Raw genomic sequence first — 121,896 nt, forward strand, 5'->3', positions numbered from 1 at the left:
TAGAGTGTCTAATTTGAGAAACAGATTCCTCAGAAGTCCTCAACTGGCAGCTTCATTAAATTGTACCCGCAAAACACCAATCTCAACATTAACAGTGAAGAGCCAACTCCGGAATGCTGGCCTTCTAGGCAGAGTTGCAAAGAAAAGGCCATATCTCAGACTGGCCAATAAAAATAAAATATTTAGATTGGGCAAAGAACACAGACACTGGACAGAGGAACTCTACCTAGAAGACCAGCATCACGGTGTCGCCTCTTCACTGTTGAGAGTGGTGTTTTGTGGATACTATTTAATGAAGCTGCCAGTTCAGGACTTTTGAGGTGTCTGTTTCTCAAATTAGACACTCTAATGTACTTGTCCTCTTGCGCAGTCTATGAAGGAAGTAGTACAGAGCGTTGTGTACTACTCGTTGTACGAGATCTTCAGTTTCATGGCAATTTCTCGCATGAAATAACCTTAATTTCTCAGAACAAGAATAGACTGACGAGTTTCAGAAGAAATTCTTTGTTTCTTGGCAATTTGAGCCTGTAATCGAACCCACAAATGGTGACGCTCCAGATACTCGACTAGTCTAAAGAATGGCAGTTTTATTGCTTCTTTAACCAGCACAACCATTTTAAGATGTGCTAACATAATTGCAAATGGGTTTTATAATGATCAATTAGTATTTTAAAATGATCAACTTGGATTAGCTAACACAACATGCCATTGGAACACAGGAGTGATGGTTGTGGATAATGGGCCTCTGTACACCTATGTAGACATTCCATAAAAAATCAGCCGTTTCCAGCTACAATAGTCATTTACAAAATTAACAATGTCTACACTGTATTTCTGATCAATTTGATGTTATTTTAATCAACAAAAAAATGTGCTTTTCTTTCAGAAACAAGGACATTTCTAAGTAACCCCAAACTTTTGAAAGGTAGTGTGTATATATAAACATTCATACATATACACATACATATATACATACATATATACACATACACACTTTCTTTTAGAATATACCTTTATTATTCCCTGCAAACCCTACCACCACTCCCAAAATTGGAGTAAACTAATAAACAATAACACTTAGGCTTCTACTTCTGGCTTATAAATATGTTGTGTCTTTGGCATCATTAAACTGAAGATGAATCTTTATCAAATAACTCTGTAATTATTATTACGCAATTAAACTGATTAATCATGTAACTGTAATTAACTAGGATGTCCGGGGCACCAAGGAAAATATTCAGATTACAAAGTTATAATTTTCTTAATATAACTTTCAGATATTTTTTATATCTGATCCCTTAGTCTTCTGATTAATGACGTATTCTTTACCTCACGTTAGTCTCATTCCAAACGTTGTAAATTGTTGGTTATCTGCACGAACCCCGTCTTCACTATGAGTCATCCATACATCAATTGTCTTAAGATAATTTATTTACTAACTAAGTAATTCACAGAAATGCATCACACAAACAGTAGATAGTTACAAGGAAATAACAGAGTTTCCCTAGTGGGATAAACCGGTATCGCGGCTTGGTGGACAAAAAGGGAAGTGGGGGTCAACTGAGATGAGACACTACAAAGTTGATAATTATAACATTTGAAATGCTAATCCTTTGCACATGAACGCTCACTCCTTCGGGAATAATTGCAATCAATATGTATATTTACACTCAGTGTCGTCGGGATCTCTGTTGAAAAGTTTGTTTCTGTTGGAGAGTTTGTCTGCTCTCTCTCTCGGTTAGATGGATAGTTCAGAGTGACATTCATTCATGTAGATATAGAATAGATGTTTCGGCGGTTGTCGGTCTTCGCGTTCAATAATTTTGCACGCCCAATTTTTCAGTTTTTGATTTGTTAAAAAAGTTTGAAATATCCAATAAATGTCGTTCCACTTCATTATTGCGTCCCACTTGTTGTTGATTCTTCACAAAAAAAATACAGTTTTATATCTTTATGTTTGAAGCCTGAAATGTGGCAAAAGGTCGCAAAGTTCAAGGGGGCCGAATACTTTCACATGGCACTGTATCTCACTAGGTCAGGGTATTTAAGCCTCCATATATCCACTAATTCCAATATATCCATGACATTCATGATTTCCTTAAGTGCCTGAGGGTGATAGTTTGTAGTGTGATTTCCTTTACGGTCCATAGAGGTATTTAAAACCGTTATGTAATCTCCCACCATAATAATAGAGTCTTATGTTGCTTGTAGGGTTGATAAATTATTATATATCTTTTCAAAGAAGCTTGGATCATCATTATTTGGACCGTACAGGTTAATGAGCCATATCTGCTTATGGTCCAATAACATATTTAAAATCATCCGTCAACCTTGAGGATCTGGTTGGACAATTTGCACATTTGGATCAAAATTACTGTTAATTAATAGCATCACCCCTTTTGAATTTCTTTGCCCAAGGGAGAAACATATTTCACCTCCCCCAGTCCCTTTTCCACAAAATTTCATCTAAAATTGTTGAATGAGTTTCCTGTAAACAGTAGATATTATATTCCTTCTCTTTTAGCCAGGTAATTACTGATCATATTTTATTATCTGCTAAGCCATTACAATTATAACTGGCTAAACTTATTTTAGCAATTACCATAATGAGACACAAGTTTCAATTATATTTATCACAATATATGTTTGTAAACTTACCATTAAAAAATAACATGATGATTGAGTGTCTGTACCATGATATTTGCATTTGTAGCCGATATGAAATGGCTAGCGAGTTAGCGGGGGTGCGCGCTAATAGCGTTTCGATCGGTGGCTTCACTTGCTCTGAGACCTTGAAGTAGTGGTTCCCCTTGCTTTGCAAGGGCCGCGGCTTTTGTGGAGCGATGGGTAACGATGCTTCGTGGGTGTCAGTTGTTGATGTGTGCAGAGGGTCCCTGGTTCGAGCATGGCAAGGGGACAGACTAAAGTTATACTGTCAAACATTGCTATTAAGTAAACCTCCAATTGGTCCCCACTCTCCACCCTCTAAAACCCTTCCTCATCCTGAGTTGGGTTGTCATGCCAATGACCGGCAGACCACCCCCGACCCCACCGTATCCCATGGCCCCGGAGAGACCGGGACCTACCCTTCGAAAAGAGTGCCACCCACAGAACAGAAGCAGATCAACCGTCAAAAGCATTTCCATCGCCCTCACCTTGATTTCGTATTATATATAGCTATTTAAAAAATCTATATTTTAAAAATCCTCTTTATCTTAATTTCCATAATTAGCTATTCATATTTGTAGTAATGTAGGCAGTTTATGCAAAGGATTGTTACCTGTTACCAGTATTGCCATTACAAAAATTACATTTTGACAAGCAATTATTATTTTAGCAAACAATTTGGTGTTCATCCTATATTGTCCCTAACATATTTTACTCCCTCACAACAGTTGTGGGATACACACACACACAAACACTCATATACTAATACACACTCAAACCTTTTCGCCCACAAACAACCCTACACTCAGATGCTCAACAGTTGCACCATCCCAGAACCCAACTCAGGATAGGTCTTGATTTACGAATGCATATACAGTTGCAGCTGTATGAGAAGGCCTGCAAAAATGGGGAGATTTGATTAACCATTGTCACATCCTAGGTGATGGAGATCAGATATACCCCCTTCCCCTGAAACGCCCACACGTGGTCCCCTGTTGTGACCGTATTCCCAAGCATTTCCGTGCAGTCAGACCTTTGATGATTTTGTGCCACCAGGGCCACAATAATATGCCCCCTCTCTGAATATCTGAGTGTGCCCCCCCCTGGTTACTGCAGCTAGTGTTGCCAGCACTGCCACTGCCTGGGTGGGGGCACCCCACCGGAATCCCCTCCGGCTAGGTACAAGGTCGTCAAGGTTCTCATTAGCAGCTTTGAGAATTTCCTTGTGTATTATGTTCCCCCATCAGGGGGCTCGGGCTTTGTAGAACCAACCCTGCCAGGCAGGCTCAGAACCTTGAGGAGGCGGTGCTTCTCGAGTAGGTCCCTGACCACACACAGTGGGGCAGAAAAGTATTTAGTCAGCCACCAATTGTGCAAGTTCTCCCACTTAAAAAGGTGAGAGAGGCCTGTAATTTTCATTATAGTTACACTTCAACTATGACAGACAAAATTAGAAAAAAAATCCAGAAAATCACATTGTAAGATTTTAATTAATTGATTTGCAAATTATGGTGGAAAATAAACTTTTGTTATTGACCAAATACTTATCTCAATACTTTGTTATATACCCTTTGTTGGCAATAACAGAGGTCAAACGTTTTCTGTAAGTCTTCACAAGGTTTTCACACACTGTTGCTGGTATTTTGGCCCATTCCTCCATGCAGATCTCCTCTAGAGCAGTGATGTTTTGGGGCTGTTGCTGGGCAACACAGACTTTGAACTCCCTCCAAAGATTTTCTATGGGGTTGAGATCTGGAGACTAGCTAGGCCACTTGAAATGCTTCTTACGAAGCCACTCCTTCGTTGCCTGGGCGGTGTGTTTGGGATCATTGTCATGCTGAAAGACCCAGCCACGTTTCATCTTCAATGCCCTTGCTGATGGAAGGTTTTCACTCAAAATCTCACGATACATGGCCCCATTCATTCTTTCCTTTACATGGATCAGTCGTCCTGGTCCCTTTGCAGAAAAACAGCCCCAAAGCATGATGTTTCCACCCCCATGCTTCACAGTAGGTATGGTGTTATTTGGATGCAACTTAGCATTCTTTGTCCTCCAAACACGACGAGTTGAGTTTTTAGCAAAAAGTTATATTTTGGTTTCATCTGACCATATGACATTCTCACAATCTTCTTCTGGATCATCCAAATGCTCTCCAGCAAACTTCAGACGGGTCTGGACATGTACTGGCTTAAGCAGGGGGACACGTCTGGCACTGCAGGACTTGAGTCCCTGGCGGCGTAGTGTGTTACTCATGGTAGGCTTTGTTACTTTGGTCCCAGCTCGGGGGGTGTGTTTCTGGGATTTTTGCTCACCGTTCTTGTGATCATTTTGACCCCACGGGGTGAGATCTTGCGTGGAGCCCCAGATCGGGGGAGATTATCAGTGGTCTTGTATGTCTTCCATTTCCTAATAATTTCTCCCACAGTTGATTTCTTCAAACCAAGCTGCTTACCTATTGCAGATTCAGTCTTCCCAGCCTGGTGCAGGTCTACAATTTTGTTTCTGGTGTCCTTTGACATCTCTTTGGTCTTGGCCATAGTGGAGTTTGGAGTGTGACTGTTTGAGGTTGTGGACAGGTGTCTTTTATACTGATAACAAGTTCAAACAAGTGCCATTAATACAGGTAACGAGTGGAGGACAGAGGAGCCTCTTAAAGAAGAAGTTACAGGTCTGTGAGAGCCAGACATCTTGCTTGTTTGTAGATGACCAAAAGTGTACCTATGATGAAAATTACAGGCCTCTCTCATCTTTTTAAGTTGGAGAACTTGTACAATTGGTGGCTGACTAAATACTTTTTTGCCCCACTGTAAATAAATAAATTAGATGTATAGTTTATTTTAAAATGCAGTTCCACCATGATAGGACATTTACATTACATTTAAGTCATTTAGCAGACGCTCTTATCCAGAGCGACTTACAAATTGGTGCATTCACCTTATGACATCCAGTGGAACAGCCACTTTACAATAGTGCATCTAAATCTTTTAAGGGGGGGGGGGGGAGTGAGAAGGATTACTTTATCCTATCCTAGGTATTCCTTAAAGAGGTGGGGTTTCAGGTGTCTCCGGAAGGTGGTGATTGACTCCGCTGTCCTGGCGTCGTGAGGGAGTTTGTTCCACCATTGGGGGGCCAGAGCAGCGAACAGTTTTGACTGGGCTGAGCGGGAACTGTACTTCCTCAGTGGTAGGGAGGCGAGCAGGCCAGAGGTGGATGAACGCAGTGCCCTTGTTTGGGTGTAGGGCCTGATCAGAGCCTGGAGGTACTGAGGTGCCGTTCCCCTCACAGCTCCGTAGGCAAGCACCATGGTCTTGTAGCGGATGCGAGCTTCAACTGGAAGCCAGTGGAGAGAGCGGAGGAGCGGGGTGACGTGAGAGAACTTGGGAAGGTTGAACACCAGACGGGCTGCGGCGTTCTGGATGAGTTGTAGGGGTTTAATGGCACAGGCAGGGAGCCCAGCCAACAGCGAGTTGCAGTAATCCAGACGGGAGATGACAAGTGCCTGGATTAGGACCTGCGCCACTTCCTGTGTGAGGCAGGGTCGTACTCTGCGGATGTTGTAGAGCATGAACCTACAGGAACGGGCCACCGCCTTGATGTTAGTTGAGAACGACAGGGTGTTGTCCAGGATCACGCCAAGGTTCTTAGCGCTCTGGGAGGAGGACACAATGGAGTTGTCAACCGTGATGGCGAGATCATGGAACGGGCAGTCCTTCCCCAGGAGGAAGAGCAGCTCCGTCTTGCCGAGGTTCAGCTTGAGGTGGTGATCCGTCATCCACACTGATATGTCTGCCAGACATGCAGAGATGCGATTCGCCACCTGGTCATCAGAAGGGGGAAAGGAGAAGATTAATTGTGTGTCGTCTGCATAGCAATGATAGGAGAGACCATGTGAGGTTATGACAGAGCCAAGTGACTTGGTGTATAGCGAGAATAGGGAGAGGGCCTAGAACAGAGCCCTGGGGGACACCAGTGGTGAGAGCGCGTGGTGAGGAGACAGATTCTCGCCACGCCACCTGGTAGGAGCGACCTGTCAGATAGGACGCAATCCAAGCGTGGGCCGCGCCGGAGATGCCCAACTCGGAGAGGGTGGAGAGGAGGATCTGATGGTTCACAGTATCGAAGGCAGCCGATAGGTCTAGAAGGATGAGAGCAGAGGAGAGAGAGTTAGCTTTAGCAGTGCGGAGCGCCTCCGTGATACAGAGAAGAGCAGTCTCAGTTGAATGACTAGTCTTGAAACCTGACTGATTTGGATCAAGAAGGTCATTCTGAGAGAGATAGTGGGAGAGCTGGCCAAGGACGGCACGTTCAAGAGTTTTGGAGAGAAAAGAAAGAAGGGATACTGGTCTGTAGTTGTTGACATCGGAGGGATCGAGTGTAGGTTTTTTCAGAAGGGGTGCAACTCTCGCTCTCTTGAAGACGAGCCACGGAGCGGGGAGGGGAGGACCGAGCCGGCCTGGAGGATAGGGGACATAGAGAGTCAAAGGATGCAGAAAGGGAGGAGAGGAGGGTTGAGGAGGCAGAATCAGGAGATGGGTTGAAGAAGGTTTGAGCAGAGGGAAGAGATGATAGGTTGGAAGAGGAGATGCTTGGAGAGTAGCGGGGAGAGAGAGCGAAGGTTGGGACGGCGCGATACCATCCGGAGTAGGGGCAGTGTGGGAAGTGTTGGATGAGAGCGAGAGGGAAAAGGATACAAGGTAGTGGTCGGAGACTTGGAGGGGAGTTGCAATGAGGTTAGTGGAAGAACAGCATCTAGTAAAGATGAGGTCGAGCGTATTGCCTGCCTTGTGAGTAGGGGGGAAGGTGAGAGGGTGAGGTCAAAAGAGGAGAGGAGTGGAAAGAAGGAGGCAGAGAGGAATGAGTCAAAGGTAGACGTGGGGAGGTTAAAGTCGCCCAGAACTGTGAGAGGTGAGCCGTCCTCAGGAAAGGAGCTTATCAAGGCATCAAGCTCATTGATGAACTCTCCGAGGGGACCTGGAGGGCGATAAATGATAAGGATGTTAAGCTTGAAAGGGCTGGTAACTGTGACAGCATGAAATTCAAAGGAGGCGATAGACAGATGGGTAAGGGGAGAAAGAGAGAATGACCACTTGAGGAGAGATGAGGATCCCGGTGCCACCACCCCGCTGACCAGAAGCTCTCGGGGTGTGCGAGAACACGTGGGCGGACGAAGAGAGAGCAGTAGGAGTAGCAGTGTTAATAATAAGGACAATAAATAAATTAGGTGTAAAATTCATTATAAAGTGTATATCCCTCATCTGCACAAAATGGAAAGCTCCCTCACATCCCCTGCTCACAGACATATTTTGGTTCTGGGATATGCAACCATTTCCTTTCTCCGTCACTTAACGCTAAACTTTCTCGAACACCAAAAACACACACCACACCTTCCATCACAATACATCCACATACACCCACATACTGTGCCTTCTGTCTGCTGAGTTTTTATCTCCACCATGTTGAATTAGTACTTTTGTGTTCCAATTAGTTACATTTGAAGATAGCTTTTCTATCTATTTTTATTTATTTATTACAACCCCTACCATGGCTATTATTGTGTGTTCCATTAATTCCCCTTCTTTGAGAACTTTGTAATTTTCTGAATAGCCCATGGAGTAGTCTTTGTGTCTCAAAACATTTGGTTATCAAAATACAGTTTATCGACTACGAGAGCTATGCGTTTTCCTTGAAGATTGGATACAGAACTTTGCGCCGTTCTACAATTTCCTTCGGGAACTGATCATTCATGCCTATTTTTGTGCCAGCAAGTCTTTTACCCAGGCTTTTAACCATTATTTTATCTTTAAAGAAAGTAAATTTGGCAACGATTGGGCATTCATACCTCTACCTTCTGTCCGAAACCGTGTACACGTTCTAGTTGGATTTTGTCGACAGCTTCGGTGGGATCTGAAGCGCTGTAAGGAGGAACTCTCTAACTACACATTCAGGAACTTCTGCTTCTTTCTCTTGGATACCTGTAAATACCAGATTATCTCTCATGGATCTAGTCTGTATGTCAAGTAAAGCTTCTCTCATACTGGTGTTCTCCTTTTTAAGTTCATTAACTTCGGTTTCAATCCCATGAATGTCTCTTTTAGCTTGTTTGTCTTTCTTCAATGTCGCAGATTTTTCGACACTCATCTAGAGAATTGCCTTCAACTCTTTTATATCCTCTCTGACTAGTTCAAGTATGCCCAGTTTGTCATTTATTGATTTTAACAGATTGGTTTCGATCTTTACCATTTCCGGTGGTGAAAAGATTATATTGTCTGGGTCTATTGAAGAGTCACATTTTGGTTTTGAGATAGGTTCCCCTGTTTTGCTCTCCATCATGTTTGGGTGATGCTTTTGTAATATTTGTCGATAAATCTCTCTAGTCTTACAATTTGTTTTGTGTTGTTATCCAGATTGAAGGTTAATACTCACCAGTTTGTGAAGTGCTAATATTTATTCTAACTTACCGATATTGAATATGACATTTTTATCTTGAAGTGATCTACACTGCTGTGTTCAGTACGCCATCTTGATCTCGGAAGGGACTTAGTATTTCCAAACTTCTTCCATTTAAGAATAATGGAGGCCACTGTGTTCTTGGGGAGCTTAAATGCTGAATAGATGTTTTGGTACCCTTCCCCAGATCTGTGCCTTGACACAATCCTGTCTCGGAGCTCTAAGGACAATTCCTTCGACATCTTGGCTTGGTTTTTGCTCTGAAAACTGTGGCCGGCAGCGACAGAGCCTGGGCGCGAACCCAGAGACTCTGGTGGCACACTGCGCCACCCAGGAGGCCCGTAATTCTTATTTACAGATAGCATACAAGTTTGTTATTAACGTACATGAAAGTTCAAAAAACGCATTATGCTAAAAATAAAAGTTAAGATTCCTCTCCTGTGAAGTAGTGATCCGTGACATACGCCTAGTTTCCTGAAATGAGTCACATTTTTCAGCTGGTGATTGTCAAGCAAACTGCCGGTCTCACGGTAATTGACCGTTAATTAACCTAAACACATTTAGCATCTCCTGGCTTCTACACATAGCCTACAAGCCACTGATGCAGACCGTTGGAACATCTACATTTTAAAAAGTCTAATAAATCCATTTAATATATCCTACACCATCACAATAAATCCATAATTTATTTTCGACAGGTCTAAAGAAACATGATATGCAGAAAATGTGGTATATTTCAGAAGAACAGAATAGCATACTCTGAGTCCTTATGTTAGGCCCTGATCTGGCTATGCCAAATGGCTGTGGGCTACACTGGTTCATTTAGCAGACAAGATTTGCTTAGAATTCTGTGGCATTATTTCACATTATTTATAGTATGAAGAATACAATTGAGCACAGCTGAATAAAATAGATGTTTTCTCCAACCGATTTCTGAGGAGTGCGCACTGCACTATTCTATGTTGAGCTGTTAATTAACAAAGAAACAGGTCCTCCTATATGCTTAATTTAGAGTTATTTATGTAACTTTAGTTGTGATACAAACGTTTGGCTATATGTTTTGATTTTTAATACATTCTAAGGCTGCATGATGCAACTCTAATGATGATTTGAAGTAGCATGAAAAGCATGAGCTCTGCTTTGTTTCTTGCACAGACTGCACACACTTCATCAGTCTCTCATTCACAATTTGACAAACACTTGATAATGCCTCGAATTACCCGGCGGTATCCCCCTAGTGTGGCTGTAATGTCTCCTAAAAAATCTGCACCTTTTGCGGCCAGTGGCCATTGTGCTCTTTGGGCTAAATACAATAATTATAATTCCCTTCTCCTGGCTGCGTGTTCTGAAGCACCTCTCACTCACATGGCTCTCTCAGATATTTCAATTCTTATTAGCCAATGCCCGTCACGTGATCTGGTTATTCTCACAGACATCTATCTCAGCTCCGAAGTCGGCTACAAATGAAGACAGACAAATCGGGGATGGACCTGCGCTCGACCTTCTTATCAAATTCCGAGGTAATATATTGAACATTTTTGAAGAACTGGGGTGGCAGGTAGCCTAGCGGTTAGTGTTGGGCCAGTAATCAAAATGACACTGGTTCAAATCCCCAAGCCAACTAGGTGACGAATCTGCTGATGTGCCCTTGAGCAAGGCACTTAACACTAATTGCTCCTGGAAGTCGTTCTGGATAAGAGTGTCTGCTGAATGACAATAATGTGACTGTCCACATTTACTTTTCATCAGCCAACAACATCAGTAGGCATAACAAACAGCAAAAGCACAAGCCTATGTCAATCTACTATCCCCTATAGTACAAAAGTTGACCTATTCTATTGGTCACCTTGTCCTTCTGTGCGAGAAATAAATATTCCAAACAGTCTTGGACATTTGTGGAATACCTCTTCTCGCATCCCAATTTTTTTTAAAGCAATGAGGCTGATACAACAGATCAGAACGTTTATCTTAAAATATTGCTAAACTATTAGGCTATTTCTTCACATAAGCGCAGCAATGTGGACATGGCAGTAGGCTATAAGTGCGAATGTTCCAAAATTCTATCAATTAGCGGGAAAACACCATTCTCAAAAGTGACCACATATGTGATTATGCATGTGATGCTTTATTATAAAGGTGCATTTTTATGGTGAAAATGATCTTCCCCAAACTTGAAACTCAAGCACTGCCTATGTATGCCAGTTATCTTCTACACCGGTTGTAAAGCAGATGTGCTTAATCTTAAATTATTTGGCCACTTTAGTTGTGATGCAAACCTTATCAAAACATATAGGCCTATGGGCTAGACCACATGAGGTGAGGGACTATGATTTGAAAAAGTAGCAAAAAAAAGGAATGAGCTGTTTCTTGCCTTACTGCACACAAGCTGGGCATCGTTCACAAGTGATAATACATCATTCACAAGTATTGTTACCCATCAGATTATTCTTGATTTAATCTAGCCTTTACATATACTAAATAATATATGTGTGAAATTAGTTTTGTTTTAGAAAGGACCATTATCATGAACCTGTCTCGGAACAGGAGCAGGGGAAAAAATACGTCATCTATGCACTTAAATAGCGAATGGAGGACGCTTTTCCCTGTGGTACATTTTCATGCCAGCCAGGTAGGCTATACTGTTGTAAAGCGAAGCAATATGCTTAATATTAGGAAAGTTGAGAGATAAATATAGTAAGCCAAGTCTATAGAAAGCTGATGGGATCCTCCTCTTTTTAATAGAGGCCATCAAAACTCTGTTTTCTCACGCAATTGCATAGCCTATAGAATTGTTGCACAACATGAGCTCATGGGCTCTCATGAAGTGTTTGATTAGATTTTCCATTACATTTGCATTGATGTCAGAGTGATTAGAGGGACAATAGAGTGCTGAGTACTCGGCAGTTAGCAAGTTTGGTAGGCTACTAATGACCATTAGCATCATCGAGCTTGGAGAAGCCTAGTGACCGTGACTAAACTCATGACTCGTGACTGCCGGTGTGGCGGTTATACGGTCTCCGTAACAACCCTATCAGTGGTAAGGATTCAATCCATGGTGCTGAATGGAAAGCTCTGCTGTTGAGACAGTTTTATGTAGGCCCTAACAGTTTGTTGGCAAAGTTATAGTACAATTCATGTATTGTTTAGTGTTGCCCCACCACTGCAGCCACCCAAGGCATAGACTGTTCTCTCTGCTACTGCATGGCAAGCGGTACCAGTACACCAAGTCTAGAACCAACAAAACCCTGAGCAGCTTCTACCCCCAAGCCATAAGACTGCTAAACAAGACTGCTAAATAGCTCATCAAATTGATACCCGGACTTCCTGCATTGACCCTTTTTTGCACTAACTCTCTTGCACTGACTATGTACACACACTGGACTCTACCCACACACACACCCACACATACTGACATTGACACCCCAACCAACCAACAAACACACACACACACACACTTAATACGCCCACACACACATAATATGTGCACACATGCCCTACTGATGCCATACACAAACTCACAAACACACACTCACCCCATATGCTGCTGCTACTGTCTATCTATCCTGTTTCCTAGTCACTTTACCTCCACCTAGAGTGCCTTTAGAAAGTATTCGTACCCCTTGACTTATTCCACATTTTGTTATTACAGCCTGAATTCAAAATGCATGTAATATATTTATTTATTTACACACAATACCCAACGATGACAAGGTGAAACCTAGCACATTTATTGAAAATGAAAATGAATAAATATCTAATTTACATAAGTATTCACATAACACCACAACACCGTCAATACATGCTAGAATTGCCTTTGGCAGCGATTACAGCTGTAAGTCTCTAAGAGCTTTGCACACCTGGATTGTACAATATTTGCACATTATTCTTTAAAAAATGATTCAAGCTCTGTCAAGTCAGTTGTTGATCATTGATAAACATCCATGTTCAAGTCTTGCCATAGATTAGCAAGCCGATTTAAGTCAAAACTGTAACTTGGGCACAAAATAACTTTTAACAAATGCATTCTAGATGACTACCCCATGAAGCTGGTTGAGAGAATACCAAGAGTGTGCAAAAAAGCTGTCATCAAAGCAAAGGGTGGCTACTTTGAAGAATCTCAAATATAAAGTATATTTAGATTTGTATCCCACTGTTTTGGTTACTACATGATTCCATATGTGTTATTTCATAGTTGTGATGTCTTCACTATTATTCTACAATGTAGAAAATAGTACAAATAAAGAAAAACCATTGAATAAATAGGTGTGTCCAAACTGGTACTGTATATATAAAAAAATATATATATTTAACTCTGAATTGTTGGAAAAAAGACCCATAAGTAAGCATTTCACTGTTAGAAAAGAACCCATACGTTTACATAGCATATTACTTGTAGGTTTTTACTCCCAACTTAGAGGGTAGCTCTCCAGAAAACAGTGTTAGAGAGCCATGCTCTAGTGCCTTTTCTAAGTATACATTCCTATCAACGTTGTACAATGGCACTGAGATATCTGATTCTGAGAGATTAACTGTGCTTCCATTAATGCCAAATAGATGTCATAATCAAACTCCTGCCTGTTGATCTGACTCCTCCCTCGCTCCTGAACCACTTATGTTTTAAAATGTTATTTCACTTGTCGAGCTCACAGCTCCACATTTCTTCACAAGTCCAGCACTCAACAGAGATACACACCACGTGGCTCTCACATGTCATCTGCACACAACCGGGCCTACAGTACTAGGAAGGAAAGAACAGTAGGGAAAAGGGAGAGAGCTGATTCTGCGTGCCTGTCTCTCCAGTGTTGGATTGCCTCCAAGTCTGTGGCGGCAAAGTGAGCTGTGACCTCCTGCTGACTTCATCCAGCCGCGCACACACACACACACACACACACACACACACACACACACGCACACGCACATAGGCTCCCATCCATATTTCATACCAGAAATAAATCCCCAGACAGTATTTTAGACCTCCTCCAGAGATCACCTCCTCCCAGTGGCTGGGCTGAGGGGGAAGGGCCAGAAGCTGTGCCTCTCCTCTCTGAACCAACCGAAAGCCCTGTGGCCTGAGCCAAGAACAACAGACCTATTGAATCGGCACCGTCATCTGGAGAAAGAAGACTGTGCAGGGACTACAGAGATAGTAGCCTACACATCCAAATGTAATTCGAAAAGTGTTAGTGGTGAAAGATATTCAACAACTTTGTCTTTTTTTGGTACTTAGATTTGAGTAGTATCTTGATTTCCCCTAATTGAATCCTAATGCTCTTTATCTTTTTAACCATTCTTTAGTAAATCGAGCTACTGGATGTAATAACTTTGCTTAGTGATCCCTAGCCTATTCATAGACGCTAGCTATTCACAGGGGGGTTTGTTCAGAGCCCTGACGCTCGGTCTGAAAGTTTAAACACACCGCTTGCAGTACAGTTTTGGAAACATAAGGACCTTAGCTTTCGTATAATCAAGAAATAATTTTCAAAAAACAAAAGGTTCAATTACTACACACATCATTAGAAGGTTAGGGTTGGGGTTCCCGCACGGCCATACCGTATTTCCTTGTTCCAGTGCTTGTTTACAGAAAACCGGCAGCAGACAGAGTTGACCACCTTTGCTAATTAGCTATGTAGCACGCTCCGAACAACCATGTGTACCGGATGAAATTACTCTTATAATCTCCACCTGGCACAACCAGAAGAGGACTGGCCACTCCTCAAATCCTGGTTCCTCTCTGGGTTTCTTCCTAGCTTCCTGCCTTTCTAGGGAGATTTTCATAGCCACCATGCTTCTACATCTGCTGATGTATAAAGGGCTTTATAAATACATTTGATTGATTGATGCCATAAAAGTGTTGAGAAAGTGTTTTAAGACAGTCTACAGTAAGTGTATATTTTGCATTTGTGGAATTATTTTTATGAGATGTGAAAGTAGAATGCTATATGTTTCCAAAACCGTATCGCAACCAAGCATTATTAACGTTTCTAATCGTTAAAACTGAGCGTCAAGGTTATAGTTCACATGGTCCCAGCTGTGGGTGAAACTTATGGCTGAGGACCCTCGGGATAAGGCAGAATGCCACCTTGGGTTCTTGAGAGCAAAGTGATCCCCAACCTCCTCACACCCACCCCATTGAAAAAGTTCCCACCTGTCCAATATCTGGGAACCAAAATCTGACTCTCTCCCCCTCGCTCACCCTGCCAAGTCAGTGAGTGAACACCCAGCTAGCTCCTTCCTCACCTCTTTCCCAAATGTCCATCTTCATCACCAGCACCCCTCCCCCTCTCCCTCCCCTGTCTTCCCAAGAAAAGACCACATGTTAACAGTGAGCATCTGGACTGACCTCCCCCTTCTGGCAGGTACACTGGAAAATGTTAGTGGGCATGTCCTTCTTAACTGACTTGCTTAGTTAAATAAAGGTTCAATCAAATCAGGCGACGGACGAGTGGCTTATCTGCCCTTGCCTTCTGTCCTGCTAGCTAACGTTCAATCGCTGGAAAATAAATGGGAAGAACTGAAAGCGCGTATATCCTACCAACGGGACTTTAAATATGGTAATATCTTATGTTTCACAAAGTCGTGGCTGAACGACGACATTAAGAACATGGCAGCTTATACACTCTAAGGGCATGACAGAACAGCAGCCTCTGTTAAGACACGGGGTCGGGGGCCTATGCATATATGTAAACAACAGCTGGCGCACGACATCTAATGAAGTCGCAAGGTTTTCCTCACCTGAGGTAGTGTGGTCTACAGCTTATCATGAGATACTCTATCTACCTAGAGAGTTTTCATCTGTATTTTTCATAGCTGTCTACATACCACCACCGACCGATGCTGGCGCTAAGACCGCACTCAATGAGCTGTATACCGCCAGAAGCAAACAGAAAAACGCTCATCCAGAGGTGGCGCTCCTAGTGGTTGGGGACTTTAATGCTTAAATCAGTTTTACCTAATTTCTACCAGCATGTTAAATGTGCAACCAGAGGGAAAACAAATCTAGACCACCTTTACTCCACACACAGAGACTCATACAAAGCTCTCCCTCGCCCTCCATTTGTCAAATCTGACCATAACTCTATCCTCCTGATTCCTGCTTACAAGCAAAAAATAAAGCAGGAAGCACCAGTGTCAATAAAAAAGTGGTCATTTGAAGCAGATGCTAAGCTACAGGACTGTTTTGCTAGCACAGACTGGAATGTGTTTCGGGATTCTTCCGATGGCATTGAGGAGTACACCACATCAAGCTCTAACCCAAAAACGTATAAGAAATCCAGCTATGCCCTCTGTTGAACCATCAAACAGGCAAAGCGTCAATACAGGACTAAGATCTCATTGTACTACACCGGCTCCGACACTCGTAGGATGTGGCAGGGCTTGCAAACAGTTGCAGACTACAAGGGGAGGCAGCTGCCCAGTGACCAGACGAGCTAAATTAATTCTATGCTCGCTTTGAGGCAAGTTGCACTGAAACATGCATGAGAGCAGTGGCTGTTCCCAGACGACTGTGTGATTACGCTCTCCGCAGCCAATGTGAGTAAGACCTTCAAACAGGTCAACATTCACAAAGCTGCAGGGCCAGACGGATTTTATTTAATTTTATTTCCCCTTTATTTAACCAGGTAGGCTAGTTGAGAACAAGTTCTCATTTGCAACTGCGACCTGGCCAAGATAAAGCATAGCAATTCGACACATACAACAACACAGAGTTACACATGGAATAACCAAAACATACAGTCAATAATACAGTAGAACAAAAGGAAACAACAAGTCTATATACAGTGAGTGCAAATGAGGTAAGTTAAGGAAATAAATAGGCCATGGTGGCGAAGTAATTACAATATAGCAATTAAACACTGGAATGGTAGATCGGCAGAAGATGAATGTGCAGGTAGAGATACTGGGGTGCAAAGGAGCTAAATAAATAAATAAATACCAGTATGGGGATGAGGTATGTAGATAGCCTATCTGTAAACAGCCCATCTATGTACAGGTGCAGTGATCTGTAAACTGCTCTGACAGCTGGTGCTTAAAGTGTGAGGGAGATGTGAGTCTCCATCTTCAGAGATTTTTGCAATTCGTTCCAGTCATGGGCAGCAGAGAACTGGAAGGAAAGACGACCAAAGTAGGAATTGGCTTTGGGGGTGACCAGTGAGCTATACCTGCTGGAGAGCGTGCTACGAGTGGGTGCTGCTATGGTGACCAGTGAGCTGAGATAAGGCGGGGCTTTACCTAGCAGAAACTTGTAGATAACCTGTAGCCAAGTGGGTTTGGCGACGAGTATGAAGCGAGGGCCAACCAACGAGGGCATAGAGGTCGCAATGATGGGTAGTGTATGGGGCTTTGGTTACCAAATGGATGGCACTGTGATAGACTGCATCCAGTTTGTTGAGTAGAGTGTTGGAGGCTATTTTATAGATGACATCACCGAAGTCGAGGATTGGTAGGATGGTCCGTTTTACGAGGGTATGTTTGGCAGCATGCGTGAAGGATGCTTTGTTGCGATATAGGAAGCCGATTCTAAATTGAATTTTGGATTGGAGATGCTTAATGTGAGTCTGGAAGGAGAGTTTACAGTCTAACCAGATTACCAAGAAGTGTACTCCGAGCATGTGCTGACCAACTGGCAAGTGTCTTCACTGACATTTTCAACCTCTCCCTGTCTGAGTCTGAAATACCAACATGTTTCAAGCAGACCACCATAGTCCCTGTGCCCAAGAACACTAAGGTAACCTGCCTAAATAACTACCGACCCGTAGCACTCACGTCTGTAGCCATGAAATGCTTTGAAAGGCTGGTCACGGCTCACATCAACACCATTATCCCAGATACCCTAGACCCACTCCAATTTGCATACCGCACCAACAGATCCACAGATGATGCAATCTCTATTGCACTTCACACTGACCTTTCACACATGGAGAAAAGGAACACCTATGTGAGAATGCTATTCATTGACTACAGCTCCGCGTTCAACACCATAGTGCCCTGGGACTAAACACACTCCCTCTGCAAATGGATCCTGGAATTCCTGAAGGGTTGTCCCCAGGTGGTAAGGGTAGGTAACAACACATCCTCCACGCTGATCCTCAACACGGGGGCCCCTCAGGGGTGGGTTCTCAGTCCCCTCCTGTACTCCCTGTTCACTCATGACTGCAAGGCCAGGCACAACTCCAACACCATCATTAAGTTTGCTGATGACACGACGGTGGTTGCCCTGATCACCGACAATGATGAGACAGCCTATAGGGAGGTCAGAGACCTGACCGTGTGGTGCAAGGACAACAAATTCTCAAATTCAACGTGATCAAGACAAAGAAGATGATTGAGGACTACAGGAAAAGGAGGACTGAGCACGCCCCCATTCTCATCGACGGGGCTGTAGTGGAGCAGGTTGAGAGCTTCAAGTTCCTTGGCGTCCACATCACCAACAAACTAACATGGTCCAAGCACACCAAGACAGCCGTGAAGAGGGCACAACAAAACCTATTCCCCCTCTTGAGACTGAAAAGATTTGGCATGGGTCCTCAGATCCTCAAAAGGTTTTATACCTGTACCATCAAGAGCATTCTGACGGATTGCATCACTGCCTGGTATGGCAACTTCTCAGTCTCCGACCGAAAGGCACTACAGAGGGTAGTGCACACGGCCCAGTACATCACTGGGGCCAAGCTTCCTGCCATCCAGGACCTCTATACCAGGCGGTGTCAGAGGAAGGCCCTAAAAATTGTCAAAGACTCTAGCCACTGACTGTTCTCTCTGCTACCGCACGGCAAGCGGTACCAGAGCGCCAAGTCTAGGTCCAAGAGGCTCCTATAAATAGCTTCTACCCCCAAGCCATAAGAATCCTGAACAGCTAATCAAATGGCTACCCAGACTATTTGCATTGCGCTGCTGCTACTCTCTGTTATTATGTATGCATAGTCACTGTTATAACTCTACCTACGTGTACATATTACCTCAATTACCAGTTCAGTTACCCCACCACAAACTGCATTTCTCCAGCTCTCATTTTTTACTCTCTTTTACATTTTTTGTCCTCTCTCTCATTGTCTTTTTTTCCCTGCCTCTCCCTCTCTCCAAGTGTAGCCTAATGTATCATTGTTGCTTGGCTGGCCTTCCTGTAAACTCTAAGCCCAGGAGCTCTGCTAACTCTCACCTCAAGCTTCCCTGCCTCTTGAAGGCCCCGGTGTGTTCTCACTTAGAATACTGGTATCAGGAACTCACTCTATATATGTGTTTATGAACTCGATCCACCATTATTTTTCATCTCTCTTTCCTGAGAAAGCTAAGGCCCTGCGGTGGAGCAGTGTGGGCCCTGAGCTGGAGCTAAATGGGCTTTGTGGTGGAGCAGTGGGTTGTGTGGTGGAACTATCACATGGACTATGTGGTGGAGCAGTGGGTTGTGTGGTGGAACTATCACATGGACTATGTGGTGGAGCAGTGGGTTGTGTGGTGGAACTACCACATGGGCTATGTGGTGGAGCAGTGTGAGCCTTGTGGTGGAGCTGCATGGGCTGTGTAGTGGAGATGCCCAGATGTGTGGATGATTGGCTGTGTGAACACTCAAACAACACCTTTCATTCTACAAATTCAAAAGAATAATGGAAACCATAAGATGAAGCCAGGGGGTGTAGTTTCCTGCATTCACTGCAGGCAGACAGGGATGGCAGGTAGAGTCTGAATGAGAGAGAAAAGGCTGTCTGCAGTTTCCTTTCCCACAGCCTGTTCCCAGAAGGATGAATCAGAGAGGGAAACCACAGAGTGGCCATGAGCCCTTTTCATTCTCTGTTCTCCAGCCCAGTGCAGTGAGGGGGGCCGGGGCTTGACCACAGCGTCTCTCTTCCTCTCCCCATCCAACCTCCCATGGGAGTCCTGTGACTCATGCAGCTGCCATTACAGGACTTGCCACCATTTCAACACTTTTCATGGGAGTTTAAGCTCCTTTTTAAATGTGTTGGTTTGAGTATGATACGTAAACCCCTTAAGAGGTACACCAGTAAATAAGGACATAAAAACACATTCATAAGCAAAGCAGAACACACCCTAACCACTTAAACATCCATTACGTCGTCATGCCCCATGTCACCTTGGCTTGTCGACATAACCTTATGTTAGGCTCTATGCTTGTTTGTGAGGTACTAAATAAGCTGTTCCAAAACGCTAGTAAATGTGTTGTGCTGTTGTTATTTAGGACCACAATGTTCATGTTGCCCAATGATTTATCACACATGGAGCTGGGTTTATATCTTTACATGGAACAGAGCCAGAGGTTGAGGAATTGCACTGTCCGTAAAGATTCCTCTGTTTCTGGAATTGTGAAAGAAAATGAGAAAAGACAGAAAGAGACATTCCCTGTGCTTCTCACTCTCCAAATGAACCAATGATGGATCATTGCTAATTAAATGGAATGTGATCGGTGGTGTCGTGCTAATATTTCCCTGGCGAAATATGGTGTTTTGGGGGTTAGAGAGTTGGGCCAGTAACCGAAAGGTTGCTGGTTTGAATACCCGAGCCGACAAGGTGAAAAATGTGTTGATGTAGCCCTTGAGCAAGGCACTTAACTCTAACTTGCTCCAGGGGCGCTGTACTTCCATGGCTGACCCGGTAAAACAATATGTTTCACTACACCTATCCAGTGTATGTGACAATAAAAAAAAAAGTGTTTTAACACAATATTTGGTGTCGGGAATGGTGTTAGCGTCAAAGCCTCAGCTCAGAGGCTGTGAGTCTACTTGTGGGCTGAACCAAGTGTGCAAGGGCCTGAACCTCAAACAGGAAATGACAGAAGTCTGTACACAAGCTAAAAATAATGCCCGAGAATAGGGCTGGGGAGGCTTGTGGAGTACAGCAAATATTATTGCAATTAAACCACAAACCTCCCACTGGCCTTATTTCAGAGATAAAGCCTGGCCGGGAGGTTGGTGAAAAGGAAAGAGAAAAGGGAGATAGGTGAGAAAGAAGCCTTCACGTAGAACAGCTGGATTGCATATAAAGAAAACCAGAGTGTGGGGAATATCGTCGTGAGGAATCCCATTAAAGGAAGCCATGGTGCTACCAATCATCTTATCTCCAAAAACCAGACCTAAAATCGAACATAATTACGTCAGATGCTCAATTCAATTCTGGGGGAGACGTGCAGGAAAGGATTCTGGTCGTGTTCCACTGCTTAGATGTTACATGCATCAACCAACGGGTGCGTTTCACGTCATCGACTGTGTCATCGACTGTGTCATCGACTGTGTCATCGACTGTGTCATCGACTGTGTCATCGACTGACGGATTGCTATAATATATGATGTGGTAAACTGATGGGTAAAATACCCATCCATGTTTTGTAAGATCTGGCAACGTCTAAGCAGTGGAACGCGACCTCTCGAAAGAGGAGCAGAAGCAGGGCGGTAGCTCCACTCCCTCTCTTTGTAAATGACGAGTAAATCTAGGGGCCAAATTTCCCCTTCCAAAATGTAAAAGAGAACACCTGCAAAATCGTGATTCATCCAAGTGATCAGTGACAAAAAAATCTGGGCACCGGAAAAAAAAACCCAGTTGTCGTTAGTTGTGGCATCCCACAGTCTACGATACCATTTATGATATGTGTGTTTGTCCACGAGAGATGACCCATTCTCTGACAGTTGGAATAAAATACTTAATCCGTCTCTGTTATTGTGACTGGCTTTACTTGTTTTGTTTTTCTCAATGGTTCAGCAAGTGTTCTCTCTGTCTTCAATATTGTTGAGAAGAAAATAAATGAAACAAATCCTCCAGAAATGTAATGTTGGCACATATCCCCATCCCACTCCTCCTACCCTTCCCCCTTAGCAAGCCAAGGCACCCTGGCACTCAACGGCATGGAGCTAAGAACGGAGCGCTCCTCCAGGCGCACGCAATGTGCTGTGCTGAAATTTCCTGCAATAAAAACCTGATTGGGAAGATATCCATTAAAAAGTGTGGGGAAAGAGCTGTGAGCATGCCAGCCAACTGGAGAGAGAGAGAGAGAGAGAGAGAGAGAGAGAGAGAGAGAGAGAGAGAGAGAGAGAGAGAGAGAGAGAGAGAGAGAGAGAGAGAGAGAGAGAGAGATAAGCAGGGTGGTTGATGAAGGGGGATGGAGAAGTTAAAGAAAAGAGGAAGGAAATGTATCAATATTTTCCAAGTTGACCATGACATAGGGTGATAGGCTTTGCTCGTCCCCAGAAGAAACTTTTCAGAGTTAATTTTTCTAGTCCTGTTTTCATTTAGCATATGGCAAAGCTCGCTCTCTTGCTGAGTTTCCCAAACCAAAAGCTATTTACTGATTCACTCTCTCATATAATTATTCCACTGGACTGCTTTTTTTACATTGCTTTTCCAGCGCTGCCTGTTCTCCATTTGGGGTGACATCATGGCCTCAATGGGGCCCAGGTCCACGGCAGCCTGGCTCCAGACCTGCAGGTTCAGGGTCATCTGGGAGTCGGGGGAGGACAGAGAGAAAGTCAGGGATAGAGAGAGGAGAGGTACAGAGTCAGGGAGAGAGAGGGGGGGGGGTAGGAATCAGGGGGAGAGAGAGAGAGAAAATCAGGGAGACTGGGACTGTGAGTCAGGTGGAGACAGAGAGAGTCATGGGAGAGAGAGGAGAGAGATGGGGTTAGGTGAGAAAGAGGAGAGAGACTGGGGGTCAGCGGGAGACAGGGAGAGCGTCAGGGGAGAGAGAGGAGAGAGACTGGGGGTTAGCGGGAGACAGAGAGTCAGGAGAGAGAGAGGAGAGAGACAGAGTCAGGGGGAGAGAGAGCGAGAGAATTGAATGGGGACAGAGAGAGAGTTGAATGGAGACAAAGAGAGAGGAGAGTTTAATTGAAGAGGAGAATTGGTTGCCCGACCAGTCAAATGGAATTCTTCCCTGCTCTATCATTCGCTACACAGGGCGTGGCATGGCATTTGGCCGGATCAATGTGGTTGGGTAGCCAGGCAAGGAGTCAGGGGGAAACAGCAAGAGAAGGAGCGAGAGGAGGGGGACTAAGAGACTGAGACTGAGCCAGATAGAGAATGAAAGAGACGAGAAGGAAATAAACTCTGTGAAGGACACACATCTCAGGCAGCTCTGAGAGAAGTCTGCTCTGGCAACACCTAATGTGAACATTTTTAAATATTACGAAAAAGGAAAAAGCTCATAGTATGAAATATGGACATGTACTTACACTCTGAGCTCTCTGGTCATCTGTGTACACTATTAGAAAAAAGGGTTCCAAAAGAGTTCTTCGGCTGTCCCCATAGGATAACCGTTTTTGGGGTTCCATGTAGAACCGTCTGTGGAAATGGTTCTATATGGAACTCAAAAGGGTTCTACTTGGAACCTAAAGGGTTCTACCTGGAACCAAAAATGTTTCTTCGAAGGGTTTTCCTTTTAAGTTCTAGACAGCACTTAAAAAAAAAAAAGTCTATGACAGGGTGGCTGCTTTTCTGGGCTCAAGTGGGTCACATGGCTAATATATTAACAGTCCTTGTTACAGATGGTTGCATACAGTCTATAAATGGCTGCAATGTTCCCATTCACATACAGTACAGGTTTTTTACCATAACCCCTCTGAATACCCATAACATGCCCACAAATCTCCTGTCATACTCAATACAATACTTGCCACTCCAGGGCATGTACTGTAGGCCTATACATTTTCATTCTGTTTTTTAAAATAATGTTCCCTAGTCTCTATGTTTTGTCTGGTGTTAAGCTGTGTTGACACATTACTCTTCCCCTCCCAGCTGTGAGTTATTGTCCCCAGTCCAGCTGTTACGGTGTGGGGGTTGGCATGGTGGGAAATCTCCACAAACTCTGCTACAGGTAACTGCCCAAATAAAGGAAACACCAACATAAAGTTCTACAAGTGTCTTGAACTATTTTCCTGAACTCCTTCTTGCACAAGAAATTCCATAATTTGGTGTTTTGTTGATGGTGTTGGATAATGCTGCCTCAGGCGCCACTCCAGAATCTCCCATAAGTGTTCAATTGGGTTGAGATCTGGTGAATGAGACACACACACACACACACACACACACACACACACACACACACACACACACACACACACACACACACACACACACACACACACACACACACACACACACACACACACACACACACACACTTTAAACCCCCTGTTCTCCTTTTGAGACCCCTCTTTCAAAGTCACTGAGATCTATTCTTACATTTACATTTACATTTAAGTCATTTAGCAGACGCTCTTATCCAGAGCGACTTACAAATTCTAGCCATGGTAGCCAAAATAATGGGCAACTGGGCATTTTTATACATGACCCTAAGGATAATGGGATGTTAATTACTTAATTAACTATTGAATCACACCTGTGTGGAAGCACCTGCGTTCAATATACTTTGTATCCCTCATTTACTCAAGTGTTTCCTTTATTATGTCAGTTACCTGTAGCTTTTGCCCATTAATCGACTGACTGACACGAGGCCACGAGAGGAGAGTCTGGCTCCAGGTGGACTCACGTGCACGCCGACATACACATACACACACGTGCACACACACACACGTACATTCTCTCACTGTAGGAGGTTTGCTTGTCAGTTAAAATAGTCAAACACTTGTGATATAATGCACAGCCGGGATATGCAATTTATCCTCATAGTGAGATATCTGCATTTTCTAAAATGTATGACTGTCTCTGCCCTTCCTTCAAACAACTCACAGCAGGATGAAACATTGCACAATATCATATTATATACGGTATCTAACATGATATACTCAATGTTGTGTGTGATGTGTTATTCTGCCTGTGCTGTGGGAGGAGTAGCATGCATGCTTAAGGCTACATTCTGAAAGTAATCACTTATTTATAGATCCCAATGCGTCAGCTCTTAAGGAATAGATATTGCCCATTCTTGAAACATGACTTTGTTCAAACCCAACACACCTACCCATGGATCTTCACAATTCAGGACAGAACCATGTTTAGACACTCCATACAGTATAGGCTTGATTCATGTGAAACATTTGTGTACGTGTCGAGGGAATAAAATATCTGAATAAAGCGAAACACCTGCTGACACTGCCATGATGTGTGCATAGAAGGCAAACGGTATAATCTGCAGTGTAATGGTTGTGAAATAGAATATGAGTGGTCATGCATGCGTGCGAATGCATGTGCAAATGTGTGCTTATGTGAATGAGTGTACATGTGTACTCCATCTCGATTGTCAACGAGAAATGGGGGTCTTGTCACATAGGCCATTGGGTCATACCATGGTGGGAGATTTTGATAAAGCATCAATACTCTGGATGCTTGGCGGCCATTGGATGACTGAGCATGGTATGGAGATGGGAGACAGGAAAAGGAAAGCTGCTCTAAAACTGTTTCCGTTAGAACAGGCTTCGGTAACCATGGCTACCGGCGCTGAGACACAGACCACCTCAGAGCTGTTAAAATAACTACTTAGAATCTCGATCACGTTATTTTCATTGATGATTAGCTGGATAGTGTTAGTGGGGAATGGGGGTAAATGAGAAAAAGATGGAGAACAAGAAAAAGGGAAGAAAATGAAAGGCTCTACGGGAGAGTGGCGTGTGGCGGCGTGCCGGTGCTGGGGTTTTGAGGCTCAGCTGTTGGCAGGACAGGGCTACGGGGCTGGAGGATTTACAGAGCTGTTGTCTGGATGCCTCTCCTGTCCAGACTCCCCTGGCGGTGTCCTCTTTCCAGCAGACTGGTTTATTGGCTCCCAGGGCCACCTGCGTTCCTCCCCGTCACTCACACACACAGGCCCCAGCCAGAAACAACCCCTATAGGCCCCATCACCTTAAGAACTTGTGTAGTTATGAAACGATTGGATAGGAATAAGCAATATGGTTGTAGGTCCACCTTACCTGGCTTCTGATATTCATTTAAATTGTTTCCATAGGCTATTGCATAGACCTATCCAATAATTTCATATCTATACATGAAGTGCCTAGGCAGTATGGGATGTTTCTGAACCAGACCATAGTGTAGAGTTCTGTCTGTCTGTCTGTCTGTCTGTCTGTCTGTCTGTCTGTCTGTCTGTCTGTCTGTCTGTCTGTCTGTCTGTCTGTCTGTCTGTCTGTCTGTCTGTCTGTCTGTCTGTCTGTCTGTCTGTCTGTCTGTCTGTCTGTCTGTCTGTCTGTCTGTCTGTCTGTCTGTCTGTCTGTCTGTCTGTCTGTCTGTCTGTCTGTCTGTCTGTCTGTCTGTCTGTCTGTCTGTCTGTCTGTCTGTCTGTCTGTCTGTCTGTCTGTCTGTCTGTCTGTCTGTCTGTCTGTCTGTCTGTCTGTCTGTCTGTCTGTCTGTCTGTCTGTCTGTCTGTCTGTCTGTCTGTCTGTCTGTCTGTCTGTCTGTCTGTCTGTCTGTCTGTCTGTCTGTCTGTCTGTCTGTCTGTCTGTCTGTCTGTCTGTCTGTCTGTCTGTCTGTCTGTCTGTCTGTCTGTCTGTCTGTCTGTCTGTCTGTCTGTCTGTCTGTCTGTCTGTCTGTCTGTCTGTCTGTCTGTCTGTCTGTCTGTCTGTCTGTCTGTCTGTCTGTCTGTCTGTCTGTCTGTCTGTCTGTCTGTCTGTCTGTCTGTCTGTCTGTCTGTACACATGGCCCAGTTATGTGGGCGTAATACACCAGTACACCAGACAGCCCAATAATAGTCATATGTTCTCTACTGGGGGGTAATTTTCACTGGGCCATGCCACACAGTATATCAAATGTTCATGTAAACTTAAAGGGGAAGTTCAGCCAAAAACACTTCTGGACCCTTTATAACACTTTCCTGGTCATTTGTCAGCACCCCAGGCAGTTTTTAGGTCCATTGCTTGAGTATTTAGACGTAGGTAATAAGCTGATTCTACCCCCGCCTTCCCCATAGAAACGCCATGCAACGTTAAAGTCCATCATAAATACCTCCCAAACACACCTCTCTGACCTCCCATGACCACAATAGTCCTTCTAATGACTTTCTCTGCACAATTTTTCAGGTAACCTATTTCATTAGGCACATTTTTACCAATATATTTCGTGTCGCGAGTAGAGACCTAGGTCGGGACTTCCGAGGTGGGTGTGGTTGAAGGATGTAAACCATGATAATTTCGGTAAAGAATGTCAGATCGAAGAGGAAATTGGAGACCTGCCTTATTTTCAGAGTGGTAGTGTTGTGCCATTTTGGTTTGAGCCGGATTATACTGAGGCTGAGTTGTTCCATTTGCGACCAAGAGAGAGACAGAAGTGCCGACCGCATTATCTACCAAGAGAATTATCTTCGATTATAATCACAGGTGTGTATATCCCCCCCCAAGCAGACACCTCGACGGCCCTGAAAGAACTTCATTGGACTCTATGTAAACTGGAAACCACATATCCCGAGGCTGCATTTATTGTAGCTGGGGATTTTAACAAAACTAATCGGAAAATAAGGCTCCCTACATTTTATCAGCATATCGAATGCACGACCTGGGCTGGCAGCATTCTGGATCATTGCTACTCTAACTTCTGCGATGCATACAAAGCCCTCCCTCGCCCTCCTTTCGGCAAATCTGACCATGACTCCATTTTGTTGCTCCCAGCCTATAGACAGAAACTAAAACAGGAAACGTCCATGCTCAGGTCTGTTCAACGCTGGTCCGACCAATCTGATTCCACGCTTCAAGATTGCTTCGATCACTTGGACTAGGATATGTTCCGGATAGCCTCAGACAACAACATTGATGTATACGCTGATTCAGTGTATACCCCAATTAGCAAGTGCATCGGTGATGTTGTGCCCCCGGTGACTATTAAAACCTTCCCCAACCAGAAACCGTGGATTGATGGCAGCATTCGCGCAAAACTGAAAGCGCGAACCACTGCTTTTAATCATGACAGGAAACATGACCAAATACAAACAGTGTAGCTATTCCCTCCGCAAGGCAATCAAACAAGCTAAGTGTCAGTATAGAGACAAAGTAGAGTCGCAATTCAACGGCTCAAACACGAGAGGTATGTGGCAGGGTCTACAGTCAATCATGGATTACAAAAAGAAAACCAGCCCCGTCGCGGACACCGACGTCTTGCTCCCAGACAAACTAAACAACTTCTATGCTCGCTTTGAGGACAATACAGTGCCACTGACACAGCCTGCTACCAAAACCTGCGGGCTCGCCTTCACCGCAGCCAACGCAAGTAAAATATTTAAACGTGTTAACCCTCGCAAGGCTGCCGGCCCAGATGGCATCCCTAGCCGCGACCTCAGAGTATGCGCAGACCAGCTGGCTGGTGTGTTTACGGACATATTCAATCAATCCCAGTCTGCTGTTCTCACATGCTTCAAGAGGGCCAGCATTGTTCCTGTTCCCAAGAAAGCTAAGGGAACTGAGCTAAACGACTATCGCCCCATAGCACTCACTTCTGTCATCATGAAGTGCTTTGAAAGACTAGTCAAGGATCATATCACCGACACCCTAGACCCACTCCAATTTGCCTACTGCCCCAATAGGTCCACAGATGACACAATCACACTGCACACTGCCCTAACCCATCTGGACAAGAGGAATACCTATGTAAGAATGCTGTTCATTGATTACAGCTCAGCATTTAACACCATAGTACCCTCCAAACTCGTCATTAAGCTCGAGACCCTGGGTCTCGACCCCGTCCTGTGCAACTGGGTCCTGGACTTTCTGACTGGCCGCCCCCAGGTGGTGAGGATAGGAAACAACATCTCCACCGCGGTGATCCTCAACACTGGGGCCCCACAAGGGTGCGTTCTCAGCCCTCTCCTGTACTCCCTGTTCACCCATGACTGTGTGGCCATGCACGCCTCCAACTTAATCATCAAGTTTGCAGACGACACTACAGTGATAGGCTTGATTACTAACAAAGATGAGACGATCTACAAGGAGGAGGTGAGGGCCCTCGGAGTGTGGTGTCAGGAAAATAACCTCACACTCAACGTCAACAAAACAAAGGATATGATCGTGGACTTCAGGAAATCAGAGGGAGCACCTCCCTATACACATCGACGGGACAGTAGTGGGGAAGGTGGAAAGTTAAGTTCCTCGGCGTACACATCACAGACAAACTGAAATGGTCTACTATGTGGAAGACCTTTGCACTTGCACGAAGTCTTTGTTTTTTTAATACTTTTGACATTAAACACATTTATTTGGCATTTTAATTCTGAGACACCAATCGTTGTTTATGTAACAATAAATACACAAAGTTTTTAATGCGTTTTAGGTCATTAAGGAAATTCAGCATTTTTATATAAAAATACAGGAATATAAATAATCAAACAATGGGCCTAAAATCTGTCTGGGTTACTGACAAACAAACAACCAGGCAAGTGTTATAAAGGGCCCAGAAGTGTTTTGGGTGAAGTTCCCCTTTAACAGAGAGAGCACGAATTGTTTGAGTTCATGGTATCTGCTAGTTTGGCCTAGTACAGGGGTTTTCAAACATGGGTCTGTTGCCTCTAGAGGTACTGCAGGGGGTCCACAAAATGTCTGCATTTTATGTCTCTGCATCAATGCTAACTAGCGTTAGCACAATGACTGGAAGTCTACAGGAACAGTTAGCATGTTCATCCAACTCTGGGGAAGTAGATAAAGGGCTTCATTGCAAAAATGGCGAACTATCCCTATAATATGGAGGAAATTTGGAGCTAATTTCTGTTTTTTTTTATGTAGGCTATAGAAAATTCTTATGTGGGCCATCTAAGTGGCAATTTTCGGGATGGAAAAACAGTTTTCAGTGTTTTTGTTTCAGTGTTAACTTAAATGACCAAAATCAAATAGAAAGCTTGCATAAAAGATATTGAACTTACTAAAGAATAAAGAAACGGGTATTCAGGCCACATGTCCAGTGATTTTGTTATAATATTTGAGCAGAGGAACACAGCATTATCCATAAAAAAAATACATAGAATGGCAGGAAATTGTCTCTCAGCTCATTGGCAAACTGTGTAGAATTGTTGGAAATGATTTTCAAAATGTGTACAAAATAATGAAATTGTCTACTAATTCTATTCATTTTAAAATGTTGGTTACTTCTACTTTCCATTATAATTCCCCTGATGATAAGACAAGATGTGATTTGTTTTGTTTTGTTGCAAACATATGATGGGTTGCCAGTTTGTCTGGGCGTGAGTCCCTGGGAAAGAACGTTTGAAAACCCCTAGCCCAGTAGGCCTATCCCACTGGGCAAAAACTGGCAGAATCAACATTGCTACATGTCATTTCCACCCCCCACAAATCTATGTGATGACATTGAATCAACCTGGAAAACTAATTGGATTTGCAAAAAGTCCTCAACATAAACGTATTTAGTCTTTTTATCATCCAACTTTTAACCTATATTATTAAATATTGTTTTATTCACATTAGTTGACACCTCAACCAAATGTAAATCCACACTAGACATTGAACTGACGTCTGTGCCCAGTGGGGATGTGTAAAGTAAACCACCCCTGGGGATCTGGGTTAAGAATTTCCCCTCAACAATGTGGCTACGTGACCTGTGACCAACCAGAGAGCCCCAGAAGACTCTGAGTCGTCCCCATTGACACCATGGGTGAGAAAAGACAGAGATGGCTTTATAAACTATTGAATGAATGTTAAAAAAACAGCACACGAGTGACTGACTGTTAAAAGATGAATATGCATAGCACTATAGTGGAGTTCTCTCTCTCTTTCCTTTGATTTCTCTTTCTCTTCTCCCTCATATATGCAGTACTGACAGTCACTCAATTAGTCATGTCAGCTGACACTCTTTAGATTGGTAAGTTAGTCTAGCCAGCTATCTAAACTTGTAGTAATCACGGCCGAATATCACCCGGGCACAAAGGACATGTGCCCAGGGGTCCTGATCTCCAGGGGGCCCCCCATTTATTTTGTAAGTCACTTTCACTCAGATATCATGAATGGACAAATCCACAAAAAAACTATATGTTGGTATATCTTTGATTTTGCATCGTCATGATAATGTGTCAGGTGAACCTTTGCATCTTGACAGGCCATTATCTTTAAAACGTGACTGCTGACATGCAAAACACTTTGGGACTGAATCAACAGTGGACTAATGAAAAAAATATCAAAAGATTTTTGAGTGTAGTTTTGTGTGAGGTATTCCATTAACAAGGTGTAAGTCTTAGCAAAATTGGTAGAATTTTTTATAAAATTGCTAAACTTCTCTCTGCCCTGTAGCAAAATGTGTACAATTGCAGAAAGCTTGCTTTAATACTGCAATATTTCCTAACAAGTAAATGTGTAGTATTTCAGGAAATTAACTAAAATGCTTTGCCCTCGAGGTGGGCGGGGGGGCTCCCCAACTAAATCTCGCTTAGGGCCCCCAAAAGGCTAGGGCCGGCCGTTCACACACACACACAAACACACACACAAGAGTAGGCAGTATAGTGGGGAGTTGGGTTACATTCCTTCCATCGGGCTGCGATTCTACCAGCCAGGTCACTCCCAGTTCAGTCCCAGGAAACTGTGAGGGAAGAATTTCCTCTGTGAGTCCATACTGGACAAAAACAAAACAGGCAGGTAGAGGGATTGTCGGTTTGGTCCAGAGCTTCATCTCCTCGTCCCAGTGGTATCTGGGTCCAACTCAGGATTCCACAACTTATTGGACATTTCTTGGGATATTGTAGCCACTTTGAGCTATGGGTGAAGACAGTTCAGCTGCCCAGACCCTGAGTGGCATCACAAGACACATCACATCAGCTGACCTCTGCACCCAGTCACAACCTATTTAGCATGACCATCTTACAATCTTTAAATATGCACCACAAAGACAAACAGATGTTACAAAAATACCAGTATTTCCCCATAAAATTAATTTAGACCATATCTGTTTCAGAGAGAAAGACACCCCCCAGATACTTTTATATTCACTAATTTTCAGAATAGTGATGTGATAAACCAAATTTAAGTCAATAAAAAACATACCCAATACCTGGTGAAAAAAATACCGGAAATAACAGAATCTCCACCAGTCTCTCTCCTGTCCTTTCTCTAATTCCCTTTTTTTCTGTTACCTACAGTGTGTTTAGTTTATCCACTGAGTTCTTCTCTAGCTGAAGGAGTCGAGATGGATCCAACAGCGCTTTGGCGTGGTTGTCTCTCTGGGGGACTCTACAGTACATCACCCAGCCTGGTTAGGTGAAGGACTCACAGTCACCACGCCAATACAGAGAAACTTTCCATCCACTGCCGCTATGCCGTTCTTAGACAGACAGACAGACAGACAGACAGACAGACAGACAGACAGACAGACAGACAGACAGACAGACAGACAGACAGACAGAATACAGGAGAGAGTGGGGTACTACTTGAAGTTCTCGGGTGTTGACTGAGGGCTAGTGTGAGGGTTTCCAGGGCATGTTGGTGGTGTTTCTGGGCGCTGAACAGCAGGGTCAGCAGGTGGAGAGAGTGCAGGTCGTCCCCATGCAGAGACAGAGCCACCTGCAGGGGATCCATGGCAGCCGCCACCTGCACACACACACCCACAGTGAAGAACAGAAACCCAAGGACTAGAGAGACAGACACACACACACACACACACAGAAAGAACACCCCTGCCCGATTCCCGGTTCAACAAATACCAACCAGCTGTAAGTGTCTAGGGCTCCATGAAAAACCCTCCACTGGAGGTCCCCTGACCTCTTTGGTACTGGGAGTTTGTAAAGCCCCCTCCATCTAAAACCCACCATACTCTCCACCTCAAATACCCCCTGCCACTGATGTGCCTTCACTCCTGTTAGGCTTCTAATGTTCCTTACCTTGATCCAGAGGTTGTAGAGGGCTTTACCTCCCACCCCTTCAAACTCCCCCAGGCTTGGAGTGTTAAATTCTAACAAGTCCTCCAGACCCCTTGCCAGTCTCCAGTCTCTGCCGTCACCTGCAGTGGCGGAAACATTGGTGGCCCCTTCCCCTTTGGCCGCTCAAACACTCCCCTTACCGGCTCAGACAGTGCCTCCTGGACCTCCTCCAGGAATCTCTCCAGCAGCTTAAGAGACGTTATTCCTGTTTGTTGTGCCAGGACTTCCGAGGTTTTCCACCCCTCCTCTCCCAGCAGTCCCAGGTCACCCAGCCTTTGTAAACTCGCTGCCATCGGTTGCCTCTGCAGGGTGGCCGACTGAACCGATCGCCAAGGGACGGCTGGGTTGTGGAAGATAGGCTCCTCCCACACCCACAGCCCAGGCTCCACATCCCCTTCTCGTGTGGGCCTTAGCAGCTGCCAGGCCCTCAGCACTGCAGAGTAAACATCTGAGAGACCTGCTGTACTCTCAGCCTCTCCAGCTTCATGAGGAACAGCTGCCGGTTCAACCCTAATCCGCCAGCTCTCCTCAGCAGTGTGCATGCTGGTTCCTTCCAGCCGACTTCAGTATGGTACAGAAGACTCTGCGCCGCCTGTAGTCGGAAAGCAGCCACCCTGCTCTCCTCCTTCGTGAATGGTCATGTACAGCACTGCCGCCCTTAGCCAGTGATGGCCCGACCAGAAAAAGTCCACCAGCTTGCATTGCAGGTCTGCAAGCAGACCGGCGGGGGTGTTGAGGACAGCCAGTTTATGCCACAGGGAAGATGCCACCAGGTTATTGATTATCAGCACCCTCCCTCTATATGAAATTTGGGACAGGAGCCACCTCCACTTGGCCAGTCTTGACACGGCTGCCTGTGACAGCCCCTCCCAGTTCTTCCTGACCCACTTCTCCGAGCCCAACACTTTAAGCCCTTCACAACACCACTGCAAACCCAATGGAAGCAGAGGAGGGGCCCTATCCTCCCATGCCCCACATAACAGAGCTTTGCTCTTGCCCCAGTTTACCTTAGCTCGTACACCTTCAGACTGGTCTCTAGTGCCTGCATATCCTGACCATCCCTGACCATCACAGAAACATCATCTGCATATGCTGACACTGCTATGTCTATCACCACATCCATGCCTGTCCAGAACACTCCCTGCAGTCTCCTGCGTAGCAGGCCCAAAAAGGCTCAATGGCTAATGTATATAACTGCCCTGATAGAGGGCATCCTTGTCTAATTCCCCATCTCACCCAGACTGGCCTACTGAGCCCCCCTCCCACCTTAACCATACATGACGCCCCAGCATACAACAGCTTCACACAGGTCAAAAAAACTATTCCCAAACACAGACATCACATTAAACAGATACCATGGTCCACTCTATCAAAAGCCTTCTCTTGATCTAAAGAGACCAGTCCAAAGTTCACATTAGAACCTCTCGACATGTCCAACATGTCCCTGATTAAGAACAAGTTGTCCGTGATTGAGCATCCTGGTACACAATATGTTTGGTCCTTGTGTACTATCGAGTCCAGGTGGAACTTCAGTCTGTTATAGAGGACCTTGGCAAATATATTGTAGTCCGCACAGAGTAATGCCACAGGCCTCCAGTTCTTAAATTCACACAAGTCCCTTTTTTTGGGCAGGAGAGTCAGATCTCATACCCAGACGCATTCACGCAACACGCAAAAGTCCTGTCCAAATATTCCCCAGAATTTTAAAGAAAACTCCACTGGGAGTCCATCGATCCCCGGTGCACGACTGGGAGACATCTGGTTTAAGGGCTCTGCCAGTTCATGGGACAACAGAGGAATTTCCATTTCATCCCTCTGTGCTAGAAAGAGCTTAGGGAGTCCTGCGAATAACAAGTCCTATACAACGCCGAATAAAACTCCACAGTCCGCTCCCGCATCTCCCCCACCACAGAGGTCACCCGCCCATCAGACAGCCGTAGACCATGCACACCCTTGGCTTAACCGCTCTGTCTTTCCAAACCAAAGAAGAAGGAGCTGGGAGCATCCATCTCCTTGATCGTGGAGAACCTAGCTCTTACAAGTGCTCCCTTTGCTTTAACCTGGAAAAAACTACCCAGGCCCCTACGTAATTCACCTAAATTAGCCTGAAGGCCTACATTGCCTTGCACTATAATCTCTACCTCCATCCCACTAATACAACGCTCTAGTTCTTCCAATACTCTCCTAGCCTCTGAGGATGAGAGAGCTGTATACTGTTGACAGAAAAGCCGAATTTGGACTTTCCCCACATCCCACCATTGACTCAGAGACTCATACTCCTCTCTTCGCTGACCCCACCTTTCCCAAAAGGTCTGGAAACCTAAGCAAAAAGTGGCATATTGTAAGAGCTTTACATTAAACTTCCAATGGGATGCGTGCCGGGGCATCCCATTGGAATGCCCCGGCATTGGTTATGTGGTGATCTGAAAACCTCATCGGGAGAATGGTAGCGCCCAACAGCATATTGCTCTGATTAAGTCGGGCTGTTAAACCGATCAAGTCGGGCTGCACTCACCCTAGCCCCAAAAACCTTCACCCATGTGTACTGTCTTGTGTTGGGATGTTTAGTTCTCCAAACATCCACTAGGTCGAACTGATTAATGATGTCCCTTAACACGGACACTGAATGAGGCTCTTCCCGTTTGTCTTTCGTAAAATCCATTGTACAGTTCCAGTCCCCGCCGACCACCAGCGTCTCCTCAGGCGCTACATGTGAGAGTTCCTGTCTAAGACACCCAAATAGAACCCCCCTCTCTCTCACTGTGCTAGGTGCATACACATTTATAAAGACAAACCCATGTTGTTAATTTCTGCTTTTACAACAAGCAGCCTACCCCTACACACCTCCTTTGAGAAGCACATTCTTACAGACAGACCCAGTACAAAAAGGACTGCCACCCCTGCACTAAAATTTGTCCCATGGCTCAACACACTTGCCCCTTTCCACCAGAGCCCCCAAAACGACTTCACTCAACACATCACTATGCGTCTCCTGCAGAAACAACACCTGTACTTTTTCTTGTTTTACATATTCACCCAACATTCTCCTATTTCCCACATCTCTGGCACCATTTATATTGAGTGAGCCTACCCGAAGAGTCTCCATAAGAAGTGGGAGAAAAGCCAGCAAAGAAAGAGACCTATAGCAAAGCTCAAAAAACCCCAGTGCCAGAAAGAAACTATACATCTAAACAAAGTCTGAAGGTCGACCCTTTCGCACTGTTGTGACCCACTTCCTCAACCTAAACTGTTTCCTGGGTGAGAGGACTCCATGCCCCTCATTTTTCATAGCATGTTGTGCTAATCTTACAAACTTTCTCGGATCAGAAAAAAAAGCCTCAAGATGAACTTTTTTCCCCTTGATCTCATTCAGGAACCTTGTCAGTTTCCTCAACGTGTACTTTGACCCTTCTGCTTGACTGGCTGTCAGCTCCGTTCCCATTGAAGAGGAGTCTGAAAAAAATAACTCCTCATCGTCTTCTTCCTCAGACTCACTTTCCTCCTCATCTCCATCTCCCATCCTGACCACCTGCCCTTCCTCTCTGGCCGCTTCCCCCCAAGCACCAGGCTTGTGATGTTCCTTAGTGCCTTTGACCACACCCCTTTTCCTTTTCCGCTTGACCACACCCTTTTTCCTTTTCCTTTCCCTCCTCCTCCCCCCTAGTCTCTTACACTTCCCCACTATACTCTCCTCATCCACTAGCATAACCTGACTAGACCCAGCCTTCATCTACACCACCCTCCATAGCGTGACTAGGCCCAGCCTCATCTACACCACCATCCATAGCGTGACTAGGCCCAGCCTCAGCTACCCCACCATCTCTTTTTCAATTTTTAAATTTTTAATTTAACCAGGCAAGTCAGTTAAGAACAAATTCTTATTTTCAATGACGGCCTAGGAACAGTGGGTTAATTGCCTGTTCCGGGGCAGAACAACAGATTTGTACCTTGTGCTGACAAGGTACAAATCTGTCGTTCTGCCCCGGTTACTAGTCCAACGTTCTAACCACTAGGCTACCCTGCCGCCCCGTGACTAGGCCCAGCCTCCTCTACACCACCATCCCTGACATGACTAGGCCCAGCCTCTGCTGTCTGCATCTCACTGCCCCCTGCACGTTGACCTCGATTTCTCGCACTGGCACTTGTGCCCTCACCTTGTCTACGGCCTTTATGTGGGCACGCAAAGCTCTTATGCCCCAAATCCTAACACTCAAAACACTGTAGACTATCTGTGCTAGCAAACCCTGCGTAGAGCCCTACGTAGAGCCCTCCCCATGCTTCACTTTAAAATGCACATTTAGCTGTTGCTCATTGTTATTCAGAAACACAAACACTTGCCTCCGGAATGAAACAACGTGCTTAACGGCATCTGTCTGAAAACCTGCCGACACGAAAACCGCTAGCACCAAAACGACTCAGCTCTTTCCTGATTGGGATCATCCGTAATAAACGGAGGCAAATTTGCAACTACCACCCTTGTCGAATGGGTAGAAAGAGGTGAAATTGGCACCAACACACCCCTTACAAATATTCCACTAGCAATTAGCCTTCCAACCAAATGTGCTCTTTTCATGAACACAACCACAGCTTTGTTCATTCTAGAAGCAGAATATATAAAGTCAGCTCCTACCTGTTCACCGACCGCGAACAGAACCTCCTCCATCTTAACTCCATTCTCAGGAACACCTGAATCCATGTCGTAACGACAGCGTCTCCTCCGCGCTAGGCTGAGAAGCCATCGCACACACCACACCTTCCAAACCCCAGGAAACTAACTCTATCCTCTTCCACCCTAACTTTGAAAAAACCTGTGCATACCGCTAAAACAAATAGTGCATTAACCCTCCACCACAGAAAATACAATTGAAAGAAAAGACCAAGGACAGAATCAAGAAAGTTAGTTAGGACAGAGCCTTCCACACCAAACACTCAAACTCCAAAAACTCCCAGCATGCACTGCGAGAGAGAGAGAGAGAGAGAGAGAGAGAGAGAGAGAGAGAGAGAGAGAGAGAGAGAGAGAGAGAGAGAGAGAGACAGACGGATTGACGGGCAGGTGGGCGCGCGGATACATAGGCAAATTGAGTCAGTTGTTTAGGCCAGTGGTTGGGAACAGGAAAGGTCAATGTGGGATCAATGTGGGAGCACAGACAGACATGATGGTGAGAGGAGGCGCAGGCATCATTATGTTCTCAGAGACAATATATCACAAGGAATCAAATTAGGCCTTTTTACATAAAGAGACATTTGAACAAGGAAAGGGACTTTGTCAAGAGAAGATCTTGAAGTTTATTCATTCTAACATGTATTTTTTTGGGCAATTCAACAAGAGCTTTTCCATGCGAAAGCTGATCAGGTATTCAGTGGGTTTCATAATCCAGGTATCCTGAGCAGTGTATAAAACCTCACAGGAGGCTTATTGCAAGTTGTACAATGCATTATAACTGCAGCATAATGCATTATTCCCGCAGGCTATGAAGCGTTACCCTTTTTCTCTGGGAATACAAACAATCCCTAGTCCCTACTACACCCTTAGTACTTTGACGAGGATGACTACATCACATGGAGGTGAGATCAAATGTCCAATGATGAAACCATTATACAAGCAGGTTAAATGGGGATGTCCTACTTGAAGACTCTCTTGTACGTGTACACACAGACACACCTGTACGGCTCCTGTGATGGCCCATACCATATAGTAGTAAAGTATAATTTCTTTCACTGAGTATAAATTGACATTGCTTGCCCACTAAAAGTTGCTGAATCGGCCTACATGCTCTCCTGTCATGACTTGGGTATATTTGGGACTCTGCCCAGTGTCCACTCATGTGAAAAGGCCATTCTTCTGCACTGGCCTGCGCCGAGTTTAGCATCATGGGAATGACTGCCAACACTGTCATACCAGCTCAATTCCCATGAGAAAACATTTGAGTTGAACCAAATAAAACGAACGGAAGGGAGTAGGGTCATTTGAGATAACATGTTGAAAGAAAGACAGAGACGTAGCTATGAAACTGTAATTTTTTGCCTACAGCCTAATAAGTCAGGATGAGAGAGGACAGGAGAGTGTGCTGGGGAGGGAGACGAATCTGTACCAAAGAGCAGTCTCCCGAGCACACTCTCATGGGCAGACGGTAAAGGTTGTGTTGCCACCTAGTGGACATAGGCACCATTGCAATTTCACTCAGCAAATGTCACTCAGTTTGTTTTACACGTCCTACTTGCACTTCAGTAATATTGTAAAGAAGTAAATGAATGCACACATCTTTTTTTAAATCCAAGGTAGATTATGGTGTTATGCTCGATTTCATATCAAGACTAAACATGATAAATTAGAATACAGGATAGACATTTTCTATGAACATCATTTTCAATGGAATCAATCCCATAGACAAGCATAATGCTTTAATTCTTGTGACTCAGTGAGCACTTTGTCACTTTCGGTCTGCCTTGAGTGAATCTTGTAGCCCATGACCTTTTGTGACCTTACGTGACCTGAGAAGATACTTGAGGAAAGCCATAGCCAGGTAAATGTAGAGGTGGGTGGGAATGGCATGTGATGTCACGGCTAGACACGGTGGGAAAAGCAACAGGTAGCTAGCTCAATGTATGCTAGCGTTCCTGACTGTAGCATCACAGACCACACCTGTGAAGATGGCCCAGGTTAAGTCACCCGTGGATGGTGTCAAGAGTCAGCAGCAGCGTGCAGAGATGTACTCTGATATTACCATCGTCAGCTCCAGCGCAGGTTAGTCCAAATGCTATTTTCTGTCAAAATTCTATTGTATCAGTCAAAATTGTATGCTGAAGTTATGTTATTAATAACAAATTATTCATGGTTGTAGGCCTTTCATTTATATCTGCATGATTTAAGTGTAAATATCATGAGTTAATGTTGTAGTATTAGCCAATTGTTTTCATTTAAATATTTATATGAAAATGGACTGAAAAATGTAAGTCCTTTATATTTCTAGACTTTGAGGAAAATTATTGAAAGAATAACAAACAAAAATGTAAAATATAAAATACTATTTTGGCCAGTTCCCTGTTCCTTATGTCTGTTTGCCATCCAGCGTAATGTGAACAGCCAGTCAACTATGTCAACCAATTTGACAAATTAGTCACTGTTCGCTATTGTTAACTTAATCTTGGTCAAATCCCCATGTCTCTGGTATCTCTTTCTCACGAGATTGAATTTGGTCAGCAAAGCCTCGTGGCTATTAGGTTGCTCGAGGTTGATGGGGAAAGATAAAGTCATGTAATCCCTATTTTTTTTTTGTAAAAGGACATTCATCAGTGAAATGTGTCCTTACAAATTTGGGCGACTTCCTATGTGGTGAACGTGAAACACAAGTAGGTTTATAGGCCTGGCCAGCCTACCTCATGAAAGGTGAACTAGAGTATAATCAAGAAACTCAGCCACAATTTTACTGTTCAATTCAAAGTCCTCACCCACTCAACCTATTCTTATCCCGCCTACAGATGTGGGCAGCCCAGCCAGAAAAGGCCCATTTGACAGTATGGCCCTAGGCCTCAGCAGGCGTGGGAGAGCCTACCAATCCCCAGCGCGCAGGCGCCATCGCACCACCTTCAGTCACAAGCAGCTGGACCAGCTGGAGATGGCGTTTGGACAGAACCACTACCCCGACATCTACTGCCGTGAGGAACTAGCGCGGCTCACCAAACTCAATGAGGCACGCATACAGGTCAGTGGGCTTGGGCCTATTTATCCGTACACCGGGATTTCATACATTTTTTATCCTGGGTGGGAAAGTTGATAATAATTGCGATGTCGAACTCAAACAGTTTTCATTTACAAAGGAAAGGCCATGACATACAGTGGGGCAAAAAAGTATTTAGTCAGCCACTAGTTGTGCAAGTTCTCCCACTTAAAAAGATGAGAGAGGCCTGTAATTTTCATCATAGGTACACTTCAACTATGACATACAAAATGAGAAAGAAAAATCCAGAAAATCACATTGTAGGATTTTTAATTAATTAATTTGCAAATTATGGTGGAAAATAAGTATCCATTGTCCTATAAAATGGTTAAATCTCAAATTCAACCCAGTTAAGTTCATTTTTTATTGTATTTCACAGGTATGGTTCCAAAATCGCCGTGCCAAATACCGCAGGCAGGAGCGTGCGTCTCAGAAGCTCTTGCCAATGGCCATGATGCCAGGGCACGGGGCACTGTTGGGCAGCATGTGTGTTCAGTCCACAGGGTTGACCCGTCAGTACTACCCTCACTCCCTGGCTCACCATATCCCCCGGTTCCCTTCTATGCTGCCCTCAGGTGGTTACTCCCACTCCCACCACCCAGGCTCAGCCAGCCAGTGTTCCTGCCCCACAGTCCCACCAGAGCCACAACCCCCCCGCCAGCACGAGGAGTGGTACAGCCCTCTACGGAACATTGGAGCCCCACCCAGCAACCTGGCCACACCTGTGTTCTCCCTGACCTCCCTGCCTGCTCTAGACCCTGGCTCTCACTGGAACTAAAGAAAGAGTAACTTCTACGTCGGGAAGTAGACAAGCTCTTATAGGCTGTGTCTCGAAGAACAGTTATTCATTGCACCTTAGATTAGATGACAAAATACAGTTTTTTTTGTATCTATACAGTGATAGCTAGTAACTAAAGAACAGGAAGAATTTAGAGAATAGTGAAAATGACTAAACTCCTTCTCCCATTGAATACCTGACATTGCATGTTTTCTTGAAAGTTCAGGGTAGCCTAACTGAGAGAAAGACATTCGTGGGTAGTCTTGAATTATCCATATAGATTGTCTGAAATATACACTATACATCTTTCTAATGCCTTTTGTATTTTCACAGTAAATAAAGTAGTGTATATTGGGAGTGATTTGTTTGTTTAAATGTTAAATTGATGCTAGAAAGGTTTTGTAATCATTTCAGCCAGTAGATTTGAAAGTAGCGTTCACAAGTCAAAACGGGTCCCCACAATTTTATACAACGTCATCCATTTCGTACAGTGCCTTCAGAAAGTATTGAAACCCCTTGACTTTTTCAAATTGTGTGAATTTAAAATGTATTTATAGATTTGTTTTTGTCACTGGCCTACACACACACGACCCCATGTCATAGTGGAATTATGTTTTTAGATATTCTGACAAATTTGTTCAAAATGAAAAGCTGAAATGTTTTGAGGCAATAAGCATTCAACCGCTGTTATGGCAAGCCTAAATAAGTTCAGGAGTAAGAATGTGCTTAACAAGTCACATAATGAGTTGCATGGACTCTTTGTCCTGAATACAAAGTGTTATGTTTGGGGCAAATCCAACACCATACATTACTGAGTACCACTCTCCATATTTTCAAGCATAGTGGTGGCTGCATCATATTATGGGTATGCTTGTAATCATTAAGGACTGGGGAGTTTTACAGGATTAAAAAAAATGTATGGAATGGAGCTAAGCACAGGCCAAATCCTAGACGGAAATCTGGTTCATTCTGCTTTCCAGACAATAAGGTGCATTCCCCTTTCAGCAGGACAATAACCAAATACACAAGGCCAAATCTACCCCGGAGTTGCTTACCAAGAAGACAGAGTATGTTGTTGAGTGGCCGAGTTACAGTTTTGACTTAAAGGGATTTGAAGGAAGATGCTAACTAGCGTTAGCGCAATGACTGCAAGTCTATGGGTATCTGCTAATTATCATAACCTACACCTCGGACAGATCTGCACTAACATGCACTCAAGAAGGCTGCAGTATGCGAATGCCACTGAGACATATTCAACATAGAACATCAGAGAAGACATTCATATATATTTGTTTATTGCAAAGACAACACAGTTGCACGTGTCTACTACTCTTGTCATTTTATAGATTTTAATAACACATTTCTAGTCAAGTAACCTGTATTTACCGAACAACCGTCACTGAATGATGAAATTAGAACTCTCTTGTAACAAATAAAGTTTCAGTATTCATTTGGAAGTAATTATAAATGGGTTGAATATATAGACCTGGGCCTTATAGCATAAAGACCTGGTAACCTAATGACCTGTAACTGTTTGACAGCAATGGAGCTCATTTGGAAAGAATCAAGTGTGGTCTAACGACACATAATGTAACATCATTACTTCAATAGCATTTATAGCAACATAACCCTGCATTCTACTTATAGCACATCTGTACAATTAAGTTAACCCTTCAGTATTGCTGTCACCCAGAGGTCTCACTGTGCTATAAGTCAAAGTGAATCCAGTGATGAAGAAATCACAATGCGCAGCACAGCACATCTTCTGTATTAAAATTCAGATTCTGTTCATCTCAAGTATCAGCCCTGCTGTAAGCGGAATTGTGCGTTCAGCTTGGTGGGTAACAAGACTATGTAAGGGATGTAAAGTACATGTAGATCAGCAGAAAAATGATTTGTGATTGACTGTGTCTGACCAGAACCAAACCCGTACCAAGTGTGGCTTTTATGTTACCTGAGTCACATTCGGTTCGAACAAATGGGAGAAAGCGTTTTTGAAAACAAGAATGAGCAGTAGGACTTAGCCCAGGTATTACCACCTCCGTTTCTAAACAACGTCTTCCATTTTGTTCCAACTGAAAGCAGCCCTGTTCATGGCTCGTTTCTGAGCGTCAGACAAATCCTCCAAACCTGCTTTGCCATTCCCACACTCCCACATACTCTGTGGTACAGTATACTGCATCCAGGCTGTAACATTCCCACTATGAGTAATAGTACAAGAATGGTACAGTAATAGTAAAGGCCACTCTTAAAGTTAAGGACCACAGGCAGTTGTCATAAATGGCCTCACTTGATTGGATGCATAAATATCAAAACCTTTGGTCCATAATCCTGGATTTTATACAGCAAAGCAGCGCTTAGGTAAATACCTGCTCAATAATTTCATTCTAAAATGACTGAACTAGTTTAGTTGCTAGCATACAGTAGACACATTTGGCAGTTTTTATAATTACAGCAATAATTGAATAATCGACTGTATATATCAGGGCTGGGCAAACCTTTCAATCTGGCGCACAGGAGTTTTGAGTAAAATCCTTTAATTTTGTTTTGGGGGACGGGGGTTAAAAACTGCAGGTCACACTTGAACGTCTAAAACTAGATAGAAAGTATGTAGAAATGATAACGGACCTAAATAGTTTCAAATGACTGCCCTTTTTCTGACCCGCAAATAGGTTTTGACAAACAGAAATTGGTCAAAACAAAATCTGTGCAACCCTCCGTTGAATTTCGAAAATCCCAATGTGGCCCTCAAGCCAAGAAGTTTGCCCACCTCTGGTATAGATGCTGTCTGGACGGATGAAGGATAGTGATAGCCCCACAGAGAGCGTGAGACATGCACACCGGCTCAGGTAAATTAACGTGGTGTGGTGGCGAAAGTGGTGTGGTGGTGTGCAGTGCACGGTGCCAGACCCCAATAGTTAGGCACCGTCTCTCCTCTACTCCAGGGACCTGGCAAACTCGGCGTAGTCTATGTACCCGTCGTTGTTTTTGTCATTGTCCCTCAGAACATCATCTATAAGGCTTGTGAGGTCCTCCTCTTTCATAGGCCGGCTTTCCTCTCCTTTTTCCTGCAGAAAACGTGGAAACATGGAAGTGCACGAGTGTGTAGATGAATAAAGTACATACAGTATGTGGCATCATTGGCTGATAATATCTTTTTTTTACATGATGTTTTTCCTTTCACACATACCTCTTTGTGCACATGGGTGATGGCTGTGGCCAACTCCAGCCCATCCAGTAAGTTGTTGCCATCATAGTCGTGCATCTTAAAGTAGTGCAACTGCAGCTCCTGCGGCGACATATCCGACTCCGGCTTGTCAATCACACCTTCCAGATGCTCCATGATGTGTCTAAGAGGACATAGGAGAGACACTGCTCAGTGCATTAACCATGCACACACTGTCCGCCAAATGATCGGTAAAGCTTGGAATAGAGCAAACTATTTAGATAGATAGATAGATAGATAGATAGATAGATAGATAGTACTCCTATCTGTCTATCTATCTGTACTTCTTCTGTTGCAAAGCATTAAAGAGCGGAGGATCCTAATGAACACAACCCTTTACTCACTCTCTGTCATGGACCATGTTCTTGTCCAGTTGCATGTTAGGACGGTGACTCTCTGGTGGGTGTTCGTGGGCTGCCTGCTCATGTGAACGAACAGACAGCAGAAAGCAGGAGACCAGGAGTAGCCAGCCCCACACCACGCTCCTCTTGCTACTTACTCTTAACACCATTCTGGGCTGTACAGTAACTACACAGATACAGACACAGACAGAGAGGGACATCATTTTAACAACAAAGTTAATCCAAGCTGAATAATATGACCAAAGGTTGCAAGCAAGGTGAAGGCACAGAACAGCCAGTGTCGCGCGTCACTGAATGGCAAGAGCTTTCACTAGAAATAGGTGATCCATCTATGAGACCATATGTTAACTTTTGGAGACACATACATGGCAGAAGAATCAGAAGATTGATCAAATGGATTTGAAATATTTTCAGGCAATAATAACTTCATTGTTTTCAGTGATATGTTATTATATGTACAGTTCAGAATACAATCTAGCTAGTGATGTTGTTGATAGACACATGGCTGGCTAAAGTTAATAATACTTGCACTTAGTTGGTTAAAGAACATCAGTTAGTTTAGCAAGATCATTAATTTGGTGATAACAAGCACACCGTAATGGATCTGCAGCGATATGAATGATTAAAATGCATACTCACCAGTTGACAAACAGACTTGGAATAGTTCGCTTGTAAATTAACTACATGCATTTTGTTCAACCTTTTTGGGCATTACTGTGAGCCGTAGTCACCTTTCAACTCACGGACACGACAGCTAAATTCTGATTGGATATCGGCATTTTGCGTCAGAGATTTGAAGGCGTGAGATAGCCAAACCCAGACACCTGTGCAAAACAGGAATGTCAATGTGGTTGTTTACTGGGTATTTCGTTGAATTTGTTAAGTAAACACATTTGACAAACAAATATCAACCTTTCATAGGGAAAATGAAGCCACCAAATCTATTTTCCGAATATTTGGGGGCGGATTAGCAATAGAAACTTATCCTGGCCTAAACATTAGTTTGCTGTGTAGCGAGTCAAGTGTTTCGAGCTGTCGTTTTCCAATGTTTTTGTGAAAGACCGATTTAGCAGCCGTCCTGGGAAACTATGCCAGCAAAAATGTCTTCTACCATCATGTCAAGGTCTATTAAATAATGTATTGTATTCTTGACAAATGGTCATTCAGATAATTGTTTGCCCCACCACTTTCTCCCACTCGCCAATTAAATGTATACATTTTTGTATTCAGTTTGTAACATGTAAAGTGTTACATTCTTTGCCAATGGTTTTTCAACAGCCCTCATAGTCACGCGTTACCATACAATGATGAATTGTCTGAGCAGACCATATGGCAGGTGTAGGCCTAGCTACCTTGAGCCACAAAACCTGAAAATCGGGCAATGAAAATAGTTGACAATTGACTTTTTAAATACAGTAGCTTATTTAGGATTTATTGAGGGATTGGACTGCGGTAAAAATCCGGAATAATAACTTGACACCTGTGTGTCTCTTAGATCCACAGTTTGAACTTTACTGTTGTATCTATACCCTCTGCACTCTAGTGGGCTATTAGCGCTAATCCCAGGAATTGATCTAGTTCGGGAAAGCTTTTGAAGGGAAATCTAGGACGGTTATCTAGGGCAAAAGGCACTTCAAAGCAAAACGTTTTCAGCAGCCTATAGGCTAGCTAATGTGTAGCTTCTACCGTATTACAATGTAGGGTAAAGAAAAAAAAATTATTCTACAATTAATAGATTTTTCCCCTCAAATAGTTTAGGTGTGTAGACTTATTGTATGCAAACTAAATACAAGCGTAATGGGGTAGAGTCGACGACAAGAAGTTATTATATGTTGACTGGCTATAAAGCAATCATAAGCTACTTCATTAAATTGTTATTATGAAAAATAAACTCATCTGAATCTGCAAAAGTACACACAAATCTCCCAATCTCATCCTCAAACTGAAGCACCTGTACTACAGTAGCCTCTGAGTTGGTATACAACTCGTTAACAGCATTGCTTTTTTCATTGTGTGTGCTAGTCCACATTGACTGATTGGTATTTAAGAATAAATGATGATTACATAATATTTTGACATGTCCACCCAAAATGTTAATGAGGAGGGACGTTCGGGCAGCCGCACATGCTCATAGATGGCATTACACTTTATTCATGATTTGTTTGCCAGTCCGCAGTTACTCCCCGGGTATCAGGGGAGTACGTTCACCGAGACAGATCGGGATCTAGAGCGGGCATGGCATCCAATAGGGTCTCTTTCTCGCAATACCGTCTGGAAGCGGAGATCGACCGCTACAGAGCAGAGTGCCAGTGGGACAAGATACCCACTATCGTAGAGCAACTCGTGGCCGCCAGATTTCACGAAGACGGTGAGTGATAACTAACTACCTGTTGGATTCTGGTATAGGTTTCTTTTTCCTGACTAAGTTTTTGTCACATGTCCAGACAGGGATGGCAATAGTTCCGCATGAGTTGGACTTTGTACTCTGCAAGTAAGCGTTTACTCTGCAAACAATGAAAACTAACAGCTTCAGGTATGCCCAAACTGCAGTAGCTTACAATTCGAACAACTACATAATCACCTTACACCTCTCAATGGACAATGTTTAAAACACAGAACATATTGTAGTGAAAATGTATTAACTGATTGTCACTATCACTGTCATTTGTTCATTTTTTAAGATTATTTTCCATGTATTATAACACACCACTCAAGCACATTCACCAGGAGTGCAGTCTATATATTCAAATCTACTGTGTACTCAGTCTGAAGTGGGTAGCCAAAGGTGGCTACTCACCTCATGTCGTTACAGTAAACATGGGGTAAGGTGACATGACTCACGACCTTCCTGCGTGTCACTGTTATTGTGTTAATGACCAAATCTTGTCATTTGATGTCATTTGATCAGCCGGATGGAACTCCCACTGCCCACCTGAGACTGTTTTCACCATGCCTGCAGGTGTACAGAACTGCTAAATGTGTTATTCCAGAGTGTGTAGAATTCAAGTCATCCCTAGCTGGTCTTCTGTTAAAGTCTGTCTTGATGTTGACAGTTTGCCCATAGTTTTGCCATTCTTGATTTTTTTCAACAACACTGTCCCTAGTTGTTAAAAAAAAAAAGCGAAATGCTTGTGTTCCTAGCTCCAACAGTGCAGTAATATCTAACAATTCACAACAATACACACAAATCTAAAAGTAAAAGAATGGAATTTAGAAATATATAAATATTAGGACGAGCAGTGTCGGAGTGGCATTGATTAAAATACAGTAGAATAGAATACAGTATAGATATGAGATGAGTAAAGCAGTATGTAAACATTATTTAAATATTTTTAAAGTGACTAGTGTTCCATTATTAAAGTGGCCAGTGTATATAGGGCAGCAGCCTCTAAGGTGCAGGGTTGCGTAACCGGGTGGAAGGCGGCTAGTGATGGCCCCACCAAAAATCTGGGCTAATAATGTAAGAAATAACACACAAAAAAATTGAAATACTGCAAAGTTGCTTAGGAGCTAGAAGCAGAGCTGCCCTATCTGTCGGCGCCGACTACAAGTTGCTTAGGAGCTAGAAGCAGAGCTGCCCTATCTGTCGGCGCCGACTACAAGTTGCTTAGGAGCTAGAAGCAGAGCTGCCCTATCTGTCGGCGCCGACTACAAGTTGCTTAGGAGCTAGAAGCAGAGCTGCCCTATCTGTCGGCGCCGACTACAAGTTGCTTAGGAGCTAGAAGCAGAGCTGCCCTATCTGTCGGCGCCGACTACAAGTTGCTTAGGAGCTAGAAGCAGAGCTGCCCTATCTGTCGGCGCCGACTACAAGTTGCTTAGGAGCTAGAAGCAGAGCTGCCCTATCTGTCGGCGCCGACTACAAGTTGCTTAGGAGCTAGAAGCAGAGCTGCCCTATCTGTCGGCGCCGACTACAAGTTGCTTAGGAGCTAGAAGCAGAGCTGCCCTATCTGTCGGCGCCGACTACAAGTTGCTTAGGAGCTAGAAGCAGAGCTGCCCTATCTGTCGGCGCCGACTACAAGTTGCTTAGAGCTAGAAGCAGAGCTGCCCTATCTGTCGGCGCCGACTACAAGTTGCTTAGGAGCTAGAAGCAGAGCTGCCCTATCTGTCGGCGCCGACTACAAGTTGCTTAGGAGCTAGAAGCAGAGCTGCCCTATCTGTCGGCGCCGACTACAAGTTGCTTAGGAGCTAGAAGCAGAGCTGCCCTATCTGTCGGCGCCGACTACAAGTTGCTTAGGAGCTAGAAGCAGAGCTGCCCTATCTGTCGGCGCCGACTACAAGTTGCTTAGGAGCTAGAAGCAGAGCTGCCCTATCTGTCGGCGCCGACTACAAGTTGCTTAGGAGCTAGAAGCAGAGCTGCCCTATCTGTCGGCGCCGACTACAAGTTGCTTAGGAGCTAGAAGCAGAGCTGCCCTATCTGTCGGCGCCGACTACAAGTTGCTTAGGAGCTAGAAGCAGAGCTGCCCTATCTGTCGGCGCCGACTACAAGTTGCTTAGGAGCTAGAAGCAGAGCTGCCCTATCTGTCGGCGCCGACTACAAGTTGCTTAGGAGCTAGAAGCAGAGCTGCCCTATCTGTCGGCGCCGACTACAAGTTGCTTAGGAGCTAGAAGCAGAGCTGCCCTATCTGTCGGCGCCGACTACAAGTTGCTTAGGAGCTAGAAGCAGAGCTGCCCTATCTGTCGGCGCCGACTACAAGTTGCTTAGGAGCTAGAAGCAGAGCTGCCCTATCTGTCGGCGCCGACTACAAGTTGCTTAGGAGCTAGAAGCAGAGCTGCCCTATCTGTCGGCGCCGACTACAAGTTGCTTAGGAGCTAGAAGCAGAGCTGCTGTTGCTTAGCTAGAAGCAGAGCTGCCCTATCTGTCGGCGCCGACTACAAGTTGCTTAGGAGCTAGAAGCAGAGCTGCCCTATCTGTCGGCGCCGACTACAAGTTGCTTAGGAGCTAGAAGCAGAGCTGCCCTATCTGTCGGCGCCGACTACAAGTTGCTTAGGAGCTAGAAGCAGAGCTGCCCTATCTGTCGGCGCCGACTACAAGTTGCTTAGGAGCTAGAAGCAGAGCTGCCCTATCTGTCGGCGCCGACTACAAGTTGCTTAGGAGCTAGAAGCAGAGCTGCCCTATCTGTCGGCGCCGACTACAAGTTGCTTAGGAGCTAGAAGCAGAGCTGCCCTATCTGTCGGCGCCGACTACAAGTTGCTTAGGAGCTAGAAGCAGAGCTGCCCTATCTGTCGGCGCCGACTACAAGTTGCTTAGGAGCTAGAAGCAGAGCTGCCCTATCTGTCGGCGCCGACTACAAGTTGCTTAGGAGCTAGAAGCAGAGCTGCCCTATCTGTCGGCGCCGACTACAAGTTGCTTAGGAGCTAGAAGCAGAGCTGCCCTTCTGTCGGCGCCGACTACAAGTTGCTTAGCTAGAAGCAGAGCTGCCCTATCTGTCGGCGCCGACTACAAGTTGCTTAGGAGCTAGAAGCAGAGCTGCCCTATCTGTCGGCGCCGACTACAAGTTGCTTAGGAGCTAGAAGCAGAGCTGCCCTATCTGTCGGCGCCGACTACAAGTTGCTTAGGAGCTAGAAGCAGAGCTGCCCTATCTGTCGGCGCCGACTACAAGTTGCTTAGGAGCTAGAAGCAGAGCTGCCCTATCTGTCGGCGCCGACTACAAGTTGCTTAGGAGCTAGAAGCAGAGCTGCAGAGCTAGAAGCAGAGCTGCCCTATCTGTCGGCGCCGACTACAAGTTGCTTAGGAGCTAGAAGCAGAGCTGCCCTATCTGTCGGCGCCGACTACAAGTTGCTTAGGAGCTAGAAGCAGAGCTGCCCTATCTGTCGGCGCCGACTACAAGTTGCTTAGGAGCTAGAAGCAGAGCTGCCCTATCTGTCGGCGCCGACTACAAGTTGCTTAGGAGCTAGAAGCAGAGCTGCCCTATCTGTCGGCGCCGACTACAAGTTGCTTAGGAGCTAGAAGCAGAGCTGCCCTATCTGTCGGCGCCGACTACAAGTTGCTTAGGAGCTAGAAGCAGAGCTGCCCTATCTGTCGTTGCTTAGCGCCGACTACAAGTTGCTTAGGAGCTAGAAGCAGAGCTGCCCTATCTGTCGGCGCCGACTACAAGTTGCTTAGGAGCTAGAAGCAGAGCTGCCCTATCTGTCGGCGCCGACTACAAGTTGCTTAGGAGCTAGAAGCAGAGCTGCCCTATCTGTCGGCGCCGACTACAAGTTGCTTAGGAGCTAGAAGCAGAGCTGCCCTATCTGTCGGCGCCGACTACAAGCTTAGGAGCTAGAAGCAGAGCTGCCCTATCTGTCGGCGCCGACTACAAGTTGCTTAGGAGCTAGAAGCAGAGCTGCCCTATCTGTCGGCGCCGACTACAAGTTGCTTAGGAGCTAGAAGCAGAGCTGCCCTATCTGTCGGCGCCGACTACAAGTTGCTTAGGAGCTAGAAGCAGAGCTGCCCTATCTGTCGGCGCCGACTACAAGTTGCTTAGGAGCTAGAAGCAGAGCTGCCCTATCTGTCGGCGCCGACTACAAGTTGCTTAGGAGCTAGAAGCAGAGCTGCCCTATCTGTCGGCGCCGAGGAGCTAGAAGCAGAGCTGCCCTTCTGTCGGCGCCGACTACAAGTTGCTTAGGAGCTAGAAGCAGAGCTGCCCTATCTGTCGGCGCCGACTACAAGTTGCTTAGGAGCTAGAAGCAGAGCTGCCCTATCTGTCGGCGCCGACTACAAGTTGCTTAGGAGCTAGAAGCAGAGCTGCCCTATCTGTCGGCGCCGACTACAAGTTGCTTAGGAGCTAGAAGCAGAGCTGCCCTATCTGTCGCCGCGCCTGACTACAAGTTGCTTAGGAGCTAGAAGCAGAGCTGCCCTATCTGTCGGCGCCGACTACAAGTTGCTTAGGAGCTAGAAGCAGAGCTGCCCTATCTGTCGGCGCCGACTACAAGTTGCTTAGGAGCTGAAGCAGAGCTGCCCTATCTGTCGGCGCCGACTACAAGTTGCTTAGGAGCTAGAAGCAGAGCTGCCCTATCTGTCGGCGCCGACTACAAGTTGCTTAGGAGCTAGAAGCAGAGCTGCCCTACTGTTAGGAGCGGCGCCGACTACAAGTTGCTTAGGAGCTAGAAGCAGAGCTGCCCTATCTGTCGGCGCCGACTACAAGTTGCTTAGGAGCTAGAAGCAGAGCTGCCCTATCTGTCGGCGCCGACTACAAGTTGCTTAGGAGCTAGAAGCAGAGCTGCCCTATCTGTCGGCGCCGACTACAAGTTGCTTAGGAGCTAGAAGCAGAGCTGCCCTATCTGTCGGCGCCGACTACAAGTTGCTTAGGAGCTAGAAGCAGAGCTGCCCTATCTGTCGGCGCCGACTACAAGTTGCTTAGGAGCTAGAAGCAGAGCTGCCCTATCTGTCGGCGCCGACTACAAGTTGCTTAGGAGCTAGAAGCAGAGCTGCCCTATCTGTCGGCGCCGACTACAAGTTGCTTAGGAGCTAGAAGCAGAGCTGCCCTATCTGTCGGCGCCGACTACAAGTTGCTTAGGAGCTAGAAGCAGAGCTGCCCTATCTGTCGGCGCCGACTACAAGTTGCTTAGGAGCTAGAAGCAGAGCTGCCCTATCTGTCGGCGCCGACTACAAGTTGCTTAGGAGCTAGAAGCAGAGCTGCCCTATCTGTCGGCGCCGACTACAAGTTGCTTAGGAGCTAGAAGCAGAGCTGCCCTATCTGTCGGCGCCGACTACAAGTTGCTTAGGAGCTAGAAGCAGAGCTGCCCTATCTGTCGGCGCCGACTACAAGTTGCTTAGGAGCTAGAAGCAGAGCTGCCCTATCTGTCGGCGCCGACTACAAGTTGCTTAGGAGCTAGAAGCAGAGCTGCCCTATCTGGGCGCCGACTCAGGAGCTAGAAGCAGAGCTGCCCTATCTGTCGGCGCCGACTACAAGTTGCTTAGGAGCTAGAAGCAGAGCTGCCCTATCTGTCGGCGCCGACTACAAGTTGCTTAGGAGCTAGAAGCAGAGCTGCCCTATCTGTCGGCGCCGACTACAAGTTGCTTAGGAGCTAGAAGCAGAGCTGCCCTATCTGTCGGCGCCGACTACAAGTTGCTTAGGAGCTAGAAGCAGAGCTGCCCTATCTGTCGGCGCCGACTACAAGTTGCTTAGGAGCTAGAAGCAGAGCTGCCCTATCTGTCGGCGCCGACTACAAGTTGCTTAGGAGCTAGAAGCAGAGCTGCCCTATCTGTCGGCGCCGACTACAAGTTGCTTAGGAGCTAGAAGCAGAGCTGCCCTATCTGTCGGCGCCGACTACAAGTTGCTTAGGAGCTAGAAGCAGAGCTGCCCTATCTGTCGGCGCCGACTACAAGTTGCTTAGGAGCTAGAAGCAGAGCTGCCCTATCTGTCGGCGCCGACTACAAGTTGCAATTCAAGACAAGGGTTAAATCACGATCAGTCTCTGACCAGGACGTTTTGAGATCAGAACAGTGTGCTGAAGATAATGTAGCTTTATTCAGATAACGTGTAGAGGATATGTTATTCTCCTGAAGAATTTATTCACCACATGAACATTCCACGTTGCTGCCTAGATTGTAGTTAATGTTTTAGAGAGCAGAATTATTTGTTTTATGCATTATGACACCATATTCTTAATTTAGTAGACCGTCATTGAAAATAAGAATTTGTTCTTAACTGACTTGCCTAGTTAAATAAAGTTGAAATACAAATATAAAATAAATACTGTACATCACGAGGTTTGGGTAGGTTACTTTCTAAATATAATCTGTTACTAGTTACCTGTCCAAAATTGTAATCAGTAACATAACTTTTCACAGTAATGTAATCTGATAACGTTCCATTACTTTTTGATTACTTTCCCCTTAAGAGGCATTAGAAGTCAAAAATTATCCATATTTGGTGTGTCATCATAGTGGTCTCTGACTTGTGGTCAGGTTCGCACAGGTGGCCTTTTTTCAATGCCGAATTGAATGTCATTGAGAAAACAGAAAGGTGTCAATGTATTTTCTCACAAACAGAATTTGTGCATTTAAAAGTAATCCAATAAGTTATTTAAATTTTTTTTCTCCAAAAGTATCTATCATCTGATTACAATATGTTTGCTGGTAACGTAACTGATCACAGGTACTGTTTTTTGTAATCAGATTATATGTAACTGTTTTACATGTAATCAGTTCATCCCCAACCCTGTACATCACATTAAACATTCTCCAGCCCATATCATCCCTTTCAGTGACAAACCTTGACTGGGCCAGTCTCATAAGCATGGGGTGCTACAGTGTATCAGAGATGCCAGGACATATACTCCAGTCACAGACTTGGCAACAGAACACACCACCAGAGACGGGAGAGGAGTGTTTGCAAGTGACTTGTATTGCCATCCAGTGACTTCAGTTTTAGGCTCCCCTGGTGTTTTTTTCTCCCTTCTCTCAGGGGCTTGTGGGAAATGATGCTATGATGGATTGGGCTGGGTTTATTTTGTGTCCCAAAGCAGCTGACCCCTGACCCTGGACTCCCACTCTGCACTCAGCCCACCAACCCCTTTCACTACTCTGAATTCTGTCCTATTTCCCTGTGCCCTCCTCCAGATGACTACGGGACGCTGTTATTGGCAGAGGCCCTGCTGGAGGAGTGTCTGCAGGACAACCTGAGGCTGTTACGCAATGCTACGCCTTTGACGGACATCAACCAGCCCAAACTGTCCCGGTCAAAGGGCTACCTCAACTCCATCCTGAGCAGGGGGCTCCTGGGGGTCAGTCTGAGCATCTCCCCTCTGTGTCACCTCCCTCTACATCTTACTTCCTCATATTCTACTTAGCTTTCTATCTCGTTAACTTGTTTCACCATGTTTCCAATCAGTCTATTCTTTATACAGTGCATTCGGAAAGTATTCAGACTCCTTGCCTTTTTCCACATTTTGTTACGTTATAATCTTATTCTAAAATATATTATATTGTTTTTTTCCTCATCAATTTACACACAATAGTCCATAATGACAAAGCGTAAACAGGTTTTTAGAAATACTGAAATATCACATTTACATAAGTATTCAGACCCTTTACTCAGTACTTTATTGAAGCACCATTTACAGCCTTGTGTCTTCTTGGGTATGACGCTGCAAGCTTGGCACACCTATATTTGGGGACTCTGCAGATCCTCTCAACCTCTGTCAAATTGGGTGGGGAGCGATGCTGCACAGCTGTTTTCAGGTTTCTCCAGAGGTGTTCGATCGGACTCTGGCTGGACCAATCAAGGACATTCAAAGACTTGTTCCAAAGCCACTCCTTTCTTTGTTTTGGCTGTGTGCTTAGGGTCATTGTCCTATTGGAAGGTGAAACTTGGCCCCAGTCTGAGGTCCTTAGCGCTCTGGAGCAGGTTTTCATCAAGGATCTCGATATACTTTGCTTCATTCATCTTTCCCTTGATCCTGACTAGTCTCCCAGTCCCTGTCACTGAAAAACATCCCCACAGAATGATGCTGCCACCATCATTCTTCACGGTAGGGATGGTGCCAGGTTTCCTCCATACGTGACACTTTGCATTCAGGCCAAAGAGTTCAATGTTGGTTTCTTCAGACCAGAGAATATTGTTTCTCATGGTCTGACAGTCCTTTAGGTGCCTTTTGACAAACTCCAAGTGGGCTGTCATGTGCCTTTTACTGAGGAGTGGCTTCCATCTTGCCACTGAACCATAAAGGCCTGATTGGTGGAGTTCTGCAGAGATTGTTGTCCTTCTGGACAGTTCTCCCATCTCCACAGAGGAACTCTGGAGAGTGACCATCGGGTCCTTGGTCACCTCGCTGACCAAGGCCCTTCTCCCCTGATTGCTCCGTTAGGCCAGGCAGCCAGCTCTAGGAAGAGTCTTGGTGGTTCCAAACTTCTTTCATTTAAGAATGATGGAGGCCACTGTGTCCTTGGGGACCTTCAATGCTATTGAAATGTTTAAGGTACCCTTCCCCAGATCTGTGCCTCGACACAATCCTCTCTCGGAGCACAAGGGACAATTCCTTTGACCTGATGGCTTGATTTTTGCTCTGACATTTACTGTCAACTGTGGGATCTTATATAGACAGGTGTGTACTTTTCCAAATCATGTCCAATCAATTGAATTTACCACAGGTAAAGGTGATCAATTGAAACAGGATGCACTTGAGCTCAATTTCGAGTCGATTAGCAAAAGGTCTGAATAGGTATTTCTAATTTGTATATTTTATAAATGACAAAAAAAACGAAAAAACTGTTTTTGCTTTGTCATTATAGGGTATTGGTTGTAGATTAGGATTATTATAATTTTTTTAATCAATTTTAGAATAAGGCTGTAATTTAACAAATGTGGGAAAAGGGAAGGGTTCTGAATATTTTCCGAATGCATTGTATACAGTATGTACCTGTTTTCTCTGTGTCACCCTTCACTTAGCCTCTCGTAACAGCCTTTGTGTTGTGTCTCTCTCTCTGTATGTTCCCACATAGCCCAGGCACCTGAACGAGGCTCTTCTCCTGATGGCCAAAATACACTATGTCCAGGGTCATTACCGTGACGCCCAGGGCATGTGTGCAAGGGTGGGCATAGACGAGCTGACGGGGGACGAGCAGCCCGTCTACCACCTGCGTCTGCTCGCAGAGGCCTTTGTCATCAAAGGTACCAATCCTTTCATAAGCAAATACTGGGTGGTATGATATATGAAAAACGCATAATGTTTTACCTGTGTGGTATTTAGTTATGGAAATTTTTTAGAAGACAGACTAAACATTCTGTGTTACCTGAAATGTTGACCTGAGTATGACCTATATCAGGGATGTGCAACTTTGATGGGGGTGGGGGCCACAAAAAAAGCTGAACTCATCATTATTACTTAAGCAGTAATGCCCAAGGGGGTGTGGTATATGGCCAATATACCACAGCTAAGGGCTGTTCTTAAGCACGACGCAACGCGGAGTGCCTGGATACAGCCCTTAGCCATGGTATATTGGCCATATACCACACCCTGAGGTGCCTTATTGCTATTATAAGATGGTTACCAGCTTAAATTAGATCAGTAAGAGTAAATGTTTTGTCATACCCGTGGTATACGGTCTGATATACCACGGCTGTCAGCCAATTGATCCGAGGGCCTTCAAAATTGTGCGGCCTGCAGGCTGCCAGTTGCCCTTCCATGAACACTCAATGCACAAACTAAAGGAAGGACCAGGGCCTATTTTCATAAAGCATCTGAGTAGGAGTGCTGATCTAGGATCAGGTCCCCCCTCTGTCCATTCATTATAATCTAAATAGCAAAACTGATCCTAGATCACCACACCTACTATGAAACGCTTTATAATTACAAGCCCAGAGCTACAAATGATGATTATTTCAATCAGGTATCTGGTTTTAGTCTCTGTCTGTACTGTGTAATGTTTACATGGATCTCAAATATGATTTGCATACTGGCATTACTCTCTCCCACGATTTAGACAAAGAGACAGCCAAAGCCTGCAGACTAGCACGTTTCCCTGAAAAACACTCAAGTTGAACAGCACTGTGCATCAATGTACTTAATGATCTATTTCCTAATCCCCATGGTAGGAGTTATTATAGGCCTGTGATGACTATAACCGTGTATGGTTTTAGAAGTCGCCCTCTCTAGGATGTCTGAATACAATCATGAGAATGAAATATGCCTGGAAAACCTTTGCTTGATTAGAGAGATCAGTATCTCAGGTATGTTGATATGAATGTAGTGAAATCTTTACTCCAAAGGCACGAACAGACCAGTAAGATTGTCGAGTGTCTACCGGCCGAGAATACTTAGCACCTCTGAACAGAGTGCCGGCAGGAGGACCCTATAACAGACCGAACGGCCAGCAAGCGAATGAATGGCAAATGAACGGCCAACTACCGTACAGGCCGACAATCGGTCTGGTGAGTTTTCTTCTTTAGGCTGTGAAAGAAAGGAAGCGTTGGCCATGTGTTCATTTACATGAGGGAGGACATTTGACTTGACAGATTGCTAATTCACTTGCCAAAGGTATTGTTATGTGTGTGTGTCTTTGTGTCTGTTTGTTCTTCAAATCACTTCCTGGTTTAAGACTTCTCTTGGAAGTGATTACAAATCAAATGGGAACTTACTCAGATTTGAGTCCAAGTAAATGCAGTAAAGATGTCTCTAGGGAACCATCTATATATAGTTGGACTGGAACTATGAGTTCTGTTCGGCAGAGTTTCCACATGAACACACACACACACACACACACACACACACACACACACACACACACACACACACACTGAAACAGAGGGCGTTGTCCATTGTCACACACAACACACTGCTGGTCCATGTCTGGATAATTGTGTTTGAGAAGCGTCACATCATCATCATGAGATGTATTACATTCAAACCAGTCATAGCTTCCTGGCCGTAGACATGTAAACGTCATCACAGTGTCTGCTGCTTAGATTGAAGGGACGATTTCATGAAGCAGCCTTGTTGACGTCTATCATTGAACAAACCATAATGGACTATAAGTAATGTTAGTAGAATAATACTAGAGTCAAGCCAATATGCTTAAAGATAAGATCTGACGGGGATCACTCAGCTATGTACAGGGCTTGACATTGCATCGTTTCTCAACCTCCTTCCAAGGTTTCCATTATATTGTTTTGTTAATGTTATGAGATAGGAATATTTGTTAGATGAGGTCTTGTCTATTGGCAGCTGCTCCTTATTTGATTAAGGCTGTTGTCTGGTCGTGTCCTCCCTGCAATCCTGGAGGTCTCGTCTCACTCTATTTATTTATACTAATAACCATATTCCCCCTCCGGCCATCTGTCCCAAGCTCATCCTCTCATACACTCATTGTCTCGGAATTACACATTATCCATACAAAACAAGCCGGCGTCTTCCTACAAACAACAGTGCTATTTGTTTTCTGTGTCAAATGTCTTTCTTTCTTTCTTTATCCCTCTGTATCTCTCTGTATTTCTCTCTCTCTCTCTCTCTCTCTCTCTCTCTCTCTCTCTCTCTCTCTCTCTCTCTCTCTCTCTCTCTCTCTCTCTCTCTCTCTCTCTCTCTCTCTCTCTCTCTCTCTCTCTCTCTCTCTCTCTCTCTCTCTCTCTCTCTCTCTCTCTCTCTCTCTCTCTCAGGTCTGTCCCTGGACCACCAGGCAGTGTCAGCTGCCTCCCGCGTCCGTCTGTCTGAGCGAGAGGAGGAATGTCTGTCCTGTTACCTGAGGGCCTGTGACACAGCTCTCGTTTACCTGCAAGAGCTCGATAAGGTGCGTGTGTCTGTGTGTTTTTGCTTGTTTTTTGTGTGTTTTTTTTTTTACCCCCAATGCAGATAATACATGTTATTTCATGACACAAAGCAGCACAAAACCACTTGGTGTATGTGTTTACCAACTGAAGTTGTTACTGTGTTGGCAGATGGTGGTCACCCCTAGTTCTAAAGTAGGTAAGGCCAGTTTGGCCCCTCCACCACTGGACATTGACCTGGGCTTCTTCCAGCAGGCGGCGCTACAGAGTGCGTACCTGTGTCTGCTACATAGGGGGTGAGTAAATGGTCCGGTAGAGCAGTCAAAGGTGGTGGAAGCTTCGCTCTCTTCCTGTCTGGAGCAGTGCGTTGTGATTTCAGCCACAGCAAGTGGCACTTTTGTTTTTGACCAGTAGGTTTCAGTATTGCACCTCAGATAGGACAGAGTCATTGTTTGTAGTGGAGGGATTGAGCTCCGGTGCGCCACTCATTGATGCGCAGATGGAGCAGCATGCTATGCTGCTGGCACTGACCAACAAGGCCCTAGGCACTGAACACCCTGTCTGTCCGTCTGTTTTGTCTGGCTGCATGTCTCTGTCTGTTTTGTCTGTCTGTCAGTCACCTGGCCCAGGGAGCCCACCAGCTGCGTAGGGTCCTCGGGGTGGTGGAGTCTCGAGGCTCCCAGAGCTTCAGGAAGGTGAGGAGGGCTCACATTGTCACCTAGTTAGCAGGACAAATCACTGGCTGTCTATATGTATTTTAGCTTTACGGCCTGGAGGTTTTCCTGACAACTCGACTTGACTTAATCAGGAAACAGTCCTGGCCCTAGTTGTGCCCTAGTTATATTTTCCGGGCGCCGTATGGCATGTTTAATTAATGTGCCTCATAGGCTGCAGCGCGGAAGCTGGCTGAGGTGTTGCTGAGCTCGGTGAGTGAGGACAGCTACTGGGCCCCCATGTCCCTCCCACCCTCCGCCTGGCTGCAGAGAGAAGGGAACGCCGGTCCGAAGGACGCCATCTACCCCTCCTCCAAACCACCTCAGCGCTACAGTACTGACAGGTCTGTAGCTCTCCTCTCTTTCTTTCCCTCTGTCTCTCGCCCTCTGTCTCCCCCCTACCCCACCCCCCACCCCCCACGCTTGCTTTTCTGTTCATGTGTAATTGCATTATTCCGCTGATATTGCTCAATCATTAAGCTTCACCACTGGCTTGAGAGAACAGCTCACACTCCCATACAGGGAGATGTGTGTGACCCTGCTTGAACCGTTGAACCTTAAATAGTCCCAGAGCTTCGACAAGACAGACCTTCCTAGAGGCCCAGTCCACCATTCCGGTCATACAAAACCCACACGTGGAACATGACTTGATCTCACCACAGTCTGACTCCTATTGGCTCGGAACTCTGTGGACTCGTGTTTCCTGTGTGGAGTTTTTAGAGGCTTTGTCAGGGACTCACCTTTGGCTGTTCCAGCGGATCTCATATAAAGATCTTACTGGTATGCGCCATCCTCAGAGGATATCGAATGCTGCGTCCCAAACAACGTGCGTGAGTGAGAGCACAAGAGCAGGAATGGAGAATGCACTCTGGGAAATAAGGCCTGATTCGTTGTCACGGGTTCCTCCTTTACAAGTGCCCTGATAGTGTCTTGTAATTGTATCTTTAGTCGGTACGTCAGGGGATTAGCCAGAGAGCAGTCGAGATCAAAGGAGAGAGAGAGTGTGAGATGGTTCAACTGATTGGTGGGAGGAATGGGGAAGGTGCCAGAGAAAAAAAGAGAGGGACCAAGGAAGGGGGCAAACGTGGACACGCGCCCCTTACACATTTTGTGCACGTGCGGGTGAGAGACACCCGAGAGAGCGGCGCGCTGTGATACTGTAGGGATGGTCAGAGGGTTGTGTTACACCACCAGCAGGTGAAGTGGAAACAGGACACTCCCCGTGATCTAGCCAACGGAATTGGGCTGTTGCGTTACTCGTCACTTCCTGCTCCTATTTCCTGTGTCTCCTCGCAGTGTCTTCTGTCCCCAGGACGTGGTCGAGGAGGCAGTCCTCCTGCTGCTCATCACAGAATCCATGGTGAGACATTGATTTTAAAAAGGCTAGCTTTCACTGGTCCCGTCAAATCAGGTAAAGGAAAGGACCCTAGCAGATTAAAGGCACTTCATAGGCCTACTATTGCAATCTGTACTCTTCCCCCTATAGGCCAGCGGAGATGCAGTCATCAGCCGAGCGCCCGACCATAAGGAGGCGCAGGAGACCAGTCTGCAGGACGCCACCTCTGTCTACGACCTGCTGAGCATCGGCATGGCCAGGAGGGGGCAGTATGCCATGCTGTCTGAGGTGAGCCTGCCTCGAAAAACACTGGAGGCTAAAAGGAGGATAGGAGATACTTCAACAGAATTAGCGGTACACTGTGTGAAGGGAAAGCCCTTGCCTGGCAACTTTGTAATGCCCCCTGTTGTGTAATATACTTTCAAGCAGGGTTTTGTGCTCTCTCTTTCTCTGTGCCTTTCTCTGTATCCTTTTCTGTCTTTCTCTCCCCCCTCTCTCTCTCTCTTATTCTCTGTCTCTCTGGCTTACCCAGTCTTCTCTCTATTTGCATTCAGGTTGGCAGCCATTTTTCTCCAGGTGAATGAGAGTGAGCACTGGCAAACAGGTGAACCCTCTCACGTGTGGGGCCATGCAGGGCGCCACTAGGCTAGCTAACAATAGACGCTGGCTATGTCTGTCTGCCTGGCTAACTTCCTCCCTCTCATAGGTGTCACAGTGTGGAGCTTGCTAGTTAGAGCTCTTTAACTTAACCTCAAGCCCTCAACCTTCAACATCACTCTTCTTCAACAACGTGTGTTGATATGTCTGCCCTGCGAGCTGAAATGCGTATGTATGTGTTCTCCAGTGCCTGGAGCGGGCCATGAAGTTCTCGTTTAAGGAGTTCCACCTCTGGCACCAGTTGGGCTTGTCACTCATGGCGTGTGGGAAGGTGAGCTTATCGCCGTATCTTTTCACACATTCCACACCATTCACACACACACACACACACACACACACACACCTTCTATCCTACTGGCACCACTACCTGCTCGCAATCACATAGGATCACTCATCCTCTAAATGTTGCTGTGAGGTTGCGTGTGCGATAGCGCTGACTGAGCGGGCGCTCATTGGGCGATGATGAGTAGTGTGACACAGAAAGTTCTGGAATTCCGAGTGAAACAGGAGGATTGATCTCCTCCTTTGCCTGGCTGCCTGCAGGACGAGGCGACTCTGGAGATCAATGGAGAGCTCTGGAAATAGGCTATATGAGTCCGTATCTGTGTTACTCTATATGGATAGTAAATGTGTGATCTATACTCCTGTTATATCACTTGACTACAGTATGAGAGTGTGTGTGTGTGTAAGCATGAATATGTGAGTGTGTGTGTGTCTGTGTTTTACAGGGTGTGGGCGCCGTGTCTGTGCTCAAGGAGTGTGCCAGGATGAGAGCCGAGGACCCCTCACTGCCCATGTTGGCTGCCAAAGTCTGCATCGGCCAGCTGCACTGGGTGAATGACACACACACACACACACACACACACACACACACACACACACGCACTCTTTCTATATCACGATACATGTACACAACATACCATGCATACCATCCATACAGGAAGTCTGTCACCATCCAGAATAGCTGCACCCATTATTCCACACTAACAATGCCCTACCCACCCCTCCACTGTGGTAGCCAGCCCAGTGCTGGCTGTCCCGTTGATCCAGGAGGGGGGGGGTTGTTGTAGGATTAGGAGACGCGTGATGGCATGGCACATCTGTCAGTACAACAGAGGAGCTAGAGATCATGACTAAGGCGCTTACAGCCGTAATCACAATAGGACACTGTGGGACCACAGAGCAACAAATGACAATACATCTGGACCCAATAACCGACCATGGAAACACATTTGCACTGGAAAGTCTGGGAGTCTGGGAGTTTTGGGAGTGATTCGAGGACCTTTGACTCCTAGTTGGTCGGAGTGGAGTGACCAATATATACATATATATATACATACATACAGTGGGGTCCAAAATGATTGGCATCCTCGATAAAGACGAGCAAGGACTGTATAAAATAAATAATTTTGGGAAATGTTGCACCTTTATACTCCTATCATTATTTTTGCTCGGAGAAAGAGATTTTGTTTAACAAGTATTATTGTAATTTGTTCCACAAAGAGACAGGGTTCAAAATGATTTCACACCCCTGTTTTCAATACCTTTCAGAAGCTCAGGATAATGGCACTGAACCGTTTTCAAAAAATGTTTCATGGAACTTTGTTGATAGCATCCTTATTCCGAGATAGAGAGGGATCGCGAGAGAGGAGGATGAAGAGGAGGGAGAGGAGAGCTAGAAAGAGAGGGATCGCGAGAGAGGAGGATGAAGAGGAGGGAGAGGAGAGCTAGAAAGAGAGGGATCGCGAGAGAGGATGAGGATGAAGAGCAGGGAGAGGAGAGCTAGAAAGAGAGGGATCGCGAGAGAGCAGGAGGATGAAGAGCAGGGAGAGGAGAGCTAGAAAGAGAGGGATCGCGAGAGAGGAGGAGGATGAAGAGCAGGGAGAGTAGAGCTAGAAAGAGAGGGATAGCGAGTGACGAGGAGGATGAAGAGCAGGGAGAGGAGAGCTAGAAAGAGAGGGATCAGCTCAGCCCTGCTCAGCCACACTCTGACTGCAGCCTGGCGCTGTTTGAGGGGGGACTAATTTGTTAAGCATGAATTGCTATTTGTTAATATCAAACAAATCAGGTAAATACATAATTTTTCTCTCTCAACTCTATAGTGCGCTATTCTTCACCTGAATCTACAAAGTCCTCCTCACACTAACCATACACTGCTTTTAACACTATTCAATGTCATTCTTCCCTCGATGTCATTCTGCCTACCATACAGGCCTTCGGATACGAACTCTCTATACTATACGAATAGAAAAGCTCACTAAACAAGACAAACTGAACACGCCTTTAAACCCTTGAGCTCACAGTTGGTTCCATAGTAAGTACTTCAGCAGACTAGATACTGTACTTCTAGACACCCATACTGCGTCTGACTGTTATCTCTGCGTGTGTGATAGCTGGAGGAGGCAGAGGCCCTGTCTCAGAGTGTGGTGTCCATGGGAGAGGAGGCTGCAGAGTTTCTGCCCCGTGCGTACCTGGCTGTGGGGCTGTGCTGCAGTCTGCAGGCCTCTGACGGTAAGAGACATCACTGCGAGCTGCTGTCGAGGCAGGATAGGTTTCCTGTAACAAACGGAGTCCCTTGTCCAGATACAGTGAGGAAACGCCACTTTACGGAACCCACTGAACTCACTTGTCCTGACGATCCATCGTTTCCCTTCCTAATTCCCCATCCCCATCACTCTTTGCCATAACTAATTCAGAGGTAAACTGTGTATGGATGAATCTGAGGTGTTACTCACAAACAGTCAATGGTGCAAAAGACAGTAGAACTGTGCGGAAAAAAATACCACGAACCTCATTATAATCTACTATTAGAAAATGTCCACTAAAATGTCTTGTTTTCCGCTAATGGATTTGTCCCTCTGTACCTAATCTCTCTCCAGCCACTCTGAAAGCTCAGCGGGATGGGTTCAACAGACGAGCGCTGCAAAATCTGCAAAAGTATGTACCAACTGCCAACCTCTCTCTGTCGGTCTAGGTTGGTCTTAACCTGTGTGTTTGTTTCTGTAGTCAGCGTGCGCTACAGTTTGTGTGTTTATTCTGCTTTGTCAGTGAGTGTCACCTCTCTACTGCAGAGCCTATGCACTGGACCCCAATGATGCTAAGATTGCCCTCTACCTGTCGCTCCAGCTGGCTCTTGTACGGCAGGTCAGTCAGCACGGCCACACACGCACTCACCATTAGGGCTCGTCTTAGTGGTTCTCCATCTTGGATCGTATGCCTCTCTAGTCCTTGGGTTTCTGTTCTTCACTGTGGGTGTGTGTGTGCAGGTGGCGGCTGCCATGGATCCCCTGCAGGTGGCTCTGTCTCTGCATGGGGACGACCTGCACTCTCTCCACCTGCTGACCCTGCTGTTCAGCGCCCAGAAACACCACCAACATGCCCTGGAAACCCTCACACTAGCCCTCAGTCAACACCCCGAGAACTTCAAGTAGTACCCCACTCTCTCCTGTATTCTGTCTGTCTGTCTGTCTGTCTGTCTGTCTGTCTGTCTGTCTGTCTGTCTGTCTGTCTGTCTGTCTGTCTGTCTGTCTGTCTGTCTGTCTGTCTGTCTGCCTGTCTGTCTGCCTGTCTGCCTGCCTGCCTGCCTGCCTGCCTGCCTGCCTGCCTGTCTGTCTGCCTGCCTGTCTGTCTGTCTGTCTGTCTGTCTGTCTGTCTGTCTGTGAGACCAGCTCCGGTGTGTGTCACCCATACGGGTGCTCTGGACCTTTCTGTGGGGATAGGGTGTCTTACCACGGACGGACACACACACACACACACACACACACGCACACTGAAGGCTTTATTTAGACGTGCCAGACCGGGCATCTGCACTGCGCCGCGGAGACTACCCTCACACACCTTTACCCTTTTCACACTGCCGCACTGACTTTACAATGTAGGTTGGTGTTGCAGTACTCCCTCTCTGTTTGAGAAGCAGAAAATATTATGCAGTAGTAAACACACACTGACACCCTGCATTATACTCATATGTCACCATGCAATTGACCCGTGCCTCAGTGTTGCCTCTTTCTATTAGAAGAATATTGATATTTGATAGCCACGTGCCATTTATAGTAGGTTGCAGTACCACCTCACCTGAGCGTCTGCAATAACCATCTAATACACATGTTCTTCACAGAACAACCATTTGGGGTCAGTGTTGGTCTCCATGATCTCAAGAAGAGGCAGAGAGGGACATAGCGAAAATAAAGAGATGCATGAGTGGGATATAGAGAAAGGGAACTAAAGAGAGAAGTGGAGTCAAAGAAGGACAGAGAATATCAAACATGCAATTGATATTGTATTTGTGGCTGTATACTGGATCATCTAAAGTGTATATTGTAGCGATCTCTCTACCGCACGCACACACACACACACACACACACACACACACACACACACACACACACACACACACACACACACACACACACACACACACACACACACACACATCTTCTCCATAGAGACACTTGACTGCATTGACCCATTTAAGAGCTCTTTGCCAGGCTCAGCCAATCACAGCCCTCCCTGCGCCAGGAATGCCCATCACCCCGGTAACCATGAGGTCATATCGGTGGAGGGAGCAGTCAACATCAGTTGTTTTTCCACTCAGTTGTTATGGAGAAATAGAGAATGGGTATTTTCAGCCCAGGCAGGGACACATACAGGGCATTCGGAAAGTATTAAGACCCCTTGAATTTTTCCATTTTGTTACGTTACAGCCATATTCTAAAATTGATTAAATTGTTGTTTTTCCTAAATACCCCATAATGACGAAGCAGTTGACAAAGTTTTTTCTTCGTGCAAATGTATTAAATTAAATTAAACTGAAATATCACATTTACGTAAGTATTCAGACCCTTTACTCAGTACTTTGTTGAAGCACCTTTGGCAGTGATTACAGCCTCGACTCTTCTTGGGTATGGCGCTACAAGCTTGGTACAACTGTATTTGGAGAGTTTCTCCCATTCTTCTCTTCCGTTCCTCTCAAGCTCTGTCAGGTTGGATGGGGAGCGTTGCTAAACAGCTATTTTCAGGTCTCTCTAGAGATGTTCGATCGGGTTCAAGTCCAGTCTCTGGCTGAGCCACTCAAGGACATTCAGAGACTTATCCCGAAGCCACTCCTGCATTGTCTTGGCTGTGTGCTTAGGGTCGTTGTCCTGTTGGAAGGTGAACCTTGGCCCCAGTCCAAGGTCCTGAGCACTCTGGAGCAGGTTTTCATCAAAGATATCTCTGTACTTTGCTCCATTCATCTTTCCCTCAATCCTGACTAGTCTCCCAGTCCCTGCCACTGAAAAACATCCCCACGGCATGATGCTGCCACCATCATGCTTCACCGTAGGGATGGTTCTCCCATCTCCACAGAGGAACTCTGGAGCTCTGTCGGAATGACCATCGGGTTCTTGGTCATCTCCCTGACCAATGCCCTTCTCCCCTGATTGCTCAGTTTGGCCGGCCGGCCAGCTTTAGGAAGGGTATTGGTGGATCTAAACGTCTCTCGGAGCTCTACAGACAATTCCTTCGACCTCATGATTTGGTTTTTGCTCTGACATGCACTGTCAACTGTGGGACCTTATATAGACAGGCGTGTGCCTTTCCCAAATTTGTTTTATAAAAAGTATTATTATTAAAATAATTTTTATTTCACCTTTATTTAACCAGGTAAGCCCGTTAAGAACACGTTCTCATTTACAACTGCGACCTGGGCAAAATAAAGCAAAGCAGTGCGACACAAACAACAACACAGATTTACACATGGAATAAACAAATGTACAGTCAATAACACAATAGAAAAGTCTATAGACCGTGAGTGCAAATGAAGTAAGATTAGGTAGGTAAGGCAATAAATAGGCCGTAGTGGCGAAATAATTACAATTTAGTAAATAAATACTTGAGTGATAGATGTGAAGAATATGAATGTGCAAGTAGAGATACTGAGGTACAAAGGAGCAAGATAAATAAATACAGAATGGGGATGAGGTAGATTGGATGGGCTATTTACAGATGGGCTATGTACAGGTGCAGTAATCTGTAAGCTGCTCTGATAGCTGATGCTTAAAGTTTGCGAGAGAGATATGAGTCTCCAGCTTCAGTGATTTTGGCAATTCATTCCAGGCATTGGCAGCAGAGAACTGGAAGGAAAGGTGACAAAAGGAGGAATTGGCATTTGGGGTGACCAGTGAAATATACATAGCCTTGCGAAAGTATTCGGCCCCCTTGAACTTTGCGACCTTTTGCCACATTTCAGGCTTCAAACATAAAGATATAAAACTGTATTTTTTTGTGAAGAATCAACAACAAGTGGGACACAATCATGAAGTGGAACGACATTTATTGGGTATTTCAAACCTTTTAACAAATCAAAAACTGAAAAATTGGGCGTTCAAAATTATTCAGCCCCCTTAAGTTAATACTTTGTAGCGCCACCTTTTGCTGCAATTACAGCTGTAAGTCGCTTGGGGTATGTCTCTATCAGTTTTGCACATCGAGAGACTGAAATGTTTTCCCATTCCTCCTTGCAAAACAGCTCGAGCTCAGTGAGGTTGGATGGAGAGCATTTGTGAACAGCAGTTTTCAGTTCTTTCCACAGATTCTCGATTGGATTCAGGTCTGGACTTTAACTTGGCCATTCTAACACCTGGATATGTTTATTTTTGAACCATTCCATTGTAGATTGTGCTTTATGTTTTGGATCATTGTCTTGTTGGAAGACAAATCTCCGTCCCAGTCTCAGGTCTTTTGCAGACTCCATCAGGTTTTCTTCCAGAATGGTCCTGTATTTGGCTCCATCCATCTTCCCATCAATTTTAACCATCTTCCCTGTCCCTGCTGAAGAAAAGCAGGCCCAAACCATGATGCTGCCACCACCATGTTTGACAGTGGGGATGGTGTGTTCAGGGTGATGAGCTGTGTTGCTTTTACACCAAACATAATGTTTTGCATTGTTGCCAAAAAGTTCAATTTTGGTTTCATCTGACCAGAGCACCTTCTTCCACATGTTTGGTGTGTCTCCCAGGTGGCTTGTGGCAAACTTTAAACGACACTTTTTATGGATATCTTTAAGAAATGTCTTTCTTCTTGCCATTCTTCCATAAAGGCCAGATTTGTGCAATATACGACTGATTGTTGTCCTATGGACAGAGTCTCCCACCTCAGCTGTAGATCTCTGCAGTTCATCCAGAGTGATCATGGGCCTCTTGGCTGCATCTCTGATCAGTCTTCTCCTTGTATGAGCTGAAAGTTTAGAGGGACTGCCAGGTCTTGGTAGATTTGCAGTGGTCTGATACTCCTTCCATTTCAATATTATCGCTTTTATACGGAGACTTGATTACACACAGGTGGATTATATTTATCATCATTAGTCATTTAGATCAACATTGGATCATTCAGAGATCCTCACTGAACTTCTGGAGAGAGTTTGCTGCACTGAAAGTAAAGGGGCTGAATAATTTTGCACGCCCAATTTTTCAGTTTTTGATTTGTTAAAAAAGTAATAAAATATCCAATAAATGTCGTTCCACTTCATGATTGTGTCCCACTTGTTGTTGATTCTTCACAAAAAAATACAGTTTTATATCTTTATGTTTGAAGCCTGAAATGTGGCAAAAGGTCGCAAAGTTCAAGGGGGCCGAATACTTTCGCAAGGCACTGTACTTGCTGGAGCATGTGCTACCGGGGGGGCAAAGACTCTTATAGATGACCTGGAGCCAGTGGGTTTGGTGACAAATATGAAGTGAATATGAAGCGCAGTGGTGGGTAGTATAGGAGGCTTTGGTGTCGGAACGGATGGCACTGTGATTGACTGCATCCAAATCCAAATCATGTCCAATCAAATGAATTTACCGCAAGTGGACTCCAATCAAGTTGTAGAAACATCTCAAGGATGATCAATGGAAACAGACGGCACCTGAGCTCAATTTCGAGTCTCATAGTAAAGGGTCTGAATACTTATGTAAATAAGGTATTTTTGTTTTTCATTTTTTAAATAAATTTGCTAAAATGTCTAAAAACCTGTTTTTGCTTTGTCATTATGGGGTATTGTGTGAAGACAAATGTAATCAATTTTAGAATAAGGCTGTAACGTAACAAAATGTTTTTTTAAGTCAAGGAGTCTGAATACTTTCCCAAAGCGCTGTATGTGTGTAGAAATGATGCTCAAGATTTGGTTTGAGCAGGTTGTGTGAGGGTTTGTGCACACGTGTGCATGCGAGGTGGCGCTAGTCATAGAATCTCTGCACCACTGTAGCACAGACACTGAATCCATGTGGTTTCTCACTCAGTTTCTGTCTTTCTTTTTCTCCTAACATACAGCTTTTACACTACGATACATGGACATGGACAAATAATATAATAAATTAATAAATAATATGCGCGTAGAGACTTATTACTGTAGTGTAAACACGCAGATCTCGATTCATTTCTCACGCCTCGTACGCCACGTCCGTCCGTAGGTAGCCTCTAAACACAAACATCTATTCAAGCCACATGGTGCCACAGTTCATTTATTAATAGCAGACAGCAATTGGGTGAAACAGTTGACATGTGTGTGCAACCAATGTGAAATGGCTAGCTAGTTAGCGGTGGTGCGCGTTAATAGCGTTTCAATCGGAGACATCACTCACTCTGAGACCTTGAAGTAGTTGTTGGCTTTTGTGGAGCGATGGGTAACGATGCTTCGTGGGTGACTGTTGTCGGTGTGTGCAGAGGGTCCCTGGTTCGAGCCCAGTTAGGGGCAAGGAGAGGGACATGTGGACATTTTTCTTATATTTGAGACATTTTATTGAGCTTTTACCTTAAAATGCAGTAATAGCCTGTTGCATTATTTTTTTAAATCTTTCTGTCTATGTTTGAAATTTTAATCAGCCAGTAAACAGGCGAGCATTTCCAATCTAAATTGAATTCTATCTAGCACAGTGAGAAAGCTGTAGAAAGGGAAAGGGAGAGGGGGAAGGGAGGAGAGAGAGAGAGAGAGAGAGTAGTTTCACAGTTTGTTCTAAAGAGAATGATTCATCCCAGCCTTTGATTCTGCATTCATCTTGCAGGATGTTAGTGTGTGTGCGTGTGTGCGTGCGTGCGTGTGTGTGCGTGAGTGCTTGCACACACACACACACACACACACACACACACACACACACACACACACACACACACACACACACACACACACACACACACACACACACACACACCCAGGAGGAAGCCCACTAACACACGGCATATCACTCCACTACTAAACGCTGCTCCGCACGGGGGCTAATAGGAAACCCTCAGCCCCAACTGGCCCCGCTGACAGGCGTATCCTTAACATCACGTCCCTCAGCAGCAGTTGTCATCCTCATGTCAGATGATCCAGTAGGCATCTCTCCTCCCTCCATCCCCCCAGCCTGTCCGCCCACCCGTGACCAAGTAACGAGCCACATTTCACCGGTAGTTCTTCCCCCGACGAAGGCCGTCTCGCTGCGCTATTGATCGCTAGTGCTGTCTGGCAGCCAGAGATGAGGAGAGGGAGGAATAATTGGAAGAGGCTTCAGTTGGGGGAGCAGTCAGGCAGGCAGGGGAACAGGGAGATAGACAGGAATGGAGACAGACAGGCAAGCAGATAGCCAGAGAGGCAGACAGGGAGACAGGCAGGCAGAGAGACAGCAAGCAGGCACAGACGGGCGTCTCTCGCTCTCTCACACGGTTGAAAGAAGGCCCTAACTCTCGCTCTGTCTCTCTCTTTCTTTTCCCGTTACATACTCAACCTCTCTCCATCTATCACACACAGAGCATATGACTAGCCCCCACTGTATGTGTGTGTGGAGCCATTGGAAAAGCTGGGGGAGCGTCTGTATTTGTCCAGTCTATTTGTCTATTGGTGGACATTGGCCATTGAAACAGGTCTTCCTCCTCACCCATCTGTTGGAGAACAGAGGACCAAAGCTCTATAAATATACATTGATAAACATGATTATCCTATATGATAGTATTGTCAGGTCCTGGTTGATGTGTCAACAGTATGTGCTGACCTAGCAAACACAGCAATGTTGTGTCAACATTGAGTCTATATTGTGGGGTGGTTGTGTATGTTTGCTGATGTGTTTGGTGCGGGGGTTCGAACCGGTTCAGGAATTAGAACCGAAAACTGGAAAATGTTAAAAAAAATAATCAGATCTGGGAATGAAAGTGATCTATGCTGTTCCGGAACAGAACTGTTATTTTAAAAGCAAGCGAACTGGTTAATAATGTTATTTTACATTCTGGGCAGTTTTTTTCAGTCCCACAAAAAAACGCAACAAGCCCTCCCTCTGTCACTCAACATATTCCAGTGTCTGCCAAGCCAGCTGAAAATCTTTGCCAGTGTGTGTGCAGTCTACCTGCCCCTCCCCCTCTGAAGCATCGCTGTAGCCTACTGACGTTACAAACGTGATTCAGGAATTAGGGAGAGATTTTTAATTAGAGAACAATGCATGGATACATTTTTTCAATGCTAGTTACAGATATTCAGTGGTGGGGAAAGTACCTAATTATCATACTTGAGTAAAAGTAAAGATGCCGTAATAGAAAGTTACTCAAGTAAAAGTGAAAGGCAGCGAGTAAAATACTACTTGAGTAAAAGTCTAACTAAAAGTATTTGGTTTTAAATATACTTCAGTATTAAAAGGAAATGTAATTGCTAAAATATACTTTAGTATCAAAAGTAAAAGTATAAATAATTTAAAATTACTTATATTAGGCAAAGCAGATGTCACCATTTACTTTTTTAAATTTACGGATAGCCAGGGGCACACTCCAACACTCAGACATTATTTACAAAAGATGCATGTATTTAGTGATTCCGCCAGGCCAGAGGCAGTAGGGATGACCACATGTTCTCTTGATAAGTGCTTGAATTTGACAATTGTCCTGTCCTGCTAAGCATTCAAAGTGTAACAAGTACTTTTGGTTGTCAGGGAAAACTTAAAAAGTACAATATTTTCTTCAGGAATGTAGTGATGTAAAAGTTGTCAAAAATATAAATAATAAAGTACAGATTTTTTTTTAACTACTTAAGTAGTACTTTAAATCATTTTTTACCTATCGTACTTTACACCACTGCAGATACTATAGTTATCACGTTTCACATTGGATTTATTTACTACAAAAAAGTAAGACGTATTTCTTATTCTGGTGACGCTCTGCACACACAAGCTTGTTCGCTAGCTAGCTAGCTCTGGTCCGTCCAAATCTCTGACGTTCAAAGACATTCGAAGTTCCTCCATAGAAGCCGGTCCTCCGTAGGTATTCTGTGGGCCTAATACAGATAATGCATGTCGTCATCACAAGATACCCAGGGCTTCGGCCAAGCCTTGTCTGTTCATCGCGCATGTCAACAACTATTGATTGTATCAATGTGGTAAGTGCTAATGGTGTACTAATTGATGTATGCTGTATTGTTGTGTTAATGTCCTCCTTGTCACTCAGCCTGCTGTTCACTAAGGTGAAGCTGGAGGAGGCTCTGCATGGGCCAGGTATAGCACTCCAGACCTGCCAAGACATGCTGCAGCTCTTGCAGAGGCGCTATGACTTCATACGCACCAGGTACGTGGATGTTTCTGCCTGTCTGTCTCTCTGTATGTTGCGTATTGTTACATGTGGGTGCGTCCATTCCGTGCATGTGTGTGGGTGTCTGTGTCTTGTGTGTATAATAGGGACGATACCAGTATCGTAACGCTCCTTAGTATCGTGGCAAGGAAACAAAACACGAAGCAGATTTATCTTCATTAGGAAAACAGCCCAAATGTTGGAAACAAACATCATCCGGAGTCACATTTTATTTATTTTCCAAACAATAGCACACAATATTTTATATACAGCAGTTTAGGTCTGAGATAGTTCTGCTTCCTGTTTTCATAATTTCCATGGAAAAAAATACGATAGTACTTGTATTCTCCCAGGCCTATAGTGTATAACATGCTTGTATTTCATGTGTGGGGGTGTGCATGCATGTACGTGCATGTGTTTTGTACATGCGTGCATGAGTGACTGTGCGTGCATGTGTCTACTGCACTATGGGTGCATGTCTGGGTAATGGCTGCTGCTGTGTGCTCAGCGGGAGCTTCATAAGATGCTGTGTATTGATTAGCTGTCATGTGGTGTTGCAGTGAGGGGGATGACAGCAGCAGTATCCACCCACCAGAGCCACTTCCCCTCAGCCACAAACCCAGCGGTCTCCACCTCACCCTGCCAGACTTTCAGGACCCTGAGACTGGTGTGTATACTGTACACAGGCTCTTGGGAGTGTACTGATGTTTATTTAACCTTGTCTCGTTGAGCATAAAAGCTACTTTGCAAGAGAGACCAGAATTTGCATCTTTACCAAATATGACCTGCTGTTTTGTAAATTAGGGGTTTTCGTGCATGTGTACTGATTGAGAATGAGAACTGTTCCCGGACCAGATTGAGTGTGTATGAGGATACATATATCATATCATCAGTCTGTTTCACTGTATGTGTGCTGAGTCTCCACTTTTCCTGGACCAGGCTCTGTGTGTATGTGTACTGACTGAGTATCAGTTCTTCCTGGATCAGGCTCAGTGTGTATGTGTACTGACTGAGTATCAGTTCTTCCTGGATCAGGCTCTGTGTGTATGTGTACTGACTGAGTATCAGTTCTTCCTGGATCAGGCTCTGTGTGTATGTGTACTGACTGAGTATCAGTTCTTCCTGGATCAGGCTCTGTGTGTATGTGTACTGACTGAGTATCAGTTCTTCCTGGATCAGGCTCTGTGTGTATGTGTACTGACTGAGTATCAGTTCTTCCTGGATCAGGCTCTGTGTGTATGTGTACTGACTGAGTATCAGTTCTTCCTGGATCAGGCTCAGTGTGTATGTGTACTGACTGAGTATCAGTTCTTCCTGGATCAGGCTCTGTGTATGTGTACTGACTGAGTATCAGTTCTTCCTGGATGTGTACACTGGCTTCAGTGTGTATGTGTACTGACTGAGTATCAGTTCTTCCTGGATCAGGCTCAGTGTGTATGTGTACTGAGTATCAGTTCTTCCTGGAGGCTCAGTGTGTATGTGTACTGACAGTATCTTCTTCTGGATCAGGCTCAGTGTGTATGTGTACTGACTGAGTATCAGTTCTTCCTGGATCAGGCTCAGTGTGTATGTATACTGACTGACTGTATCAGTTCTTCCTGGATCAGGCTCAGTGTGTATGTGTATTGACTGAGTATCAGTTCTTCCTGGATCAGGCTCTGTGTGTATGTGTACTGACTGAGTATCAGTTCTTCCTGGATCAGGCTCTGTGTGTATGTGTACAGTTCTTCCTGGACTGAGTGTGTATCACTGAGTATCTTCCCTGGATCAGGCTCAGTGTGTATGTGTACTGACTGAGTATCAGTTCTTCCTGGATCAGGCTCAGTGTGTATGTGTACTGACTGAGTATCAGTTCTTCCTGGATCAGGCTCAGTGTGTATGTGTACTGACTGAGTATCAGTTCTTCCTGGATCAGGCTCAGTGTGTATGTGTACTGACTGAGTATCAGTTCTTCCTGGATCAGGCTCAGTGTGTATGTGTATTGACTGAGTATCAGTTCTTCATGGGTCAGGTTTACTGTGTATGCTAGTGTATAATGTTGTGTGTGTGCTGATTGTCAGCTCTCTCTGGGTCAGGTTCTCAGAGTGGTCCGTCCCTCGCTGCGTCTCGTCTGGGGCAGGCCACTTCAGAGGTGTCAGCCATCAGCTCCGCCCACAGACAGGGTCCCGCCTACATCTGGACCACCCTGGAGCGCATCTGGCTGCAAGCAGGTACAGGAGGGAGGGGGACTACACTACTATCTAGTCTACTACACTCCAGTGTACACTGGAGTCGGCTAGGAAACGTGTGTGCTTCTTACCTACTGAAATTAGCTACAGGAGGGATTGTAGACTCTACCACCGGAGTGTACACTCTAGTGCTGGAGGTACTAGTGTACACTCCACTGGAGTTAGCTAGAGGGTATCCTACCCTATAATTGTGACCTGAGCAGAGAGAAAGGTCGCTATATTATAACATTGGATGAGTTAGGGTCGAGTCCACCGTGTAGGATTTTAACCTTTAGACTGAACCTTTACATTTTTCACTGCAAAACCCACTGAACACTCTTGATTACATCACATCAGATACACATATACTGTATCCAGTGGCGGCTGGTGTCGTAGGTAACGTGGGTACACAGGTCGAGAGATGAATTGGAGTAATCAAGGGGACACAGTGGCACATTCTTACACACTCTTGCCTCCTTCTAGCTGATCTGCGGTGTGTAATCATTAGTCCAAACAGTTATTGGATATATTCAGGTAGGTCCCTCGCCGTTTTTTGTTCCGTTTAAGAAACGTTTGGCAACAGAATCGGCAGAATGAATGAATAACCCCCTGATCACCTGCACACACAGTTCACTTTCAAAGCAGCCACATACATAACTGCTAACCGCTACACCATATTAACGTTGTAGTCAACAAACTACATAGAACTAACGCATTTGTAAACCCACAATCCAATCCATGTGTACAATCACGCAGTACAGACAGTGTCCAGTAAGCAGTTTAGCAGTTACACTGGCGGGCCCCGGTAACAATAAACTAATAAAACAGAATGCTTACCTTGACTTGGAAGAGTTGCTATGTTAGATAGCCATAGCCAGCTAGCTAACATAAATAGCATTCTTCTCTGTATTAGCTAAGTGAAAGGTAAACTAAGAAGAAAAATATTACAAATATAGCTAGCTCTCTCTGCTGCTGCTTCTCCTTAATTTTGAAGAAAGGAATTTGTCTTTGTCTCCGAGTCAACTACCCACCACACGTTTTGCACAGCAGTGCTAGCTAGCTGTAGCTTTTGCTTTCAGTACTAGATTAATTATCTGATCCTTTGATTGGATGGACAAGATGTTAGTTCATACTGCAAGAGCTCTGATAGGTGGGTGGACGTCCTCCGGAAGTCGCCATAACTGTGTAAGTCTATGGAAACCATGGTGCTACTCAAGAGGGTGTCGTTGAGGCTACTGTAGACCTGTAGTGTTTTAATCAGTTATTTGGTGACGTGACTATATTTAGGATAGTTTTATCTAAAAAATGATCAAATATATATATTTTTAAAATTGATTTACTGAGTAGGAGAGTCCTTGTCTTCCTCCTATGAGGAGCCTCCACTTAATGTAACTTCCTGCCCAAAATCTCACATCATGATTGGTCAAATAGTCAGGCAGCACAAACACACACACACACACACACACACACACACACACACACACACACACACTGCACACACCACACACACATACAAACAATCACATGACCTGGCACACACACACACACCACACACACACACACACACACACACACTGCTCTTCTCCTCAGGGCAGGACATAGGAAACAATCAGCACCTGGCTCCACTGGCTCCACACACACACACACACACACACACACACACACACACACACACACACACACACACACACACACACACACACACACACACACACACACACACACACACACAACACACACACACACACACACGGGCACACGGGCACGCATGTATGCATGTATGCGCGCACAGACACAGCCACTATGAATGATTCATGTATATTATTGGTGTTGTTCATTTTGGAGAGTCCAGGTGAGGAATATGAAAAATAGTTTATATAACAGGGGATAATGCTTCGAATAACTATTCTTTCCCCAAATTAAAATAGGGATCCTAAATAGCCTTTTTTTATCTTTCTGACTAATGTTATATGAGTGTATAATAGCGTGCACACAAAGCTCCCATCTAGCTCCCATCTGTGCCCACTTCAAATAACAGATAAACAAACATTTATTCAGTCTGTCTCTCACACACACAGACACATACACACATGGGTATGCATCCACAGACACACACACTTTACTGGGCTAGTGCACATACCGTGCCAAGTTTAATTTTTAATTCACACAATACCCCATAATGATGGTGAAAACATGTTTTTAGACATTTCTGCAACTGTATTGAATACAGAATCATCTAATTTACATAAGTATTCACACCCCTGAGTCAACACATTGTAGAAGCACATTTGCCAGTGATGTGTCTTTCTAGGTCTGGATCATTTCTAGGTCTCTCCACATCTGGATAATGCAACATTTGCCCATTTATTATTTTCAAAATTCTTCAAGTTCTGTCAAATTGGTTGTTGGTCATTGCTAGAGAATCATTTTCAGGTCTTGCCATAGATTATCAAGTAGATTTAAGTAAAAACTAACTTGGCCACTCAGGAACAGTCACTGTGTTCTTGGTAAGCAACTCCAGTGTAGACTTGGTCTTGTGTTATTGTCCTGCTGAACAGTGAACTCATCTCCCAGTGTCTGGACGAAAGCAGATTGCAGCAGGTTTTCCTCTAGGATTTTTCCTCAGTTTAGCTCCATTCCGTTTCTTTTTTATCCTGAAAAACTCTCCAGTCCTTAACTATTACAAGCATATCCATAACATGATATCCGTAACACTACAAATACCTAGGTGTCTGGTTAGACTGTAAACTCTCCTTCCAGACCCACATTAAGCATCTCCAATCCAGTCTTTGCTAGGTAAAGCCCCGCCTTATCTCAGCTCACTGGTCACCATAGCAGCACCCCCCCCCCCCAGCACGTGCTCCAGCAGGTATATCTCACTGGTCACCCCCAAAGCCAATTCCTGCTTTGGCCGCCTTTCCTTCCAGTTCTCTGCTGCCAATGACTGGAACGAACTGCAAAAATCATTGAAGCTGGAGACTCTTATCTCCCTCACGAACTTCAAGCACCAGCTGTTAGAGTAGCTCACAGATCATTGCACCTGTACATAGCCCATCTGTAAATTGCCCATCCAACTACCTCATCCCCATACTGTATTTATTTATTTATCTTGCTCCTTTGCACCCCAGTATCTCTATTTGCACATTGATCTTCTGCACATCTATCACTCCAGTTTTTAATTGGTATACTGCAATTACTTTGCCACCATGGCCAATTTATTGCCTTTACCTCCCTTATCTTACCTCATTTGCACACACTGTATATCGAATTTTTCTACTGTATTATTGACTGTATGTTTACTTATTCCATGTGTAACTCTGTGTTGTATGTGTCGAACTGCTTTGCTTTATCTTGGCCAGGACGCAGTTGTAAATGAGAACTTGTTCTCAACTAGTCTACCTGCTTAAATAAAGATGAAATAAAATAATAAATGATGCAACCTCCACTTGAAAATATGGAGAGTGGTACATAGTAATGTGTTGTATTGAATTTGCCCCAAATATAAAACGTATTCAGGACAAAAAGTGAATCGCTTTGACAATTTGCTGTTTTACTTTAGTGTCTTGTTGTTGTTGTCAATTAGTATTAAGGAGTAACCATGATGTTGTTTACCATCCTCAGTTTTCTCCTATCACAGCCATTGAACTAAGTAACGGTTTTAATATCACCATTGGCCTCATGGTGAAATCCCTGAGCGGTTTCTATCCTCTCTGGCAACTGAGTTAGGAATGACACCTGTATGCTTCTCACCCATGTACACACAATACTCCATAAAACATGTTTTTTGAGATTTTTGCAAATGTATTGAAAATTAAATACAGAAATATATAATTTACATAAGTATTCACACCCCTTTGCTATTACACTCCAAATTGAGCTCAGGTGCATCCAATTTACTTTGATCATCCCTGAGATGTCACAACAACTTGATTGGAGTCCACCTTTTTGGACATGATTTAGAAAGAAACACACCTGTCTACACTGAGTGTAGAAAACATTAGGAACACTTTCCTAATATTGAGTTGCACCCACTTTTGCCCTCAGAACAGCCTCGCTTCGTCGGGGCATGGACTGTACAAGGTGTTGAAAGCTTTCCACAGGGATGCTGTGGCCCACATTGACTTCACAATCCCTCTACAGTTGTGTCACGTTCACTGGATGTCTTTTGGGTGCTGGACCATTCTTGATACACATGGGAAACTGTTGAGCATGAAAAACCCGGCAGAGTTGCAGTTCTTGACACATGTCTCAACTGTCTCAGGGCTTATAAATCATTCTTTGACGTGTCTCCTCCCCTTCACCTACACTGATGTGTAGTGGATTTAACAAGTGACTTCAGTAAGGGATCATAGCTTTCACCTGGAGTCACCTGGTCAGTCTATGTCATGGCAAGAGCAGTGTAAGGTCCCACAGTTGACATTACATGTCAGAGCAGAAACTATACCATGAAGTACAAGGAATTGTCTGTAGATCTCAGAGAACGAATTGTGATGGGGCATATGTCTGAGGAAGGGTATAAAACCATTTGCAAAGTGTTGAAAGTTTCCAAGAGAACAGTGGCCTCATCGTTGAGAAATTGAAAAAATATGGAACTACCCAGACTCTGCCTGGAGTTGGCCATTTGACCAAACTGAACAACCGGGCAAGAAGGAACTTGGTCAGAGAGGTGACCAAGTATCCAATGACCACTCTGACAGAACTACAAAGTTCCTTTGATGAGATGGGGTAAACCTGCCAGGAGGACAACAGTCTCTACGCCAATTCAACAATCTGGACATTATGGGAGAGTGGGCAGATGGAAGCCACTCCTGAGAAAAAGGCACATGACAGCACACCTAGGAGGTTGCAAAAGAAAGGCACATGACAGACTCCGAGCATAAGTTAAAATATTCTGTGGTCCGATGAGACAAAAATGGAAGTATTTGACCTGAATGCAAAGCGCTATGTCTGGATACAACCAGGCACAGCTCATCACCCGTCTAACACAATCCCTACTGTGAAACATGGTCGTTGTAGCATTCTGCTATGGAGATGCCTTTCAGTGGTAGGGACTGGGAGACTGGTAAGTATAGAGGTAACAATGAATGGACCCAAATACAGGAACATCCTTGATGAGAACCTGCAAATGACCTTATACTGGGGCGAAGATTTTACGTTCCAAAAAGTCAATTTCCCCAAGCATACAGTCAAAGCAATGCTGGAATGTCTTCAGAACAATAAGTCCTTTAAGTTGCTGTGCCGAATCCCAGACTTGAATCTCATTGAAAATCTGTGGAAAGACTTGAAGATTGCTGTTTACCCGCCGCTCCCCATCTAACTTAGCAGTGCTTGAGAAAATCTGCAAGGACGAATGGGAGAAAATCCCCAAATCCAGATGTGCAAAGCTGATACTGACACACCCAAGACAACTCAACAATTTAATCGCTTCCAAAGGTGCTTCTACAGAGTATTGACTTGGGTGTGAATAGTTATGTAAATAAGATATTTCTGTATTTCATTTTCAATTAGCTAATATTTCTAAAACGTGTTATGGTGTGTATTGTATGTAAAAAAAAAACAAAAAAATAAAAATCAATTTTCAATTCAGGCCGTAACACAACAACGTGGAATAGGTCAAGGGGTATGAATACTTTCTGAAGGTGCAGTATATAATTCCCTATTTCTTCTCAAATAAGTTGAAATGGAAAAAATATATTGGATTTTCTAAATTGTAGAAACAATGTTATTTTGTATAACTTATAACTTAAATTCTAAAACAATTGGAAATGAACTTTTCTTCCACTTTGACATTACAGAGTTTTTTTTGTGTAGATTCTGTGTTTTAAATCCATTTCAATGGCCCTTTGTAACCCAACAAAATGTAGAGAAAGTAATGTGTTGTGTATACTTTATAAAGGCACTGTACAATTTCACGTTCCTTTAGTCAACGTTAAAAATATTAACATCCCAAAATGCCCTTTTTTTGACGTTGTTCATTTGAATACATATTGTTTTGAACTGTACAAGTACATCACATTTCCAGATGAGTCTCTACTAATTCTGAAGGTATGATACATGTTATGAGTACCACCAACACACTGAATGGGAAAATGGATTCAAAAGGGAACTCCCTCTGCTGGTGACTTGCTGAATGTGCAATCTTAAAGGAGGGCTGTGAATGATTAATGACCTATAATGTAAATGTCTATGTATAATATGGGTTATATCATTACAGGACCAGAAAATGTCACGTGTTTAAAAAGTATATTGTCACAAACAATATGTAAAAAAATAAACTAAATAAAAAAGTTGTTTTGCGATATTAGTACTTGTTATATTTAATAAATTAATGTTAATGTGTATTTCAGAATCTAGACATACTTCATTTTTGAGAGAACACTATAGGTAGCATAATGACACCAAGATGTTGTCTGTATCACGTACAATTAACAGATCATTATGTCTCACAGGAGACATGTATCGGTCTAAAAAGGGACTACAATGGTTTGTGATACAAATGTAAAAAGAATGTAAAACATCCTTCCTCCCAATGCAGTTCCTATGGAAGAATTGCCAGAACAATCTGAGATACCCAAAATATTTTCCACTCTCGCTGGCGTGGAACCGCTACAGTTGTAAATGAGTATAAGTTCTCAATCAACTTACCTGGTAAAATGAAGAGAAATGAAACAAGAATCATTTATTTCGAACAACGGGGATGTGACGTGTCGGCCTGACTTTATCTGCACGTACTGTACTGCTTACTGTTCCATCCAGTGCTCATGCTCTCCCTCTCCCCCCCAATCCCTCTGTCTCTCTCTTATCCCTTCATGTATCTCCCGTAGGAGAGTTGTTCATGGCAGACGGACGTGTGAAGGAGGCCCAGTTCTGTGTTCAGGAGGCAGCGGTGCTCTCTCCCAACTCCCACTCTGTGCTGCTGCTGAGGGCCAGGCTGGCCGAGCTCAAAGGGAACCAGGACGAGGCCAAGAGCTTCTATGACGAAGCCCTGGCCATCCACCCCAACGGACACCGCATACTGCTGCACCTGGTGAGAGAGACACAGGCACACACACACAGGTTTGATGAGAGACACACACACACACACACACACACACACACACACACACACACATACAGTCCAGATGAGAGTCACAGACACACAAAGGCCTGGGGCACATCAACAGACCTATTATCATCAGTAATGGCAGATTACCATCCCCAAACTTATCTGTGAGCCATAGCACTCTGTAAGAAAGGGTCCAATCGTAAAGATTGCCAGACCTACCTCATCTCCTGATCTCTTTCTAACTCCTACTCTCTGCTGACCCCCCCCTCTACTTTCTCTCTTCTCTCCCTCTCTCTTCTCTCCCTCTCCCATCTGTGCTGACCCAGTGGATTAATCAGAGCAGCTCTGACCCCTCTCTGTTGTCATGGTGAAAGTCTAGAGAACTAGAGAATGTGAACTCTCCCATTACCCCACATGCCGGCTCCATAGTCACCATACATTGGTTGTGATGCCATAAATGCTTCTCAATTCTTAAAACAGTGGCTGCAGTGTGACCACATAAGGGCTCTCTCTCGCTCTTTGTGTGTGTGTGTGTGTGTGTGTGTGTGTGTGTGTGTGTGTGTGTGTGTGTGTGTGTGTGTGTGTGTGTGTGTGTGTGTGTGTGTGTGTGTGTGTGTGTGTGTGTGTGTGTGTGTGTGTGTGTGTGTGTGTGTGTGTGTGTGTGTGTGTGTTGGGAGTACACAACCCCCATGGGGTAAGAGAGGGTGCTTCTCTCTTCCATATTTGGCCAGTGGGAGTACCAATCCCTGCGGTGATGAGGAGCTGAAACACGGCCAGCTGGCACTGGCCCACTCTGGATCTCTCCTACGACAGATGTGTGTATGTGTGCGTCTGTGCTCGTGTGTAAGCAGAACAGCATATTATGTGGAGTATGGTCAATCATGCTTGCTCCAATCCAAGTATTACCAATCCAGCACCAATAGTGCGTTAGCTCCTCTCTCTGCCTGTACCAATTTTCTGTAATGAGGGTTTTGGTGTTCGTCCGAAACTCCTATCCCTTAACCCCAGAGGCCGTTTTAACATGGTCCTGTTCTTTGTTTTATGAGCTTAATTTACAAGCAAGCTAATAATAACTTGGTTTAACGAGCTACGGTAATTAGCAATGTAGCTATCGCAGCACCGTTAGAGCATGTTCTCCAGACTCGCTCTTCTTCTCTTCGCTCGCTGCCTAGCAACAGCTCATTCCCTCCATCTTTCTGGGTGTTAGGACCCAAAAATATACTCCCTCAACTCCCCCATAAAACTGTGTTATACAGTGATGATGTAATCTGTGTTCAACATAACCAGCGGGCTACGGTCTCACACCAAGGACGAGGATTAACCAGACAGTGATTTTATTCTATTCACTAGGTCTATGCAGTATTTATAACCAGCACAGGACCTTACAGTGATGAGAAGAACATTTTTTGTCAGCCCTATATCTGTTCTCACACCACTTGCCACAGGAACATGAGAAGGGGAGTATGAGTCAAGGAACAGATATTTAGAAAACCCGATAGCGTTATGAGAGTGGATCACACTTTCTCATGTTATCACACACTCGTGTGTGTGTGTGTGTGTGTGTGTGTGTGTGTGTGTGTGTGTGTGTGTGTGTGTGTGTGTGTGTGTGTGTGTGTGTGTGTGTGTGTGTGTGTGTGTGTGTGTGTGTGTGTGTGTGTGTGTGTGTGTGTGTGTGTGTGTGTGTGTGACTAAATGTGTGTAGGATGTGTGTATGTAATGTATGTGACGTGTGTGTGTGATACATTATGAAAGCCAGTGTGGTATGACTCATCCCCAGGGTGTATTTTTGGATGGGTAGTGATGGCTAGGTTGGGAAGCCAGTGGATCTGAGCTGAGCTGTGGCCTTCCCTGCACTGCCTTCTTCCTGACTCTGCTGTTAAATGATTCTCACCACCACTCTCAACATCCTCCACATTCCAGCACCTCTGCTCCTCTCCTCTGCTCGGCCTGCTGCTTTGCTGTGAGTCAGTTGGCTACACATAGGTCTCTTCTCACTGAACCGGCTGCTCTCTTCCTCCTCACACTTTCTGTCTCTTTCTCTTGTTCTTCTACTCACACACGTACACACACATTCACAGGCAGATACAGACACTCGTGTACAAACACACAGTCAAGGACAATGACTTAATCTCATAGAATTAACTGTGTTCCAGTGATCAAATGGCCCTCTCTCTCTTTCCTCCCTCCTTTTCTTCCTCTCTATCTCTCTTCTCTCTCTGTATGGGGGAGGCTGGCAGCTGACTTGATAATGCAAATACATTATTTATAACACTTCGCGCCTTCTTTAGCTCTTTATGGGATTGCCTAGCAACCAGGGAAATATATTCTATTGAGCAAGACCTCTGATAACCAGATATAAATGAATATAGGAGGAAGGGAGTTGACTTGTTTGCATGTGTTCACCCCTTTCTCTCTCTTTCATTCTCTCTCTCTCTGTTTGTTTTCTCTCCCTCTCTTTCCTTCTCCCATCCCTTTCTCTCTTTCATTCTCTCTCTCTCTGTTTGTTTTCCCTCCCTCTCTTTCCTTCTCCCATCCCTTTCTCTCTTTCATTCTCTCTCTCTCTCTCTGTTTGTTTTCTCTCCCTCTCTTTCCTTCTCCCATCTCTCTCTCTCTCTCTCTCTCTCTCTCTCTCTCTGTTTTCCCTCCCTCTCTTTCCTTCTCCCATCCCTTTCTCTCTCTTTATCTGAATTGGTATGCATTTGAGAGATTGGATTCACTTGTGTATTATTGACTGTTGACACAAGGCGTCTCATATCCGTGGCCCGCCCTGGCTGTGTGTCAGGTCACGGGCAGGTTAGTCTCCTTCTGATGCACTCTGAGTCTGGCGAGCGAGACTACGGTCATGCGAGCAGGCAGTGGGGCAGGGAGGGGGAGATGAAGAGCAGTGATAGAGACAGGGCTATTAGGGATAACTAAGGCTACCAGGGATGGGGATTTTAGGGATAGGGCAGGGGTTTTCAAACTTTTCTTTCCCAGGGACCCCTGCCCAGGTAAACCGGCGACCCAGGACCCCCATCAAATGTTAGCAAAAAATATATAATCACATCTTTTCTCATCATCTGGTGAATGATCATGGCAAGTAGAAGTAATCAACGTTTTAAAATGAATACTTTTGGTCGACAGATTCATTATCTTGACCTCCCCACAGTTCATTGGAAGAGGGAGTGTAAACTCTTAACAAAGTATTAAGTAGAAAGGTACCTTGGCAGCGTAGAGAAAAGTTTTGAAGCTAATTGCCTGCACTTCTATGCATTTTGCCATGGCTAATGCTTGGCTAATTCCTCTACTCAAACATTACAACAAAATCAACATTTATTCTAGCTTTTATTTGATTGTTAGTTATCAAAAATGTTATTATTTAAAAAGATATACTGTACACTACCGTTCAAAAGTCACTTAGAAATGTCCTTGTTTTTGAAAGAAAAGCTATTTTTTTGTCCATTAAAATAACATCAAATTGATCAGAAATACAGTGTAGACATTGTTAATGTTGTAAATGACTATTGTAGCTGGAAACGGCTGATTTTTAATGGAATATCTACATAGGTGTACAGAGGCCCATTATCAGCAACCATCACTCCTGTGTTCCAATGGCACATTGTGTTAGTTAATCCAAGTTGATCATTTTAAAAGGCTAATTGATCATTAGAAAACCTATTTGCAATTATGTTAGCACAGCTGAAAACTGTTGTCCTGATTAAAGAAGCAATAAAACTGACCTTATTTAGATTAGTTGAGTATCTGGAGCATCAGCATTTGTGGGTTCGATTACAGGCTCAAAATGGCCAGAAACAAAGCACTCTCTTCTGAAACTCGTCAGTCTATTCTTGTTCTGAGAAATGCTATTCCATGTGAGAAATTGCCAAGAAACTGAAGATCTGGTACAACGCTGTGAATTACTCCCTTCACAGAACAGCGCAAACTGTCTCTAACCAGGATAGAAAGAGGAGTGGGAGGCCCCAGTGCACAACTGAGCAAGAGGACAAGTACATTAGAGTGTCAAGTTTGAGAAACAGACGCCTCACAAGTCCTCAACTGGCAGCTTCATTAAATAGTACTCGCAAAACACCAGTCTCAACGTCAACAGTGAAGAGGCGACTTCGGGATGCTGGTCTTCTAGGCAGAGTTGCAAAGAAAAAGCCATATTTCAGACTGGCCAATAAAATTAAAATATTAAGATGGGCAAAATAACTCACTGGGCAGAGGAACTCTGCCAGCATTGCTGAGTCGCCTCTTCAGTGTTGAAACTGGTGTTTTGTGGGTGCTATTTAACAATTAATTTATAGAAATACAATTAGGGCTGTGACAGTCATGAAACTTTGAATGCCCGGTAGTCCTGTCTTCAGTCAGCTGTTCTTTCCACACACACAAAGAAATGGTTGCTTCTGCCAGGAATCTGACACTTGGTCGCAAGTGGATCTTCCAGCAAGACAATAACCCCAAGCACTAATCCAAATCCACAAAGAAATTGTTAATTGACCACAAAGTCAACATTTTGCAATGGCCATCTTACTCTCCAGTCTTGAACCCCATGGATAACCTGTGGTTTGAATTGAAAAAGGCAGTCCATAAATTATTATATATTTTTTACATTTAACCTTTATTTAATTAGGCAAGTCAGTTATGAATAAATTCTTATTTACAATGACGGCCTACACCGGCCAAACCAGGATGACACTGGGCCAATTGTGCGCCGCCCTATGGGACTCCCAATCACGGCCGGTTGTGATACAGCCTGGAATTGAACCAGGGCATCTGCAGTGACACCTCAAGCAGTGCCTTAGACCACTGCGCCACTCAGGAGCCCCAAAAGAGCTGACGACTACGGAAAAGTGAAGAAAACCCCCCTGATGAAGTCCAAATGAAATGTGGAGAATAAATTCAAACACTTTTGAGATTTTGAGTAGGCTACAGCCTGATATTTGTCTCAGCCATCATCACATGCTACCACTGGGATCACCGCGGAGCAATTGTATGGAAGGCATATTAGGAACTCCATCACTCCTTCTCTTCAAAGCTCCTCAACCCTGCATTGGTCAATTATCACCCCTGCTCAAGTCAAGCCTCACTTCTCTTTTTCACCGCTCACCCTTGCACTCATTTATTCACAATGAGCCTTTCCATTGGCCCAAATACATGCTAAGAGCCGACAACAACAACAACACATGTGGAGGTATACATTTGGGAAAATGTAGCTAGCTTATCTAGGATTCAATTGATTTAAATGACAATGTTGCTAGATAATATGGATATTGTTAGCACTCCACTGGCCGCATGTAAACACAACCACTCCACTTCCTGGATCTGGGCTAACCTATTGCAATCTTAGAATTCTGGTACACCGCCAAAGCGTAATATGGCTAAATAACATGGGTTGGTTTAATCAGTTAAAGCAATCCGTGCCCATTTCAACATATTTCCCAAAATGTAAGCAAATTAATTGGGTATAACTCATTGATCCTGCTTTGTAACTAGACCTACTCCATCTAGTTGGGGTGCTAGCTAGCCTGTATATAAAATAACATAGCTCGCTTGCAAGTGAAGTCCTCTAGTTTGTGTATGTAAACATGACATTTCCCTAAGCTATTGTTGCTAGTATCTTTGAAGATAATGTAATCATTATGATGATAAATGATAATTGCTAGCTGGCTCTTTGAATTTTTAATTTAATTAAAGCCACTTTCTTTCACTATACATTTCAAGCTTCTGCCTCTAACCCTAGGAAACTATATTCCACCTTACCTTCTCCTCCCTCCTTAATCCTCCACGCCCTCCCCCCCTCACTCCTCCCTCTCTGTGAGCGACTTTGTCAACCACTTTGAAAGGAAAGTTGACGACATCCGCTTCTCATTCACTCCACCTATTGAGTCCACTGGTACCACCCACATATCATTACCCTATGCCTTGAGCTCTTTTTCCTCTCTCTCCAGATGAAATCCTGCGACTAGTGATGTCCGGCCGCCCGACAACCTGGCTGCTCGACCCCATCCCCTCCTCCCTTCTCCAGACCATCTCTGGAGACCTTCTCACTTCCCTCATCAACTCATCCCTTACCACTGGCTGCGTCCCCTCTGACTTTAAAATGGCCAGAGTCACTCGCCTCTTCGAGAAAACAACACTCGACTACTCTGACATCAAAAACTACAAACTGGTTTCCCTTTCTTTTCTTTCCAAAACACTTGAGCGTGCTCTCTCTGACAAACTCTCTCAGAACGATCTTATTGACCTTAACCAGTCAGGCTTCAAGACTGTTCACTCAACCGAAACTGCTCTCCTTTGTCACAGTGGCTCTCCACACTGCCAAGACTGACTCTTTCTCCTCTGTTGTCATCCTCCTAGATATGTCTGCAGCCTTCAATACCTTGAACCATCAGATCTCCTCTCCACCCTCTCGGGGCATGGCGTTTCGTGCTCTGCACACTCTTGGATTGTATCCTACCTGGTAGGTCACTCTTACCAGGTGACGCGGAGAGGATGTGTCTGCACCACGTGCTCTCACTACTGGTGTCCCCCAGGGCTCAGTTCTAGGCCCTCTCCTCTTCTCTCTATGCAGCAAGTCACTTGGCTAGGTCATATCCTCACATGGTCTCTCTTATCATTGCTGTGCGGATGATACTCAACTTCTTTTCACCCCCCCCCCCTTCTGACACCCCGGTGGCGACACGCATCTCTGCATGCCTGGCAGATATCTCAGCTTGGACGTCAGCCCACCAGCTCAAGCTCGGCAAGACAGAGCTGCTCTTCCTCCCGGAGAAGGCCTGCCCGCTCCAAGACCTCTCCATCACGCTTGGCAACTCCACGGTGTCCCCCTCTCAGAGTACACCCAGAGTACAAAGAACCTTGGCATGACCCTGGACAACATCCTGTCATTCTCTGCAAACATTAAAGCAGTGACTCACTCCTGCAGGTTTATGCTCTAGTACAGCTGTCATCAACTAGATTCAGCCGCGGTCCGACTTTTCATTGAGAGGATTGGTTGAGGGGCCAGAACATAATTACAAATCATTTGTAATTTCTTTCAAAAACAAGGAAGTGACCCCAAATGTGATCTTATACAAATGTGGGAAAGGTTTGAAATGATTATGTTTTAGTCAAATATTACATCTGTTTGGGCTTCTTGCGGTAAATTTGCAGCGGTCAAACACCAGTCTCAACATCAACAGCAAAGAGGCGACTCCGGGATGCTGGCCTTATAGGCAGAGTTCCTCTGTCCAATGTCTGTGTTCTTTTGCCCAACTTAATCTTTTATTTTTATTGGCCAGTCTGAGATGTGGCTTTTTCTTTGCAACTCTGCCTAGAAGGCCAGCATCCCGGAGTCGCCTCTTCACTGTTGACGTTGAGACGGGTGTTTTGCGGGTACTATTTAATGAAGCTGCCAGTTGATGACTTGTGAGGCGTCTGTTTCTCAAACTAGACACTCTAATGTACTTGTCCTCTTGCTCAGTTGTGCACTGGGGCACTCCTCTTTCTATTCTGGTTAGCGCCAGTTTGTGATGTTCTGTGAAGGGAGTAGTACACATCGTTGTACCAGATCTTCAGTTTCTTGGCAATTTCTCGCATGGAAAAGCCTTAATTTCTCAGAACAAGAATAGACTGACAAGTTTCAGAAGAAAGTTCTTTGTTTCTGGCCATTTTGAGCCTGTATTCGAACCCACAAATGCTGATGCTCCAGATACTCAACTTGTCTAAAGAAGTTGTATTGCTTCTTTAATCAGACCAACAGTTTTCAGCTGTGCTAACATAATTGTGAAAGGGTTTTCTAATGATCAATTAGCCTTTTAAAATGATGAACTTCGATTAGCTAACACAACATGCCATTGGAACACAGGGGTGATGGTTTCTGATAATGGGCCTCCGTACACCTATGTAGATGTTCCATGAAAAATAATCAGTTTCCAGCTACAATAGTCATTTACAACATTAACAATGTCTACACTTTATTTCTGATCAATTTGACATTATTTTAATGGACAAATAATGTGCTTTTTTTTCAAAAACAAGAACATTTCTAAGTGACCCTAAACTTTTGAATGGTAGTGTATCTCTCTATTATGTGTTGAAATACTTTGGAATAGATTTCCAAAGTTCAAATCAAATGGTGCTGATTTGCTGGTGTGTTTAGTCTTTTATGTCCAACAATAAAAATCAACATTTAACAACATCCATAGTGTACGACCCTACCTCACACAGGAAGCGGCGCAGGTCCTAATCCAGTCACTTGTCATCATCTCCCATCTGGATTACTGCAATTCGCTGTTGGCAGGGATCCCCGCTTGTGCCATCAAACCCCTGAAATGTATCCAGGATGGCGCAACCTGTTTGGTGATCAACCTTCCAAAGTTCTCCCATGTCACCCTGCTGCTCCACACACTCCACTGGCTTCCAGCCGAAGCCTGGGTTCACTACCATGGTACAGTGGCTTGCAAAAGTATTCACCCACCTTGGCATTTTTCTTATATTGTTGCCTTACAACCTGGAATTAAAATGGATTTTGGGGTGGGGGGTTGTATCATTTGATTTACACAACATGCCTACCACTTTGGAGATGCAAAATATTTTTTATTGTGAAACAAACAAGAAATAAGACAAAAAAACAGAACTTACTTGCATAACTATTCACCCCCCCTCTCTACAAAGTCAATTCTTTGTAGAGCTGGAGAGGCAAACCTGCTCCAGCTCCTTCAAGTTGGATGGGTTCCCCTGGTGTACAGCAATCTTTAAAAGTCATACCACAGATTCTCAATTGGATTGAGTTCTGGGCTTTGACTAGGCCATTCCAAGACATTTAAATGTTTCCCCTTAAACCACTCAAGTGTTGCTTTAGCAGTAGGCTTAGGGTCATTGTCCTGCTGGAAAGGGAACCTCTGAACCCGTCTCAAATCTCTGGAAGACTGAAACAAGTTTCCCTCAAGAATGTCCCTGTATTTAGTGCCATTCATCATTCCTTCAATTCTGACCAGTTTCCCAGTCCCTGCCGATGGAAAAACATCCCCACAGCATGATGCTGCCACCACCATGCTTTAGTGTGGGGATGGTGTTATTGGGGTGATGAGAGGTGTTGGGTTTGTGCCATAATAGTGTTTTCCTTGGTGGCCAAAAAGCTACATTTTAGTCTCATCTGACCAGAGTACCTTATTCCATATTTTTGGGGAGTCCCACATACCTTTTGCTAACACCAAACGTGTTTGCTTATTCTTTTCTTTAAGCAATGGCTTTTTTTCTGGACACTCTTTTAAAGTCCAGCTCTGTGGAGTGTATGGCTTAATGTGGTCCTGTAGACATATACTCCAATCTCCACTGTGGAGCTTTTGCAGCTCCTTCAGGGTTATCTTTGGTCTCTTTGTTGCCTCTCTGGTTAATGCCCTCCTTGCCTGGTCCCTGAGTTTTGGTGGGCGGCCCTCTCTTGGCATGTTTGTTGTGGTGCCATATTCTTTCAATTTTTTAATAATGGATTCAATGGTGCTCCGTGGGATGTTAAAAGTTTTGTATATTTTTTTTATAACCCAACCCTGATCTGTACTTCTCCACAACTTTGTCCCTGACTTGTTTGGAGAACTCCTTGGTCTTCATGGTGCGGCTTGCTTGGTGGTGCCCCCTGCTTAGTGGTGTTGCAGACTCTGGGGCCTTTCAGAACAGGTGTATATATACTGAGATCATGTGACAGATCATATGACACTTAGATTGCACACAGGTGGACTTTATTTAACTAATTATATGACTTATGAAGGAAATTGGTTGCACCAGATCTTGTTTAGGGGCTTCATAGTAAAGGGGGTGAATACATATGCAAACACCACTTTTCTATTTTTTTTATCTTTGCGAATTTTTTGAAACAAGTTATTTTGCGGATTTGACTTCACCAATTTGGACTATTTTGTGTATGTCCATTACATGAAATCCAAAGAAAATCCATTTAAATTACGGGTTGTAATGCAACAAAATAGGCAAAACGGCATGGGGGGGGGCGAGTACTTTTGCAAGTACTGTATTTACCTACAGAGCAGCAAGAGGAACTGTCCCTCCCTACCTTCAGGCTTTTCTCAAACCCTATACCCCAACCCGAGTACTCCGCTCTGCCACCTCTGGTCACTTGGCCCTCCCACCTCTATGGGAGGGCAGCTCCCACTGTGGAACCAGCTTCCCCCTGGAGCTAGGACAGCAGAATCCCTGCCCATCTTCCAAAAACATCTGAAACCCTACCTCATCAAATAGTATTTTAAATAATCCCACAGCACCCCTCCCCCAACTAACACTTGCACCACCCCACCCACCCACCACTAGCACTGGCTTTGCTGATAGCTACTTTATTGAGGAAATATTTACTTTCCTTCTGACCGAGATATGTGGTTATCCCTCCTAGCAATCTTAAAATGAATGCACTAACTAAGTCGCTCTGGATAAGAGAATCTGCTAAACAACACACATTTCTATAAAATGTTTGACTTGGAGTAAGTTGAGCAAAGTGGATATTTTTCAAATCCTTCATGATTGTTGTATCGTAACGGGCCCACAATGTGGTTGGTTGCTAAAGTCATTTTTTTTTAAATATATCTGGCAGTTTTTTCTGCATAACATTTAAAAGTAGTCCCTTTTAAGGTTTAGAAAAAGTGACTGGTAAATGCTAACTCCCATTCGTATAAGCTAAGTTGTTTTTAACTGTAATGCAGTTTATTGGTAAAGATGACATAAACATGCATTGGGTAGACATCCATACAGCATTATACTCCATTTTTTACCTCAATATAGTGTGAAATACACATATATACAATAGACTAAATGTAGGTAAAATTTTCTGGAGAGTAATGAAGAGATTCGGGATCTGTCCCCCACGTGTTTCCAAGGCATTTCCATTGTTTGGGTCGAGTTCCATGGACCTCTTTACCACTTCTGTGGTTGAGCCAATGGCAAGATGAGCAAATGTAAGAGTTTTCTTCCCAGGTGTAGTACAAGGCATAATCACTGGGATGTGAGGTAACAACAGGGCCAGGCCTCTGTTAAAAGTATTAAAAAGTACAAAGTGTGTTAAGCCTGTGTTAAAATATGCTTAAAATTATTAAGACAAAAAAAGTGATTGTGTTTGTGAAATAAAGCTAGATGTGGTTTTAAAAAGGTAGTGGAAATATTTAATTTAGTACAGAAATTTGTAGGCGGCTTGACTTACCCTGTCCCGCGGCTTGAATTACCCTGTCCCGCGGCTTAACTTACCCCATCCCGCGGCTTAACTTACCCTGTCCCGCGGCTTAACTTACCCTGTCCCGCGGCTTAACTTACCCTGTCCCGCGGCTTAACTTACCCTGTCCCGCGGCTTAACTTACCCTGTCCCGCGGCTTAACTTACCCTGTCCCGCGGCTTGATTTACCCTGTCCCGCGGCTTAACTTACCCTGTCCCGCGGCTTAACTTACCCTGTCCCGCGGCTTGATTTACCCTGTCCCGCGGCTTGACTTACCCTGTCCCGCGGCTTAACTTACCCTGTCCCGCGGCTTAACTTACCCTGTCCCGCGGCTTGATTTACCCTGTCCCGCGGCTTGACTTACCCTGTCCCGCGGCTTAACTTACCCTGTCCCGCGGCTTGATTTACCCTGTCCCGCGGCTTGATTTACCCTGTCCCGCGGCTTAACTTACCCTGTCCCGCGGCTTGATTTACCCTGTCCCGCGGCTTGATTTACCCTGTCCCGCGGCTTAACTTACCCTGTCCCGCGGCTTGATTTACCCTGTCCCGCGGCTTGATTTACCCTGTCCCGCGGCTTAACTTACCCTGTCCCGCGGCTTGATTTACCCTGTCCCGCGGCTTGATTTACCCTGTCCCGCGGCTTGATTTACCCTGTCCCGCGGCTTAACTTACCCTGTCCCGCGGCTTGATTTACCCCATCCCGCGGCTTAACTTACCCTGTCCCGCGGCTTAACTTACCCTGTCCCGCGGCTTAACTTACCCCATAGCCAGGGTCATTTGTGCCAATAGACCACTTTTTTTGGACACGCTATGTTTTCAAAACTGTAATGTATACATTCATTCTGATTATTTACAGGGATACACAACACCCTGAAATATATGTAGAAATATTTGTTAGAAAGACCCTTGATTTTTCTTTTTTTTTTCATCTTTATTTAACCAGGTAGGCAAGTTGAGAACAAGTTCTCATTTACAATTGCGACCTGGCCAAGATAAAGCAAAGCAGTTCGACAGATACAACGACACAGAGTTACACATGGAGTAAAACGAACATACAGTCAATAATACAGTATAAACAAGTCTATATACGATGTGAGCAAATTAGGTGAGATAAGGGAGGTAAAGGCAAAAAAAGGCCATGGTGGCAAAGTAAATACAATATAGCAAGTAAAACACTGGAATGGTAGATTTGCAGTGGAAGAATGTGCAAAGTAGAAATAAAAATAATGGGGTGCAAAGGAGCTAAATTAATTAAATAAATACAGTAGGGAAAGAGGTAGTTGTTTGGGCTAAATTATAGGTGGGCTATGTACAGGTGCAGTAATCTGTGAGCTGCTCTGACAGTTGGTGCTTAAAGCTAGTGAGGGAGATGAGTGTTTCCAGTTTCAGAGATTTTTGTAGTTCGTTCCAGTCATTGGCAGCAGAGAACTGGAAGGAGAGGCGGCCACTGAAAGAATTGGTTTTGGGGGTGACTAGAGAGTATATACCTGCTGGAGCGTGTGCTACAGGTGGGAGATGCTATGGTGACCAGCGAGCTGAGATAAGGGGGGACTTTACCTAGCAGGGTCTTGTAGATGACATGGAGCCAGTGGGTTTGGCGACGAGTATGAAGTGAGGGCCAGCCAACGAGAGAGCGTACAGGTCGCAATGGTGGGTAGTATATGGGGCTTTGGTGACAAAACGGATTGCACTGTGATAGACTGCATCCAATTTGTTGAGTAGGGTATTGGAGGCTATTTTGTAAATGACATCGCCAAAGTCGGGGATTGGTAAGATTGTCAGTTTTACAAGGGTATGTTTGGCAGCATGAGTGAAGGATGCTTTGTTGCGAAATAGGAAGCCAATTCTAGATTTAACTTTGGATTGGAGATGTTTGATATGGGTCTGGAAGGAGAGTTTACAGTCTAATCAGACACCTAAGTATTTGTAGTTGTCCACATATTCTAAGTCAGAGCCGTCCAGAGTAGTGATGTTGGACAGGCGGGCAGGTGCAGGTAGCGATCGGTTGAAGAGCATGCATTTAGTTTTATTCGTATTTAAGAGCAATTGGAGCCACGGAAGGAGAGTTGAATGGCATTGAAGCTTGCCTGGAGGGTTGTTAACACAGTGTCCAAAGAAGGGCCAGAAGTATACAGAATGGTGTCGTCTGCATAGAGGTGGATCAGAGACTCACCAGCAGCAAGATTGATGAAGTGATGCTAAATGTAAAAATGTCTCAACTTACCCCACTCTCCCCTACATCACCATGTTTCTTCGCTTGGCCCTTATACTCTTCCGTAGACAAAGCATCTGGGAAGATTCTGTATAGAGGAATGGTCTCCTCGCAAGGGGATGGTGCAAGAGTAATGGAAACCGGGGCACCAATCATGTTTGACGCCTATCTTTACAACATACTGTAGCTCAGTATTTGTATTGTTTACTTTATACAGTCTTTTCTTGCTCATCTTTATCAATGGTGCTAATAATTACAGACCTCACTGTATATCCTCCACTGTGTCCGAGTCTGCACCCCATCAGATCTCCCTCTGTCTTTTCTTCTGTTCTTGTCAGCAGCAGAGAGAGGAAATATACAGTATATGGGGGGGGGGGTATGATGTGAGTAACAGCAGAGAGTGGCTTGGAGACGGAGAGACAGAGGGAGCAGAACATCCTCTTTGGAGGTTGCATCAGAAGCCCCGAGACAGCTCTCTGAGTTTCAGCCCAATTAATCCGGAGTTTGTGATCAGAGCCTGCATAACAAGACTCGTCTGTTTGACCTCAGGCAAGCCCCGCTCTGGAGGCTATGTGTGTGGGTGTGTAGTTCTGTGTGTTCATGCCGTTGACATGAACACACGTCGGTTGCGTGATACCCTGTTATGCTTGCTAGACTCTCGAGACACACAGTGCCTCAACAGAGAGAAGTTCCAAAGAGACATGTCACGCCGCACTGACCACTACTGCCCTCTCACACGGCCACAAACGCACACAAACATACACTCACTGAACCAAACACCAAAAAACATACACTTCCTCTCACACTCACACACACACATACAGTGTACAAACACACATCGGGAGTAGTCATCCTCATCACACGCACGCCTCATCCTTCCTGGGAGTGCCTTTGGCTGCAATCACCCAACACGCCAGTACAAATAGAGTTAGTACAAACAGGATCTTTAACTTAGCAATATCTCATCATCTCAGAAAGCTGGACATGGCATCTCTGACACACCAGATATCTAGTATCTGGTTTAGATACTGCCAAAGCTAGGTCCAAAGTCAAAGCTAGATCTCGCTCTCTCTGTAATCTCTCAATGACTTATCCCCCACGAAGACTCACTTTTTGTCTCTTCACCCCCTCCCCTTGCTTTCCCCTCCTCAGGGCCAGTTGTTGGTGCGGTGTGGGCGTCTGGGTCTGGGGGAGAAGGTGCTGCGAGACGCGGTGCAGGCCGAGAGCACGTCACACGAGGCGTGGAGCGGCCTGGGGGAGGCCCTGCAGTTACAGGGCAGCAGCCAGGCACCAGACTGCTTCCTGACAGCCCTGGAGCTGGAGGCCTCCTGCCCCATCAGGCCCTTCACCATCATACCACGCGAGCTGTGAGGAGCAGACAGAGGCTACTACTGTATGACGTGTTTATGAATACACACATATGCACAGGCACACACACGTATGATCATTTAAACGTACACATTTGTGCAATATGTCTTCTCTTGCCCTGTCTCACTCTTTTTGCTCTCTTCTCTCTTGCCTCTCTCCTCTGCTCTCCTCATATCTACAGTGAGCTCCAAAGGTATTGTTACAGTGACACATTTTGTTGTTTTGGCTCTGTACTCCTGCACTTTGGATATAAAATGAAATGACCATGAGGTTAAAGTGCAGATTATAAGATTTAATTTGAAGGTATTTCCATCCATTGCAGGTGAACCATTTAGAAATTACAGAACTTTTGGTATATAGTCCCCCCCCATTTTAGGGGACCAAAAGTTCACCTATATGTGTATTAAAGTAGTAAGTTGGTCCCATATTCCTAACACGCAATGACTACATCAAGCTTGTGACTCATTTGTTGAATGTATTTGCACTTTGTTTTGGTTGTGTTTCGGATTACGTTGTGCCCAATAGAAATGAATGGTAAATAATGTATTGTGTCATTTTGGAGTCACTTTTACTGTAAATAAGAATAGAATATGTTTCTAAACACATCTACATTAATGTGGATGCTACCATGATTACACATGAATGACACAATACATTATTTACCATTCATTTCTATTGGGCAGAAAATAATCTGACACCCTAAAAAAAAAGCAAATGCATCCAACAAGTTTGTAGAGACACAAGCTTGATGTAATCATTGTGTGCTAGGAATATGGGTCCAAATACTCAACGTCTGACTACTTTAATACATGCGTAAGTGAATTTGGGGGGACTATGTACAAGAAGTGCTGTAATCTCCAAACGGCTCACCCGATATGGATGAAAATATCCTCAAATGAAAGCTGACAGTCTGAACTTTAACCTCATAGTCATTGTATCAATGCTGGAGAACAGAGCCAAAAAACAACAACAAACGTGTCACTGTCCCAATACATTTGGAAGCACACTATACATCTATGACTATGCATTCGTAAGAACCTCTCAGATGCATTCATAGACAAGTCTATGGTGACACTGTTATACAGACCACATACATCCACTCTCAGGGATCCTTTCTAAAGTATCATTCCATTTTCTTCTTGTTAAACGAGATCCTTCAGCCGGTGTGTGTGTGTTTTACTGAAGCCACCATTGTGTGGTGTTGAAATCACTGATTTGCTTGTATTGTATCAATCATGATATGATTAATTGTGTGTCTTGTTTTAAACTAATTTGTAAATCATTGTCATCATAAACAATGACTTAAAATCACTGTGTCCTCATCTGTCTCGTCATTTATGACTAATCTTCATCACTTCATAGTGCCTAACCACATTAATATGGGCAGTGGGACTCGAGTTGCTATCTTATGTAATACTGCCAGCACAGTTTCTGCCTCAACTCACAACCCCCTCCCTCTCTCTCTCTCTCTCCCTACCCTCTCTCTCTCTGCTCTCCCTCGCCATCTCTGTCTCTACCTCTCTCTCCCTCCCTCTTTCTCCATTTCTAACCACCCTCTCAGTTCTCGCTCTCTCTCTGCCTGATGTGATGTGGCTTGGTTGCCTAGCAGCCATCCCATGTTTGAGTAACTGGGGAAGCTGAGAGATATCTAGTCTGCTGGACAACACACACACATACACCAAGGCAGATTATACCACTGGTGTGCTATTCTATGGGCCTGACTGTGTCTGTTTGATGTCAACTCTCGCTGCTGTAATGAATTGTTCTGTTCTCTGCACATTGGTTTCTGTTTTGAGAAGAGGAATCCCAGTCTCTTCTCTGCAAGCACAATTTATTAACCCTTTCACGCACCAGGATAGAGTTATGACTGAAGAGTATTTAAATCTGTCTGTTTCACATAGGTCTACTTCGCTCACACATCAAAAGCCACATGCACGTCCCCATTTTAAATTGGCGATCAACACATTTTCTTCTGATCCCTGCCTCTACTACCTCCACCACTCTCTCCCTCTGTCCTCCCCCACATTAGCCCGTGTGTGACAACTGCGTCTGGCCGGTGGGTTGGAGATTAGTGACTTAATCCAAAGGTTTCCAAACCTTTCCTCAGGGACCCCCAGATATTTCAACGTTTTGTTGTAGCCCTGAACTCGTTGACCTGATTCACCAGTCAAGGACTTGATAATTAGTTGACGAGTTGAATCGGGTGTGTTAGCTCAAATAGATCACATGGAATGGCTGGGGATCCCCAAGGAGACAGCTGGCCTAATCCATGCGGTTGTGGAATGTTCTATATTGTGGCGCGGTCAGGATAGCCATGACGAGGCTGGTAAAAGGAGTCATTAATGAATAGGCCTGCCTTTGCCGCAAAGCCTCTCAGGATGACGAAGGGCTCCGGACAGTTTCGCTCATCGCCAGGCTGAATAATTAGCCTACGTGCCTTCTAAAACACACACCCAGTACTGTATAGTAGGCTAGGGGAGGCAAAAATTAGAGAGAAGAGTTCTATATTCTCCAATCAATCTAATTTGTTTATAAAGCCCTTCTTACATCACCTGATGTCACAAAGTGCTGTACAGAAACCCAGCCTAAAACCCAGAACAGCAAGCAATGCAGATGTAGAACCACGGTGGCTAGGAAAATCCCTAGAAAGGCCAAAACCTAGGAAGAAACCTAGAGAGGAACCAGGCTATGAGGGCTGGCCAGTCCTCTTCTGGCTGTGCCGGGTGGAGATAATAACAGAACATGGCCAAGATGTTCAAATGTTCATAGATGACCAGCAGGGTCAAATAATAATAATCACAGTGGTTGTCGCAAGTAGCACGTCTGCAGAGACAACGGAATTGTCTCTTAATAGCTCTGATTGTCCCTAGGTCTTTTTTCTCCCCTATGTATAGGTGGGTCCCAGTGGCTGTGTGCTATGTGGCAGCTTCATGTGATGTCAGGTGGCCTTGGCAGGGTTCTCTGGTTACCCTCAGGGGTGGCTGGGCGGCCAGGTCCCTGGTTGCTCTACTTGTGCACTGTTGGGGCTGAGAGGGGGGTCAGGTGTCTGGGCCCAGTTACACCCCTATTACAGCCTGCCTGTTGTTTCAGTGGGGAAAAGTAGTGTTGCACGTTGTACCGGTACCACAGTACCAAAATGTATGATACCAACATTTTAGAAAACTGTACTACTGTCTCATATGAAGCATGCCAAGAGTTTTGTCCCTATAGAAATGTAATTACTAGGTAGTTTAAAGACCGCCAGAACACGGCAATGTTCTAGTAATTTGATTTCTATGATTAGCCCTTTACTGTACTGTATGTGGGGTGGTATTCAGGAGAAAGAGGAAGCAACCTTATGAGACTGCCAACATCCAGGGAGTTATTGCAGTGCAGAGGGAAGTTAAAGGTCCAGTGCAGTCACAAATGTGATTTTCCTGTGTTTTATTTATATATATATACTACGGGTCAAAAGTTTTAGAACACCTACTCATTCAAGGGTTTTTCTATATTTTTACTATTTTCTACGTTGTAGATTAATAGTGAAGATATCAAAACTATGAAATAACACATATAGAATCATGTTGTAACCAAAAAACTGTTAAACAAATCAAAATATATTTTATATTTGAGATTCTTCAAAGTAGCCACCCATTGCCTTGATGCCAGCTTTGCACACTCTTGGTATTCTCTCAACCAGCTTCACGAGGTAGTCACCTGGAATGCATTTCAATTAACAGGTGTTTTTTTTGTCTTCACTATTATTCTACAATGTAGAAAACACTAAGAATAAAGAAAAACCGTTGAATGAGTAGGTGTTATAAAAATGTTGACCGGTAGTGTGGATACAGTTGAAGTCTGAAGGTTACATACACTTCGGTTGGAGTCATTAAAACTTGTTTTTCAACCACTCCACAAATTTATTGTTAACAAACTATAGTTTTGGCAAGTTGGTTAGGACATCTACTTTGTGCATGACACAAGTAATTTTTCCAACAATTGTTTACAGACAGATTCTTTCACTTATAAATCACTGTGTCACAATTCCAGTGGGTCAGAAGTTTACATAAACTAAGTTGACTGTGCCTTTAAACAGCTTGGAAAATTCCAGAAAATTATGTCATGGCTCTAGAAGCTTCTGATAGGCTAATTGATATCATATGAGTCAATTGGAGATGTACCTGTGGATGTATTTCAAGGCCTACCTTCAAACTCAGTGCCTCTTTGCTTGACATCACGAGAAAATCAAAAGAAATCAGCAAAGACCCCAGAAAAAAATTTGTAGACCTCCACAAGTCTGGTTTGACCCAAGTTAAACATTTTAAAGGCAATGCTACCAAATACTAATTGAGTGTATGTTAACTTCTGACCGACTGGGAATGTGATGAAAGATATAAAAGCTGAAATAAACCATTCTCTCTACTATTATTAAATGTCAGGAATTGTAAAAAAAAAAATGTATTTGGCGAAAGTGTATGTAAACTTCTGACTTCAACAGTATGTTAAAATTTAATTTGTGGAATTTCTTTCCTTCTTATTGCGTCTGAGTTGTGTTGTGACAAGGTAGGGTTGGTATACAGAAGATAGCCCTATTTGGGAAAAGACCAAGTCCATATTATGGCAAGAACAGCTGAAATGGGCAAAGAGAAATGACAATCCATCATTACATCAATAATTTCAAAGATAAAATATATTTTGATTTGTTTAACACTTTTTGGGTTACTACATGCTTCCATATGTGTTCTTCAATAGTTTTGATGTCTTCACTATTATTCTACAATGTAGAAAATAGTAAAAATAAAGAAAAACCCTTGAATGAGTAGGTGTGTCCAAACTTTTGACTGCTACTGTATACACTACCATTCAAAAGATTTGGGTCACTTAGAAATGTCCTAGTTTTTGAAACAAAAGCACATTTTTTGTCCATTAAAATAACATCAAATTGATCAGAAATATAGTGTAGACAACTAAATGTGCTTTTCTTTCAAAAACAAGGACATTTCTAAGTGACTCAAAACTTTTGAACGATAGTGTATATATATGTTTCCACACTATGAGGTTGAACAAAAATATGCCCTTGTAGTGTAAGAGCTATTTGAAATGACTTCCTGACATTTCAGCCTGTTGTGGTGGGATGTAGTTTTGGCCTGCCTGGTGACATCATCATGTCGTAAATTTGTTAATAGACCAATAACAGATTTTTCGGTTTTCCCCTACCTACTCCAGACAGTCCTAGCAAAATTATTGATTGAGAAAGTGTTCTTTGCTCAGAAGCATTTTTTCTTCTCTTTTTGACCATTTTAATTTAAAACAATCACAGTAAGATACTTAATTGTTACCCAGAAAGGATTTGATATTGAGATAAAAACAGCTGCATTGGACCTTTAATAGAGAGGATGCTAACAATAGGTAATGTGTGGCAATCTGAACTTCAGGGCCTGGAGGGCAATTATGTTTGGTCATTGGTGTGGGTTTTCACATAAACCTAGATGGTTATATCTCTTTAACAATCAGTAAAGGAACCGGCAACCTAGCAATACATTCTAAAACAATGTTGACACATGAGGCAGCAGCCAATGAAGCGGCAGATATCCAATTGAAACGTTTTCTCCTTGATGACATTTTGAGGTTAACCAGTTAATGTAAATGAGTTACAGCAGCAGAGATATCACCAACCTTGCCCCCCCTCCCCGGGTTCTATTTCACTAAACCGACTCACCTGATCGCCCTCAAACAGCCTTGGCCCGTGTCCATGTGCCCAACATCATGCCAGCCCCATTACGGGATAAACAATGACCCCTTGTTTCACTAACAGTAGCCTATTCAACCTTATTAAACTTGTATATGTCATTTAATAGAGCTGTAATGTCGGCCTATCGCACCTGTCAATTACATGGTAAAGAGATACCTGGTCATCTGCTTTGGTGTCATGCTGCTTTCTGAATTCTTTAGCCAGCCGTCAACACTGTGGTGGCGATGGGAATGGATGTGACCCTGCCGGAGAGGACACAAAGTGAACAATACTCCATGACAGCTCTGTCTTCATGTCTTACCATTGGGCTACATGAGAGGGCTGGAGTTTTTCAAGGTGGTCATGTAATACAAGGAAGGGAGGAAGCAGCAGTAGATTGTGTGGGTGGCGGCCATCTTGGTTCATTGCGTTGTAAACAAAGGCTGTTTTCGCTCGTTTGGCGTCGTGGGTTCGTCAATCTTTAGAGTGACGTGGACCGTGGAGTGACTGATGATGCTTGTTGTATCTCCAGAGACAGTATGAGCCAATTCAGGACAGACGTCCTTACCTCAAACAATGGAAAACACAAATAGCATGGCAATTTCTTTGAACTGCTCGGTTTGATGTCGGGTCACTTCCTGTTCAAAGTTGCCAATTATATGGATTGGAGGATTTTAAAAACATCCATTATCATGTCGCCTTCCCAATATTATCCTGAATTCATTTAGCTATTCCAGAAACCAGGAGGTCATGTTTGGGTTGTCTGTTCTGCCTAGTTGTCCTTGTTGACACTAGATGGTTTCTAATGAAAGTGAGGGACTTAATCCCACAATAAACCTTGGCTGCAGCCAACCCAAATGCCTCAAAACCTGAAGAGGATTTTACATGGAGTTTAGAAGGAGGTGATCAATTGAACAAGCTAATCTCCTTTCCTTTGCTTTTCGATAACACAAAGTCACGCAATTGCTAGAAAATAAAATGTAGCCTAGTGGCCAAGGTGCATGCTTTACCTTCTCTGAGAGTCATTTTTTCTTCCTTTTTCTGGAGAGGTTGATCCTGGTTCAATCATATGTTGTCCTTTTCTCACTCACCCCGTTTATAAGTGGTTCTAGCATGCATCCTTTGTCCTGATCATGTTCACATTCTGATTGTGCCCACATTTGTTTGACGGGTGTAGACAATCAAAAGACACATTGTGATCTAATTGTGATCAGATTTCCTGATCACCTCCAGAGGTAGTCGGAGACCCATTGTGTCTGGATATAAGGATCTGGACAGTGAAACCATTTAAATCATCATTATATTGCCTTCTAAAATCATTGACAGGTGGCACCATTGTCTTATGGCAGACATTTTTCTTCAAATTAAATCTTATTTTGAAAGAATATCTGTAAAATAATGTGCATACGGGGAGGGACCAGGAAATCTGGTCACAATGCAGACACAGCAGATGGATGATGTAAGTGACACATATTTGAAAATGTGGGCACAATCGTAATGTGGACAAGATCAGGACACATGTTAGAAGCAGATATAAATGGTGCTAGGCATTGTGGTCAGCCTATCCCCCTTTCATTGACTCAGGACCTAAAAGAGGGGTCGTGCTAAGTCCTCACTATGGGGCATATGTTACAGATCAGAGTGTTGTTATGATGACCATGAGGGATTGTAAAATATGATGTGCTTTATTGTTCATTAACTTGCAGAGAACTTAAATGTGTCTTTATGATCATATGCCAACCCCCTGAGACAAACACACCCCGAGGGAATGGAAGCAATGGGTCATCCGCAGTGCAGCGCCTCTGGAGCAATTGTAGGGGGGTTAGGGCCTTGTGCAAGGATGATGGTAACTAGGATGATGCCAGCAACTCTCTGGCTCGCTTCTCTAACCACTAGGCTACCAGTGGCTGGCTATAGTGTGGTCCTTCTGTAGCTCAGTTGGTAGAGCATGGCGCTTGTAACGCCAGGGTAGTGGGTTCGATTCCCGGGACCACCCATACGTAGAATGTATGCACACATGACTGTAAGTCGCTTTGGATAAAAGCGTCTGCTAAATGGCATATTTGATTTTGATTTGATTACACCTGACCACAGCCTACAGCGATGATGCATCCACCAGAAATGTTTGTAAGGTTTTAAATGATATCAAACTCAACTGTTTATATTTTCCAGTGATGAAGACATGGATGTCTCATGGTATGGCGGGGATTGCAAAATGGGTCAACTTTGAGCACCTTTTATTTCCTGAATGTTTTGGCATTCATGTCCAAAAAGTAACTTTCTGAGCACTTCTTCCATTGGCAAACATGTAACAACAGTGTTGTTTAAATCCAAAGGGATGCTGTCAAAAAGGGGTTGAATTCAAAATGTATTTACCCACTTACAGGACCGGGCTTATAGCCCGTTAAATAGGGATGTCTTTCTGTCAGCCTCAAAGTGTTCTCCTTAGTCCCCTGCACAATGACAACGTCAATAAGAGCCCTGCACTTGAAACACTTGAGCCGCTCATATGTGTCGCAAGCTGAAGACAAGGACGTGAAGTGTTGGAAGGTTTAAACTGATGTTCTAAGATAATGCCATTATGGATATATTTGGGAATATTGCGAGAATGCAGACATTATGAACTGACATCTATACAGGGCAATGGAACGAATGAGATACATAGCGATGTCTCAAAAGACGTCAAGAACAAGTACTCCCTGATTTTTTTTTTAAATTTTTTAAATTTTTTATCTCATAGCTGAGAGTGTAATGTAATGTGGTTTCAGACAATCGGAGCATCCAGGACCAAAACAATATTATTGTAAAAAAATATATTTTTAAACACAACTACTTGGCCTACCTTCCACAGGCCTGATTCCTATCAAGGCTATGGTCTATGTTAGTGTAACCTGAGTCCAACATTATCCCGTGTTAGTTTTTTTCAGTGACAGTAAGGATAGGTAGTGATAAGAATAGCCCATTCGTGGTGTGACACTGGCTGCTCCGCTAATGTTGAATGTGCAGCATGCCAGCTATGTGCATGTGATGGATGACTGAACTGCATTTCCCCCCTCACTCACGAGTGCATAACACAGCAGATAGTGTGGAGGCACAACAGCCTGCCAGACAGGCTGCCAGCAGAGAGAGAGGGGAGACAAACTGGGGTAGGCAGAAGTACAAAGGGCTGGATTCAATCTGTAGTGCCGAAGATCGGACGTTTTTAGGAAATGTTCAATAGAGCCGAGATATGCATTGTTTAATGTGAATGCAGTCTCCGTGAAAACACTGGTTTTATATTTCAATCACGCTATAACGCCGATCTTCTACGGATTGAATCCAGCCCTTAGTCAACCAGCGTTGCAATGCAGATTAATATTGTTTAGTTTCCCTGGTTAGTGTCTCCAAAAATTGACTAAGGTAAAACAAATGTTTTTGATAATGGTGGGCCTATTTGTCTGGCAATAGTAAGAGATGTGTTTGTGGGTAAATGTAGTCAAGTGCATTTGACAACGAAATCAGGGTTTTTTCTTTACTCGGGTGGAAAATAAGCAACATGATCACCCAGTGTCACGTGCATTCTATCAGACAGTAGAAGTGGGGGGACTAGGGAGTCATAAAAAGGCTGGATGACACTGTTGGACGATCTAGAAGACATTGCGGAAGAAGAGACCGTGGGCCCTGCCCATGTTGGCCTCCGTCCCCAGACGGTGACCCATCTGCCAGGACGGCTCATAAGTCCCCGGTCCTGGAGTCCTCTGCCAAACAAGGTCAACAAACAAACACTCACTAAAAAAAGCACAGCTAGCTCGGTCTCCACGTATCATTACTGTGGGAGAGAGAATAGCATACCATACCAAGCATTAAAAATGACCGTTTCTGTTTACATTTTTATAACTATCTGAAGTGACATTATGCGAAGGTGTGTGTGTGTGTGTGTGTGTGTGTGTGTGTGTGTGTGTGTGTGTGTGTGTGTGTGTGTGTGTGTGTGTGTGTGTGTGTGTGTGTGTGTGTGTGTGTGTGTGTGTGTGTGTGTGTGTGTGTGTGTGTGTGTGTGTGTGTGTGTGTGTGTGTGTGTGTGTGTGTGTGCGTCACTCACCGAGCGCACACTGTGAAGACGGGGCACAGTGGATCTGAAACAGGACGTGACTCCTATGGTCGGGCCCGTCCTTATGTTGTAATGTCCAGGAGCAGGGCCCTCTCTCTGAACACAAACAGGAACCATTTGATTCACTATTTACAATTGGCCAACTCACTCACACAGGCAAAGAAAACTGCTCAGCGGGACCACGGTTGAATGGTTGTCTTGAGGATTATTTACTGGCACGAATCCCGATTGCATAAGTATTCAAGGTCTAAAGCTGGAAATTGGATCAGTGAGACAGTTCATATTGTATGGCTTATTTATACTTGATCCACGGCATATATGTTATATGAATTACGTGAGGTTCAAACTACTTTATTTCAATAGCTTCCAGCTCTCATTTTCCCCTGCTGCCCACTAACACACGGTGTTGGCCACAAGCAGAAAATAGCACACAGCCTATCCTAGCCTTTCCCGTTCCTGACATAAAACGTTTTTACGTCGCTGAGCCAGTAATCCATCCCCAGCCCTCCTGATGCGGTGATTCATAGCACAAGGAACGAGAGAAGAAGTAGAAAGAAAGCAGCCTTTCTATGTCCCTGAGCTCAGACTAGCTGGCTATAGCTAGCATTATTTGCCATTTGATTGCGCTGGGCAAGTTCACTTGATCCCCCCCACCCCCGCCTGCCCGCCAGCCCTCAGGGGAGCTGATCTGCGGCGAAGGTGTTAATGCAGGTGTATTTCACAGGAGCTTTTAGAAAGGACACAGAGGACCAAAGCACATTCGCCTGCCCATGATGAGCTGTCCTGGTGATCTGCCTCTGTGCAAGGCGCCTGGCCTACTTTTCGCCGCTGTCGGAGCGAGCGCCACATTCTCCCGGTGTGGCACAGATAACTGGCCCATGCCGCACATTAATTATGTGTGTCAAGAAGGACCATGCCGCAGCGAAGGTCCTCGACACCTCTATTCCCATAGATACGCCACGTGTGCATAGTGCAGATACCCCGAGCTGTTCTCTTCGACCACAAAACTTTATCAGAGGCCAAGGCCAAACAATAACGATTTTATATAGATGATCCCAGATAGGAATAAATCAAATAAAGTGGAAATAAAGTCTCCAAACATGGTTTGTTCGGAGTTGCATCTGCACAGACACTGCACAGTGCACACAAACAAATCTGGGGCACAGTTAGGCCCGAGGATGAAGAAATTAAGTCAAATCACGAGAAAAAAACAACCCCCCTCTTTGTTGGGTTTGCAATGCCTTAAACCCTGGGGATATTTCTATGTGAATATGTGAAAATCTATTTCACATTTGGAGCCTGCAAAGAGAAATCACAAAAAAAATCCTCCGTTGCTCATTTCAATGAGATTGATAGGGATTCGCTGGCTGACTATTTTCAGTGTAAAACATTAAGACTCTGTGACCCTTGACCCCCTGATATATGGCGAACCTGCTTCAATTCGTCAAGCAGACAGCTGTCTGAATGGCTGTGGCTACAAATATGATTGCCACGGGACTTGTTGAACTGTTTAACCTTTGACAATAAACTTGCTTTGGACCAGCCCTGACACACCACCAGCGGTGAAAAAAGCTCCCTACTACATAGAAATGGCACCCTTGAGATGTCCCAACACATTTCCTTCTCTGTTAACGCGAGAGAGCTGCCAACACTGCTCAAATATGTGCAGACGCACTTGCTGCACACTGCAGCACACACAGTGCAACCGAACATGAAACATTAATCAACACAGTGCCATAATAGGCATCAAACGCGGTCAGAGATAATATACCGTAACCTCCATAACATACTGTAGGTCTCTAACAGACTCGGTTATGGGTGTCATAACCAAACCGACTGAAACACGTAGGTCTGCAGGCCTTTGCTGGCAACGTAATTGGCTTAGTCATAGCTAGTGGAGACTAGATACTCACAGGCAGAAAGCTGGCACGCTGCACTGCCGAACGAAACATCACGTGTCTGCAAGGAGAGAAGAGAGAGAGGGGTTCGAGAGGAGAATAGGTGCTGTAGAGAAGAGGCCAGACCTGTTGTGTGGTACTGGAAAGGAGAGGTCAGGTGGTTATTTGTACAGGAAAAAAGATATCAAGGGGATGATTCATATATCAAGGAGATGAATCAGAGGCAGTCTGCTTGCTGTGATTCAAAGGATGAGTTGAACGTGTTAAAATGATCATGATAGATTGTGCAGGACAGGTGCTTACTTGCAGGGTATCTTGGGCACTGGTTTCTGGGTCACATTGTAGTGGCATGGTGAAAGGTCTATTTCCTGGACAAAGATGGACAATATAAAACATCCAGGTTAAAATGTCAAATATAACTGTATTATTAGAAGACACATGAATGCTGATAACAGCCCCTTCTCCACGCCTCCCCATCTCCTTTCCCCCACACCACACCACCTCCCCTGGTCCCCCTCCCCTTGTCCCCTTCCCATCCTCTCCCCACCTTGTCGCGGATACCCAGAGTGTAGTTTTTTGGGCGGGGGCAGCTCTTAAAGGAGTAGGAGGCCTGGCATTGGAGGGCCTCCTGGGTGGAGTCAGTGAAGCAATAGGCTCCCGGCAGCAGCAAGTCCCCCTTACGCATCTGCATCTTGGTGTCTCTCCCCGTACCCTTAAAGCCATACGTCATACGGACCGGGTTCAGGCCAGCCTCCTCAATGAAGTCCCGGATGTGGTAACTCCCAGGGATGGGCGTATCCTGGAGGGATGCGAATGAGAGGAAAATTTATTTTTTGAAAAATATCTCCTGCACCCATGATTTCCCGCATATACGGGAAAAGGAGATTGAGAAGGCATTTTTGAACAGCATCATCTTTAAATGCACTGGATAGAGAGTTTTATCCAATCTTTTAATATTACAGAAATTCTACATAATTCCATAATCTTAATAGTAGAACTGTGTGAAGATGCTTGACTGAAACCAACTGTTGTAGTTAACCCTCACTGAAAATACCTACTTTCAAAGTACCCATCCACCATCTGCCTCTGTCACACTGGTCCCCTTTCTCATTGCCCTGTAGATGCAAGATAGACCAAACAGTAAAAAAGGCTTGTTTATGGACTGTATTTTTAGGAATACGTGACAAAATAACCGACTTAATTTATTTCTACATCTACCTCTACATTTTAGTGACATTTTAGTCATGAATACCTATAGCTACTGTATTTCTTTGCCAAGAGGCTGAATCCAACTTCAGTGTACAGTCATAATATCCTATGACTGCCAACTCCTCCTGACTGCAAAGATGATAACACTTCACAGGCTATTTCTGCTCTCAACGAACCTCTTTTCTCATGACAAAGATACAAAATAACACTGACTAGTCTCAAGCTTACCCTCTCCTCTGTCCTGCATGATGCATCATCGCGGGGTATGTCACTAACTTTGGACATATTTTTTTCCTACGGTCATTGTTTTCCCAGTACTGTGTGTATATGCACTTCGCCGTCGGCTGGTTGCTCTCACAGAGATAAAGTTACAGCTTCTCAGACCGTGACTGTTACTAGTAGCAGCCCCACCAACAATCAATTTTTCAACAGACACTGTGAGATGCAACGGACACTGTGTGACCCAGGTCAAAGTTTAAGATGTTGATAATGACACAAATGAATATTGTCATAGTTACTGTGCCAGTGTTCCCTTTGTAACGTCACACAGGCCTACTGCACGACCAGGTTAAAAATGTGTCATAAATGGTTTCCTAGTGGCATGTCACAATAGGATAATATGTTATGGTGTGACAATTATCTTTAAGCTACTTTTTGGCAGGTTAGTTGTAATCCCATCTGGATCTTTAAATAAGTGTGAATGGCTGTGCTTAGACAGTCAGCCCAATTCTGATATTCTTTTCACTAATCTGTATTTTGACCAATCAGATCAGCTCTGAAAAAGATCTGATGTGATTGGTCAAAATACCATTTTGTGAAAAACAGATCAGAATTGGGTTGCCTGTCTAAAACGCAGCCACAGAGTATCAGTGAGAATGAGTGGTATGCAGCTATTACTAGATGCATAGCACACTTCTACCCAACAAACTTGGGTGGTCATATAGACACATCATGTATGTATGAAAACCCATCATAAAATAAAGTTAGTAGTTCTTATTAGACATTATATCAGATTTCTTCTCAGAGGGTTATGGCCAGGTTGAATAACTCAAGTAAGGGGCCCCCTATATTATAAGCACTTGTCTCTAGTGGCCTAGTCCAAACTTTCTTCGCCTCATAGCACATACAGCTGAGTGATATGCAGTGTAAGTGCTGTGCAACACACTATGAACCAGAACTAAAAAAACATAATCTAGATTGGAGAGCCTGCTAAGATATTTGTGGGAGCAGTAGCAAAATGTTCTGCCCCGTTGCTAAGCTACAAGTAGCCAGGAATTCATGTTTACACTGCTTGTCAAGGGAGTCTCATGTCATGTTTCAAGTTTCATGTTTTTAATGTCACATGCACAGTGAAAGGCCTTTATTGCAAGCTCTAACCCCAACGATGCATTAATAAATAACAATGTAAGACTAAAAATAACAGGGTAGAACAAAAACACACAATAAGAAATAATATAAGAAATGAGAAGAACACGATAAAGTAAGTAAACATACAGGGTCATTTCCAGTACCATATTTACAATGTGCAGGGATAGTGAATCGATAGAGGTGGGTATCAAATCAGATCAAATCAAATGTATTTATTTATATAGCCCTTCGTACATCAGCTGATATCTCAAAGTGCTGTACAGAAACCCAGCCTAAAACCCCAAACAGCAAGCAATGCAGGTGTAGAAGCACGGTGGCTAGATATGTATAGAGGTAAGGTGACTAAGCATCAGGATATATGAGAAACAGAGTAGCAGCAGCCTATATGATGATTGTATGTGAGTGGGTGTGTGTCGAGTCAGTATAAATGTATGTGCGTTTTATGTGTGTGTGTCAGCAAATTATAGAGTGAGTGTTTGTATTTGTGTTGGAGTATCAGTGTGCATAGCGTGTAGGGCCCTGTGAGTGTATAGATGTAATCGGTGTGAAATGGCTAGCTATTTAGCAATGCACGCTAACAGTGTTTCAATCGGTGATGTCACATGCTCTGAGACCTTGACGTAGCTGTTGGGGGGAAAGATAACGATGCTTTGAAGGTGACTATTGTCACTGGGGCAAGAGGAGGGACGCAAGACACACGGATACATAGAGACAGTGCAAAATCAAGAATAAAATACAAAGGCCAACTCAGATAGTCCTTGAGGCTATTTAGTTAGCTATTTAGCAGTCTTATGGCATGGTGATAGAAGCTGTTCAGGAGCTTGTTGGTGTCAGACTTGATACACCGGTAACCGCTTGCCTTGCGGTAGCAGAGAGAACAGTCTATGGCTTGGGTGATTGGAGTCTTTAACGATTTTCCAGGCCTTCCTTCCACAACACCTGATATAAAGGTCCTGGATGGCAGGGAGCTCGGCCTCAGTGATGTTATTCGGCAGTCCGCACCACCCTCTGTAGAGCCATGCGATCGAGGGAGGTGCTATTGCCATACCAAACAGTGATGCAGCCAGTCAAGATGCTCTCAATGGTACAGCTATAGAACTTCAGAACCTGTGTGTGATTTGGACACCGAGGAACTTGAAGCTCTCGACCAGCTCCACTGCAGCCCCGTCGATGTGGATGATGGTGTTGTAGTCGTGAGTGAACAGGGAGTACAGGAGGGGACTAAGTACACACCCCTGTGGTGTCCCCGTGTTGAGGGTCAGTGTGGCGGAGGTGATGTTGCCTACCCTCACCACTCGGGGTTGGCCCGTCAGAAAGTCCACAATCCAGTTGCAGAGGGAGGGAAGTGTTCAGTCCCAAGGTCCTAAGCTTGGTGACGAGCTTGGAGGGGACAATGGATTTGAACGCTGAGATGGAGCCAATGCAACAGCATTGTCATATAGGTATTGCTCTTATCTAGGTGGTTGAGGGCAGTGTGGAGTGCAATTGATATGGCGTTGTATATGGATCTGTTGGGGCAGTATGCAAATTGGAGTGGGTTTAGGGTGTCTGGAATGATGGAGTTGGTGTGTGCCATAACCAGCCTCTCAAAGCACTTACGGATGCTACAGGACGGTAGTCATTGTAGCATGAAGCCTTAGAGTTCACCCTGGAATATCATCGGGCCTGCGGCAGTGGCGGTTGGTGCTGTTTAAGATGAGGGAGGATGATATACAGTGGGGCAAAAAAGTATTTAGTCAGCCACCAATTGTGCAAGTTCTCCCACTTAAAAATATGAGAGAGGCCTGTAATTTTCATCATAGGTACACTTCAACTATGACAGACAAAATGAGAAAAAAATCCAGAAAATCACATTTTTAATGAATTTATTTGCAAATTATGGTGGAAAATAAGTATTTGGTCACCGACAAACAAACAAGATTTCTGGCTCTCACAGACCTGTAACTTCTTCTTTAAGAGGCTCCTCTGTCCTCCACTCATTACCTGTATTAATGGCACCTGTTTGAACTTGTTATCAGTATAAAATACACCTGTCCACAACCTCAAACAGTCACACTCCAAACTCCACTATGGCCAAGACCAAAGAGCTGTCAAAGGACACCAGAAACAAAATTGTAGACCTGCACCAGGCTGGGAAGACTGAATCTGCAATAGGTAAGCAGCTTGGTTTGAAGAAATCAACTGTGGGAGCAATTATTAGGAAATGGAAGACATACAAGACCACTGATAATCTCCCTCGATCTGGGGCTCCACGCAAGATCTCACCCCGTGGGGTCAAAATGATCACAAGAATGGTGAGCAAAAATCCCAGAACCACACAGGGGGACCTAGTGAATGACCTGCAGAGAGCTGGGACCAAAGTAACAAAGCCTACCATCAGTAACACACTACGCCGCCAGGGACTCAAATCCTGTAGTGCCAGACGTGTCCCCCTGCTTAAGCCAGTACATGTCTAGGCCCATCTGAAGTTTGCTTGAGAGCATTTGGATGATCCAGAAGAAGATTGGGAGAATGTCATATGGTCAGATGAAACCAAAATATAACTTTTTGGTAAAAACTCAACTCGTCGTGTTTGGAGGACAAAGAATGCTGAGTTGCATCCAAAGAACACCATAGCTACTGTGAAGCATGGGGGTGGAAACATCATGCTTTGGGGCTGTTTGTCTGCAAAGGGACCAGGACGACTGATCCATGTAAAGGAAAGAATGAATGGGGCCATGTATCGTGAGATTTTGAGTGAAAACCTCCTTCCATCAGCAAGGGCATTGAAGATGAAACCTGGCTGGGTCTTTCAGCATGACAATGATCCCAAACACACCGCCCGGGCAACAAAGGAGTGGCTCCGTAAGAAGCATTTTAAGGTCCTGGAGTGGCCTAGCCAGTCTCCAGATCCATAGACAATCTTTGGAGGGAGTTGAAAGTCCTGGTTGCCCAGCAACAGCCCCAAAACATCACTGCTCTAGAGGAGATCTGCATGGAGGAATGGGCCAAAATACCAGCAACGGTGTGTGAAAACCTTGTGAGGACTTACAGAAAACGTTTGACCTCTGTCATTGCAACAAAGGGTATATAACAAAGTATTGAGATAAACTTTTGTTATTGACCAAAAACCATAATTTGCAAATAAATTCATTAAAAATCCTACAGTGTGATTTTCTGGATTTATTTCCCTCATTTTGTCTGTCATAGTTTAAGTGTACCCATGATGAAAATTGCAGGCCCCTCTCATCTTTTTAAGTGGGAGAACTTGCACAATTTGTGGCTGACTAAATACTTTTTTGCCCCACTGTATATATTTTTTATGAGCATGGCCTTATTTCTATATCAGCATATTGGATGACTGTCAATCGATAGGTTTAGGCTACTACATGAATCGTAGACTGTTCTCTCTGCTACTGCACGGCAAACGGTACCAGAGTGCCAAGTCTAGGTCCAAAAGGCTCCTTAACAGATTCTACCCCCAAGTCATAAGCCTGCTGAACAATTAATCATATGGCTCTCCCGGACTATTTAAAAATGTTCAACAGAATCGGCATAGTGAATACACCGCTGATCACACACAAACACAGTTCACTTTCATAGCAGCCACATAAAAACAACATGATCACTGCTCGTTGAATATATAATTTGCAACTATCTATGCGCTCTCCTCTCACCTTTTCCCTTCAATTGTGGACTTCAATGCACAACACATCAGCTGTCTGTGACCAGTCGAAAAAACCTTTCCAAACCTTAATACTTGGTATTTTAATATCATGACCACTAACAGCCACACACAGCCTACATGATTGTCATGTCATAGTCAACATACTAGAACTAACACGTTAGTAAACCCGCTACAATCATGCAGTACGGTGTACAGTCAGAAAGCAGTATATCAGTTACAACGGCTGGCCCAAGTGGCAATAAATTAATAAAACCAAAAGCTTCCTTTGACTTCCAGTGTTGGCTATCCATAGCCGGCTAACTAGCTCAGCATCCCACTATGTTTGAGTAGGCTCAGCTAGATAGCTGCATTCACTAGCTAAGTGAAAGTTTAAAAAATACAACCAAGCTCTCTCGCTTCTCTTGAAATTTTCACAACTGCTCAAATACTGTCTTTCTCTTGAGTGAAATAATCACCACACTTTATGCACTGCAGTGCTAGCTAGCTTATGCTTTCAGTACTATATTCATTATCTGATCCTTTGATTAGGACATGTCAGTTCATGCTGCAAGAGCTTCTGCTGCAACGTCCTCCCGAAGTTGTCATAATTACTATGTAAGTCTTTGGAAGGGGGTGAGAACCATGAGCCTCCTACGTTTATCGTATTTAAGTCAATGTAACCAGAGGACGGAAGCTAGCTGTCCTCTAGCTACACCATGGTGCAACCCTACAGAGTGCTGCGGAGGCTAATGTAGACCTTTATTTCAAGTGTTTAAATTGTGACAATTATATTTGGTATAGTATTATCTAAAAAGGTTCACTTTAATGTTTCTCATTAATGAAATTCACTGATAGTCCTCTCCTTCCTCTGAGGAGCCTTCATTTGCCCACGGCCTTGGGGGTATTGACCTGATTAGACTTAACTCACTTTGGCCTCGGAGAGCAAGATCACCAAATCTTCTGGGTCGGCACAATGTTATGAGACTAAAAAAGGAACACACGCTCCAATGTTTAATCTTGTCAAATCTGTCAAAACCATCTGCAGATTTGAATCTCATTAAACTGTGTAGTCACACATTCAACACATTACTGAGAAGGAAAAATAAGTTTGATCCTTTTTAGAGCCTTTATCACCATATAGCCTTTCAAGGTGAGAAACAGGTGTCAAATGCATTTTTGTGCACTTAGTCAAGTACACACGTTGGTCATAATATTTGGGGTTCTCAAAGTATGTTATTGTGAGTAATCCTATTGCCTTGCTGGCAAAGAGCAACCTTTCCAGGCCCACTTGTCAAAGTGCTGTATGGTAATTCCTGATTGACCGTTGATAACTAGAACTTCAGTAAGTCACCATGCAGGGTGACCAGTACAGAGGATCAAGAAGCACAGGTGAGTTACACAATAGCTTTATTTCATCTTCAAACTTAGCATCTCTGCAAATTAACAAATTCAACATTTAACAAATGAGCGCTGTTCCATTTACAGCCTTAGTGCCAACATGCATACCTGCGAGTCAAGCATCTCATGAAGACTTGTGCCAAAGACACGAGGCAGTCAACTTCTGCCTAGTACCAAGCCAATATGATCAGATAATGCCGCCAGTTAGCAAAAGACCTGGACAATAAATATAATACTTTGATCTATCAAGTCAATTTATTGTTAAAGGACTACAAATTTGATCAGAGCTTAGCTGAATGTTAAGAGGCATTGGCTGAGACATTCTGTGCTCATGGAATTTACCTGATCACTTTAGTAAATAGCTTTCATATCAAGGCCTATGCAAAATTAATGTTTATCAAAACAAACAGCTTTCCTTCATACAAAAGATCACCATTACACAACAATCCATTACGGTTGAGAAAAGACAATTTTCAAATCTGGGTAAATTGTAAATTTTATTGGAAAACAAAAATATACAACTTGGAATGGATTATTTGAAGCATGGCCAAAGGCCATAAAAAAGTAGTGAGTAAAACATTAAAAAGCATAGTAAGATTAAAACAAAGTAATTCTGGTAAAGAACAGCAGATACAAAAAGAGTTTAAGTGTACCTACAAGATACACCTGTGTAGTTTTTTAAAATTCTTTGCAGTAGTGCAATGCTGAGAGATTTCCATATACACTTTGTCCATAGTCCATGCAGTGTTACTCCTCTAGGCCATTTCCATGGCAACATAGCTGCCCCAAGTGACAGGTCACCAATGTTGCCACGTGTCCAGAACGGAGCCGACGTGACGATTCTAAACGCTCGCCAACCCATGGGGGCTGCGACAGGCACCCGTTTGTACAACCACACCGTCACTCCAAAACACGAGGACAGCAAAAGAAAGGGACACGGGGACTCGGAGCCTATGCAGTTTACATGCAGTTCCTTTGGACAGCAGGGAGGGGGGATATTAAGATTTTACAGATAAATTCCACAGAAAAAAAAGGCAAGTTATTTATACAACATCTGTACTAAGGTCTTCACTTCGCCGTCATCATTTGTACGAACTCTGCAAGGGAAAGAAATAAAGAGCCAATGTTACTCTTTCTATGTCCAAAAGTGGGTTCTTCCATCCATTTCATTCATATTTTGTACCAACCTTCATAATTGACCTGGCCATCTCCATCAATGTCTGCTTCTCGGATCATCTCGTCAACTTCCTCATCGGTCAGCTTCTCCCCAAGGTTTGTCATCACATGGCGCAGCTCAGCAGCACTTATGTAACCGTTCCCATCCTAGAGCAGAGCACACGTTGGTTGAAGAGCACTAACCCAAACGTTGGTCGAAGAGCACTAACCCAAACGTTGTCAGGACGAAGGCAGTTGGGAGTGTTACCTTGTCAAAGACACGGAACGCTTCTCTGATCTCCTCCTCGCTATCTGTGTCCTTCATCTTTCTCGCCATCATGGTCAGGAACTCTGGGAAGTCTATCGTTCCATTACCTGGAGAGGGAACAAACGGGCTTAAAGAATATCTTGTGTGTAGTGCCATAAGAGGTGTTGCGTAAGAGCTGGCTCCTCACCATCAGCGTCCACCTCATTGATCATGTCCTGCAGCTCAGCCTCTGTGGGGTTCTGGCCCAGAGAGCGCATCACGGTTCCCAGCTCTTTGGTGGTGATGGTGCCGTCACCATCCTTATCAAAGAGCGAGAAAGCCTCTTTGAACTCTGCAGAGAGTGAAACAAACAGTGAGGTCCCCTGTTGGCAGTTCAAGAGGAAGACATGACACAGGAAACAAAGACCATTTGGGTGGGAAAAGAGAGAAAAAGGGCACTATTAAACTCAACATTAACAGGGAGAATTTGTTCTGAATAAATATCAATTCCTTGAAAACTCTGCATCAATACACCCCACCCTGAACCCTGTCAGCTCAACACCCAAAACCTAACACACTCATGTTCCAGATGACAAAACAGCTAGCGGCATTAGCATAAGCGTTTGGGTGTTCCAACACAGACTGCTCCGTTTGTTTACACACAAAGGACCGACGGCATGAACAAACAGCAAAGACAGGATAGGAAGAAGAATGAATGACAAGCTGTTTGCCAGGAGCTTTGTTGAGCAGTTGCGGCATGCAGCAGCTTGTCAGAGTTGTGAAAACCAAGACGTGGTCTGCAGTTGAAAGTACTTTGTGATAGAGGAAATTCCTTTGTTGCAGGGGTACTGGGTAATAAATACTTTCTGCCACTGTCAAGAAACCCTTATGGTCTACAAACAAAAACACCCTAATTGCCTCCACTATACCAAACAGAAAAAGCCTAAAAGTTAGTGAAGTCCTTTGAAATACACTGTACAAGACAGTATGTCAGGGGACACTTGCCTACAAGTGACAATTTTCAAATGATGCTCTAGATAGGCAGCATGTCTTCAGCAAACACCATGAACCAGGATTTAGACTTTGAAAGCTTACACCAATAGGGATGTTAGTGGTTAACCACTGAAAAATACATTTGACCAGCCATGCTTATCAGCCTATAGGTTATTTTTCATAATTGTGGCATTAAATTGGCACGTGTGCATTTGTTAGTCGTCATGCATTTTATTTACCACATGCAAACAGAGCCTAGTTTGAAGAGGAATAGCCTATGATGTGTCCGACAGCTTGAGTAGCTCCTCAAAAAGCCTACTGGGGGGTGAAGTCTGATTTGTAAGCCCAGTCATTGCACAACAAATAATTTAAAATGCTATCACGTGTTAACTTGTGGCCATGATTATAAAGGACCCATTTTTTTACTTCTCAATGTCAACTCGTAAAGCAACCCTCCTAGTCAAATGCACAGGCTACCATGCGAAAATCCACCCATAGAAACAATTTTATACAGACTTCCTCATGCCACTAACCAGCATGTCTGTCCTGTTATTGGTTTTCATAGCAACTTTCCTAGTCATTAAAAAAACCATCACAGTTGCTATTAGATTCCACCTCTTCAGTAGACTCATCTGTAACTGCTAGCATTAGTCACAATTTAGACCAGGGTTCCACGAGTTGCATTTTGGCAATGTTTGAAATTGACAAATTGCATGCTCAATAATACCTGACTGTAAAACAAAGCCATTAAGTTCTTAATGAAAAACGTGCAGTACTTGTATGCATGCATAGTATTAGGGGAAGAGGAAAAGGTTGACTAACAGTCCATTTCTACAGCCTTATTTTGAGTCTAAGCAGTTAGCAGTAAAATGTGCTTCTCTTTACACCACTATGAAATATATCAGTCAGCATTTTCTGAAAGCTGAAGACCAAAACAGGTGTCATGTCAACTTAAGTGGCTAGTGAAGTGAAAAGCACTACAACCGAGGCATGACTTCCCATGATTCATCACTGTCCTGGAGGGGAGCCACTACAGGGAAATCTCAGAAGACCACACCAGTTTAAGTTCCTGGATACCGGCATTTATGGTAAGACTTTATTTTTACTGGCGGAAAAGGCACGATTGTAAGCATTCCTGTCATTAACTAGCTGGCCGCATTCCATTCAACAGCGAGAGGACACACCCATGTCAAAGGCTGCCGCCAGCACAGTCTGGCAGTTGATCAAGGCATGGGACCTTAAGATCACTTTCTGATTACATCATTTGTGACATGGAAACCATAAAAATGCAAAGTGTGTCACGTTCCATGAGTGAGTCCTGTAGACTGGGGTTTAAGGCCTGTCTAATTCTTGTTTTATGACCAGCTTGTCCAACGAAAGCCTTAAAAGGCAAAAATATAAATCCAATGCCGGGTAGGTGGGGGGAGCCACAGTGGGCCACGTGTCAGGGTAGGGACCAGATGAATAAAATGCTGTCTTACCGGCAATCTGCTCCTCTGTTAGCTGATCAGCCTGGGGGGGGGGGGAAGGAGAGGGAATTTAAAACTGGGCCACATGTGAAGTTGCTAAGACTAGTTGACTACTGAGTCAACCTTAACGTTAACTCTGGCCATCTACGAAGTTATGCTGCAGTTCTATGTATAGTCACATTAGCCAACATTCAGAAATGCATATAGCTACTCCTAGCTATGAAGGAACGTAAAACTAACATTTCTTATCCAGCTTGCTACCCAATGCCAGAAGGAACCGTCAAACAGATTAACTTTAGCATGATCTATACTTCAACCATTGAGTGGCTGGGTTAGCCAACTAGCTATAAAACACTACTGGAAACTAAGTAAAATAGTCACATTTTTGCTGACGCGAGAGCATCGCAAAGACTACGGTTCACGAAAACATTAGCTTACGTTAATTTAGCTACGTAAAGTTAGCTGTTCTATCGGCAGTGATCCATATGACGTTAGCTAGCTGCAGTAACTTAAAGTTCAAGTAGTTCGCATGTTAGCCAGGTACCCCTATTTGACCTAGCCAGGTCGCTCATGTTTTGATGCCTAAAAGGTTGATTACATTGTAAATGAAAGCATTACCTAGCTACAGCAAATTGGCGGTAATATTTGCTAACGTTAAGTCTTTTCTAACCATTTAGCTGGCTAATATATCAACATTGCACAGTGACTACCAGTTTGTATAATACTAAGATATTACATTTCTTTAGTAACTGACTCACAACGCCGGTACTTATGAATTAATTTCCACGGCGACAAAACAAGGTTTGGCCATTCAAATGCAGTATGGCTGTCAAGCAACCACTCATTTGTGAAGAAAAAGACGTAAGGATAAACGCTGAAACATAAACGAGAAATAACGTGATTTGCTTCACTTACCATTGCGATATACCGAGTAACAGCGGGATATAGAAAACAATTATTCGGTCGCTAAACTTGCAACCTCGCCGAACGCACTGTCTGGCAGACAGTTTGACGCGCCTTTAACGGTTGTTCTTTAACTCCTCCCCCATGTGCTATCCCTCCGCCAACTTCGTTTCTCGTCATTTTCTCAATGAGTAAAAGCACGCATTTATTAGCATTCAAACATGATATGAAATGTAAAATGACCTCGACTCTGTAAATATTTCCCCGAGATTAATTTATATCCCAATATCTAAACAAAAAAGTGCCTGTAGCATACTGAACTAGCTAAGTGCGCATGTATACTTTCTGCTAGTCAGTGAAAAAGTACAAGACGTAGTTGGATGAAATAGCTAGCTCTGA

The 121,896-nt window shown here is 44.3% G+C and overlaps 5 protein-coding genes across 5 annotated transcripts; 2 read left to right on the plus strand and 3 right to left on the minus strand.

Annotated features, from left to right (window-relative positions):
• Nucleotides 1-38,260: 38,260 nt before the first annotated feature.
• Nucleotides 38,261-41,583, plus strand: prop1 (PROP paired-like homeobox 1). Its single transcript, XM_035754050.2, has 3 exons — nt 38,261-39,639; nt 40,374-40,597; nt 40,992-41,583. The coding sequence occupies exons 1-3, from the start codon at nt 39,501-39,503 to the stop codon at nt 41,388-41,390; spliced, it is 762 nt and encodes a 253-aa protein (XP_035609943.1). The 5' UTR covers nt 38,261-39,500; the 3' UTR covers nt 41,391-41,583.
• Nucleotides 41,584-42,664: 1,081 nt separating this feature from the next.
• Nucleotides 42,665-45,739, minus strand: mcfd2 (multiple coagulation factor deficiency 2, ER cargo receptor complex subunit). The gene is made up of 4 exons (XM_035754051.2): nt 45,618-45,739; nt 44,961-45,144; nt 44,581-44,740; nt 42,665-44,458 (listed from the first exon to the last, which is right to left on the minus strand). Exons 2-4 carry the CDS (start codon nt 45,125-45,127, stop codon nt 44,327-44,329), a joined length of 459 nt encoding a protein of 152 aa, XP_035609944.2. The 5' UTR covers nt 45,128-45,144; nt 45,618-45,739; the 3' UTR covers nt 42,665-44,326.
• Nucleotides 45,740-47,123: 1,384 nt separating this feature from the next.
• ttc7a (tetratricopeptide repeat domain 7A) lies at nt 47,124-98,725 on the plus strand. Its single transcript, XM_035754049.1, has 20 exons — nt 47,124-47,346; nt 54,523-54,686; nt 56,404-56,572; nt 59,054-59,184; nt 59,333-59,457; nt 59,778-59,856; nt 60,049-60,218; nt 61,171-61,234; nt 61,361-61,498; nt 62,055-62,138; nt 62,596-62,700; nt 64,261-64,378; nt 64,747-64,804; nt 64,939-65,011; nt 65,134-65,294; nt 73,292-73,408; nt 73,972-74,078; nt 75,487-75,621; nt 82,443-82,645; nt 97,199-98,725. Exons 1-20 carry the CDS (start codon nt 47,214-47,216, stop codon nt 97,415-97,417), a joined length of 2,553 nt encoding a protein of 850 aa, XP_035609942.1. The 5' UTR covers nt 47,124-47,213; the 3' UTR covers nt 97,418-98,725.
• Nucleotides 98,726-105,880: 7,155 nt separating this feature from the next.
• Nucleotides 105,881-110,672, minus strand: stpg4 (sperm-tail PG-rich repeat containing 4). Its single transcript, XM_035754674.2, has 7 exons — nt 110,547-110,672; nt 110,168-110,224; nt 109,657-109,908; nt 109,413-109,477; nt 109,125-109,170; nt 107,203-107,307; nt 105,881-106,861 (listed from the first exon to the last, which is right to left on the minus strand). Exons 1-7 carry the CDS (start codon nt 110,601-110,603, stop codon nt 106,751-106,753), a joined length of 693 nt encoding a protein of 230 aa, XP_035610567.1. The 5' UTR covers nt 110,604-110,672; the 3' UTR covers nt 105,881-106,750.
• Nucleotides 110,673-116,722: 6,050 nt separating this feature from the next.
• Nucleotides 116,723-121,657, minus strand: calm2a (calmodulin 2a (phosphorylase kinase, delta)). The gene is made up of 6 exons (XM_035754052.2): nt 121,510-121,657; nt 120,607-120,637; nt 118,341-118,484; nt 118,154-118,260; nt 117,918-118,053; nt 116,723-117,827 (listed from the first exon to the last, which is right to left on the minus strand). Exons 1-6 carry the CDS (start codon nt 121,510-121,512, stop codon nt 117,799-117,801), a joined length of 450 nt encoding a protein of 149 aa, XP_035609945.1. The 5' UTR covers nt 121,513-121,657; the 3' UTR covers nt 116,723-117,798.
• Nucleotides 121,658-121,896: the final 239 nt, after the last annotated feature.

The sequence above is a fragment of the Oncorhynchus keta genome, chromosome 36, assembly GCF_023373465.1.
Source record: "Oncorhynchus keta strain PuntledgeMale-10-30-2019 chromosome 36, Oket_V2, whole genome shotgun sequence".
Classification (NCBI taxonomy): Eukaryota; Metazoa; Chordata; class Actinopteri; order Salmoniformes; family Salmonidae; genus Oncorhynchus; species Oncorhynchus keta.

Coding starts and splice junctions, on each gene's coding strand:
- prop1 (XM_035754050.2), top strand. CDS start 39,501: ATGCTAGCGTTCCTGACTGTAGCATCACAGACCACACCTGTGAAGATG. Junction 39,640..40,373: donor CATCGTCAGCTCCAGCGCAG/GTTAGTCCAAAT, acceptor TCCCGCCTACAG/ATGTGGGCAGCCCAGCCAGA. Junction 40,598..40,991: donor TCAATGAGGCACGCATACAG/GTCAGTGGGCTT, acceptor TGTATTTCACAG/GTATGGTTCCAAAATCGCCG.
- mcfd2 (XM_035754051.2), bottom strand. CDS start 45,127: ATGGTGTTAAGAGTAAGTAGCAAGAGGAGCGTGGTGTGGGGCTGGCTA. Junction 44,741..44,960: donor AACATGGTCCATGACAGAGA/GTGAGTAAAGGG, acceptor ATGTCCTCTTAG/ACACATCATGGAGCATCTGG. Junction 44,459..44,580: donor TCACCCATGTGCACAAAGAG/GTATGTGTGAAA, acceptor CGTTTTCTGCAG/GAAAAAGGAGAGGAAAGCCG.
- ttc7a (XM_035754049.1), top strand. CDS start 47,214: ATGGCATCCAATAGGGTCTCTTTCTCGCAATACCGTCTGGAAGCGGAG. Junction 61,499..62,054: donor AGTATGCCATGCTGTCTGAG/GTGAGCCTGCCT, acceptor TGTGTTCTCCAG/TGCCTGGAGCGGGCCATGAA. Junction 64,379..64,746: donor CAGTCTGCAGGCCTCTGACG/GTAAGAGACATC, acceptor ATCTCTCTCCAG/CCACTCTGAAAGCTCAGCGG.
- stpg4 (XM_035754674.2), bottom strand. CDS start 110,603: ATGTCCAAAGTTAGTGACATACCCCGCGATGATGCATCATGCAGGACA. Junction 109,478..109,656: donor CTCTGGGTATCCGCGACAAG/GTGGGGAGAGGA, acceptor ATCTTTGTCCAG/GAAATAGACCTTTCACCATG. Junction 107,308..109,124: donor AGCGTGCCAGCTTTCTGCCT/GTGAGTATCTAG, acceptor GTTTGTGTTCAG/AGAGAGGGCCCTGCTCCTGG.
- calm2a (XM_035754052.2), bottom strand. Junction 118,261..118,340: donor CAATGAGGTGGACGCTGATG/GTGAGGAGCCAG, acceptor TTCCCTCTCCAG/GTAATGGAACGATAGACTTC. Junction 117,828..117,917: donor TGGCCAGGTCAATTATGAAG/GTTGGTACAAAA, acceptor TTTCCCTTGCAG/AGTTCGTACAAATGATGACG.